Source organism: Saimiri boliviensis, chromosome 12 (genome assembly GCF_048565385.1).
Source record: "Saimiri boliviensis isolate mSaiBol1 chromosome 12, mSaiBol1.pri, whole genome shotgun sequence".
NCBI classification, from domain to species: domain Eukaryota; kingdom Metazoa; phylum Chordata; class Mammalia; order Primates; family Cebidae; genus Saimiri; species Saimiri boliviensis.
In genome coordinates, this window is record NC_133460.1 from 42,407,286 (window position 1) to 42,551,464 (window position 144,179).

Here is a 144,179-nt window from a genome sequence, read left to right on the forward strand (position 1 = left end):
CTTCAAAAATAAGAAAGCCTCAGAAACGGTCACAACTAATAAGAATCTAACAAAATAAGATGACTAAATGTAATATGGTATCCCAGATAGGATCCCAGAATTGAGAAAAAAAGACATTAGGGAGAAATTGAGAAAATACAAATAAAATATAGATTTTGGTTAATAATAATGTATCAACATTGGTTCACAAATGGGGACAAATGTGCCACACTAATGTAAAATGTTAATAATAGAGAACACTGGATGTGGGGTATACAGGAGTTCTGTACTATTTTCTCAATAATTTTGTAAATATAAAACTGTTCCAAAATATAATTTTTTAAAGGTGCATAACAAGTTGACCAAGTAGGATAAACAAAGACTCACTGTAATGAAATGTAGAACACCAAAAATATTCTAAAAGCTATGAAAGCAAAAAGAGCAGCTACAGTTAAATTTACTTTGATCAGCAGTAATAAAAGCCTGGCAACTGTGAAGGTAAATCTCAAAAGTGCTGATGAAAAATAAAATAAATGTCAACTTAAAATTTTATACCTACATGAACTATTAATAGAGAATGAAGACAAAATCAAGCCATTTTCAACACATTATTTATATACTATTTACCTATCTTATGTAAAAGAACAATTCAAGAAAGGCTATTTTGAAGAATAATTTAGCTGCAGGATTAACACAGATATCGAGATTAATATAAAGTTGCATATGTCAACAGTGGCATTGGTCTAAGAATAGGTAAACAGACCAATGGAACAGACTAGGATCTAAAAGCAAATCCATCTATCTATGGTCATCTGAATTATGGCAAAGGTCCCACAGCAATATGATGGGGAAATAATGGACTTCGAGCAGTGGTAGTAGATAATTAGCTAGCCTTGTGTTACAAGGAAACTTGACCTTACCTCACACTGTATACAAAATTCAATTCAAAATGAATCAATGGGCCGGCACCATGGCTCACATCTGTAATCCCAGCACTTTGAGAGGCGGAGGCATGTGGATCACCTGAGGTCAGGAGTTCAAAACCAGCCTTGCCAACATGTCAAAATCCTGTCTCTACTAAAAATACAAAAAATTAGCTGGGCATGGTGGCACATGCCTGTAGTCCCAGCTACTTGGGAGGCTGAGGCAGGAGAATCACTTGATCCTGGGAGACAGAGGTTGCAGTGAGCCAAGATAGCACTATTGCACTCCAGCCTGGGCAATAGAGCAAGATTCCATCTCAAAAAAAAAAAAAAAAAGAAAGAAAGAAAGAATCATAGAACTAAATGTGAAAGACAAAACAATAAGGATAAAATAAACAACAATTTCTGTGATCTTGAGGTGGACATAGAATTCTTATAAAGCACAAAAAACACTAAACACAAAGGAAAATATTGTTCTTTAAATTACCTTAAAATGAAAAACTTATGTTTATCAAAAGATGCATTAAGAGAATGAAAAGTCATACCTCATAGTGGGAGAAGATATTTGTCACACATATAGCCAATAAATAACTTGTATCCAAAACACATTTTTTTTAAAAAAAACTTCTACAAATCAATTTTTAAAAGACATGCAACTCAATTTTAAAATGGGCAAAATAGGGTACTCCATGAAACAATAATGTTTATGCCAATAAACATTAAAAATGTTTTTTAATATCAACAGTCATTAGGGAAATGCTAGTTAAAACTACAACAGGACACCACTACACACCTACCAGAAGAGTTACCCCTTTAAAAACAGAAGATATCAAAGTACTGGTGAAGATGCAGAGCAACTGGAACTCTTATGTAGTCCTGGGAGGAGGTTACATTGGTAACTGGCTAAATTTGGAAAACTGGCAGTATCTTTTGCCACTGAAGATTTACCTAACCCAAAACTGGGCAGTTAAACTCCTACATATTAAACCAACCGAAATAAATACACACACACAGACACACAGACACACACACACACACACAAACACACACACACACAAACACACACACACACACACACACACACAGAGAGAGACTGAGAGATCTGTACTAAAATGAACATAGCAAATATAAAATATAGGGAATATAAAATATTCTTCATAAAACCCAAAAAACTGGAAACAACACAAATATCCATCAGAAAAACAAAAGTTAAAAAAATTACATTTTATGCTGACAATAGACTACTACCCAGCAATTAAAAAAAAAAAAAAACCACTGCTTGCAATGATGTGGATAAATATTACAGACAGAATGCTGAATAAAAGAAGACAGACATATATGTATGCATGACTCCCTTTATACAAATTTCAAAAACAGTCCAAATTCATCGATGGTGAATCTCAGCTCTGTCATATACATGTACTAATATCATTACTAATATCAAAGGCACAAATATAGATTTAGGATGGCATTCTTATTAATGTTTGTGCAAGTAAATCCATCTATCAAATGATCTTTGTATAGAAACAGGGCAAGGTAATTGCTGTATAAGACATAAGATGATAAATAGTAATGGGGGCTTATTTAGGAATTAATATTTAACTACTCTTCAAATTATAAACTGTAGAGATCTAAACACATTTTTTAAGGTATTAAATTCATTTGAATGCATTTAACTATTGAAGGGTTGTGATTAATGCAAGTTCTAATAATTAATGATGTCCACATTTTTCCAACATCAAACCATCATTTAGGTTAGGGATTCCTATCTAGACTATAATAAACATTCATCCTAAAAACATCTGTTTTTATTCCACAAATTCAATAAAATATTTAGTTGCCTAAAAATTAACAAATAAAGAAAAAGATTAGCAATAATAATATAACAGCAAACATTTATTAAGCACTTAAATTGTGCCAGACATCATTATAAGCAGCTATATACATCATTAGCTCATTTATTATCTCAGCAATCTCATGAATTGTTATTATTGTTCCTATCTTGCCAATGGAAAACTGAGGTACAGAGATACTAGGTGTCCAGAGTTACATAGCTTGTAAAAGGAGATTCAGTGTATGAACCCAGCCAGTCCAGTACCAGAACCTGCATTCCTAACTACCCTATTACAAGAATGCTTATCCAAAAGTGATTTAAAATAGGGGAAATCTAAAAGCAACTTAAAGGTACATAAATCAGGGTAAATTTCCAATATGAAATGGGTATATGATCACTAAAAATATGTATTTTCAGAAAAATTCAATGATATAGGAAATGTTCATGAAAATATAAAACAGAAAGCTGAATATAGCAATGTGACATTTATTGAGTGATTACTATGTTTCATGCTCTATTCCACATGATTTATAATGGACTATCTCAACTAATTATCACACTTACTTTCAAACAGATACCATTTTCATCCCCATTTTACAAATGAGAAAAACTTCCAGAAGTTAAATAATTTTCTCAAAATACAGACCCTGGGATTCAAATGCAAATTGTCTGAAACAGGAAGCAATGCTCTTAAATAGCACTCTACACAACTTTTCCTTTATCCTCCTGTAAAACTGAATGTATACGAGCACCCATTAATTAATTCATTCAAGAAGTATTTATTGAACATTTCATATGTCCCAGGTACACTGTAGCATTGGGACTACAGCAGTGAACAGGTAGATAAAGTTCTTGTATTATATTCTAGTGGCAAATTAAAACATCAAACCACTCACTGTAATAAAGTTTAATGAGCACTAAGACAAGGGAAGTTCCAGGGTGCTTTGGAAACTAGTAGTCTAATTAATTCCTGGTATGACAAGTCCCTTTTAAATCCTATTATTTTTACATATTAGTCTGGGCAGGACACAATTCAGATGATCAATGAGCACACTCCACACATCCACTGAATGAGAGAAGAAATCTCTATTTGTTTTTACTCAATGATTGTTGTAACCTGCTACCCAGGCCACAGACTGGACCAAGACCGGCCAAAAGTGGCTATCCTCATGCAATGGTTGCCATGCTCTGGTATCCTGACTGAGAAGAAGAGCAGAAAAAAAAGGAGGGGGCTGAGGACTCAAATTGGCATGTTCCAGATTAAAAGACTTGAAGGAAATCTGCCATAATGCTATCTCCAGATAACTTGATGGCTTATCTCCAGATAGGAGTTGAGTGATGTTATTTTCTCTTTGTACTTTTATATGTTCCATGTTTTCTACCGTGGATAATATTTTGTATGTATAGTTTTCAAAACTCCAGACCATTTGCACAGTGACAGTAAATTGTAAAAAAGATAAAATAACCAGTTAAAGAGATTTAGGACTTTTCTGACTATAGGAACCAAATGCTGTATCAAGTTTTGTTTGTTTGTTAATTGTGTAAAATACCCATAATGTAAAATGTACCACATTAACGATTTTTAAGTGCATCGCTCTGTAGCATTAAGTATATTCACATTGTTGTGCAATCATTATCACCATCCATTTCCAGAACTCTTTTAACCTTGCAAAACGGAAACTCTATGATGATTAAACAATACCTCCTCATTGCCCTCCCCCCAGACCCTGGCAAACACCATGCTACTTTCCATCTCTATGAATTTGAGTACTCTAGGTACCTCATGTAAGTGGTATGATATATTCCTTTTGTGACTGGCTTATTTCACTTCTCGTAATGTCCTAAAGGGTCATTCATTGTCTCAGTCCATTCAGGCTGCTATAACAGAATACCTCACACTAGGTAGCTTATAAACAAAAGAAATTCGTTTTCCACAATTTTGGAGGCTAGAAATTCAAGATCAGAATGGCAACAGATTTGATGTCTGGGGAGGGACCATTTCCTGGTTCATAGAAGGCCATCTTTGAGCTATGTCCTCACTTGTAGGAAAAGGTGCAAGAGAGCTTTCTGGGGTCTCTTTTATAAGGACACTAATCTCATTTATAAGGGTTCTACCCTCATGACCTAATCACCTCCCAGAAGCCCCTAATACCATCCTAATACCATCACATGGGAAGTTAGGATTTCAACACATGAATTTCGGGGGACACAAATATTTAGTCCCTAATAGCAATGTTGTTACACGTGTCCAAATATTTTTTTAAAGACTGAATAATATTCCATTGAATTTACACATCACATTTTGTTTCTCATTCATCTACTGATGAACACCCGGATTACTCCCACCTTTCGGCTATTATGAATAAAGTCGTTGTGAACATGGGTGTGCAAATATCTCTTACAGTCTCTACTTTCAATTATTTTGGGTATATATTCAAAAGTGGACTTTTGGGATCATATGGTAGTTCCATGTTTAATTTTTTAAGGAACAGCCATACTGTTTTCCATAGAAACTGTACCTTTTGACTTTCCCGCCAACAGTGCACAATATTTCAACTTCTCCATAGGCTCGTCAATACTTGTTATTTTTGAATTTTTTATAATAGCCATCCTAATGAGTATGAGGTAGTATCTCCTTGTGGTCTTGATTTGCATTTCCCTAATGATTAGTGATGTTGAGCATCTTTTCCTGTGCTTATTGGCCATTTGTATATCTTCTTAGGAGGAATGTCTATTCAAGTCCTTTGCCCATTTATTTCCTTTACTGCTGTTGAAATGTAGGAGTTCTTTACACATTTTGATATTAACCCTGTATCAGATATATTATTTGCAAATATTTTCTCCCATTCCATGGATTGTCTCCTCACTCCACTAATTGTGATACATCCCATATTAAATTAGATATTTCCATTAGGGGTGAAGACATGAAAAAACTGAGTTTTTTTCCAGGCCAGTAATTCATGCTGGGCCCACTAAAGCAGGGATAGTCCCATGTCTGTGGCTAGTCATTCAGAGATATAGACCTGATGTGTGACTTTTAGAATGAGGGAATATAGCAGAAGTAAGGTCAGACCAGGCTTTGACGTGTCTCTCCTCTGACTCCACATCCAAACAACTTGCCATGCCCTCCCAATTCTTTCTTCTCCAGCATGACCACATCCACTCTCCCTTTCCATCGTTCTTCTGCCACCCTCATTCAGATGTCTGTGATTCTACTCTAACAGATTTTTTTTTTTTTTTTTTGAGATGGAGTTTCACTCTTGTACCCAGGCTGGAGTGCAATGGCACGATCTCGGCTCACCGCAACCTCCGCCTCCTGGGTTCAGACAATTCTCCTGCCTCAGCCTCCTGAGTAGCTGGGATTACAGGCACGCGCCACCATGCCCAGCTAATGTTTTGTATTTTTAGTAGAGACGGGGTTTCACCATGTTGACTAGGATGCTCTCGATCTCTTGACCTCGTGATCCACCCGCCTCAGCCTCCCAAAGTGCTGGGATTGCAGGCATGAGCCACCGTGCCCGGCTGTCTAACAGATTTTTTAAGTGCGTGTTGTTCAGAATGCTACTGTGAAAAATATGGGCTGCAAATAAAATGTCCTAGGTCCAGATAAAATTGAGAAATTATGGGTTCATAAAAACTAAACACATTTTTATTATGGACTTCTCAGAGCCTAGACTATGCTAAAGAGGATTACATATCTCAAAGTACAGATGCAGTGTAAAAGTTTTCTAAGGTTATTTAGCTGCTGAACACATTTAGCTGCTGAACACACTCCTAAATGTGTTCAGCAGCTAAATAACCTTAGAAAACCTTTACACTATTGCCACATTTCAGCATTTTCTAGGTCCTATTAAAAGTTCATAGTCCCCCAACCTTCTGGTCTCCTGGTTGAATTAATCTGCCTAAGATGCCACCCCAGGATGTCTCTTATTGGCTACCAAAGGAAGCATATCAAAGGCTAACTGAAAGGTAGGTCTAACTTATCCTTCAAGAATGTTTGCTGACTACTCCCCCATACAAACCCTACACTTCTAACAAACTGGACTGAGTATCCTATCCAGAAAAGGTACAGCCTTTCCCATTTTCCTACAAAAAGCTCTTTCACACCATCCCCTGTCAAACTCTTGCCATCCCCTAGGGCTCACCTCCTGACTTCTCAGCTCTCCAGGTGGAAGGAATCACTCCCTCATCCAGATCCCCCAACACCTTGCATTGCAAAATAACATCATTATCTATATGTTGCATTATTCCTCATATTGGGCTTTTTTTTTTTTTTTTTTTTAAGGACTGTGCCTTTCCCATTGAATTCTTTGTATTTCCTTTGTCTTCCGGAAAAAAAAAAAAAAAAAAAAAACTTAAAAAAAAAATTACACAAGTAATAAATAAATCCATGCTTGTAAAAATTCAAACAACACCAAAATATGTAGAGGAAAAACAATCCATTCTTTAATCTTAGCCTGCTCTAACAAGAAACTTCCATCAATAGTTAACTGTGTATCATTCAAACCCTTATTTACATTTAAGTATATATATGTATGTATGTGTATATATATGTGTATGGAAAATATAAATACTTTTGATTATAATTTTGTTAAAACACAAATGAGATTATGAATATATCTGCTACACTATGACCTGAATTTTTCACTTTACATTATATCTTGAAGATTATTCTGTGTCATTACATATGAATCAAATGCAGCTTTAGTGGCTTCATGACATTCCATTTATGGAGGTACTATTTTATGTTTAACTATTCTCCTTGACAATTTAGTTTGCTTCTTAATTTCACAATTAAAAGTCAATGCTGCAATTGTACAATTCTTGTACATATATACATTTATGTACAATCCTTGTACACATATATTTATGTTCATTATACGAGTGACTGGATCTTTAAAATAAGGATGTAATACTGGGCAAATGCTACAAACATAAAATTTCAATGCTAACAAATTGTCCACTAAAAAGCCAACAATAACCATAAATGTTTGTTGAATGACTATGTCTCAAATTATAATACTTTAAAGGGCCTATCTCTCTGGTCCAGTGCCCAGCACAGAACCACACAAAAACAGACAGTCAATGCACATTCCTGTTTAGAAACAGTAGTAATCAGTTTTATAAACTCCTATCAGTTGAATACAAGATGGGTAATAGTTTCTGTGAAAGTAATCTATGGGTCTTAGCTGGACACAAGCTTAACATAAGGCAAGATAAAGTAGCACCTTAAAATGAAAACAAAAACAACTCTTTGGTTGCATAAATAGAAGGACAATTTTTAGATCACAGGACCTAATAATCAGTTTAATTCAACAAACATCTATCCCACAGACTTGTACAAGTCAGACTACATATTTTTCAATGAGGGACACTGGTTACAAGGAGGTCACTGACAACCTGGGGTTTACTCAGGATGATAAAAGCTCTGATGCCATGTTACATGAGGCAGAATAGGAAAACTGGAATATTTAACCTAGAGAGGAGAAAACCTAGGCAGCTCATGATAGCCATCTTGAAACAACACGAAAAGCTAACATGGAAAAAGAGGAAGCAGATGTACTCTCTAAACCAGCACTAAAGGTGGACTCGTCAGGCAGAGAGATTTCAACCAATGTGAGCTGACCACTTTCTAACCACTTAGGTCATTCAACAATGAAATGAGCTGTCTCATGAGGTAATAGGGTTCCCACCCGTGAAGAGGTTACAGAAGAGGGGTGTGGACTTTTAAGGATCTTGCAAAGGAACTCATGAAAAGTAAGGCATCTCCAGGTGTCCCATAAGCAGGGGCAGAAACCATCTTCCTAAGGACAAAGGAATCAGCTCCTGGTCTATTTTCCATTTATTCCAGCACCTCAACCTGTAGGACCTTAAACAATTGTTTTCTAACATCCTGAGTCCTGGTGAAAAAAGAGAGCCAGCATGACACAGTCCAAGGATGAAGAAAGCTCTGAGAAACGGAAGGGAAAGTTACAAAGAAGAAAAAAGAAAATAATATTTAAAAACAGGCATTGTCTTTACTTAGTTCTCTCATCTCTTTCCTTTGCTTCTTCCCAACCCTCAAGTTCCCCATAATCCTCCCTTCCCTATATCCCAGGACTTTCCTGCCCCAAAGGAAAATGTCTGATAATTAACCCTAAACTAGGGGTAACAAACAGGGTCAGTCTCAAGAGCTAATTCCCATCAACTGGTAGTGCCTGGCAAGAGCCCTGATTGGGAGGGATTCTGATAATGCATCTGGGCAATTAACTAGCACTGTCTGCCCTGAGCTCCGTGTTAGGGAGTGGTGGTGCACGTGCCAGAGTTGATAAGCTTGCGTTAGGACACACTAAGATGTTAGTATTTGCAAATCCCTAGGGAGGAATGAAATTAAGTTTTACAAAACATCTGTAGGAAGAGGGAATGCTTAACCCCAAAAAGGGGCTTAATAATAATAGAGATTGAAATCCCTGTGGCATTTTAGTGGAGGCCCCATCTGAGGGAATGAAGTGCCTCCCCATACCCCTATAATCCTACCAGAGAGGCAACCTCCAGTTCCATTCCCTGTTGGACAGGCTCCGGGAGCCAAAGAGAGTAGGTAGATGTGAATATCTCCTGTATCAAGCGTTCCCTACTTAAGGTCCAGGGATCAGGACAAATGGATTTTTGTCTAGAGGTGACCACACTCATCTCTCCCATTTTCCATGCCAAGACCTAAACCAAGCAACTGAGTAGAGAATTGACTTCCCAAACTTGACACACTTTCCTCCAGCCTTTGAATTCATGGCTACATGTGCCCTGATCCTACAAGGGCCAGGAGCTTCTTTCAAGTGTCTCATTGCTCTTGGGCCAGACTCAGGTCCTCTGTCCCTTCACCAGGTAACTCTGCCCACTCCCTGAGGCTCCTGCCTACCTCTCAGAGGCCTGTTCCAAGCATTATGGTGATGTCAGTGGCTTCTGGCTCCCTGCCTGCAGCCCACGCTTTCCTCTACAACAAAAATGCTTCAATTCTTCTGCCCTCATCGCCTTTTAAGTTGTCTGTCCCCGGCCTGCCACAAAGGGCTCTGTTCTCCCTTTGGTGTCTCCTCAGCACACAGTCAAGACTGCTCCAGGGCAGGGGCCAAGGTTGGTGGGGGTGATTGGGAGACACTCAGGGCTTCTCACACATGCTTTTCACTGCATGTTGAGGAAACTGAGACCCAGAGGGGAAAAGAGACTCACTCAAAGTGATGCAGAGATAATAGTAGAGGTGAGGCAGGGACCTGGGTTTCCCCACATGCCATCCGGTCTTCCCATCCCTTGAGCATCTATGTGGCAGCACAGGCTGGGACTGCTTAATTTGATTATTACCTTATACTCTTTTAAGACAACGCTCCCTCTCTGTCTCCTTTCTCTCCTTCTCTTCCTCCTTCTCTCCTTCTTGTCCTTGTATCTGGCTCTTCTCACACCTTTCTCTGCCTCTCATCAACATCTCTCTTCCCCTTCTCTCTACCTCAGTTCTTTTCTTCTCTTTCTTCTCTTCTCTTTTTCTTCCTTTCCCTCTCTTTTTCCTCTCTCTCTTTCTGTCTGACAACAAATGAAGAAGAGCTACTTCCTCCCACAAAATTGGCGTCCTCCCTAAGCTTCAAAGGGGGCCTTGCACAGGTCCAGAGGAGAACTGGGGTAATCCCCTCTGGGTTAACTAACTGGGTCACATTCCTTCAGGGTCCATTCTCAGACCCTACAATCTGGGTAATCTATTTTCTTTTGAAAAGGTGCAATTTTATTTTCCTTTGTTTTTTGACTAGCTGTAGATAACAATCGTATCATGTAAAGGCGAGGTGTTCTGCTACTAGTAAAGCATTCTCCCTGTTGGATTTTGGGGGTCAGTGGGGCGGGGGATGGGGAGGGAGGGCGGAAGCCACCTGGAAAGTGAGTGCTCACTGAGATGCTGATGTTATCTGATGAAGCAGGTCAGTGTGTTCTGCTTCAAACGTGGTTAACAATGAGAGAAGAGTAGGAGTGCAGGTTTTGCAACCAGATACCTGAATAATGTGTAATACATAGGGAACACAGATGAGATGGCCTTTTATTGTTTTTCTGATCTATGCTGTCAGGTTGCACTTATGAAATGGGGAGAGACAAAGCAGACAGTTCTCCCTGTGGTCCTCAGCATGTCACCTCTGGTGGGCCTGGGCCTACTTCTCCCACCGACGACTCCCAGTGTAGACTAGGCTTGGCCACTGGGGTGCTGGAAGATAATCTCTCCCAAACCCTTAAGTGTTGGTCTTAGGGAAAGAGTGCTATATGGGGAGTTAAGAAATGAGGAGTCTTCATCTCCACAGCTTTGTACCTGCTATGTGATCCCGAGTTCATAATTTGTCTTTCCAATGCCTGGATTTTCTCTTACCTGGAATGAAGAAATCGAACTGGATGAGTGATTTTCAAATAATGCTCCGTGCATTCCCAGGGATCACCACAACAATGTTTCAGGGCATCTTCACCCAGAGAAATAGTGTCTGTCAAACAATGAGGGTTGAAACTTCCAGAGAAACCTGCCTGTTGCTTATATTTGTTTAGTATGATGGAGTTCTAGGTAAGATTTAGTTAGAAAAAAGAGGTTTCCTAAAGTATGAAAACCACTAAGGTAGATTATTCTTTTTCTTATACAGGAGCTACAGAGAGGTGCCCCAAATCTGATCAACAAGATTCTCCTGTGAGAGCAAAGAAAGAAATTAGCCCAAAATGGCTCAGAGCACAATTATATAGTCATGTTTAGGACACCAGCTTGCCCTCAAGCCACAGCACTTAGCCTGACCTGACTAAACATATCCACAGAAAGACAGGCTTGTCAGAAGAAATATCCATTATGTATGGGAGCACTGAAAAAGGATGTTAGTAGTCACCAACCAAGCACTGCCCAGGGTGCCCAATCCTCTAGTTCTAATTTGTATATGTGTGTGTGTATGTGTGTATGTATATGCACGTGCAGGCATGTGCACATTTATAAGCCTCTCTTGGTGTGATCGTTTTATACGAGAGATGGTTCAAACATAGCATATATATATATATGCACCTTCTCCTCAATCCTACACCCATGGCAGACATCACTAATCAACTATCACTTTCCTACCAAGCCTAAATGTGGCCTCATACTTCTCAACACTCCAGACAGCCCTGAACAATTGATAAGAGCACTTGTTAAACGAAGCCTGCCTTTCATACTTGCATTTAAACTTTTGAATCATATAAGTAACTCTTTTTGTTTAGATCTCTGACTCACCAAGCAACTTTCTTATAATAACATAGTTTCCCATGAGGGTACAGAAACCAAATGGACTTTTCAGAAGACAGGAGTGTCCAGTCTTCTGGAACACTCTATTTTTCACTATATAGCAACTTCATGAATTCAGTTATTGCAAATCATTTCCTTTAAAACAAAAGTATCTTTCTTTCAGTATGAAAAATTAGGTATCTTGATAACTAAAGGTCTGATGACCAAACCCTGGACTCTGGAAGATCCCTGGGTAGAAAACCATTTGAACCACCATGTTTCTTCAGATAAGTTACTCATGATCTCTGTGTAGCATGGTAAAATTTTGTTCCTTTCAAAAATTTTTGTGATGACTCCAAGCAGTGGATTCTACAATTTAAGAGATATTTGCCATTTTCAGAGTAAGTTAAGGTCAGAGATTAACAGAGTGTCTGTCTAGTACTCATGAGGATATGTCCAGACAGCTTAATGGGAAAAGAACGAGTATGGCAGTCTGGAAACAAACCCATCCCCCTGCTGCAGCCTTTATCTGTCAGACTCTGTTAAAATCCAAATCAAAATTCCATGCCAGCAACCACAAGAACATCTAACCATGAAATGTCTTCTTTACTTGCTTGGTTTATGTGAACATATTTGAGTGATAATTAGAAAATAATAATTAAATGCTTACCAAATGAGGTCCTTTCAGAATGATGCTGAAAATTGCCAAGAGAATCATTTGTCCTTCCATCAAGTTTTTACCCTTGGCTTTGTTGAGCCAGTTAATTGAAGAGCCACGCTAAGGCCAAGGTTGGCTCAATCCCCATGTAAATGAGTTTCATAACCATAATCTGTTCCTAAGGGGCTTAAATAAAAGGGTACACAGGATACAAAGTGCCATTCCTTCTTTTAGAAAACTCAGACATGGGTCCCACCTATAGCAAATCTCACATTTTTACACAAAGTCAGATCTAAAGCACATAAGTTTTACTTGTTAAAATGCTTAAACATTTCCAAGATACAAGTTTTATACTTGAATAATGAGACTATCCTCTCTGCCATGGGCTGAGTTGTGTCCCCTCAAAGTTCTTATGTTGAAGTCTTTGCTGTCAGTACCTCAGAATGTGACTGTGTTTGGAGACAGATGTAATTAAGTTAAAAAGAGCCATTAGGGTGGGCCCTAATCCAGTATTAATCCAACACTGATGTCTTTATAAAAGAGGAAATTGAAAACACAGACAGACACCAGGGATGCAAGCACACAGAGGAAAGATCATGTGAGGACACAGCAAGAAGGTGGCCATCTGCAAACAAAGGAGAGAGGCCCAGGAGCTGACACCTGGATCATGGACTTCTAGCCTCCAGAACTGTGAGAAACTAGACTTTTGCTATTAAACCACCTAGTCTGTGGTATTTTGTTATGGTAGCCCAGCAATCTCGTTAAAGTCGTTATACCAACCCAACAAAAAAATTGTTAGCTCTCCAACTCCCCAGCTATGCCAATTGAATGCTCTGACCACTACACAGTACTCTCTGATTTGACTTCGCTCTTTGGGTCTAGAGACCATGGATTAAGAACCTTAAATTTTGTGTTTTCTGACACCACCACTTTCTAACTCCTCCTCTATAGCCACACATTCATTCTTCTTGGAGAATGATCTATTGAAAATATAGCACTTTCCAGAAATGATAATTTAAAGTTAATCTGCTCATCACATGGTGAGTAGGGCAAACTGAATTCTATGCCAAGCAAGGATAATGCTACCTAAAATGTAGAAGCTTCATTTGACTTCTTATAAAGATTTCTTCCACAACAAAATCATTGATTATCTCAAGGGAAAAAAAAAAGCAAGTAACCCATACCTGGCATATATCAGAGAAATAATATCCTTTTGAGATCAAGAATCTAAATTTTCTCTCTGGAAACTGCAGGAGAGGACAGAGACCACATTTTGCCCATCCTTGCAGTCTCAACTCTCATGCTCTGTAACTAACATAGAGCTTTGCATGGGGAAGGTAATTTTTAATTTGAATGTAGTGGATAGAGGAGAATGACAGCTCTAAGAGAGTCTGGAAGAAGGATGGTGTCTGTTACAAATATGGATACAACAGCTATTTCAATCAAGCTGCGTGGCAGCACACCCACAGTGACATTCTGGAAGTAGAATCCAAATGCTTTTTTTGAACATGGTATCTTGTGATTCTTCTTGGAGAAGTATCCTATTATCAGGTTACGCCTGATCAAATTTACTCATGCAGCCTAGGTTTGTATATACCATTGTCTATTCTCAACACTGGAGTCAAAGTAATGCTTTTTAACATATGAACTCTTGTGCTCTGTGAGAACATAGTGTCACATCTTCATGCAGAACTCTGCAATTGCTCCCCATATCAGTCAGGGCAAAGGCTGCCAGAACTCCCATGATCTTCTTCTTCCCGTCTTCTACTTCTCACCCACTGGTTCACTCTCTCCAGCCTCCCTGGTCTCCTTTTTGGTCTGCAAGCAAGACTGGCACATTCCCACCTCAGGGTCTTTACTCTCGCGCTTCCCTCTTTCTGGGACACACTTCTCCAGGTACCAGCTTGGCTGACTCCCTAACTTCCTTCAAGCTCTTTTTTAAATGTCACTATCGCAGTGTGGCCCATCCTAAGCACACACTAGCATCTTCCTCCCTCATGCCACTTCAGTACCTAATTCCACTTTACCACGCTTTACTTTTCCTTTTCTTCACAGCACTTGTCATCTCTAACATCTTAGATCATCTACTGATATATTGTGTGTATGGATTATTGCCTGTCTTCTCTCTACCTAGAACAGAGGTCCACAGACTGGTATTGGTCTGTGGCCTGTTAGGAACCAGGCTGAGTGGCAGATGAACAAGCATTACCACCTGAGCTCTGCCTCCTGTCAGGTCAGCAGCAGTATTAGATCCTCATAGAAGCATGAACCCTATTGTGAGCTGCACATGTGAGGACTCTAGGTTGCACGCTCCTTAGGAGACTCTAATGCCTGATTATCTGAAGGTGAAACAGTTTCATCCCCAAACCACCATCCCCAGCCCCCATCTATGGAAAAATTGTCTTCCACAAAACTGGTTCCTGGTGCCAAAAAGGTTGGGGACCACTGACATAGAATGTAAGCTCCACAAAAGCAAATATCTTTGTTTTCTTCGCTGATGTACCCCCATGCTCCTAGAATGGTGCCTAGCACATAGTAGGTGCTTCATAGATAATTTTGAATGAACTAATAATGTATTATATGAACTAGATGTTTATCTCTTCCCTAGGTTAAAATGACAAAGCTCGAGTTTACCCCACAGTGATTAAAAGCACAGTAACATCTCTCATGGCCTTATTGTTATGCTATGTAGAAAACTAGATGCAACAACAGATTTCTAGGACTGGTAACTGCAATATTCTGTCAGAACACTTTATGGTAAACAAATGGACCTCATGTTACAGGCAGTGACCCCAAGTTTATCAATGCCATCAAACAGTGCAGTCACACTGGTGAAAAGTTTAGCCAAAGGGCCGGGCATGGTGGCTCATACCTGTAATCCCAGCACTTTGGGAGGCTGAGGCAGATGGATCAGTTAAGGTCAGGAGTTTGAGACCAGCCTGGCCAACATGGTGAAACCCCATCTCTACTAAAAACACAAAAATTAGCTAGGCGTGGTGGCACACGCCTGTAATCTCAGCTACTTGGGAGGCTGAGGCAGGAGAATCACTTGAACCTGGTGGGGCAGAGATTGCAGTGAGCTGAGACTGTGCCACTGCACTCCAGACACAGCAACAGGGCAAAACTCCATCTCAAAAAAAAAAAAAAGTTTAGCCAAGTAGATTGCTAGTATTATAAAGTAAAAACAAATATGGAGTTGACATTTTCCAAGTTTTGACTATTCAAAGATAGTCTGGGGTAACCTCAGCTACCACAAAGAAGAAAACCAGAACTTTTAGAGGCTTTTGAGATCCTGAAAGATCAAATGAGCCAATAGCTTTTCAACACACAAGACAGGACACCTGTTGACCACCAGGCTATTTGGGGACAGATTTTTAGCAGAGATAAAAACCAAATTTTCCTGGTTCCATCACTTCCTGATTAATCTCATGGCATCTAATTCTCTGGCCAGATTGCTCTTCCCAAGGCCAGGCTGAGACTTCAGACAACTCCCTCTGTCCTAGGGAAGAAGCCATTCTGATGGTAGCAATTCTTTTATGCCTTTATTCTCTGGGGAAGAATAGAGACTTATTCTCTCAGAAAAAACAACCAACCAAAAACTAAACAAAGACCAAAAACCCATCCCTAGGAGATATCTGATGATAAAAGATCATTGTTGCCTTTTTTCCCCAAAGTCAAGCCATAGGGGAGTCAGGTATGGCAGAGCAAGAGAAAACAAACCATTCAGTGGTACTGTGCCACAGCTGCTGGTTTATTCTTACTTCACTGTCAAAGACACTCTTACATTGTCTATGAAGTATGTCATTCACCCTCAGAATGTGAATAAGGAAAGAACATTGCAAGCATTTGGCAAACAGAAAATTCCTCTGTCTTTCCTTCTCTCCCTCTGCCCCTTCCCTTCCTCCTTTTCTAAGAGGTCCTCACTAAGTGGTTGCTATTCCAGGCAGAGATACACAAACACCATGTCTCTGACCTATAGAAGCTCCCCCTGCAGCAGATACAAATAACTCAATGACAGGGTGACAGATGCCAGGAAAGAGATGGGTGCACGGTGCCTGAGAAGCACAGAGGACGAGAACATGAATTCTACCTGAGGAAGGAGCATTGACAAATGCTTCTCAGAGGAAGTGCTGTTCAAACTGTGCTATAAAGTTAGGAGGCAGAGTTTGCCAGGCAGAAAAGAAATCAAAGCCACTTAAAACAATCGGGCTGTGAGATCTGTCTCCTGCCTTGTGTTTCCTATATGACATGTCTCCAGGAAGACAGCGGCCAGAAGGTGGGCTCCAGGAACATGAGATCTTTGGGTCTAGACACCAGTTGCTGAGTCCAGGAAGGCGGGAGGTACCAGGACCTCATCACTTTCTCTATGAAACATATCCCAAGACCCAGGAGGAAGGGACCCTGAGTACATAAATTGTTCCTCCCCATAGGCAGAGAGCTCAAGAGAGACGATGTTGTCATTTAGTCTGATTATTTAGGGGATCATAGTATCTGAAAGGCAGAAATGACCTCAAATGCCATTCTTATCTGAGTTTTCATTTTACTCAGAGGAAGCTGAGTCCCAGATACTTCCATGAGGTCCCGCAAAGTCAGTGACAGAGATGAGACTAGAACAAAGTTATTTTCAGTTCTGAGGCACAGCTCTATTCAAGAAACGTTGCTCTACATTCTACCTCATGGCTTTACTGATAGTCCATTTTCATGAGGAAAAGGAAGCAAGTGGGAATGAATTAAGATGAAACACCAGTACGTAGAGATGATATTCCAGTGAAGTCAGGATATAAGGTGAAAACTCTGCCTGGTCAGATTGATCCTTGGCAATATCTCAATTAGACACCATGCTGGAGACCAGCAGGGAACCCCTCACTGAGACCAATGCAACCAGTTTTCCTATCCAGTGCTGGAAAAATGCGCTACTTCTTTAGTTGGGCATGGATAAAGTATTTGGCTTATATCTAGGGGCTGTGGTGGATGAAAAACACATATCTCATAAAATCACACCCAGGGTGGGTTGACTTCAGCTCTTGCAGGACTGAAAGCAGCAACCTCAGTTCCTCTGACCACACAGGAACCACAGTGCACTTCTGCCCCTCTAGACAGTTCCACATTTTGCCTCAGTCAAATTTCACCTTTGCAAGATTTCCTGCAGAACCTCCCTAGAGTCAGTCTTTCCCCTGTCTGTGGCCTCATTACTCATAGTTTTACATTCTGTTTCAAGTACTTCATCAAAGCATTTAAAAAATATTTCCACATAATCAGAGCACTTGGAGTCATATATTTCCTTCTTTTTGTCAAATACAGATCTTCATATTTTATAGCTTGAGATATCGTTGACCAAAAAATTATACAAATTTAAGCTGTGCAATGTGACGTTTTGATGTACATTGTGAAACAGTCGCCACAATCAAGCTAATTAACACATCCATCACTTCACACAGTCATTCTTGTGTGTGTTTGTGCAGAACACTCAAGATCTGTTCACTTAGCAAATTTCAAGTCTATAACATAGTGTTATTAACTACAGTAACCCTGCTGTGATCTTCAGAACTTTTCAGAGTCCTTTGTATTTCTAAAGCAGCCCTTGAATTTGGGAACAGAATAGAAACAGCACTGGCCAGTAGTCAGAAGACTTGGAATCGAATGTGTATGGTTAGGGCCCAGATAAGAAACAGATGACATATTCAATGGAAACGAGTAAGTAAAAAGGGACCATGTAGCAAAGCATGAGCAGGGTTTAGCGTTAGCAACAACTGTCATCACCCCTGGAGCTAAAGGAACCAGAGGAGGGAGCTGCGGCTTTGGGTCAAAAAATGCAACCCCTGCTGAATCCTACATATCCCAGGAGGGAGGCTGTTGAGGGAGTAAACACCCCAGCCTCGCTACTCATCCTCCAATCCCTTGCCCTTGCCTCCCACCCAGAAGGCTAGAGAACCTGATCCACGTAGTTCACAGAGCCGGCTGGTAAAGGGGGCCAGGCAAATAAAGATGATCCAGCAGAGGCTGCAGCTGAATCACTTCAGACAAACCTCTCTACTCTCTGATCCTCAGGATTTGTATTAGTAAAAACAAGTGGGTTGATCATCCAGCAGTCTCTCTGCTGCTTTCCTGCCTAACGTTTAATGACTTTAGGTATAATAATATTGATTTGTTTACCTATAACTCTAGGCAAAAGAATACACACATGTTGATTTTCTAGATTTCCAGGGGCAGATAATCTCAGTAGACCAGAATATAGCTGCTGCTCTTAAAATGCTTCTTGAAACGGAATATGTGGAATTATAAAATTCATGCCTTTATAACAATTCAATGCTTAATACATTTCTAAGAAAAACAAGCTAGTTATTATTCCTTAGTTTAAAAAAAAAAACAACAGGTTACCTTATTCAGCCCTGTTTATGCAACATCCTAATGTATGTCTTAAAAAATTATTCAATTCTTCTTTTATGCTGAGGCCTTTGTTTAGACCCATGGACTCTAAATGACCTAGTCATCTTATCTAATCTTTGTGGGGCTTCTTTTAATCATTTATAATTTGAAAAAAGGCAAAAGTTACCTGTCAAAGCATTCTTTAGTGCTATGTGGGTCAGGAGGCACCCCTTCCCAGATTCAGAAAGAAGGAGCCCTCCAAGGTGGTGGAACTCCAGAGGGATCTTAAGAAACTTTGGTGTCTCCCAACCAAGGGTCCCTAATTACTAGCTTAGCTCTGGAAAGATGGGGACTGACCATCACAATTTTTCATGTTTGTTTCTCTCTTACAACCGGTCTTCGTGGAGCATGTCCTGGGCACCAGGAAATAGCAGTGAACGAGACAAGGTCCCTGTTTCTAAAAGCAAAAGAATTATGATATGGAATAATATACACGTGAAGCATAAATATGTAAGATACATTTATATAATAATTGTAAGCACAGTGAAGAATATGAGACAAGTTAATGGGATAGAATGATTGGGAATCAAGGGGGAGAATGGGACCACTTGAGGCCAGATACACAGGCTTGGGAAGAGGTTGACTTTTGATAGGAAACTAATTTCAAATATCTTATTCCATATTTTTTGCATAAATGTAAAATGCTCTAAAATGTCTAATATCTTGGAAGATAGTGACTGAAAGAAGCAAATTAGTAATGTTCATTTTAAAGAATTAAGAAATCTAAGATGAAGAGCTACAAAAGAAGAAGCATCCCAAGCTGAAAAATTATTACAATGACCTGAAAATGTCTGTGTAAAATGCCAGAAGGGTTTATTGTTGGGTCTATGGGCACTTGAGGATTTGTGATGGACACAGGGAAGCAAGGAGCTAGACACATCTAAGTGAAAGAAAGACAGTGTTGGGATGTTGAGGAAGAAAGAGGAGCAGAAAGGGGTAAGCTGTGTTCCTGTGAACATTGAGATGGATATTTGTCCAAGTGTTGAAGTCTGAAGCTAGGTGCACACTTCTAATTGTCAGGCAAAGCTGATTCCTATGATATGCATTGATAATTATAGGGGCTATTTCTGTTCCTGCCAGTAGTTCAGAGATATTCAAAAGGTGCATAAAATTATTTTAACTATTTTATTTTAGGACCAAAATCATTGCAAAGCAGAGAAAAGGTTGGGAAAAAATAAAACATTTACGAGAGTTTGCAAAAGGAATACTCATATAAATGAAGTGTCAATCCACATGTAGCCCTTTGCTCCTTGTGTGGTAGTAAGTGAGAAAATGTCAAAGCCAAATCTGCTATCTTTTCGCATTTTCAGTATAAGGCAACAGCCATTATCTGTCATATCTGGATCTTCCATGATTCAATGATGAAATAGCTCATAAAAGGTGCTCAGAAAAGAAGCAGTAATTCCATATAACACCACAGAACACAATCATAGCTTTAGATCTTCAGAATGCATCTCTGAGCAAGGTTCTATGGCATTTGAACTTACATATTCATCAGCACAAACCACAGGTATAGTGTGAAAAAAAACAAAAACAAATTTTAACTCACTCCAAGACCTCAAAAGATTTAACAAGAATTGAATAAAACCTTTGTGTCTCAGCACTGTGACAGCTTCAGCTAACCACAAAAATAAAAAAGTTGTTCCTATATTAGTAAGTTATTTTAATGAAATTCCTGGAGATTATATAAAAGTTCTTGAACTTGACATCCTGCCAGGTGCAACAAGTGACCATTATGCTTTCTCTGCTCTGAGCACAGCACACCGGTTGATAAGATGATCATCATGTCAGCTGGTAACATTAACTTGAGAGATGGAAAATCCTACCAGTTCAAAGACTTTTTTCTAGAAACTGATGACTAACTTCATCAAAACATGATGAGAATTGATTCTGATAGCATACTCATATCAATGCTATAAATGACACATCTGCTGATTTTCCATTTTTTGAGGAAAGTCGTTCTTGTAAAATATTTTTCCCTATATAGGGTGTGAATAGGTCACTGCGATAATTTGGTGATTGGGTCAAAGGGCAGTGCACATAGTATTACTTTAAATTCAAGATATCTGAGACGAATGCCTCTTCTTGAAAGAAGACTAAACGTGTTTCAACTAGTTTATGATTCTACAAGCAGTTAAAACAAATTGATGGCCTCTTATCTAAATGAAAAAAAATAAAGATTTTAATTCAAAACATTGGTTCTAGTTTTAAGCAAGCTACTTCCACTATTTTACCCAAAGCTCTTTCTAAAAGAAGGGGCAGAACATATCATCACTGAAGACCATGTGCTTTTCCAGCAGTATGCGTAAGTCATAAGTAATTCTAAATTTTCACTTTCATTTCAAACTATGAGAATTGTGAAAGAACATCATTAGCAGTGGTTTTCACTCTGGTTTAGATCTATATCTAAACAGATGAGTTATATATAAAACTGTCTAAATCATGAAACTTTGGAAGAACTAAGTGTGAATAAGGCCTATCATTTATACTGGCTTCACTGAGGGAGAAATTATAAATAAAATCATCCAGAAAATCCATTAATTCCCTTCAAAGTACTGTCCCTTCTTTGTCAGGCAATGACCTTTTTAATAAACACCATGTCCTTAAATTATGGTTTAATGAGAACTTACTAGCTCTAATGGGCAAAGAGAAAGGATACAAATGAGAAACTACTGGATATGATGAAAGATTGCTTTCCTCCTGTGTATGTTAGTATTCCAGTCTTATTTTAAAAGTGCAAATTCATCCTCTGCTGGGTACACCATGGTGAAGAGACAAATTTCAGCAAAGAATAATTTTAGAGACTGTGAACCCTCTTCAGGTTCAGTGAGCACTGAAACTGTAGACTCTCTCTTAGTATTCAAATTAAGTACTCAGAGACTTGGTAAGATATGTTTGAGAAAATTAGGCAAAATCAACAATTATTGATGGAAGCTGAGTTCTTCAAAAAATTCAAGGAAATAAGTTGCCCTCAGCATCATTATTGGATAAATGATTAAACTGAAGAAGTAAATATTGCATTGAAGCATATATACATCACTTTCCAGACAGATTATGATTCACTGGGAAAAGGTTTTCTGTGGTCTTTTAATACAATCAAGTTCACTGTTACATTTTTTTACTTAATAGACTATTTTTTAGAACTGGGTTAATAGAGAATTGAACAGATAAAGAATTCTTACATACTCTACTCCCTTTTATTACATCTTACATTAGAGTTGTATATTTGTTAACATTAATAAGCCATTATTGGTACATACTAACTAAAAATCCATACTTTAGGACTCACTCCTTGTGTTGTTAAGTTCTATGGGCTTTATTATAGATATTATTACCAAATTTTGTATTTCTCTTCATCTTGTTCTTTTACATAAAGAATAATGAGTCATAAACAATGTGACCTATAATGTATTATCTATATACTTTGAAGCACTTTTTATATGTATAAATTCTAGGAAATAAAAGACCACAGACCCTAGTTCAGAATAGGAAGACACTACAGATATCAGGCATAAGAAAGAAACTGAGTAGTTCTGGGAAAAGAGACTCCAGAATGTTAAGGACAGAAACTACTTAGATCTCAGAATCTTAAATACCACGTCTAACATCATTAAATCTTAGCAGGGAGGTGCTTGCCTGGCCCTTTAAATGTAGCTGACACAAGAGGGCCTGGCTGCTAGAACCTTTGGCCACCTGGCCTCCCCTGCCCACAATCCTGGTTCATAGCTTAGACTCTGGATCCTCTTCACCCTGCTCCAGGACAGCTCCCAGTTCTGTCCTGTGCCTCTCTGTCTATTGCCTTTATGGTTCGTTTTCCAGCCAGATCCCAACCACTTGGCTTTAACCTAGCAGAGACAGAGATGGAAAAGACACATTTCCTTTGTTCAAGAAATTCGTAGTGGACCTAATAGAAGGGGTTGTGAAGTGCTGTACCATGAGCTGCCTCCAGCCTTCAGGTATATTCAGCGGGATGTTATCCCATGTGCTATTTTAAATTTGGATTTGGTTGCCCACAGTTAAAAATTAGAAAATTTCACGCACACACAAATCTTGCTCTCTAGCTTCTCTTGAAAAATCAGAAGCAAACTTACAATCATTGCTAAGAATCAGCTGGATTTGAGTGGCAGCTGCCCTCCTTTTGGGCCAGATATTGTCCCCTAGTTTGACATAGTCCCCATCTCTCCTTATTATATTACACTCAGGCCACTTACTGAGTTTACATATCTACCTGGCCCTTGTAAACAATTGAGTTTACAATCCTTGGAATGGCTGGCTGTTTTTGTGTTTCCAGTGGCCAAAGAAACCATAAAGAGGCTAAAATATAGCTTGGTATATAAACCTATACCAAGTCCTATTCTTCACCATCCATCGATGGAAGAAATAGATGTTCAAATATGGCCATTCATGCCTTCATGTGCCAAAAGAAACCCCAAAGCCACGTGTTCCTTCCTTGTAGTACTTCTTATTTAAAATAGAGAGTATTTCATGTTTAAAAAATTATATATATATATATATATATATATATATATATATATATATATATCCTGCTGATTGAATCAATTGCCCCTTTATGGATAAGGAGCTCCTGACCACCAAGCCAAATTTATGGCCTGGAAGCATTACCAGAGGATCTCCCAAACCCGGAGATGATCAAGATGAACTACCATGCTTGAAGTTGGAATACCTTATCACTTTAAGAAATTCTTTGTCCCAGAAATTTCATAAGCTCTCAACTCAAGGGTCTTCTTACAAACTCTGGTTTGTACTTTAAGAGGTTTTCCTCATTGAAAGTTCTCATAAGCTGCTTGGATAAGGGGTCATGACATCTCCTTGCCTCTCCGATTTGCTAAAATACAGCAGAAAGCAGAAAGGTTTCTTCCCTAGGCCTGCCCTCCTCACCTCTGCTGCTTTCTCCCATCATCTAGGAAGTACATGCTCCAATGCCCAGACAGATCCCTGCAGAACCTACACCTTACCAAAGACGAAGGAGGGCAGCTACCTAAAGAGGGCAGGGAGTACATCAAAAGCACCTAGAGACAGAGATCCAGGTGAGCATGCCCCAGGAGCAGCCTTCAATGAGCACACCTTTGTTACCTTTGTATTCCCAATGCCCAGAATGGTGCCTAGCATTTTGTAGACATTCAGTAAGGATTTGTTGAATGAAAGAACGAATGCATTTTCTACACACATCCTTGCTTCTGTGGTTTTGCTGCTTTGTCTCCTTCGACCTTGTTAGGCTCCTCAGACTGACTTCCATTTAGGCTCTTGGGACCGACTCACACCTGACCTCCTGACATTCTGGATTTGACATTTACTCTTTTCTTTACCACAATGGCTCATGAATACCTCTGTTTTCAATTTTTCTTAATGTTCTATATTTCTTCAGGCAAATGAAAAGAGCCTGGGGACTCCAAGTCATTTGGCACTGGTTCTAGTGGTTAGGTGGCCCAAACTTGGGAAATGGGTATGATTTTTGCCATTCAGAATGTTAAAAGTTCTAGAGAGTCTTGCAGTAAGGAAAACCTGTTTAATATTATTTAAATATAACATTTCTCAACATTCTTTAGACGAAGGAGCCTCCCTTTTTCCCACTACACAGTATCTATCAATGCCAGGTAAAATTAGGATTCCAGGGAAGAAATATACTTTCAGAACTGCTAGAATAGAGACACTGGGGTCAGTCTCAGAACTAACATTCTCTGCTAAACTTCATTTGCATTAAGGTAAAGGGCTAGGACACCTTATCACCAACCAAATGGTATAAAACTAAGAGAATTTCAGGTCTGAGAGCATTCCCTAAAAGGAAACTACTCGTGTCACTCTTTGCCAACTTCCTTTTGTTGGTTCTATTTTATGGGTCTGTCATTTATCAGCAATTAATGAGAACAGTGGTGTCAAAGCCTCCACCTTCCTTGCAGGGGCATCTAAGTTGGACTGGGGATGGGGGATGGGGTAGCCAGCTGCAGCTTTTTATCTTTTGGTGACAACAAGTAGTTGTATTCCTTCTTGGGCAGTCACCGGGTTCATGAATAGTGCCACAGTCTTTTAAAGCCAGGACTGCTCTTTTGATCTACAAGTTCATATGACTCCACCATGGGCAAGGCCTTCTGTCCAATTCCACCCCTCCCCCTTCCTGTGTTTGTCTCTGCCCTTGCAAGTATTTCGGCACTCAGCCAGAACGAGGCAGTGAGTTGCCCAATTCAGAGAAATAAAGGGAAACACCCCCCTCCTCAATTGGATGGTCAATAGCTGTGGGGAGATATAATAAACCTCTTCACTAAACGAATGCAGCTTTTAGATAAGTGAGGAATTATATCTCTAAAGCTATTCTTCAAAACTAGTGACAGTTCCACATGGTCAGGAGGCTGTCATGCTGCCATGGAGATGGAATTTAAGTATAGAATTTGAGGGACTTTAGCCTGCGTGGTTTTCTTCTTCCCAGCCCCACCTTGCAGTTTGGTGTTAAAAAAAAAAAAAAGTGAAGCTCTAAACCAAATGCAACTTCTGATGTAAGAAGTTAAAGAACATGGATACTTTTTTAGAGTAATTTTTAATTTTTTTATTTTAGAATCTATACACGTTGAGTAATACTGATATGAATCAGCTTTGAGGAGGCAGCTAGGAAGACCCAGGCCTCCTGCCAGCCACAATAGCACAGGCGGGAGGCGCCATCACGGGTGTCAGCTCTACCAAATGGAACAAGAGCTTTGACGTTTTCTGTCCTGAAACCTTTCTTTCTTCCTGTGCTCATTCACTTGACTCTTTGCAGAGCAAGCCGTACCCAAAAGTAAAAGATGGTCAAATACATCACTTTCCAAATTACGTCCTTTAGGGCCACTGTATAGGATTCAGGTACCATCTTTAGAAGATCCTAGATAGCAGGTGGTTGCCAAGGTGGGATGTCCATTGGAACGAGGCCTTGCATTACTTTCCAGGTCTCCTGCTCCATTTCCTCTCCCTCCTTCTGCTCCATCCCTGCTAGCCTCTTTGCCGCTATTCAAATACACCAGGCATGCGCCTAACTCAGGGTTTTAGCATTGGTTGTTCCCTCCAACTGAAACGCTCTTCCCTGGTATAGACATGGCTTACCCCCTCCTCTTTTTCAAGTCCTTCTTGAAATGCCATTTTCTTAGTGAAGTTGTCCCAACCACCCTATTTAAGCAGCTTCCTCACCCAACAATTCCTAGCCTCCTTCCTTGTTTTATTTTCCTCCATAACACTTACCAGTCAAATGTATCTTTTGCTTATTTATTTTATTGGCAGTTTGCTTTCACTCCTAGAATGCCGATCTGTGAGGGCAGGGATTCTGTCTGTTTGGTTTCCTGCAAGAATCACAGCAATAAAGTATGCCTAAAACAGGGCCTGGCCTCGGTTGGCATTCAAAGACTATTCGTTGAAGAGGGAATTAATGACTGAACTGCTTAGCTAGCTGCCATCTAACAGAGATCAGGGCCCTGAGACAGGCGCCACAGGAGTGGTAAATTCTTGACTGTGGCCTCAGTGAATGGCTCCAAGAGAAGAATCTGCAAAATCAGAGGGCCCTGGGCAGAGAGTTGGCAAACATAGGAGTGAAGGTGGTGCAAGCGCTCATTTCCCAAGTTGTAACGGTGATGCCGAGTGCTGTGTTAAACACTCTTCCAAGCCTTCCTTCCTAAAGTGTCTGAGTCTCTTATTATAAGAAAATTGCAGCTGTAGGATTCTCTGAAAATAGCACAGAGTATTAGTCCTGGGATAGACCTCAGAGTCTCTACCCTAGCAGTTCCTAAAATGTGTTTGCTCCCTGAAATCCTAATTCCACCTGATGGCAACAGTTCCATCAGCACCCCTGTTCCTCCAGGCGCAGCCAGGGAGGAATGGTTTGGTAAAAACAGGTTTCATTTTGCTTAAACCCATGCCTAGATGAAGGAGACTCCCAACACATTCTTCAAAACCAGCTACTCAGCCTTGGTTGATGGCACCTCCACCTTCTATCACATTAAGGTTATTTTCCAGTTCTCTCTCTGGCCCTCTATATCCAACTAGTTCTCAGGCTATGGCCATGGTATTTCCAAAATGCCTCTGCATCCTCTGCCTCTCTCCCATTCTCATCACCACAGGCCTCACCAGGCCCTCATTAGCCTTTGCCTGGCTATTGCAATAGCTGCCCAACTGGTTTCCTATCTCTAGTTTCTTCCTCCACCAACCCATGCTCGGCTACAATATTCCCAAAGAACAAAAGGAGTGTCACTCTTACTAATCTAATAAAATGCCAGTGGCTCCCCATGACGCTTGAGATGGGCCATTTAATCTACCTTCCAGGCTTTCCACCCACTAGCTCCCTAAATAAGTCCTCCTCCATAGCCTTGTCTATGTGTGTGCTCAAGCACTGCCCCTCTCCCAAATAAAACATGTGCTTTCTATGGGTTTCTCCCTCCTCATCCTGCCTTTCTCCCTTCTAATCATATGCCCTGATTTCTCCTCTGTTCCTGTTGGAATCTTATCCAGAGATCCCTCGAGGCCCATTTACAGACTGATTCATTCACACAGTCAGTCGAGAGACTGGGGAAGTGCAAACCTCTTTTTCTCACACCTCCCTTGTCAGAGGTGAGCTTTCTTCTATATATCTCCTGTGCATTTATCATACACTCCTCTGGTTAGGGCTATTGCTCTCATATGCATCATTATTTCCCCAGTCAGTCTTTTTGTATGGTCCCGGAGGGCAGAGACTTTTGTACCTGTGTTTTATTCCCAAAGCACTTTACATGACAGCTTGTTCATAGCAGGTGCCACACCTGTTCGGGGATAATGATCATAATACATCTCATGCATCCTCCAAGGGTCACTTAATCCTTTCAAGGTTGCTTTGCCAAGTATAACTGGTGAGCCATCACCAGAAATATTTCCTTTTCCCACTCCCCACGGTCAGCAGGACTCACAGTCCTCAAGGTAGCCAGTTGTTATTCAAAGCCGAGTGAGTGAGCTAGGAGCCCAGGGTGGAAAATAATGTCACGCAACTTCCTCCAAGATGAATTTTAAAAAGGAAATCATCAGGGTTAGAAGAACAGACTTGATTTACCAGTTGAGGCTGTTGTCCCAGGCGCATATGCATCATTTATCTCCCTGATGCCCTGCAGCACACACCTGGATGTCCCGAGTGCCTCATGGTGTGGGCAGGCAGTCTGGTGGCAAGTAAAACAAACATGGAATTCAAGGGGTGCAGTGAGAGAATATGGAGAAGAAAAATGGAAGGAGGGGAAGAAGAAAGAAAGGAAGGAAGGGAGGGAGGGAGGGAGGGAGGCAAGAAGGGAAAGGAAGAAAAGGGAAGAAAAAAGGGAAAGAAGGAAGGAAGGAAGGGAGGGAAGGAAGAAAAACATAGGAAGGAAGGAAGGAATTTAGTTTCATCCTGTTAGGTATGAACATTGTGAAAGGAAATAAGCAGAAGGAAATCTGTAATATGTCATTGTGTGGCCTCTGCTGTTAGGTTTCACCTATCTCATTGTGACTGTCTGTGATTTTCTGGCTGTTCAGCGCACACCCCTCTTTTTCACTGGTACAGACGTCTATCATTTACCAATTTGTATGTCCTTCTCGCTGGCTTTGACTGTGAACTCTTAGAGGAAGAAGTTTGTCGCTTTGTCTCTGCAACCTTGGTACCGAGCATGACACCCACCATGCAGTGTGTTGATGGTGGAAAGCTATTCTTCCAAAAATTCAGTGACTGATTTGCCAACTTTGTGCTTTTTATTCTAATCAAGTTTTCCCACTTGTATGGTTATTGGCCTCTTTTAATTGACTCATGCTTTTTTCTTTTAACTTCGGGTCATTCTTTGCAGTCATTTCTGTGAAGTCACACAGACTGAGGCAGGCTGTATATTTCCTAACCTATAGTAAAACAAATAGATAACCACTAAAATAAACAGCATTCATCCAGTACCACCTACATCAGCACCACTGTTGTAGGCAGATCACTTTGGGGAAACACTAATTATGCTTTGTTCCCAAAATAGTAACAAAATCAAGTATATCAATTCTATAATTTAGGTGTTTTAGTAGGGTTTCTGTACACACACTCATCAATACTGTCTTTACCCAGAAGAAAGTGAACACTGTGGTTTTAAATTTTTCTGTGTACCAATTGTTTACGGTGAAGCAAAATGTGTAGCTGAGAAAAGGGGGATGTTTTGTCATCTCCTCAGATATTTTAATTAAGGAGATTCTGAACTCAAGAGAGTATCTGGTCATTTTAGCAATCGGTGGTAAAGATTTCCTCAAATCTTGACTTTCCTATCTCCCTCATCCCCTCACCCCTCATGTGTTCCCCAAATCTGCATAGTCTACCTGGAAAAGGACTTTTAAAAATCCTCCAGAAGATAAATAGGTAAACTGCACAAGCAGATGAATTCACAAAGAGGAAATGTCAGCAAAAATATGGGAAAATATACAATCGAATGCAGATTACAATGAAACATAATTTATCATTTTAAACCTTCTAAATAAGGGTAAGATTTGAAAATAATGTGTAATGCAAGCCAAGGCGGGCTGAACTGATACTCTCATACTTCTCATGTGGCTGCCTGGTGCATAGTGACTGTGAATTGTAAAAACATTTACAAAGCGTAATTTGGCAACATGAATCAAGGGCTCAAAAATTTCATGAGGCCTTCAATCCGGTGGCAATTCTGTTTCTAGGAATCTAGTCTATGGAAATAACTAGATATAGAAAAATATTATCAGCATGAAAATGTTTGTTATTATATTACTTATGCTAGTGAAACCTTGAACAACCAAATACCAACAATGAAGATAAGAAGTGAGCGAATCTGCAATCCATATCCATTCAGTCGATGAGCATGCATATTAAAATTAGGCTTATGAAAACATTTTATGATGTGGCAAAATGCTTTTGGTATAAGATTTGAAACCTTATGGACAATGATGATAATTATGTAAAAATATTTCTATGTAAGAAGAGCCTCAATGAAATGCCCTGGTTCCCTGGCAAGGCAGTGTGGCATTATGGCTAACTGCATGAACTCTGGCATCAGATTGTCTGTGTCTGTAACTCAACTCTGCCACTTACTAGCTTTGTGAACTTGGGTGAGTTGCTTAATTTCTCGAAGACTTCATTTTTCTCATCTGTAAAGTGTAATGACTATCTGGTCATGTTGTGAGGATTAAGTAAGGTAGTTCATATAAAATATTCAGCACCGGGTTGGCACATAGTGACACTAGGTAGTTACTCATCCCACAAATATTTATCAATCATTGACTAGGTGCAAGTCACCTAATATGCTAGTAAACCATGGGAAAAATTTCATGTCTTCTGCTTTCTGCAATATGCTTGTAACTATCATTGTAAGGAAAGGCCCTCACTGGACTGTGCCTGCCTTGGTCAGTCACCCTGTCATCTCTCCGTTTGGTTACCAAAGAGCCTGTTAATGGCTGTGACTGGCTTTTCCTCTCCCACCCACTCCAAAACAAGGATTTGATCACATCACAACCTTGATTCCTGGGTTCCCTGCAGCTTACAAGGTAAAGTCCAATGTCTTTATTTGGAGATATTCAATATCTGGCCTCAACCTACTCTTAAAGTAGAATTTCTTGCCATTTTCTATCTCTGCAGTCTCTATTCTAAGCATTCTCTATCTCCCTATCCCAAACCTGGGCAGGAGAATCATTGTCAAAACCCTGGCTTTCATACAACACAACACTGCTCTACTGAAATTTTAGCCTCATTTAAAATGATGATTCTTGGACCACACCCCCAAGGATACATATTTAAAAGTCTGAAGTGGAAGCTAGGAGTCTGTTTCTTTAATAAGTATCCCGTGTGATTCTGCGATGAGGTTCAAGGATACCCTCTGAGAAATATGCCATTCTCCTCTCTGCCTGTAGGTCTATCCTCTTGCCTGATGGATACTTCTGCACTCTGCTAGGCAGCTAAAAGGTTGGCTATATTTTCCTGACTTCCTCAGAAATAATGATGATCTCCCTTCTCTGTACTTCTGTGATATTCTCTCCAAACCTCTACGGAGGTGTCATTTCCTTGTGCTTTCTTTTCTTATTTCTGCAGCTGTCTGAACTGCACTGGGAGCTCCTAGATTTCAGGGATTATGTATCATTTACCCAGAACAATAACTGGCACATAGTAGGCCCTGGGGGGTGTATTCATGCATTCACTCATTCACATTAATCCTAGATTATTCCATTTGCCACAGTGAGCTCTAGTTCACTGATTAGTGAGGCTGACCTTACTGACACTCATTATTGGCTCTGCTCATTTACCTCCTAGGCCATGAAAAGCCAGCTTACTTTCTCACAGAGATAGTTTAGCAAGTAATCTGAACCCACATAGCTGGGACATTCTAGCAGAGAGAAGGAATCTGAGCAAGACATCACCAGGTTGAATGTGGATGGCATGCAGACTGCAGTGTGGAGGAGGTCAACTGACCTTGGGGAGTCATGCTATAGACAGGTAAACAGGGCACAGACCCAGCTGGGTGGTTGTCCTGTGACCAGATCCCAACAGACTCACCATGAGCTTGCCAGTTTAAATGCTAGACTGACAGAATAGTTACTCACATGGGCCCTGAAAATCAGAGTGCCTTGGTTGGCATTATAACTCTGCCAGGCATGTCGTGCTGGACATGTTTCATAACCTCTCCATGCCTTGGTTTCCTCATCTGTATGATGGGGATATAAGCAAATCTAACTCATAGAGTTGTTTGGAAAAGCAAATAAACTAAATATGCACAGTCTTTAGAATAACATTTGGCGCATATTAACTGCTCAATAACTAGTAGTTATTATAATTAGATTCCCCAAGCTATACTACAGAATCAATGCACATGTTAGAGTTTTTCCGCTGGCCTTTCAAACACATGCTGAAATTTTCCGTATTAATCTTTGTCCCTGCTTAATTCCAGCCTTGGATATTTGACTTACATCAAGACAGCTTCAACTCCATAAAACTTGCAAAACCAAGGTAATATTAAGGTAAAAAGAGTCCCCAATTCATTTGTTGGATGTAAGTTTGAAGTCAGAAAAATATGGCCAAAGAAAATATAAGAACTCTACATTTGTCTGGCAGGGAAAATTAAGCATCCCAAAAATGATAGGATGAAAGAAGACTGGAAAAAAAAAACAAAAAACTGATGAGAAACAAAATCCCTTCTAGTCAAGATTTAAGCAATATCTTGCATGAAAAGATACCTCCTGCTTTTTATGCCTTTGAGAAAACTGAGGCATAAGGCTGTACTCAGTGTCGAGAGCCTATTATGGGCCAAGGGCAGAGGTCAGCATAAATTGCCTTTTTAAATCTTATTTCCAATCACTACGATTCTGATCTTACAGAGGGGAGACTACAGTGTTACATAACTAGCAACATCAAAACTGGATTCCCACCCAGCTCTGAGATGGCTCCCAACCAATAGAGCTTTACATCATATATATATATATATATATATATATATATATATATATATATATATAATTGCACTTTAGGTTCTGGGGTACATGTGCAGAACATGCAGGATTGTTGCATAGGTACATACATGGCACTGTGGTTTGCTGCCTCCATCCCCCTGTCACCTGTATCTGGCATTTCTCCCCAAGGTTATCCCCACCCAACCTCCCTACCACCCACTGTCCCTCCCCTAGTCCCCCTCAACAGACCCCAGTGTGTGATGCTCCCCTCCCTGTGTTCGTGTGTTCCCATTGTTCAACACCCGCCTATGAGTGAGTACATGCAGTGTTTGACTTTCTACTCTTGTTTCAAGCGCTTCACATTTTAACCATATTGCTTTCCTGTTGCTCCTAATTATGCTTCCTGTAAACTTTTTTTTTAGATAGAGTCTTGCTTTGTCACCCAGGCTGGAGTGCAATGGTGCAATCTTGGCTCACTGTAACCTTCACCTGCTAGGTCAAGCTGTTCTCCTGCCTCAGCCTCCCGAGTAGCTGGGATTACAGGTGTGTGCCACCACACTCAGCTAATTTTCATATTTTTAGTAGAGACAGGTTTCACCATGTTGGCCAGGCTGGTCTCAAACTCCTGATCTCAGGTGATCCACTCACCTTGGCCTCTCAAAGTGCTGGGATTACAGACTTGAGCCTCACGCCCAGCCACCTCTTACAAACTTTTGAGTAAAATTTCATAGAATGCAGACTAAAAACAAGCATTTATTCAAGGCCACTTTCCAGTTCTAGCTTTGCAGCTCCCAAAGCTGCATGGGATGGAGGAGAAGACTCCCACGATCCCCTGGTTGAATTCCTAACTTCCAGCTCCTCAGAATGTGACCTTATTTGAAGATAGGTCATTGTGGATGTAATTAGTCCAGTGAAGATGATGTTCTACTGGACTAAGGAGTCCCTTTAATGCAATATGATTGGTGTCCTTTTAAGAAGAGAAGAAGGGATACCGAGCAGACACATGAGGAAAGATGCCATGTAAGGCATTGAAATGCTGCAGCTGCAAGCCAAAAAGGTTAGGTACAGGCAAGGAAGGTGTCTCCCCTACAAGGAAGGCCTTGATGACACCTCGACTTTGGACTTCTAGCCTCCCAGTATGTGACACTTTGTCGCAGCAGCTTTAAGAAACTAATGCACACCTACCCCACCCTGGAGTTGGGGTAAAACTGAAATGAACAGAGGATGTCCTTTTGTGGGCTCTCTGCTGTCACCGTGCTCATGTGATGATAGTCATGACAATGATACTATGGCAGACACTGTTGATTCCTCCCCAGTTGCCATCCTTTCCCACTTTTGCTAACAGACCCTTTATTTGCTCAGATCTTGACCGCTGCTTGCTTCATGGGTCTCTCTAGTTCTGTAAGCATGTGGACTTTATATATTTGGAAGGATGCTCTGACTGGACCCATCAAACTGAATTAGCTCCTTACAGCCCATCTTCTTGGCAGTATTTCCAAGTTCAAGAAGCTGCTAGGTTTTGGCGTCCACATGCTAAGCCTGAAGAAGACTTCTGCATTCTGCTTTGTCAGCCTGAAAGGAAGGAGTAAGTGATTCATCCACCAACTCAAAAAAATTAATAGATTCGGTGGCTTATGCTGGTGTAATTACTAACATCCCAACAATGGCATCACTGGTGAGTCTGCAGAGATGCGGTAGTCATCTCTGCTTCTCTTCTCCTTCTCCTCCCTCAAAATGACTAGTGAATTGGCACATTTGGAAATGTTCTTATGATTCAAGTTGAACTCAATAATTTAATATTTTTACATACTTTATTTATATAAAGTTCAAAAATAGACAAACCAATATATGCTGTCAGAAGTGAGGGGAGAGGTTACCTTTGGTGAGGAGGGAGAGGGCATGTTGGTAACACTGCCTTCTTGAGCTGGGTGCTGGTGACACAGGTGTGTTTATTTTATAATGTGTGTTTTGTGCGCTTTTCTGCACCTATGTTGCATTTCAGTCATTTTTTAAAAATATATTTTGGCTTGCACTGTTTCTAATGTCCTTTCTTCCAACACACTGTTTCCACTTGAGTTCATCCTATAACAATACCTCTTGGAAGGCTGGACTTGATCATTAAGTAGTATCAGGTGGTTACCTAGACTCTAACTGTTAGCTGTTCCCCAGGAGTGGTTCGGCCTCCCTGCCCTTCCCGCTGAGTCACTGCTTTCTAGGAGTGTTAAACAGCCACCTCCTCACTCACTTTTTTAAAAGACTTTTTTCTAATTTTGTTTCTGGAAAATGTTCTTACAAAAGAGGTCTTCCTATTTGGTGTGAGAAGACCTGAGGCCTGCTTTCCACGTGCTAAGCTCTGAATATTTAGCTTCTGTTCTTACATAACGCCCCCCCATCACACCTGATTGCCTGGAGTTGAATTTATTAAACTGATCCTTTGCGTGAGCAGAGGCATAACTTTCAAATCTGAGCAGTAAGCAAATGACTAACTGCTTTCCCATCTGCACACATTCTGCATCAGCTTTCAGGGGTGTTTACCTACTACGTCTAAAGTAATTGTGAATAATCAAAATATAGTTTTCAGAAGAACTGCTCATTACACATTACATCACATGACACTTCCATCTCAGTTCAAGTAAAAAAAAAAAAAAAAAAAAAAACTTTAAAAAATGCCTCTGCAGACAAATTTTCCTGATTGTAATTTTGTTCACCCTTGGCAGCCGGGACAGATTAAATGTCAACGTAATAAATTGCAATTTTTCTTCTAAAGTTTTCAATTCTCTTTGAAATTTTTGGTCGAAGATCAAAAAGGACCCAAGTTTTCTGTTTTCCCAGTGGGAACTGCTTTTGTGAAGAAAGCTTAATTCATTTGATAAACATTTTTTTCATTACTATAATCTAAATTCTATGGCTGGTTTAAACACATATATATAATAATTCAGAGCACTTCAAATGTATTAAGGGAGACAAAAATGTGAAAGTATCACTCTAAGACAAAGCCCATAATGAAAAGTATTGAAACAGAGGTACCGAGGTCAGGACTGGATTCCTGAAGGAGGCAACATTTACTCTTGAAGAATGGGTGGGATTTTAAAGGTGGCGATGGAGGAAATGGAAGGTCATTCCGGGTAAAGGGAACAATTTTAGGAAATGCAGAAGAGCAAAAGAGGACAGATGAGGGAAATATGAGAATGTATTAAACAATGTAGCCAAAGGTTTGGATGGAAGACGATATTAGAAGTTAACACAGTCCTGGGAAGCAGAGCAGAAGCCAGATGTTGAAGAGTTTGGGTTGAAGGTTTAAAAAGATTCCTGAAGTAATTAGGAGTGAAGGAGTATTGTTTTCAGGTGTGTGTGTGAGTGAGTGTGTGTGTGTGTGTGTGTGAGAAAAGATACATAACATAAAGTTTACCATATTAATCACTATTTTTCCCCTTTTCTTTTGAGACGGAGTCTCTCTTGGTCGCCCAGGCTAGAGTGCAATGGTGAGATCTTGGCTCACTGCAACCTCCGCCTCCCGGGTTCATGAGATCTTCCTGCCTCAGTCTCCTGAGTAGTTGGGATTACAGGTGTGCGTCACCACACCCAGCTAATTTTTGTATTTTCAGTAGAGACAGGGTGTCACCATGTTGGCTAGACTAGTCTTAAACTCCTGATCTCGTGATCCGCCCATCTCAGCCTCCCAAAGTGCTGTTATTACAGGCGTGAGCCACTGTGCCCGGCCAGTAACCATTTTTTAGCATACAGTTAACTTGTATTAAGTACATTCACATGGTTGTGTAACCATCACTACCATCCACCTCCAGAGCCTTGTCATCTTTCTCAACTGAAGCTCCCCATTCTCTGCTTCCCAAGCCCCTGGCAATTACCATTCCACTTTCTGTCACTGAATTTGACTACTCTGGATACTTCATATAAGTGTATATAAAATACAAAATTTGTCCCTTTGTGACTTATTTCACTTAGCATAACATCTTCCAAATTTATTCATGTTGTAGCGTGCATCAGAATTGTTTCCTTCATAAAACTGAGTAATATTCTATTGTAGGTATATGCCACAATTTATCTGTTTATAACACTTGAGATGTTTCTACTGGTTGAATAATGTTCCTGTGAACATTGGTGTACAAATACCTGTTTGAGTCTCTGTTTTCACTTATTTTGGGTCTAAACCCAAAAGTGGAATTGCTGAATTGTATGGTAATTTTATGTTTAATCTTTTCAGGACTTATCATACCATTTTCCACAGTGGCTGCATTGTTTTACCTTCCCATGGGAAATGTACAAGGGTTCCAACTTCTCCACATCTTCACTAACATTCGTTATTTTCTGTTTTGTTTTGTTTTTTAATATTATGGGAGTGAAGCAGTATCTTAATATGGTTTTGGTTTGCATTTCCCTAATGAGGAGTGATATTAAGCATCTTTTCATGTGCTTAGTAGCCATGTGGATGTCTTCTTTGGAGAAATGTTTATTCAAGTCTTTTGCCCAATTTTAATTAGGTTGTTTCATTGTTATTGAGTTGTAAGAGTTCTCTGTATATTCTGGATACCCATCCCTATTAGGTATTGATTTGTAAATATTTTCTCGAATTCTCTGGATTGCCTTTTCAATCTGTTGACAGTGTCCTCTGATGCACAAATGTTTTTTGTTTGGTTTGGGATATTTTTGCTTAGACTTCCCTTTTATGTATTTTTACTGACACATAATATTTATATACATTTTGGGGTATGATGTGATATTTTGTTACATGTATTAAATGTGTAATGATCAAGTCAACATTTGAAGTACTCTCTTCTAGCTATTTTAAAATATGCAATACATTATTGACTATAGCCACCCTATTTTACTGTCAAACATTAGAACTTATTCCTTCTAACTGTATGTTAAATAACCTCTCTTCATCTCTTCCTCCATCCCCACACCCTTCACAGCCTCTGGGATCTATTATTCTACTCTCTATCTCCATGAGATCAACTTTTTTAGCACCCACATGAGTGAGAACATGTGATATTTGTCTTTCTGTTCCTGGCTTATTTTATTTAACATAATGGCCTCTATTTCCCTCCATGCTGCTGCAAATGACTTGATTTCATTTGTTTTATGGCTGAAGACCATTTATGTATGTAGACCACATTTTCTTTATTCATTTCTTCATTGATAGACATCTGGGTTAACTGATGCACAAAAGTTTTTTTATTTTGATGAAGTCTAATCTATTTTTTCTTTTTTTACCTATGCCTTTGGTGTCATATCTAAGAAGTCACTGCCAAATCTGATGTCACAAAGCTTTATGTTTCTTCTAAGAGCTATAGCTTTAGCTCTTACATTTAGATCTTTGAGCCACTTTGAGTTAATTCCTGTATATAGTGTAAGGCAAAGATCCAACTTTATTCTTTTTTGCATGTGGCTATCCAGTTTTCCCAATATCATTTGTTGAAAATACTATCCTTTCCCTATTTAATGGCTTTGGCATCCTTGTTGAAAATAATTTATTCATATATGCAAGGGTTTATTTCTTGGCTTTCTATCCTATTCTATTGGTTTGTATGTCTGTCTTTATGTCAGTACCACACTGTTTTGATTACAGTAGCTTTGTAGTAAGTTTTGATTACAGTAGCTTTGTAGTAAGTTTTGATTACTGTAACTTTGTTCCACAAAGTGTTTGTTTGTTTGTTTGTTTGTTTGTTTGTTTGTGTTGTCCAGGCTGGAATGCAGAGGTGTGATCTTGGCTACTGTAGCCTCTGTCTCCCAGGACCAAGTGATTCTCCCATCTCAGCCTCCTGAGTAGCTGAGACTACAGGTCCACCCCACCACATCCAGCTAATTTTGTATTTTTAGTAGAGATGGGGTTTCACCATGTAGCCCAGGCTGATCTTGAACTCCTGACCTCTGGTGATCCACCTGCATTGGCCTCCCAAAGTGCTGGGATTACAGGCACGAGCCCCCATGCCTGGCCCCTGTTCTACCATAGTTTTTAATTCAGAAAATGTAAGACCTCTAACTTTATTCTTCTTCTTCAAAATGGTTTTGGCTATTTGAGATCCTTGAGATTCCATATGAATTTAAGGAATAATTTTTCTATTACTGCAAAAAAATCCTTGGGATTTTGACAGAGATTGCATTGAATCTGCAGATTGCTTTGGGTAGCATTAACATCTTAACAATATTAAGTCTTCTCAATTCATGAACATGGGCTATCTTTCCATTTATTTGTGTATTTTAAAGTGACATCTTATTTTTTATTAACATTTTCATTTTATGTGTGTAACTTGAGACAAAGGGGGCTGTTAAATGCTACATGGAAGGCACATAATAAACACACATTGTTGAATCAAAAACAAACAAAAAGCAGAATGACAACTGCAATTGCACAAACTATGCTCACCAGAGCTAACAATTATAATACACAGATAGGCTTATCTAAGCAAGATTATGATGTTGGTCTTTTCAATTGTCCTCCCCTTCCCTTCAGAAACTCTCACCCTTTCCACAATTTCTCCTTTGCTGTATCCATCTCAAATCTCTCCTTAGGAATCTCTCCTCCCAGAAAAGAAGGCTATGTTTTAAAAGTCTAGTTCATTGAGTTGTAATAGACTTCGAGTGAAATTCATGGTTTTAAAATGCACAGTACAGTAAGTTTTGACAACTGTTTAGAGTCATTGAGTCTCAGAGACAGACTTTGGAAGTGGACTCTAGGGCAGCTTCATCCATCACACATGGAAAAAGTGGATTTGCCCTTTGGTGGATCCTCAAAAAACTGAACAAAATTATGTTATCGCCCAGCAATTCCGCTTGTAAATATGGACCCAAAAGAATTAAAAGCAGCAACTCAGATACTTGTACACCAATGTTCATACTGGCATAATTCACAACAACAAAAAGAGGAAAGCAGGCCATGTGTCTGTAGATTGATGAATGGATAAAACACGTTATATACGTGTAATGGAATATTATTCAGGCATAAAAGAAATGAAGTCCTGACACACACGACAACATGGATGAACCTCTAAGACATTATGTACAATGAAATAAGCCAGTCACATAAGGACCAGTACTGTATGAGTCCACTTACACGAGGCACCCAGAATAGGCAAGTTCCTAGAGACAGAAAACAGAATGGACGTTATCAGGGGCTGGGGAAGGGGACAATGGGTAGTTATTATTTAACGGCCACAGAGTTTCAGCTTCCAGTGATGAAAAAGTTTTGGAAACAGATAGTAGTGATGGTTATATAACATTAGGAATGTAGTTAATATCATTGAACCATTCAGCATGGTTAAAACGGTAAACTTCATGTGATGTATATCCTTTCAATTTTAATATTTTATTTTTTTTTAAAAGTGGGTGGTCTTCACCATGTCTTTACACAGACAACTCCAAACCCTGTGACTTAACATGGGACACACACACAATCATGAGAATAAACATAATATTGTAAAAATATAGAATAAGAACAGATCAAAGAACACTGCAAGTTGGGAGAAGGCTGGAAAAAGAGAGAGAAACTGAAGGCAGGGCCACCAGATAAGAGGCTACTGCAACAGTCTCAGAATGGCCTGAGCTGAGAATAACAGAGAGAAAGGGAAGAGGGTTCATGCACAGGAGGAAGCGTGAACTCATGGTCTCAATTAATGTGGCACAAGGCAGAAGGTGGAATGGAAACGCAGGCCCAGGCCACATCGTGACTGTCACCGCCCTGGGCACTTTTCTTTGAGGAAAGTTTCCTCTGTAAAGTATATATATGTTTGTAGTAGGGAGGAACAACATTTTTTTGTCCTGAAAATACATTTTTTCTTATTTAAAAAGACATCAAAACATTTCATGGGCCCCTAAATGGCACTGCCCCTCCTCAGTCGGCCCTGGGCCGGTCCTGTGTGAGGAATGAATGGTCTCCTACCGACAATATCCATCCTTCTTCCTTTCCCCTGCGGCCTCCCTATCTCATTTACTGCTTAAGGTATGGAGGACTTTGTTACTGCAGATACGCTATGGGGGTTAAGACCCAGGACTCTGGAATCAGAACGATTTGGGTTTGAATCACATCTCCCACTGCCTGGTTGTGTAAATTAGAGCATATTACTTAACATTTCTGAGCCACAGTGTCTATCTGTAAAATGAATGTGAGTTCCCAACATCACAGAGGTCTTGTAAGAATTAAAAGTGGTAAGAGAACCACCAGCTTAGCCTGGTGCCTGTTGCATGGCTGGCAAGTGCAGGCAACTCCATCGCCTCTCCTGGCTTGGCACAAACAGACACAGTGGTTTGGGGTTTGTAATGAGGGGGAGGAGGAAAGGCATGAAGATACCTGGAGAGGGAAACACAGAAGGGGCAGGGAGTCCAGAGAGTAATGGAAGGGACACGAACCGTTTGCACTTTTGCCAGAAGCAGGCCCAATTAGCCAACTATCTCTTACCACACTGCCTGGAGTGTTGTGTCCTCTAAGCACACAGAGGTTCCTGTCACCACCTACAAAAACCCATAATATGCTCCCCTGTCCCAGGGCTGGGAAACAAACCAGAGGCATTCAAGGTTTCCACTCGCTTTAGTTCCCATTTCCGTGTGGCCTCCTTTTCTCCTTCCCTGCATCCACCCCCTCTCTAGACTTGCCATTCCTCACACTCTCCTGCCGTTTGCCTCACATGGTTTCATTTGCCTGGAATGCTCTCTGGGGGAACTTCTACTCATTCTAGGAGACCCAGGCCCAGTGTCTCCTTCTGCAACTGCCTCTGCAAAATCAATCCCTCCTTCTCTTGGGTTTCCACCACACTCTAGTTACCACTCTTCCCGATAATCATTTGTTTACATCTCTCCCCAGCTGGAAGGTGAGCTCCAGAGGGGAGGGGCTGCTAGAGTCTCCCTCCTGGGCCACCCCCACCCCCACCTCATCCTGTCCCCACCCCAACCACTGCTCCACCTTCTGCACATGCTGGCAGCCTATGAATGAGGAAAAGGAGGTTTCTTCATTGTTTACTTAATTTTGGAATTGCTCTTCTCACACCTGTTCCAACAAAGGACCTTGATTTATGTAGTGAAGATTCAACACTTAACAAAGTTGCAATGCGACATGAAGGGGCAAGAAACTAGAATTGCTTCCAAGACAGGAAAACAACAGGGGGATTAACTGTGATCACACCTGGGTCCCAGGCAGCTATTTCTAATGAAATGGGGTGGAGGGAGTCAGTGGCACCCCCAAAAGCATGGGATTCATCTACATAATCAGCATCCAATTGGTAAATATTAGGGCAAGGGGCTGGATGGCTGCCTCCAACATCACCCTCCCCCGCCACATTTCTCCCTGACTCCCCCATCCCCTCCCCAGACAGCACTGGGTCTCTTCTCTTCTTCCCTTTCGACATTATCACCCTACTACTGGTTTCTCCTTAACCTTGACCTCACCCAGGTGGAAACTCAGGGATTAGGAATGATTTGTCCTAGTCTCCAGGAATGGCTCTGTCAGTTGCTTTCTGGAACTGCCTTTTTCCTGGAGGTTGTGGGGAGCAATCTGCCTGACCCCCAGTGTCCACTTCACTGGTGTGCTCATGGTAACGCCAGCAGGGCAGGCAGACTTTAGTGGTCCTGATTCATTCTGGATTACTCCTTCACCCTGTCTGACTCTCCCATCACCTGGAGCCTGTGGAGGCATTGTGTGCCTGAAACCTCTGGCCATCCCTGTAGCTGCAGAAACGTTGGGGCATCTCCATTCTCAGCACTGCTGGGACACCTGATGAATGAGGACTGGCTTCCACAGAACAGCCCTGAGAGATGTGGTGAGGAGCTGCTATGGGCCCTGTAGCTGAGGACCCTGATTCTTCCTGTGCATCTAAGAGCTTATTCTGTAGCAGGTGGTCTGGGAGACACCTGGTTGTCATGACTACGCTGCCCTGGAGCAGGCTGGAGCCCTGGAAGGCAGTGCACAGACTGCATACACCCTGGTTTCATTAGTTGTCTCCCTGAGGACCTAGGTGTCCCTGCCATGCAGAGCATGTCTGGCCTCCTTCTCATTCTCATGGCCACCACCGCAGCTCAAAGTCCTTGAAACGAAATACATGTCACTCAGGCTCTTGCAAGCATCTCCTCCTTTCCTCACTTTCTTTTGCAAGAACCTCCTCACGTGCTCTTGCAAGAATCACTCATCTCACTTACTCTTGCAAGAATCTCCTCACGTGCTCTTGCACGTGAATCACTCATCTCACTTACTCTTGCAAGAATCTCCTCCTTTCCTCGCTGTATGTTCTGTACAATGCTGCTGAGGAACTGGCCTAAAGTACATGGTGCAACAATCCATTTACCGCAGCTTAAGAACAAACTAATCTAGGTGACTAGGAATCAGAGCAGCAGTACTTGTGTATGTGGTGAGGGAGGAGCATGAGGGAAGCCTTCTGGGGTGTTTGGAATGCTCTGTGTTTTGATCTCACAGAGCTGCATATTGTTACTTATGTCACATTTGTAAACATCCATTGAGACTTCCACTTCAGATCTGTGTATTTTGGGCTGGCCTCAGTGGCTCTCACGCCTATAATCCCAGCAACTCAGGCAGCTGAGGCAAGAGAATGGCTTGAAGCCAGGATTTCAAAAACACCCTGAACAACATAGCAAGACCCTGTCTCTACAAAAATAAAAATAAAAAATTAGCCAGGCATGATGGTGCACACCTGTAGTCTCAACTACTTGGGAGGCTGAGGCGGGAGAGGCCCTTGAGGGTCTGAGGCTGTAGCTATGATCGTGCTGCTGTACTCCAGCCTGGGTGACAGAGGGAGATCCCATCTCTTAAAAAAAAAAAAAAAAAGATAAAAAAGATTTGTGAACTTTACTATATGTATGTTAAACCTCAGTAAGAAAGCAAAAAAATAAAATGAAGTCTGCTTTTATAAAAAATGTTTTGAGGACAAAAATGTGTCAAGATTTCAAGGATAGGACATGCAGCCTCTGCTACCCATTTCTCCCTCACACTTGCCTTCTAGACTTCTTGCCTCTTCTCCTGGAGAATCACAACTAGACTGTTTCCTGATGTCCCAGATACATCCCTTTACCTGTCAGCTTCCTCTGAAGCCCTCTGTGGGCCTTACTCCCACCACCATCTCTTCCTACTCTTGGTCTCACTGCAAAAGTAGGAAGAGATGGTGGTGGGAGCAAGGCCCGCAGAGGGCTTTGGAGGAAGATGAACTTCTGAATGAAGCTTTCTCTGCCTGAAAGGGGCATGCTCCCTTCTATGACCCTGCATTCCTTGGTGCTTCTCTGCCCACAAAACTTTTTGGGAGCTCTGTCTCTTTCCTGACCTTTTCTAGTAGACACAAGTTCCTTGAGGCAAGAGACTCATCTCTGATTCACCTGTGATCCACAAATACCTGCTGAATTGACTTAATAGAGAAAGGAAAGGGGGAAATACCATTGACGATGTCCCAGACCCTCCCAGCTTGGTCTCTCCCTGTTTAATTGTTGATGAACGCACAAGCCAAAATGTAAGCCAAAGCCTTGTTACCATCCCTGCCCCTAGACTTCTGCCCTGGTTAGCATGAGGCACTTGGGCTGCAGTGGTTGGTTAAGGCATTCAGTGCTCCAAAGACTAGCTCCAAAGGCCTTGTAAGATTAAAAAAAAAAAAAAAGAAGTTGAGGGGATTGGGCTATGGGGGAGGAAGAACAACAGAGAAATGAGCAAATATGCCCACTGGCAAGTGGTCCCTCTGGGGACGTGATCTGCTTTTGTCTCCCCAAGAGTCTTTGTGGGACTATCCCTTCTCTTTCCAGAAGAGAGACCCCTACTGCTTTTGACACGAGAGAGAGAGCAGATCCAATTCCCAGGTATCAGATGGATTGGATCTCAGTAACCAGAAAGCTGTCAGCTCTGAGTGTATACCTCCAGAGCATCGCTTCAGAACATAACTTTGTATATTGGTTTACATATACACAAAGTTAATAAATATGTTAATAAATACATTGATCATCTGCCATAAGCAAAGATTTGTACTAGGGATAACAGAGGATTCAAGAAACGAATTCACTTTTCCTGCCTCCCACAGGATTTAAAAGGAGTTTGACTTACTCACAGGATGTTTGCTGTAGCATTGTTTACAAGAAAAAATTGGAAGCAACCTAAAAGTCCAACATGAAAAGGGCCAAATCAAATGCTGTACATTGGTTCCATGGAACACAGGGGAGCAATTTTTTTTTTTTTTTTTGAGATAGGGTCTTGATTTGTTGCCCAGTCTGGAATGCAGTGGTGTGATCATGGCTCACTATAGCTTCAACCTCCCAAGCTCAAGGGAACCTTCCACCTCAGCCTCTGAAGGAGCTGGAACTATGGGCGTGCACCACCATGACTGGCTAATTATTTTTTGTATGTTTCATAGATAGGGTTTCATCATGTTCCCCAAGTTGGTCTTGAACTCCTAAGTTCAAGCGATCTGCCCTCCTTTGCCTCCTAAAGTGCTGGGATTACAGGCATGAGCTACTGCACCCAGCATAGAATATACAGTAGAGCAATTTATCAGAACTAACTAGGGTTTATATATGTCAGTGTTGGTAGATCTCAAAAATATATTGAGTGAAAAAGTCATATCATAGAATGAAGCATATCATAAATGCCATTTATGCAAACACACATAAGGAAAATAACACTCTATATATCCTATGAATATATAATATATCTTTATGTAAAAGTATGTTTTTTTAATGGCACAGAAGGACACACACACAGCTGTCTCTCTGGGACAGAAATGAAAAAGGGATGAACCTAGTTCAAAGGGGCTTTTGCTTTTCTCTATAATTACTAATTTTTTTAATGTATATTTGTGTATTACTTGTGAAATAAAGTTTTGACTAAACCATTTAAGTAAATAGGAAGACACAGCTTAAATACATGAGAAGCAAAGTAGTAAGGGTCTACTGATAACCATGACGGCAATATAAGCAACATCACAAGGCAGAATAGATTTATTGCTCAACCATCAGCGTTTGCAGTAATGACCAGGAGTTGAGAAGAGGAAGAGCTTGCTGAGTGCTGGGGAGATCTGAGAGGGGGGTAAGAAGTCAGGACCTCCTTTAAAGTCTTTTGATAAAGGAATGTCATGACAAGGTGGAGCTTTGTGAAGATCCATCTGGGCACAAGGGTGCAATGCAGTCAATAAAAATTTGCATTATATGAGTATAGAGATTTTTCTTTTTTTCTCCTTATACTTGCCAGGTCCTGGAAATTGAAGATGATATCACACGAGCTAAGATCTAGGAGGAAATTAGAATAGAAAAATAAGGGGAGCTTTAGTATAACTCTCAAGCCAAATGAATAAGCAATCAAGGACTCCCAGGAAAAGTGTCTGGCAATCACCAAAATGTACTTAGTTTCCTCCAGTGGATTGTGAATTTTTTCATGGCTGGGGCTATGATGTCTTCCTTCCTAGAGCCCCAGTACATAGAATAGAACAGAACAGGATGCCACACAACAGGCACTCAGTGAACACTTGTTGAATGAACAAATGTGTGCATGCATGAATGAATGAATATTGCAGAAAGGTCAGAGATTCGGACTTGTAAAAGGTTTGTCGCTTGAATGACTACTCTTCAGTTTTGAGGCACATCTGTCCCTTTTCCATTCTCCCCTGCCAGAGCCCCCCTCCAAGTGTGGCTTACCTTGTCTCTTGTCCTCCCCACCGCACCTCCACTACTCCACCCCTAAATCCTGGAGACCCTCTTTAAAACAGGGTAGATAATGGCTGTCAACCCTCAGTGGGGCTGTGACACAGAGACAAGAGAAGAGAACAAAATTAAAAATCATTTGGAGGTCAGAGCTAGGAAGAGCTTCACAGCAGTTGGGTTGGGGAGTGATGTGTGTTGGGAAAGTGGGGAAGGTAGGGGTGAGATGACCCAACAGGAAGAGATCAGGCAAATGAAAGGATTAGGTCCAGATTGTAGAAACTTGGATGTGGAACAGGTTCATGCAGAGGCTTTCAAACGTAGATCTCAGAATCCCAGGGTTCCACAGATAACCTCCAAGGGTTTCCCAAACAATGAGACTGCTTCTGCCAAGGAGAGAAGATGAGAACTACCAGAGGGACCTGCTTATCTGCTATCTGTCTTACATACTAGGGTTCTGAGTAAGAGTTCATCTGAAGAAAGGACCCAGGACAGAGAGAGAGAGAGAGAGAGAGAGAGAGAGAGAGAGAGAGAGGAGAGAGGAGAGAGAGTAAGAGAGAGAAAGATCATTCTGCTAAAGCACTTGAAAGAACAAAGAGTTCATGGACTCTCTTTTTCACTCTCACACATGAAATGAGATGTTATATAAAAAGTATTCTGGGTGGAAAAGGTTCTCAATGAGTATATTGAGATTAGACATAGAAAAAAAGAACTCAAGTGAAAGAGAAATTCATTTGGAATGACCATAAATTGCCTGCCCCACCTCCTCAGGTTTGCAATTACCCACAAAAGGTCAAAATTAAAAATCTCAAAGCTCAGGATAAGGGAAGCAGTGGGGTATAGATAATTGGTGTTCAGTTGTTATTAATAATTATTAGCACTATATTATTTCTCAGGAGTTCTGCTAAACCATTACATGCATGATCTTATGAATTCTCATAACAGCTTATGAGGTAAACCTTATTATCATCCCAACCAAGGCTCAGAGAAGTTGAACAACTTCCCCAGCATTACACCAAATTGTAAGCTGCAGAGCTGGGCTTTGTACACTGGCAGCCTGACTCCAAAGGCCCTAAGCATAAGCCCTTGTTTAGTGGTGTATCCCCAGTGACCATGCAGTGAATAGGTGTGACTGCAGTAAGGTATGGGTCCCTGCAGTAAAAGGTCCTAAGGAAGAGAGAGCAACACTTCTCAACACCTTGTGAAAATACCATGTGACACTGTCCTCCAAAGAAAATTCCAGAAGCCCCTCCCTGGGCCCTCGGGTGAGCTAAACACACATGGAAGGCTTGTTCACTTCGGAATACTACACCTTAGGAGGGCTGAAAGGTATCTCATTTTGCATCAGTGAACAGCAAGATGAAGGATCTGGCTAACTGTAAAGAGAAGACATTTAATCTAAAGAAGAGATGAGAAGGGAAGGAGGGAGCTATGTCAAACACTCAAAGTGCTTTCTCAAGGAATAGTGACCAGAACTCGTTTTGTGCAACTCTGGATGGTAGAACTAGGGACAATGGGTTGGTAAGAGGAAGACAAATTACAAGTCAACATTGCCAAGGATTTTCCTTAAATCTGTCTGAAAATGAACTTGGCCACGCTAGAGGTAGTGAGCTCTTTGTCAAAGGAAGCAATCAAGCAAAGATTGAGAATCAGGAATCACAATTGCTAGGAGGGAACTCATCTGTTGAGTGGAAGGTTAAATGGCTACTAAAGGCTCTTCTGACACAAAGATTCCAAACATTTATAATCATGATGTTTATTTTTCTTTTCAAAAATTATCCCTCAGAGAATGAACCCAACTGACAGGCCAGCCTCTAAAGCATGGTGTCTTATAAATTCCTTCATTCTGCATTTCTGTGAAAAGGAAGCCCTGACCTGTGACAGGGGGCCTATATGTCTGTCAGCAGAGCCAACATTTTTCACACTAATAGTACAAGTCAGAATAAATACCATCTCCATTTGGAAGACAGTCCTTGACAGAAGAGAATTGGCCTGCTTGATTAGGAATATATGTCAGGCACTGATAATAGGGAAATCCTTTTCAGCCAAGCCCCAGAACCTGAACAGTCATAATGAGGCAATTTAATGAGCCTCCTGTTCTACAACAATATTAATTACAACTCTGTAGCAGAAGGCAGCCAACTCAAGATAAAATAGGTAAAATGCACAGGAACTGGATCACATTCAGAATCTCTTCCCCAGATACAAATAGGCTTGCAGTCACATACATATGTCTCTAGCAAGCAAATAGATTTAACACCTTTAAGCTGTTTGGAAGAAATGCTTATGGAGTCAGTCTAAACAGCAGAAACACTTCTGAACTTTGTGTTTATCCCTTAGAATGCATATACCCCAAATAAGTCTGGTGAGCCCGATCAGTTCCAACCTGTTGCTATCCTGGAAAAAAAAGAAAAAAGAAGGGCAGAAAAGGCACCATTTGTTGGGCCGGGCGCGGTGGCTCATGCCTATAATCCCAGCACTTTGGGAAGCCGAGGCGGGTGGATCACTTGAGGTCAGGAGTTCCAGACCAAACTGGGCAACACGGTTGCCATCTCTACTAAAAATACAAAAATTAGCCAGGCGTGGTGGTACATGCCTGTAATCTCAGCTACTTGGGAGGCTAAGGCACAAGAATCACTTGAACCTGGAAGGCAGAGGTTGCAGTGAGCCAAGATCACATCACTGCACTCTATCCTGGGTGACCGAGCAAGACTCTGTCTGAAAAATAAATAAATAAAATAAAATAAAAGCACCACTTGTCAAGCAGGTAGGCATACCTACATCCCTTTTTGGGATTCAGGCCTTACAGATCTTTTCACTTAAAGAAACAGAATTTCTTCAGGTCAGATATAAGCTGAGAATTGTCATCAGTCTCGTTCAGTAAAACATCACCAAAAGCCTGCTCACCAGTAGTTATTGAGCACTTACTATTTGCTGGATATTTCTTTACGTGCTGTAAGTATTTTAGCTCATTTGGTCACCATGAAACACCCTGAAGTCAGTACTAGCAATGTGTCCCTTGATAAAAAGCACAGAGATGGTAAATAGTTTGGTTTGTCCACACTACCAGTTAGGTGAAGCCAGGATTCAGACCCAGGCTGATTATTCCAGAGCCAGGGTGCTTAACCACTAGGCATTGCCGTGCACTGTACGTTTGCAGGCAACTTGTTCATGAAGTGAGCGTTGACGGAACACCACCTATGTGCACCGCACTGTGCTAGGTGCTGGGACAGTGATCAATGTGACAATTCCTGTCCAGAGTAATCAGGCAATGCCAGCAGATCTAAGAAACTGTCCCATTCCCCGTGTGGTCCGCAAAGGCTTCTAGAAATGGTGATGCTTAACCAGAGACCTGAAAGATGAGTAAGAGTTAGGCAGTGAGTCAGGAGAAAAACTGGAGGAGGAAAAGGATATGGATGGGAATCCCTAGGGGTCAGTTCACAATGGCAGAAGTAGAGGCATTGTGCAGATATTAAGGAGTTACACACAGGGAGAGGAGAGATGGTCCTGACAGGGTCTCAGGAGAAGGTAAAACTTGATCTAGGTCCTTAAAAATAGAGTAAGAAGGAAGGAATATATATGATACCTACTTTAAATCTGTTGACATTTTCTCATATTTACATAACCCTCTCACTCAATTCAGACCCGGGGAACTGCCACATGGACAAAGGACTGACTCCAAGGGGTTAATCACCTGCCAATCGAAAGAAGCCACAACGGACTCTTTTCTCACTAAATCCACGTTGCAGAGATTTTGATGGTACAAGGATGGGGTGGCTACTGGAGGAGGTGCCAAAGAGGACAAGCATGGAATCCTGAGCCTCAACCCAGGCAGGCTGTGCCTACCCATTCTAACACAGAGCATCAGAAACAATTGGAAGCAAAGCCCACGTCCACACAGCATATGCCCAGGGTCCACAGACCTGAAAATTCACACAGACCCCAGGGACTGTCCCACAGCACACTGACTTGCAAACCCATGAAATGGTCCATGCCACTCCCAGCTCCCCACTACTAGAGTGGTCCACCTGGCTCTGCCCATCTCAATCCTGCCTGCCTCTGCAGTGGTTCTCCAATTTTAGCACACATTCAAATCACCCACAGGGCTTGCTGAACCATAGGCTGCCGGCCCCACCTCCAGAGTTTCTGGTTCAGTAGGTCTGGGATGGTGCCAAGAATGTGCACTTCTAACGAGTTCCTGGGTGATGCCGATGCTGGTGGTCCCACACTAAAAATTGCTGCTCTTTGGCACTGGGAAAATGCACCTCTCCAGAAAGACTTCCCCCAGCACACCAGCCCTGCTGGCTTCTCTCCCCAGTCTTACTGAACATTTAAGTTAATATAGACCACAAAGATAAACACGACTGCCTTGAAGAGCCAGACAGGCAATAGAATATGACAGTTTGGTGACATATCCTCAGCTTAGGTGCATTTGAGTACAGTTGGGTGAGAGATAGGAAGTATTGTAAACTGGAGAATTCAGGCACCAATAAAAGGGGACAACTCACTCAGTTCTAGCCAATTTGTGCTGGGTGTGATTGCAAAACTAGTCTTTCTAGGTCTTCTAGCTTCAAGAGAAAGCAGAAATCCTGATTTTTATGTAAACTATCCCAAATTTTCAAAACTGATTCAAGATTTTCAAAGACAGGAGGATGCATCAGGTGATCTCTTAGGCCTCTTGCAGCTTTCATACTTGATAGTTTGGGGCTTGTCAGGTATCCTATAGAGAGTTCCCCAATCTGGGTCTATGCGTTGTGTTTTCATGATTAGACTAGGGTTTTGGGTTTTTGTAAAGAATACAGCAGAGGTGAATGGCCCTCATAACATGCTTCTGATGTCCCTTCCTGTGATCAGCCACAACACACCATCAAAAGACTTTATGACAGCTCCACAGTGGGGAAAAGGGAACCATGACTTGTCGCATTTGCCAGTTTCCATGGTGTAAATATTCCCACCATGGCCAATGTTGAGAACACAGTGTGATGGCACTAAACACAGAACTGGAAAAAGGCGTGCACAATTAGCTAGCTCTTCAGTAGAAGTGGCTCTTGCACTGCTTGTTAACTCGCTTTATCCTCTGAGTTCTAAACCTCAATGAGTCAACCCTCCCTTTGGTTCTGACTGAAAGCCAGTCACGCACTCAGCACTCCACTAAAGGTTATAGAGGAGAGCAAAGGGCTACAAAAGATTAGGCAAGAAGGTAGAGTGAGTGAGACTGCAGGTTTTGAGAAGCCTGGTTTCAAATCTAGATCTGCTTTTTGTGACTGTGTAACCTTGATCAAATTGCATAACCTCTTTAAGCAATTGATTTTCTATGTACAAATAAATAGTTTATATATGCGTATATGTTTTATATATGTACATATTATATATAGTGTTTGTCAAGTACTAAAAAATTGTATATATACACAAAAAATTTATTCATACACACATGTCATATATATACACACACAGCCTCTCAAGGAGCTTTCAGTCTAACCTATATAGGCTATATTAACATGTTCTAATTTAAAAATTGGGTGGTAGATACATGGGTGGTCACTTTATTATTTGTCTTTTAATTACACATACATGGCATATAATCTTTTGAATGTATTACTTCACAATAAAAAAGGATAATACAAATCTGAATGAAGTTAATCACTAAAATGTGTCATCTAATTATCCTTCCAGTTCATTCATGTTACCATCTTGAAAAATGAGGTCATGACCCACTGGGAACTTGGCAGAGAACGTGGCCCTGTTGGATGTCAGTTGGACGCTTGAGAAAGCTAAGGGCATCTTAGTCTCTTTGTAGCTTGTGAATGCCAAACTTGAAGATATGTGAAGAGATTTCACTCAACTCAAGAGGAAATGTGTTTATTCTTCCTGGGGACCTCGGTAAAACATTCTAGCACTGCTACCAACACCAGTGAGGGCTCTATTAAACTGCTCCTGCAAAGCATTAAGCAGGCTCAGAAATAGGGATAAGGGGAAATCTAGTGTGACTCAGAAAACACACAGGCCCATTTTTCATTTGAACATGCTAGATAAAAGGCTTTCCAACAACTGAAATAAGTTATTCATTTTTTTTTTTTTCTTTGAGACGGAGTTTCACTCTTGTTACCCAGGCTGGAGTGCAATGGCGCGATCTCGGCTCACCGCAACCTCCGCCTCCTGGGTTCAGGCAATTCTCCTGCCTCAGCCTCCTGAGTAGCTGGGATTACAGGCACGCGCCACCATGTCCAGCTAATTTTTTTGTATTTTTAGTAGAGACAGGGTTTCACCAAGTTGACCAGGATGGTCTCGATCTCTTGACCTCGTGATCCACCCACCTCGGCCTCCCAAAGTGCTGGGATTACAGGCTTGAGCCATCGCGCCCGGCCAAGTTATTCATATTTCTACCCAGGATCTACTAAACGTGGAGACTTCTCCCCTTTGTCCAAGTGATGTCTTGTTTTCAGGTGCTGTGTGTGCTGAGAGCACCTGGGGCACTGGTGGAGAGCAGGCAGCCACCATTGACAATCAAGACCACGGGACCTTCCCTAGGCCCCAGGTTCCTTCCTAAACCAGCCGGTTGTGTCAAGTGACCTCTCACACCTCTTGAAGCTTTGATACTTGCTGGTTTGGGCTGCAGTAGAATACTCTGGTGATGTGTTCTGGTCTCTCAAGGTGAAGAAGAAACCCACACAATCAAATCACATTACCCCCTTGATTTCTTATGCTTTTCCTTCGTTGCCAATAAGATATTCTGATGCAGAAAATAAACAGGAATGACAGTTTATTGCATTTAACCAAGTAAATAATTATAACTAATGCAGCTGGGCAAGGTGTCCCATGCTGGTAATCCCAGCACTTTGGGAGGCCAAGGCGAGTGATCAGTTGAGGTCAGAAGTTTGAGACCAGCGTGGGCAACATGGCAAAATCCTGTCTCTACCAAAAATACAAAAATTAGCTGGGTGTGGTGGCACATGCCTGTAATCCCAGCTACTCGGGTGCCTGAGGCTGGAGAATTGCCTGAACCTAGGAGGCAGAGATTACAGTGAACCAAAATCACACCATTGCACTCCAGCCTGGGTGACAGACTAAGACTCTACCTTAAAGAAATAAATAAATAAAATAAAAATAACAATAAAATAACTAATGCTTAAGTAATGCCTGCTAGGTACCAGGCACCACTCTAAGTACTTCACAATATATTGATTCAACTGAGGAAGATACTATATGATTGTCACTCCCAAATTACAGATAAGTAAACTAAGGCATGGAGCAATTAAGTGGTTTGTCCAAAGTCTCATAACTTGTAAGTGGCAAAGCCAAGATTATGAATCCAGGTAGTTTGGTTGTGAAATGCAGACCTTTTAGATTGAATATTATCCAAATACGTGCCTGATAGAGTGGCCTTCCTTTGAGGAGGTAAAGCTAGAAGATCTCATTTTGTCAAGCTTAGAAACTGCTCAGAACCCAGAAGTTTGAGGTCTCTATTTAGAATCATCTTTGATCCAGATTCTAACAAATGATTCTGATTTTACCTGAAAAGGTTCCAAAGGTTTGCCTAAAAATTTTTAGCAGCCACTTCTTAATAGATCAGCAGTGGGAAGATTTTAAAACACAGAACAAATCAATGTGGTAGAGAGCACACTTCACAGAAGCAGGAAACCAGGGCTCCAGCCATTCAGCCTTGGACCCAACAAGCTGTGCACCTTGGGGCAGATGCTTCACCTCTCTGAACCTCAGATTTCTCACTTGTATGAGGAAGATGTGAACACAGATGACTTTGGAGATCCTTTGCCTCTCTGAAAGAGGCTGTGAGTCTCTATTCTTCCCCCAACGATAGATTGTTGGTGATGAATAGATAAGGCAAATGACAAGCAAGTTTCGACTGTGCTCTGAAGGCAGACACCAGACATGTAAATTCAGATCCCAGGAATGTGAGAGGAAGCTCTGGCATGGCCTTCATATTTCAACAAACAACTAATCAATGCAGCAGCAGCCTGGCAATTAAGAGCCACCTTTTCATTTTTAGGCTCTGCTCATCATAGACTCACCCTTCAAACAACATATTTTTACCAGAGTTCATCCCAGACCCCAGAAGGCATAGACAAGAAGGGACCTTCCCAGCACAATCCTTCTTCACACACTCTATTTTTTACATTTATGATAGAAACAAAACTCTTAAAATATTCAACACAAAATGTTTGAAACTTCCAAAGTGTATGAATCATAACATTATCACCAATATGTCTGAAACATGACAAATAAATGGTAAGTTCCTTCCCTACACCACAGAATCTACTGAAGAGCAGACACTCAATATATATCTGCTGATTTCTAATAAATGTGTTTATGTGAAGTTCTAATTGCTACCAATAAAGAATCAGGCTCATGCACGTGCTGATGAAACCTCAGTTCCTTCTGGGTTCATCACATACTTCATTCATCATCAGACAAGGCAGTAAGACCTCCTCAACATTTACCACGGAAACTAAGACTCTCCCAGAATACCCCATGCCCAGACTGCTCTCTCACACACTTCACTTAGGAACCAGCGAGCAGGATGTAGCACACAGACACCAACACCTAAAGTCACTAATGCTTGCAAACGCCAAGCCGAGGGCTTGATAAAGGTTTGGCGGATTATTCCCCAGCTCTCTTACCCACTTAGTTTTGTAACCTCAAGAGGTCAGAGCCAAAGGGCTTGTCAGTAAATGAAAGTGCCTGGGGGAGGGGAGAGAGGGCAGGATTGTTAGTGAATTTAGGAAGTCACAGTCCAGTGGCTAGAGCTGCTTTGTCTTAAGAACCCAGTGTTCTGACTTTGAGGGACACTGGATATCCATGGCATTACTACTCAACCCAGGAGAAACCTGCCTCGTGCAAGCCAGGAGACTTGAATCTATTATTTTGGTCTGTGTCTTTACAATCATGACATTGGGGGGACAGCCTAAGGATCTTTTCTATGTGGCCTTTTCTGAAAGGTTCATATCAGGCTTGAACTACTAGTTAATTTGAGAATGACATTCTCGTGGGATCTATGCTCAATTACAAAAACAATTGATTAGTCCAAAGATAACCTTTAATTATCATTGTCATCATCAGAAGGCATCGAGTGATACTGGACTGCTGCTAGGATATGGGGAAAGATGATATTCAACCTTTGGAAGTTGAAGCACATCTCACTTCCTCAGAGGAACCTTTCATCTTACAAAGAAGGCACAACTCCTTACTTGACGAATTCCAACTAGCAATGAGATCTAGCCAAGGCTTGGAAGGTCTGGCCCTTAAATTCCAACTCTGCTGAGTAGAGAATGCACATGGACATTTCATCCTCAGTTGCCTATTCTTCCTCTCTTGGGAATAATCACAGTAACTGCCGTACTTCCAACTTTTATTGTATAGTTTTTTTCAAGTTCTGAGACACCTTCCCAAACAATATCTCATTTGGATCAACTAAAGTCTCAATAGTTTACTTTACCTTGGCGTTCTGTTAAAAGTTTTCTTTTTTTTTTTTTTTTTTTCAGCCGGTTCTGGAATCCCTCTTAACTTTCTATTGCCAAGCACTCCAGACCTCCTTTAAGCTACCTGGCTTAAAAGAATGAAGAGTCAAGAGCAGGGGAAGTTTCTTCAATGACAGAATGTCTTATTCCTGCACTGTCCAATAGAACACTTGGCATGTGGCTAGCATGACCAAAGAACTGAATATTAAATTTTATGTCATTTTAATTAATTTAAGTGAAACCAGCCACATGGGGCGAGTGGTGCTATAATGGACGGTGGAGAAGTGAAACTGTCAGTCATCATGATTTAACCTCCTTTCATTTCCAAGTGCTATGGATTTCTACCCGTAAAAGATTTTAAAGTTTAAGTCAAGCTTCCATATAGTCCATATGGGTTAAAACTGGAGTTGTTCGCTCGCCCCTCAAATGCAAATATGACCCAACCACAATGTGCGGCAGTAGCAACTTTATTCTTCTGTAGGGTCTAGGAACCTTCACATCCCTGCTGGGAAGGCTCCATTCTTTCAGGCTTGTGAATTCCCCACCCGGCACCCACACAGCTCAGGGCTTCTAAAGAGTGGCCCTTTGTCCCCTTGGCTTGTGTGTCAAGGAAGCAAAGGATTCTGCTGCACGGTAATTAATCAAGTGACCCACTTCTACCTTTGATGTGGGAGAAAATAGTCAGGACCACATTGAAGAGGAGAAAGTGAAAGACAGTGACAGAGAAATGGGGAACAAAAGGAGAGGGGGAACTTGCTAGAGAGACGAGGAAAAGATAAGGCAGAAAAAAGAAGACAGAGGTGGTGGTAGTGTAGGGCACAGGCATTTTAGAGACAGAATCCAGCCATCCTTTGCCATTGCCTAGCCAGGATACCTCCCGTTACTGTGGCAAGTTCCTTTTCTACTACTGACCAGATTCAAGCCATGAGTCAGCCTAACTCAGAATAGGAGACTCGTAAAGGTTTATTGGGACGGTTTCGACAATAACTATTCACTTCCTGCTCCAGGGTCTCCATGCTAGTTTTTACTTGTATCAACAAGAGGTGCATCCAAAAGGAGCATTCAGAAAGATCCTGACTAAGCCAGGTGCTGCAAGGAACACATGGTAAGCCTGCAGGTCTCCTACAGTCAGAAACTTCCTTTATCCAACTGAAAAACCAGAAATCCACAACTAACCACAAAAAAGGCAGGGACTAGGAATCGTTTGTGATTAAATACAATAACTTGGAAGCAAAACCCTTCTCAAGGCCTTGTAGGGTTACCTTTATATGAAGCTCTTTAGACAGTATCTGGGTGGCAGGTCACCCTGAAAGAGAAGATTGAAAAAGACATGGTGTGATTTTGTTCAACGAAAGAGAAATGAAGGAGTCAAAAACTATTATGTTGCCATTTGTTTTGCCTTTCTTAAAAAAAAAAAAAAGAAAGAAAGAAAGCGAGAGCTATAATATGTGTTCCTTTTGTACATCTCAAAAACATGTTAGGGACACACTGAGCTGATAGATATGCAAAATTATGAATATTCCACTCAATAATTAAGCATGTCTTCTTTTCTTGGCCCTTTTAATGACAGCGTTTCCTGTACAATCCATTTTAATCCAATTCTTTGATATTTTAAAAAATGGAGATTCCTCTAATTGATTCATAGAGAATTTTTATTTATCCAAAGGAACTGAGAAAAGTTAGATTTGGAGATAATCACTGGAGCTTTTTTATGAGGTTAAGAGTTGGCAGGTACAGGGGAAATTATCAAAGATGCAACAAACTAATCTGCAGTTTCTCTAGAGAACAAACTTGATTTCACTCAACTGCATAAACACAGACCCAACATACTTACCCTCTTCACAGTTCTCAGCTCGGCTGGATTTGGGGCCAGGCTATAATGTTTTAAATGGTTTAAGTGAAGACCCAACCCTTTTGGGTCCTGTAAACATGTCCAGTTTTCCCTGGCCAGACTTTGGAGTCTGGTTAGGTCCGTCATAGGTGAATAGGTTTGTTCTCAGCCTATCCAACTCAAACCCTCTAGGAACTTACTTGAAAACCACAGAACACCATTCCATGCTTGATTTTGCACTAAGATCTTTCAGTGGGTTGAAGCATACAGCACTTAAGAGCAGGTGTTCCCAGCTCCCAGCCCAGCTCCACGCCTGAGGAGGCTGCAGAGGACATGCCATTCTCATTAACAATGCACCATTACCACTGTCTCTTCCTGAAATAGGCTCACCTTGTTTCAGACAGGAGAAGGGGGTCAGAGGCAAGGAATACCTTGTCCACTCTATCTCCTGGGAAAATGCTTGCATGCAAACCAAGGACAGACACAAATGGGCATTAACATATGACTCTAGATACATTCAGAAGGCCCCAAAGTGTCTTGAAGGGCAAATTTTGGCCTTAACCCTGATCTGTTTATACCCGCATTGATACTAACATAGAAGGAAATTCAATGAGTATCTCCAGTTACAGAGGATAGCCAATGAGAGTTTTATTTTATTTTATTTTTTATTTTTTGAGACAGGGTCTCACTCTGTTGCCCAGGCTAGAGTGCAGTGGCACAGTCATAGCTCACTGCAACCTTGACCTCCCAGGCTCAGGTGATCCTTCCACCTCAGCCTCCTGAGTAGCTGGGACAATAGGTGTATATCATCATGCCCAGATAATTTTTTTTTTCTTAATTTTTTTGTAGAGACAGGGTCTCACTTTATTGCCCAGGCTGATCTCAAACTTCTGGGCTCAAAGGATCTTCCTACCTTAGCCCCCCAAAGTACTGGAATTACTGGCATAAGGCATCACACCTGGCCCAGAATTTTAGATATTATATTACGTGAATAGTTGGAATGATAGGGAGGATTTTCACATCCAGAAGGCTCAAAGACTCATTCTCCTTTCCTAATTTACAAATGAAATGCACACTTTGGGTCACTGGTGACTTAAACAAGCTAAGAAAATATCATCTCTTTCTGAACAGCTGTCCTATCAGCTCCAGATAGTTGCTGAAGTGCTGGTAACAATAAAACATTGCAATATCACAAAGACTCACTCGCCCATTTGACCAGGATGTCACATACAGCACTGAAAAAGAATACCTCTGTCAGAGGCCCACCCACGGCCTTCCCTGCAGACTTGGTGGGGGGAGAGCCATTGTGCAGGCATGGAGCTCCATACCTCCACACCCAACTTGCTCACACTACAAGCGGTTCTTCACATCAGCCTGGCTAGCTGGCTCCAGGCCTCCAAAAATGAGAGGGGGAATAAAAGGGTAACTTGTCGAAAGCAATTTCTCTTTCCAGGCACTTCATTCCTTTTGCATTTCAATAGTTGCTGTAAGGAAAGAAAAAGGAGGGGAGTTTCTCCACTAAGTGTGGGAGAAAATGAAAAGAACCGCATGAGGATAAGAGATCGGAAGGCACAAAAACCTTTATGGTTTGATGAATATAAATTATTCTAGAAACATAATAAATAACCCTTATCAGGCCGGGCGTGGTGGCTCATGCCTGTAATCCCAGCACTTTTGGAGGCCAAGGCGGGTGGATGACCTGAGGTCAGGAGTTTGAGACCAGCCTAGCCAACAAGGTGAAGTCCCATCTCTACTAAAAATATAAAAATTAGCCGAGTGTGGTGGTGGGCTCCTGTAGTCCTATCTTCTCAGGAGGCTGAGACAGGAGAATCGCTTGAACTCAGGAGGCAGAGGTTGCATTGAGCTGAGATCGCACCATTACACTCCAGCCTGGGTGACAAGAGAGAAACTGCATCTCAAAAAAAAAAGTAAAAATAAAAGTAAAATAAAATAAAATAAATAACACTTATCAAGTACTTACTATATAACAGGCACTGGGTGGGCAATATTTCGTTTACTTCCAATACATGTTGCCCTATGAGGTAGACATTTTATTTCCCTTCTGCAGTTGAGGAAAATCAAACTTTCAGCCTCAGTTGCACAAGTGGTAACCAAAAAAGGCAAGGTTTGAGCCCAGGCCATCTGACCCCTAGGCCTGCCTCTCACAGGCTGTAATACCTCTGCTATGACAGCCAGACAGAGGCTCATAAGGACAGCTTCTAGTCCAGCAAACATCTTAAGAGCAAGAGAAATATTTTCCATGTCACGTTTCATAATTACCTACCATTACATTTTAGGATGCCCATCTTCCTTTTCACTGACTTCTTCCCTAGTGCAGAGAACAAGGACTATCTCAAGGGCTGTCAGGTGACACAGAAAATCAAACATCAGTCCCGGGTAGCCAGCACCCTGCCAAGTCAGGCCAGACAAAGGCCAACCACATTTTTTTTTAATAAGGATATTAGTCAGCTCAACCAGTAGACATGGTATATCTGATATTCAGCAAGATATTTCGCCAAGTCTGTCAGGATACTCTGGTGGGCAGGATGGAGAAATGCAGAGATTGATGTTGTGACAGCTGTCTTCCCCACAGGCTGCTGAGGAATGGGCTGGTGTCAGTCTCAGACATTGCTATCTAGCCTTTTTATCAACAGTCCGGACTGTCTAAATTCTCACAAGTGCTCCCCATTCCCCTCTGAGGAGTTGAGACCCTTCTCCTGGCGTCTCGCTCTGCCAGTCCCATCCACACATGCCCACAGCCCCTCCCCCAGCCAGGCTGATGTAAAAAACTGCTTTCTTTGTCTCTGGTCCTTGGGTCATGGGATTGCCCCACCTGGAAAACTCTTCTTTCTCTAACGCCACATTTCTCTTGCCTCTCAGCTTAGAGGTCACTTCCACAAAGAAGCTTTCTCTGACCTCCACCTCCAAATCTGGATGAGATGTTCACCCCTTGGTCCCCTTCATGTGTGCCCACACGTGCCACACCACCCTCATCATCACAGGCGCTGCTAATGTTTTTGATGACTGGTTTGTCTTCCTCATTCTACTATAAATTCCAGGAGAGAAGAGATATGACTACCTTGCTCACCATTTTATCTCTGATATCCAGTACCGTGACTGGCATATAGTAGGTTTTCAATACATGCTTGTGGAATGTATGATTAAATAAAATCAAGCAATCTTGGACTAATGACAAAATCAGAATTTTTAAAAAGTGTCAATCGTCTAGGACAGTGGGTGACTCCAGCAAGATTAACTGGGATCAAGGTTGAATAAAAACACATGGGTATAAAAAAAATCAACAACTCAAACATTAGGTGGGAGACACATGATTCTAGCAGTACTTGTGAAAAGACTTGGGATTTTTAATTGTGAGTTGAATGGCATTGGTCCACTGAAAATGATAATGTAATTTTTGTATTTATGGTTAGGTACAAAGTATCTTAGAAGTAATGAATTTTGAACCAGTGAAACTACAGTGAGTACTGGGTCTGTTCCACTTGCTATATTTTAATATAAAATATGACAAAACAGACTGCATGCAGAGCAAAACAATTACCAAGAAGAGAGTATTGAAAACCAAGTTTACAAAATATGACCAAAGGATCCTGGGTTGTTCAACCTTAACAAAAGAATTTTTAGGTAGAAGGCATGATCACGGTCATGTGGAAGGCAAATTAAACTTGTTCTGTATCTCTTTTGAAAGTAGGCCCAGCACTGGGTAGAAGGTACAGGTGTGGAGGAAAGATTTCCAGCCTAATATAGAGCTGATTGCATGGGATCAGAGTTGTTCGGAAGCGGACAGGAGAAAGGAGATTGGAGTGGTTGGGAGTATCCCCATCACAGGAAGTCTTCAATGAAAGAAGTCTTCAACTAAATGGATGCCTATGTGGCAGGGATATTATACTGGCAATTGTAAGAAACCAATGCAGATTTGAACTCGACAAACTCCACAAAGACCCTTTCAGATAATTCACAAAATCATCTGCAGGCCTCGTGTTGTTGCATTTCAGTGACATCCTCAGATTCGCACGACCGGAGCCAAGGCAGCCACATTACTCAATCCCACAAACCCTGAGCTGTTTCAGGTCTGTGTTGTTGCATCTTACCTTATCACTTAGAGCCTCGTAATCAGGAGACCTGGTTTTAGTCCTGAAATCTAGAGGATAACTTGTCAATCATTAGCTGAGGGCTTATCATTGTGTTTAAGCTCAACTTCTACACCAGTAAAATAAGGAAGTTTGGACCCATTTGGTCACTTAGTTCTTGCCATATACACATTTTAAAGCATTAATGTTTCTCAGACTTGGTCCTAGGACCATATGCATCAGAATCACCAAGGGATATTATTGAACATATTGATTCCTAGGCCCCATGCTAGAATCTGTGAGTGGAACCCGAAAGTATAAATTTTTAATAAAACACCATTGGTCACTAATAGGCACACTGAAGACCTAGAAATGCTCAAAAGGGTCTGTGTTCCTTTGAGATCAGCACAGCAGATAGGCAGAATGCAGGCACAGAAAGGTCAAATTGGTGGCCCACATCTCTTAGTAAAACTGTTCCTAGAAGAAAGTAATCAGGACACCACCTGTTCTCTTTGAGGGCCTGAAAACTGCAATGAGGGGATGGGTGGAGAACTAGAATAGTTTCCAAGACATGCCTAGTGTGGCTGGAGAAGACTCAAACCTGGTCTGGTGAGGAAGGAATCAGAGTTTTATAACCACAGGCAGCTACACACTCTCCATGTCTCCACAGCAGGTGAGGACAAAATAGCAGGCACAGCTGCCAGACTGCAGAGAAAAGTGTAGGGCGAGGCCTGGCAACAAGCTCTCAGTCCACACATTTATCCCTCAGGAGAAAGATGAGTCAGGGGTTGAAAAAGTGGGCAAATTAAAGGGATGCTCTTAATTAACTGAAAACCATGCTATACCAGGCTCAGGAAAGCAAGCATTTCAGATCATGGAGCAATGACTCTATCACAGTTGTACTTGTTACACAGAAGTAGCCCTGCAAAATATTTTTGTCTCCTAATTTCGAGGTCCCAGAGAACTGTTTTCTCAAACTTGTCACGAAGTTTCCTTGGTTTGAAGACCTAGTAAAACTAGTAGAGTTCTTTATTTTAATTGGTGAAAAGGAGTCTATATTTAAAAGCCCTTTTGGCTGCAGACCCCAAGTAGATCTAAGATTATCACCACTCATAAGCCCATTTTCTCACCTATATTTTCACTCAGGTTTTCCTGAAACAGATTCATTAGCAGAAGTTTTTTTCTTAATCTCTGTTTGAAATGCACATGACATTGCTGGTTATAAAAATTCTGGTTTTGTCCTATAGCTTATTATCCAGGCAAGCACCCTAAAATAACAGATAGTGTCACTAAGTCAACTGCTTGCATAAGGCTCACTGTCTGATATTTAAGCTGAAAAATCCCAGATGCTGGCACATTCAATATTTATACATTTAGCAACGACCTCAAACTCCTGCCCAATCCCTCCACAAAAACAAATCCATGGATGCTCGTCATAAATAGAAGTATTGCTTAATAGAGGGGTTTCCAACTGTTTAAATGAGGCACATTGAAAAGGTTGAGACCATACATTTGCCCATGAGTATGCCAAACATTTGGGTCTTGCATAAACCAAAACAACTTTTGATGCCCTTCTCCTCTTAAGAATTATAGACAGGCTTTATTTCTAAGTCATGGGTACTAGTCAATCACAAAGTCATACCACACTGAAATCTCCAGTAGCTTCTCCTTAAATGATACCTATCTCCCGACTCTAAAGTAAGTCACTTAGGTGCCTTTACCAAATCAGCTACAAAGCAAATAAATCCTATGAAGCAAATATTCCTAACGCCGAAAAGAATAAAGACTAAAGCTTGCCTATGAAGAAAGTTCATTTCATATTCCTATCAGAGAGTCATCCAGTAATACTGCTGGAAAAATAAAAAGTACCTTACCCAGAAACAGTTGAATTAGCAGATGGGTTTTGACAGGACCTGCATAATTAAAGTTTCCACTGCAGCTTTAAAAACTCCTGTTCTGAAACTCATTTTGTCAGCCAATGCTAAAGAATGTTTTTTTGGCTCGGGAATATAAAATCCAAATAGTCCCAGAGGAGAAGCTGCCTCTCAGCCTGGACACCCTCAAGAACTGCCTTTCAAAGAACAACTCTTTCCCCTGGAAATGGATTCTGACATTGACATTGTCATGTTAATTGGCCAAATTCAAACACAAGTCATCTCTTGAACCAGCAATCGGAAAACCTTTGGGTAGTCTGTTTTAAAACTTTTTCCTAAAGGAAAAGAGACATGCTAATAAAAAGTCAGCCTTGGCATGTTAGTCCCTAATAATTAGGGACCCAAGACCAAAATGCTTTTTGTTAGCTGCTGCTGGCCCAGAAAGTCTTCTTCTCTGCACATATTCTCTACTGGGCAGTACAACCTCAAAACCCAATATGATAATAAATGGTTAGATGTGGTATGAATAAATTGCCACCTACATATGTCTGAAACCTTGTATCAACCAATAGTTTTACTCTTCTTCTGAAGCAACTTTTGTTCCATTTTAATTCAGACCTATTCACAAGGAGCAGAAATATCTATTTAAAGGTGGGGCAATAAGGGTCCCACAGCTGCAGATCCATGGCCTCCATACAAAAGAACCAACCAAGGGGACTGGGGTAAATGCAGAATGCAAAGCTCATTGTGATGGATAATAGAGCCCATTTCCCTAACTGAAATCTTCCCACCTACCAATAAAATAAAATAAAATAAATAAACAGCATTCTTGAGATGGAATTTTGATTTCTGGGCCTGAAGGTAAGGTGTCAGTCATGCTGCCAAAACCAATGCCATTTCTGAGTTATTCCCTTCCCGGGTCTGGAAATGACCATGGCAGAGCTCAAAGAAGGATGACTTAGTTTCTGGGGCTCCATAATTGGAAACCATAAGGCCCTGTCTCACCAACTACTAAACAAGAAAATATTGTTGACACATTGTGACTGCCTGGTTCAGATCTACTACTGAGGACATACCCTTAAACTTGATTGGAAGAAATGAATGGCACAATCAGAAAGCATAACTAGAAAGAATTCCTCATATGTAAGAAAAAAGTAGACTTTACATACCTGAAGACATGTAAATGTTGGCTGCATTACAGTTTCTGTAAAACTCCTCCCATTGATTAGAAACCCTCCAAGCATTAGTTCAGAGGAGTCACTGACAGATTCTCTTGCCCAACTGGTTGCAGGAACCTAATACTGGCAAGTGTGCAGTATGTATGTCTCTTTGCTTTAGTAATCAGACTGTGCTGGGCCATTGGTGTTGTGAAATTAAGTCTCTCATCTTAGGAGTGAAACTAAAGACTAGAGCTGTTTGTACCTGAGAGGTGGAAAAGCCCAGGAAATGCACTCCCTCTTTAGAAATGAGCAATGAGCAAAATCAAGATGTAAATTAAATGGCCTGGAAGGCAGTGCTGGATTACCTTGGGGAAGCTGACGGGCTGTAACCAAGTCCTAAATAGCAGATGCTGAGAGAGAGACAGAGAGAGAGAGAGAGAGAGAGAGAGAGAAGAGAGAGGCAGAGAGAGAGACAGAGAGACAGAGAGAGAGTGTGTTGAAGAAAATTACAACATGCCATCCCAAAATATGCCACTTTGGCCTATTAGGTATTTTGAGCTGAAGGCAACTAAAAAACAGCAGATGCAAGAATGATTCTCTGACCTCTTCCTTTTTACCTAAAGAAATAACTAAATTTCACATGACAATGGTGTCTTCTCTTTTGCCAGAAAGAAGAGGACATTCTGGCCGGGCGCGGTGGCTCAAGCCTGTAATCCCAGCACTTTGGGAGGCCGAGGCGGGTGGATCACAAGGTCGAGAGATCGAGACCAACCTGGTCAACATGGTGAAACCCCGTCTCTACTAAAAATACAAAAAATTAGCTGGGCATGGTGGCGCGTGCCTGTAATCCCAGCCACTCAGGAGGCTGAGGCAGGAGAATTGCCTGAACCCAGGAGGCGGAGGTTGCGGTGAGCCGAGATCGCGCCATTGCACTCCAGCCTGGGTAACAAGAGCAAAACTCCGTCTAAAAAAAAAAAAAGAAGAGAACATTCTTATTGGGAATGGGGAGTGGAATGAGATTAATCTAGATATACAAACCTACCAAAATAACCCTTATGTTCCATTAGTTCCTCCGTTATTTCCTCATGATTTTCTCACAATTTACAACCCCTAGTCCAAATTCCTTTTTCCTTTATCTTGTCAGAGCTTCATAATGCACTATTTTTTTAAAATTAAAATTGCATATAAGCTCTCAAAATGATCTATCTCTTTTTTTGAACCTTCATTTCTTTTTTTCTTTCCTTTTTTTTTTTTTCTTTTTTGAGACAGGGTCTCACTCTGTTGCCCAAGCTGAGTGTAGTGATATGATCACAGCTCACTGCAGCCTCTGCCTCCTGGGCTCAAGCAATTCTCCTATCTCAGCCTCCAGAGCAGCTGAGACTGCAGGCATGCACCAGCATGCCCAGCTAATTTTTTTTTTTTTTTTTTTTTTTGTATAGACAAGGCCTCACTTTGTCACCCAGGCTGGTCTCAAACTCCTGGACTCAAACGATCCTCCTGCCACCCACCTCTTATCTCCTACCTCCCAAAGTGCTGGGATTACAGGTGTGTGCCTCCGCACTCAGTCAGAATTTCATTTCCTATATGTAAAGGCATGTAAAAATATTAACATCAAATTAAGTTTATATGCTTTTCTCCTGTTAATCTGTCTTTTGTCAGTTTAATTCTCAGGCCCAACCACAGAACCTCAGAGGGTAGAGGGAAAAGTCTTTTCCCCACACAAGGTCTTCAGGATCTGGGAAGGCTCTAGAAGTAACTGGATCCAAAAGTGTTTACAATGGAGAGAATACATTGTATTCTGGGTTGGGTATTATGCAACTGATGTGGAAACACAAATATAAATATATTATTCCACCTTTGCACTGGGTTTATGCATGGCTGGAAGAAACCAGTAGTTCTCAAGGGCTGGTCCCATTTAAAAAATCATTCTCCCCTAGTCTTATCACCCTATGCCACCACACACACACACACACACACACACACACACACACACACACACACACACAATCAGGTTGAAGAACCATAGGTACACCCTTACCCTAAAGCCCTCAGAGAACACCTAATCCTATCTGCTAATGTGACCAAAGAGAATATTGAGATTAGAAACATACTGTGACTTAGCTAAGATCTACGCAGGACTATAGTCCAGGCACCCAGTCTCCTCTACACCAGTTAAGATGTGTGAATGCTTAACCACAGCAATAGACATCATCACAGCCATCCTCTCAATCCTTTATTTACAAGACACACGTTCACTACCCAAGCATTTTAGTGACCTCATCTCTCCTTAGGCATGGCTTCAGCCTCCACTCCATTCTCCCCACACCCTCACTTCCAGTCTAAGAAGCCTAAGGTCTCTAAGCCCATTTCAGCAAAGCCACAGAAACTTAAAACTGAGTGGACCAGGAATGGCAGAGTCTAGTAGGGCTGGAGCACACTATGTTTATCGGACGGAAGAGAGAACCACTGGAGGCCAATACAGATGGAAGATATTTTAAAGATAGATTGCAATGGGTCTCAAGTTCCTGCTGAGACATAGAGAATAAAAAAGGTGAGGAACCCTTTTTTTTTTTCTTTTTTTGTTGAGATGGAGTCTTGCTCTGTCACCTCCCAGGTTCAAGCAATTCTCCTGCCTCAGCCTCCCAGGTAGCTGGGACTACAGGCACGCGCCACCATGCCCAGCTAATTTTTGTATTTTTAGTAGAGACGTGGTTTTACCATGTCAGCCAGGATGGTCTTGATCTCTTGACTTCGTGATCCACCCACTTCAGCCTCCCAAAGTGCTGGGACTACAGGCGTGAGGCACCGTGCCTGGCTAGCTTGGAATCTTTTTAATGGATGGGACCAACCTGCTCAAAGATAACTGATTCATTATGATAGTTTTGTATTTGTTTCTTTTTCTATTTAATGTTTGTGATCCCACTAGAGTGGATGCTCTTTGAAAGCAGGAACAATGACTCTCATGCTCAACCCCACATCCCCAGTGGATAGCAAAATGCCTGACACACACAAGTCCTCCAAAGATACCTGTTGACTGAAGCAATACACACAAAACTACAGACATACAACTCCCCTTACACTTCTTAAATGTGGACTCTTGGTCAGTGGTCAACATTTGCATTTTGGGAAGTAAAGATAGCCCAATTGGCACTCCTTGGTAGTTTGTCCCCACCAGTTACAAGGATGGAGAGAGACAGTCAGCCAATATCAAGACAGAACAATGGCCTGAGAGTGAAGAAACTTCTCTGGCTGGCTCAGTCTCTGACTCACACATGACCAAGGACAAATCATTTAACCTCCTCTTGCCTTGTTTTTACTGTATGCAAAATAGAGCTGATAACAATACAAGCCTCCTCCTTCCCTCTGAGGGATATTCTGAGAATGGGGAGATGCTATCTTAGAAGTGATTAGAGCTCCTAAGAACTGAGCTTTCAATACAGAAGCAGTGTTGTTCTCAGGCTGTGCTACAGCTGTTGTTTTTCATCATGAAAGGTAATATTGTGAGGCCTTGTTGGCAAAGATAGGAAACTGTTGCTATGTGTTGACACAATGACACAACAAGCAAGCGGGCAGTCACCTTAAAACTTTAATGGTTCTGATTTCATTCATTGAATTCCTTCTTCCTCACCTCAAACCTCAATCTCCATTATTCTTTATGGATAGATGGTGGTGTCTACCCCCACCCCCACCCTGACTTTCCCCAGCTGCCAGGACATCTGGAGAAAAAGCTGGTCTAAGACATAAGAATGATTTTCCTAACTGAATCAGAGAAACACGGTGGGGGTACATGCTTCGCAAGAAGTCACTTAGTTCATTCAATTCAAACTATTTCTGAGCATTTTCTGTAAAAGGACATATATAAAGATGAATAAAAGCTGTGACCATATTTTCGGAGGAGATGTATGGTCTGACAGGCATGGGCATACTTATATGAGCGGTAAGACAGGAAAAAAAAGTCACTTCCCTGGAAAATCATCATCATATAGAATTGTACGAATCAAACATGGTTTCTGCTTTTGCAGGAGCTAGTAGGCAGTGCCTGAAACAGATACAAACTATTCCCTATAAAACAAGGCAAATTGTAAATGACTTTCAAGTTAACTTGCCTGGGAGTACAGAGGAGAGAATTTATAATTCTGACTTTGAGGATTAGGAAGAGACATTCGGAAGAGAGAACACCTAAGCTCAGCAAGGACAAGTCTCTCAACAATGAGAACAGTGTGTGCAAAGCCACAGAAACATAAAATGGACAGGAATGGTCATCAGAGTCCAGGGGACTGGAGCTCAGTGCATTTGGGGGAGGGTTGGATGGGGTTAGAGATGGAAGGGATTTCAGAGACAACTTGTAAAGAGACAAAATATCAATGCTTGCTAAGAGCCTGGAAACTTATACTAGCAATCGAAGGTATCACAAATGCAGAGTTGGACAGAAAGATACACCTTGTGCTTTGGAAATGACAGTTCCCAGAATCTGGGAGACGATGTGGATGACTACCACAATAATTCAGAAAGGAGATGCTGAGGCTTGAACTCGCCTACAAATATCTTGAAGAGAGGAGACAGGATTTAATCAACTATGAACAAACTGGATGAGGTTGTTGAAGCAGAGGAGGGTGGAAAATGATGCTTGGGAGAACTGTGGTCTAACTAATTTACACTGCCAGCCCAAATGGCACCTTCCTATGCCAAGAACTGTGGCCTGAAGTCGAACCACTTTCTGAGTTTTAGCATGAAATCCACCTGAAGTCAAACCACTTTCTGAGTTTTAGCATGAAATCCTTACTTCCTCTAGAGCAAGAATTGGTTCCTGTTTAGATTGGAACATCGCAACCAAGCCATGTTCATGAAGCTACAGAGTACAATGGCAGGAGAGAAAGAAGACATAGAAAAAATGAAACAAATAAAGATAGAAGAAAATAAGAAAAGCTGGCCAAGTGTGGTGGCTCACGCCTATAATCCCAGCACTTTGGGAGGCCAAGGCAAGAGGACTGCTTGAGCCCAGGAGTTTGCAAGCAGCCTAGACAAACAATGTGGTGAAACCCTGACTCTACACAAAAAAATACAAAATTTCGCTGGCTGTGGTGGTGTATACATGTAGTCTCAGCTACTCAAGAGGCTGAAGTAAGAGGATGACCTGAGCTCAGGAAGTCTGCAGTGAGCCACAATCACACCACTGCACTCCATCATAGGCATCAAAGTGAGACACTGTCAAAAGGAAGGAAGGAAGGAAGGAAGGAAGGAAGGAAGGAAGGAAGGAAGGAAGGAAGGAAGGAAGGAAGGAGGGAGGGAGGGAGGGAGGGAGGGGAAAGGAAAGGGAAGAGAGAGGAATGACTAGTAATAATGATGTCTCACTTCAGGGGCTTTCTCTAGTTCTAGAGCTTAGAAAATGATCTAAAAGAATATTCCCAGTCTCCACAGATGAGAGACATGCAGCTATTGTTCTTGGCCTCTTTCAAAATACATTATAACTTTAGGAGACTAGTTTAGAGCAAAGAACTCTGTAAAGACCATCACAATCTCTCTAACTTGGGATTGCCAATTATGTCAATTTTTACTCCAATGTTTGAAATGTCTCCATAATTAATTAACTCATTTTGCATACCATTTGACTAGCCATTATAATTGTAAGATCTCCAAATGCATTAATTCATTCAACATTCGACCAAGTTTATTATGTATACACTGTCTACTCAGTCCTGTGCTAGGCTTCAAGGAAACTGAGGTGTACAAAAGTAACAATCCCTGACTTCATGAAACTTATAGTCTAATAGGGGAGACAGAAGAAAAAACATTTTAACATCTAAACACTTTCATTACAATTCAGTTATGAAGGAATAGTATAGGTACCACAGAGCAACCAGATCTGGTCCCATCCATTCTCACAGACTTGAAGAATGGGTGGAAGCTTGCTAAGCAGTAACTGCAGGAAAGTGGATTCCAGGTAGAGACAATAGTGATGTGAAGCCCTGAGATGGGCCTTCTGTAAGGACAGTGTGACTGGAGCCTTGAGAGCAAGTGGGAGAGTAGCTGAGGTGACTATGGAGACTCACAGAGGCAAGCCTTCTCCATGTCCTGTCATTACTGCCTTAGCATCTAGAATCAGAACACATGAAGAAATGCATCATGGAGCACCAGAAGTATCCTAGCCTATTGGCAATAAGATGCCTCCCAGTGCTGAATTCACCTTTACCTAATGCTTTGAGGCTGAATAAAATGGCTTCAATAACTTTGCTTATGCCAAGAACAGCCTTGTAGAAGCTGACAAGAATGAGGACAGAATCTCTCTTACCTGTTTGGTTTTTCATCTATTTCATGGCAGTAAAACAAGTGGTTGTAAACTGACTCTAAAGTTAGTTCAATATCCCCTTTTCATGGAAGAGGGGAGATCTGCAGAAACTAGTTCTCAACAGCCATGCTGATAGGACAGACACTGTTCTTTTAGGTCAAATGTCCACTATTTCTAGGCACCCAACCCTTTTCTCTGCTTCAGGACCCAGTTCAAATGTCATCTCTCCTATGGAACATGACCAGCTCCCCACTGTCATGTTCTTAATATCTTTCCCTTCTCTTTATGTTCTGCCTTATAATCATCTATCTTGTCAGGAAGCAAGAACATCTCTTCTACTCACTTCTGTTTCCTCCTAAGTTTTGACATAAATGGAAACAAATGCATGAAGAGGAACTTGTTTTATAAAATGTACATAAATAGATGAATGATGAGTCATTCTGGGAATACCAAAGTGCTACAGTTCAACTCACAGAGGCATTCTTATCCATCTCGACCCTCATGCTGATTTTTTTAGGATTGGAATCCATATCAGGTTTATATTCTTGTTTTCCTTTCCAGGGAGAGAATGGTAAAAGCAAATAAGGGAGGTGGAGAAGAGCTCTGTATTCTTAAGGTAGGCACTCCAGTATCTGGATTCAAGTGAAATCAAGAGAAAGGTGAAAGACACAGATGAATCTAGACTATCATAGAAGTGTAAATAAGTATCAGGCTACTGTTTCCATCCACTAGCGACTCAGCAATGAGCCCAGGACTGATCCCAGGACAGAGAACCACTCAGCCACAGATACATCTTCATACCTGGTAGCGAAGGAAGGAGATGTCAGGTACTATAGTGTCATTTAAGGTCAAAAACCCATAGGGAGGTCACTAATCTATAGAGGGGCCACAACAAAATGTGATCCTAGCAAGCTGGTGTCAAAAAGGACTCCTAATCTCTCTTTTTCACATGCATAAGTCACTGTACGCTGCATGTCAATGAGTTTCTCTAAGCAGCCAGAAATTGGAAACCATTTACGTGGTATTGGGTATGTATTTTAATAGCATTAGTCTAAAGGTCAAGCAATGCAAAGAAAAGCAACCAGGAAGCAGGCCAACAGCTTAGGCAGGTAATTGAGCATGCAAAAGCACTCTCCTACCATAGCGACTACTCATATCTTTGTTTATCTCTCCACTATGTGGTGTGGAAATAGTGTTCTTTTATTTTCTCTTCTCTGTTTATGTTAGAAAGTAGCCATCAAGATAAGGATTATCCTTCTAGAAATAATATTGCTATTGGCAATAGTCTATCAGCAAAAGATGGGCTTTCACTATAGAAAAGAGAGTCAGGGAGTATCAAGTATCAGATCTCAGAACAAAACTCACGTATCACAGGGAAGATCAGAACAAAACTGAGAGTGGAGGCGGAGCTTTAAAAATATGGAAAGCCCCAATGTTAATTCCAGTTTAGAGTCTTGGCAGATCAGGATGTTGGGGGAATACTTTCCGAATTCATTGCAAGGTCTGCTTGCTGCAGCTATAGGGAATGACATCCATCCATCTATCTGTCCATTCATCCAATGTACAAGCATATATTTAGCACACAAATAATACTGATAATTAGAAGTAGCTACAATTTCTTTCATTTCTCATTACACTCTGGGAACTGGGAATATATATATATATCGTATATCTTTTTTTTTTTTTTTTGAGACGGAGTTTCGCTCTTGTTACCCAGGCTGGAGTGCAATGGCACTATCTCGGCTCACCGCAACCTCCGCCTCCTGGGTTCAGGCAGTTCTCCTGCCTCAGCCTCCTGAGTAACTGGGATTACAGGCATGCACCACCATGCCCAGCTAATTTTTTGTATTTTTAGTAGAGACGGGGTTTCACCATGTTGACCAGGATGGTCTCGATCTCTTGACCTCATGATCCACCCGCCTTGGCCTCCCAAAGTGCTGGGATTACAGGCTTGAGCCACCGCACCCGGCCATCGTATATCTTAACATTCTTCCCTTTCCTTTGTCTTTGTTTTCTTCTTCCTTAAAAAAAAAAAAAGAAAAAAACTTTTTGTTCCTTTAAGGAAAAGGACATATTTAGGAAGTGTTCTGGCCTACCAATCGCTTAGTATTTATTTAAAGGCTGAACCACAGGATTAATGCTATAGATTCATGACCACAAATATGGGTTAGTAGAATATATATATATATATATATATATATATATATATATATATACACAAACACTATGTGTGTATATATATATATATATACACACACACACACATATATATGTATGCTCCTTTGAGGCTTTTAACAACCCCAACACTCCAGTTTGACACACGTGGAAACTGAGACCCAGAAGAGATTAGGTAAGGCTGCTTGAGGAGTGCAGAGTAACAGTATTGGACCTAAGGGCATGTCTGACCCTAGAGTCCAGGCTCTTAATCCTGAACTGATCTCTACCTCACTTCACATCAGACTCTGCTAGGTGCCATGGAAGGTACTAAGCAGAGAAAGGCACTGCCCTCAAGGACCTTACAGTGTAGTACAGAAGAGGAACAATGTAAATCACTAAAAAATACTCATAAGAAAAATGGCATCTTTCCCAAGGGCTGTACAGAGTTTCAAAGCTCATCAGGTTTTCCAGGGTGTAGTGAAAGACTTCATGAAAGACAGAATATTTGAATAAAATCTCTGTTATCCACTTTAGAAAGTGAAGAAGTAGTGTAAAGAACTTTCTAGGTATTTTTAGAAATTTATCTAGAATAGTGTGCGTGCACACACACACACACACACACACAAAATGTACACATTTGAAGATGACTACAAATGATTTCTCCATGAAAGTATTGCTTAAGCTAATTTCAAAATGACTTTGTATTCCTTCAAAATACATTACTTACTTTGAATATGAGCCAGAAAGATGCTAAATGGACAGGGGAAGAATGTTAAGATTTTTTTAATTCCCATGGAAAATTTTCAGAGGACTATCCATTTGACAACATAGGTACTACTGATTGAGTGCCTGCAGTGTCTCAGGCTTTGTGCTATACACACTATGTAATTTTACCCTCGATTTTATGAAGCACGTTCTTACTCTGCATTTAATTATAAAAATCCTGAGGCTCTGAGAAGTAAATTAATTTGCCCAAGTTCATGAAGCTATAGGCATCATCCTAGAATTTAAGCACAATTCTCTTCAACACACAGCTACTAACTAACCCATATTTGTGGTCATGAACCTATAGCATTAATCTTGGTAACTCAGCCTTTAAATAAATAGTAAGTGATTGGCAAGCCAGACACTTCCTAAATATGTCCTTTATCTTAAAGGAACAGAAGATTTTTTTTAAAGGAAGAAGAAAAGAGAAGAAAATAAAGACAAAGAGAATAAAATTAATTTATGACCTAGAATATAAGTTATTCATTGAGCCAATTTATTTCACAAAAGTGAAATGCCAGAAGGCAATGTTTCTCCAAATCATCCAGCCATAAGGGGCTAAGTGTTAGACTTTCAGGAACTCTGCTGAGGATGGAAGGAGAGAAGACAAAGATGGCAAAGAGACAAGACTCAGGAGAGACAAAAGCCAATGGACTATTAAAAAAAAAAAAAAAAAACCTACCAACTATTCCCCTAAAACCTCAGTTTCCGTGCACAAGGCTAAGGGAGTTTGTCTTTCTCCTCTCCTCTCTGAGTCACCAGGGATACTGTCCCATTGCTTATTAGAAAAAATAAGCTGAAGTCAAGACATTTCCTAAGGAGAAGGGGCAGACTAGATACAAAGATGCTGAAGAGGCAGTGGGTGCCTGATGAAACTTAGTTCATAGTAACTCAGAAGGAACTCGGCCCTGAAGCCTCAACACTGTGAACAAACTTGGGAATAAAGTATTATGATTGGTACTCAAGAGCTTCTGAATCCCCAAACGAGCTTGTGGAAAAAAAAAAAAAAACAACTGTTCTCAAAACTGTGTAAACTGCTGGGAAATTAAAACAACAACAACAACAACAACAACAACAACAACAACAACAACAGGCTACCAGGCTAATATTTCTAAGACATCTGTAGTTTATATAACTGGCAGAAAACTTGCAATGGTTCAAAAGAGATAAAATCGGGCTCATCTCTTCAAGGAAGCAAGAGCTTCCCCATAATGGGCAGAGAGCTTCTCCCAAATGTGAATGCTAATTCCTAGGAATCCAGTCGGAGATGGGGGGGAAAGATGGTGTTCCAAACAGCTGTGTGTGTTTCACTCTGGGGATGGAGACCAAGTCGTTCAGAGCATTCCTAGGAGGTCACAATTAATAAATTTCTTCCCAGATTAGCATCTCACATGGCCCACATTGAAGGGCTATAAATGCTGTTAGGAAAGAAAGGAGTCATCTGATCATTCACCTAGACTAGAAGAACATAATCATTTTTTACACATACTTTTAACTTTTATTTTAGATTCAGAGGGTAGATGTGCAGGGTTGTTACCCAGGTCGATTGCATGATGCTGAGGTTTGGAGTATGATTCATCCCGTCACCTGGGTAGTGGGCATAGTACCCAGCAGGTAGGGTTTCAACCTTTGTCCCACTCCCTCCCCACCTCCAGTAGTCCCCAGTGTCTACTGTTGCCATCTTTATGTCCATAAAGAGTGGGGAGAAAACCAGGGAGGTCCTCATTGGCCTGCAGACCCACATTTTAGAAGAAGCTCTGCTGCGGAGACTCCTCTCCCTCTATCTTTTCCTCTATTCGTGGCCTTCACAGCAGTATAAAGCTGCCAGTGGCCAGGGCCAGTCCGGTTCACTCCAGTCTCTGAAGCTTCTTCCTGAGTCCTTCTCTACAGGCATGAGCGGTGACTGCATACATGGCAACCAGAAATCAGTGAGGACATCTCTGGAGGTGCCCAATTCCTCCCACTGCTCTGCTCTGGGTACTGCCAGAACCAGCTACGAATGCTTAGAAAGCTACAAAAAGCAAGGGGCCACCTAGGTAGCCAGGATGCCTTCCCTTTTCACTGCTACCTCCCTCCACTTACGCTCCCTGTGTGGGCCCAGGACCTTGGGAGGGCTGGCTGTTGTGCTGGGACCCTTTGCCCTGCTTCCTTCACTCACTCTACAGAAGAACTAGAAAACAAACAAAGCAAAAATGCTTGCAATCCTGGGAGAGATGGGAAGACTGTGTCCTAACTCCCTCAAGCTTTTATGTGCAGGTCATAAGAGGCCCAGGAAGCAGCCAGAGTCAGAGGGGCCTCAGAGCTCTAACAAAGTTTGGTTCCTAAACTATAGGCACCTCTTTGAGATAAAAGTGGATGCCATTCAGAAATGGTGGTGGAGGGGGGGTTCTCAAAGACTGAGAAATCAGTGTGGGCTTTTATTGGTTATTGCTGAATATTTATGTCCCATTTATCACTGATTGTTGGCTATGAAAAAGCTAGATAAAGACCTTGGGCCACCTGAGTGCCTGGGGCTTTCAATCACTAACAAGCCAGCCTATCAGAAGGCCCCATTTCTGAGGATCCGCTGGAGACAAAGGTTCTTTGTTAACTGGAATGCCCCAGAGCGAGAGGTTGGAGCTGGGTTGCTCTAAACAGAAGGAAGAGGGAGAGGAAAGACGGAAAAAGAAAATCTGCTTTCCTCAGCAGAAACCTAGGATTGAGAGCAGGGACTTTTTCAAGGAAAGGGCTGTTGGGGAATGATGAAGACCAGGGTAGGTGAAAACATCTTTCATGGATTTCCTACTCGCACTGATGATACAGCTCTGACCTGGCTGCAGGCTGGGGAAGGCTCCCTGATACAGATTCAGAGCTGAGGTGAATTTCCAAGTCTGCCACTTCAATGTACCTTTGCTGCTGCCTTCCCCCAGATCTGGAGAGGCTAAAGAACTTTATGTTTCTTTTTTGGAGGGGGGTTGAGTAGAGGAAGTTGAGAATCTTGGAGAAAGATATGTTCAAAATAAACTGAGAACTCCGATGATTATTTTTAGTCTGGAGAGACAAGAACAATTCTTTTATAGAACAAGCATTCACTTAAATAGGTTTTCCCTATCTGGGGGATCCCCAGAAATGCAAATCATCCACTTGTGACACTTAACAGTTCTTGCCCAGGATTTTGTTTTGTTTTTTCCTTTCTTAACTGGATAAGCCATCTGGAATAAAAATGGGACAATCAAGTCCAGACCAGATCATTAGAAATGGACAATGGAATTAGGAACCACAGCCCGAGACCATGAGGGTAAGAACTCTGTAAGATCAATTCAACTTTATCCCTTCCTCACAATTATCACTTTTACTAGCGCTTTGCTAATATACATGAACAGGAAACATCCTGTTAATAATTTGCAGTAGGATGGAATGAAAGTTTGGAGCTTCTTTCCAAGGGGCCATCAATGAAGTGAGGTGTCACGGATGCTGCTGCCCAGGCTGCCTTAGACCAGGTGGAGGGAAGAACAGATGGAAGGCTAAGGCACCGTTTAAAAAGGAAAGCGATCTGAGATGGCTGAGTTTGGAGGACCCCCCAGGAATGTGGAAAAATCAGGGAGCAAGTTCGGCTGAAACAGTCTTGCACCTTCCCAAGAAACCATCCTAGGCTCTGCATCAAAGGCAGCACAGTGGGCGCAGGTGTTCTGTCTTACTTATGCACTCAAATCATCACCCCAGGATGAAATCAGATCGGCATTTTAAAATTTCATTCATTCATTCTTTCTTTCTTTCTTTTAGATGGAGTCTCACTCTGTTGCCAGGCCAGAGTGCAGTGGCACGATCTCGGCTCACTGCAACCTCCACCTGCCGAGTCCAAGCAATTCTCCTGCCTCAGCCTCCCGAGTAACTGGAACTACAGGTGCGCACCACCATGCCCAGCTAATTTTTGTATTTTTAGTAGAGATGGGGTTTCACCATATTGGCCAGGATGGTCTCGATCTCTTGACCTCAGGATCCGCCCAGCTCAGGCTCCCAAAATGCTGGGATTACAGGCATGAGCCACCACACCCAGCCCATTCTTTTTTTCAAAAACCATAACACTATACTTAGAAAGTTTTAAAATCCACATCATGTAATTAAAATTCGCAGCCTCCTGCCCCACTTTAACCCAATCCTCCTACCCCAGAGGCAACCGCCCTCACCTCCTGCAGCTCTTGCCTCCCCAGGCATCACTGTGTTTGTAGGTGTACTTACAATGCCATTTCTTGATTTATTAATTTTTAGCATTATTTATTGGTTCCCTGCCAAAAATAGGAACTTTGTTCTTTCATATACACACATTCAACCTTCCTTCTCTCATCACTGCAAAAGAGTAATATTAACATTCACAATATCACTGATATGAGTGGTGCATAATATTTGCATGTGATGAGTGGTGCATAATATTTGCATGCTCCTATTGTGAATCTTGCTCAATGTTTGTTCTCTCCTGCACCCTTCATACCTCTCAGATGACTGAGAACTCTTCTAAGTTCCTGTAGACGAGATGCCCAGGTTAGTCTATTCAGTTCCTCATAAACACAACTGTCCACCCCCAGCACTTTGCCTTTATTTGTGTTGTTCTCCTGCTTCGCTCCTTCTTCCTTCCTTCCAAATCCCAACACCTTATGTAACATTTCCTCCAAGAAGCCCCACCTATTTCATTGCTCTTCTTTGCTTCTAAATGTCTATATAATTCACAATCTTGAATGCATAATGAAGCCATTCATTATATTCTTTCTTATAGAGTATGGCGTTATTCCTCTGTGCTATGCTTGCCTCTTCAACTGTAAGTTCACTGAGAGCAGGCCTTTTCTGCCTTGCACATTCTCTGTATCTGTCACCCTCAAGAAAGTTCCATCACAGTGTAGCCCTCAATATATTTTCTGAGGCTACTGCTTTAGTGATCATTATATTTCCTAGGTATAAGCCCTGGACAAATTCATCCTAGCAATCAGTTTTCTCTTAAACCCTTCCCCCTAAACAGAAACATTCGTGGTCATTACCCAGGAGGGAATTACAACCAAGCTAAAACTCCTCGGTCATCACTGACAGGTGTTCTACCTTACCTGCCCCACATCTGATCAGCTTTCACCTTAGTGCCACAGCGTCTCCTATCTGCCTTGTCAATGTGTTTCTACCGCCTCTTCCTCTTCCTCTCACTCTCCCACCCCTCTTCGTGACTTTCATTGTCTACAGCCCAGGCTATTTTAACTGCTTCCCGAATCACCTCCCCTTTCTTACCTCACCTTCTAAACCCATTTACCACATACATTTTTCTACAGTATAGCTTGTTTTCGGTCTGTGAAATCTTCAGTGACTCTTCATTGTTCTCCTACCTAACATTCCAGGTTCTTCTGGCATTTCAAAGCTCCCATTCAGTCTTAGTGCCTATTACCCTCAACTCTTCCTCCACATTACCTCCAGCTAGAGGCCTCATTATTTTCCAAAATACCTCCATGCTCTGTGGCCTTAATGCCTTTGCATGTGCAGTTCACCACCTAAAACACTACTCTTTATAATCCCTGCTATCGCTTCCACCATGAAGCCTTCCCTGTCCTACTCAGCTCAGCCAGGTCCTCCTCTGATCTGAATTTCTATAACCTTTCATTCTCCTTCTTGAGGCACTTGTTACATTTCACTGCTTATTATCATTATTTGTGGGTCTGTCTTATCTCCCTGCCTAGTGTGGAAGATTGTAGATGGCCAAGACTCAGTCATTTCATATTCCATTCTCCACAAACATGGCAAATCACACAGATTAGGAGAGGCAGCAGTTGAATAAATGTTTAGTAAGCAAGTGAATGAATGAAAACAAAACTGTGTTTGTCTCTTGAACATACCAAACCTTTAAAAAGACCATTCTGATACACTTTGCTCTCTCACTAGTGGGTGGCAGGGATAAGTTTCAATGCCCAGCTTCAGATAAAGAAGGAGGATATAGCTAAGGTAAGCCTAAATGCTAGGCTTGCCAAAAAATGGTGTTCTAGAGTTAAATGGAGTGCCTCCTACTCTTATGCATGGGGAGGTTGTACTATTTCCCAGTCCAAAGACCCTGTAGGGAACGGGTTTCAATTCAAAGAGATGATAATTCCGAGCTGCCAAACCAAACCAGCTTGCCTCAACCTCACAACTCAGCTCTAACTGCAAAGCAGCGCTCTCCCCATCTGTAAGTGGAAGAGGAAGTCTCTGTCTATTTTTACAGGGATGAGGGGGAGGCTGAAGGAAGAATTTCATTTAATTTCTATTTCTTCTCTTGGCCTCTAATTTTCTGGCCAGGGGTTTCTATTTCAAAAACTCTGTATTATGTAAACATAGGAGGGCCCTTCTCAAACACTGAAGCAAGTTCTGCTAATTTCCAGTCTCCTTTCTGGCACTCTCAGGAGTCCTACTAAGCATCTTGATCCCGGGCAAATTTGTCCTTGGGTACAAAACACTTGTAATGGCCAACCCTGAGTCAACAGCTTCATTTGGCTCCATATCTCCAAGATTTTTGCAGTACTCTTCATTTGAAAGCTTTCCTAAGAAAGAGGACGTTGTCCACGACTTCCCTGTTAGGCCAACTCACTCAAAGCCAAACATGTTTCCATTGAACAAAGCCTGCCACAGCCAAGAATAACTCTTTAAAATGCCCTTTCTAACCCATTCCACAATTACACAAATAATTTCAGCAAAAGTGAACTGTGAACTACATTCCAGATTTTGATGCTGTATAGACTATGTAGCCTGAACTTATTCTAAACAGATAGACTACCTGCCTCCTCTATTAAGGAGATACAGCAGAAGGTAGACAAACACACAGGTGCAAGCTCCAATGGGGACTATGTCATTTTTTAAATGGTCCAACAAAAACATGCCATTGAGGTTGCTACCAAAGCTAGACAATCTTCATAGCTCTGTATCAAACAAAGAGGGCTGGGCCCATGCCCTGGAGATCTGAGATCTAAGATTAGCGAGCTCACCTTGATGCAGTGATGAATCAGATGAAATTATAAGAAAACAAGAATTATTTTTATTTTCCCTACCTTTGTGCCACAAACTAGTACCCTCAGGGAGAGAATTTCTGGAACCAGGATGCTAATAATGTAGATGAAGTGCATTAGACAGTTTGGAACTAATCTGGATTCCTAGTCTTCTAGTCTACCAAGGATGGTAGCAGATGGCACAGGACCCAATCTGTTTCTAAACGTTACATTTGTGAGTAGAAACAGGCACTTTGGCCAGATTCCAGTTGGTACATTCAACAAAGAATAACATAAGCCTCAGATTTCCCATTGGTAAAACAAAGGAGGTTGGGTGAGATAGTCTCTAAAGTCCCTTCCAACTCTAATATTTTATGATTCTCAGTGGTAAAAATGCAGGGATTTGGAATGACCAGTTTCATTCTCCCTTTAAACTCTGGGTGAATCAAAGGCCAGCATTACATTGCATCATCTCATGTACAGTAATATGTGAATGACATTACACAATGCCAGCTTTTATTAATGGGAACACTCTTCCAGCAATAATGCAATACGCTTGAGCTCATTCTGGCCTTCTTTGTTAGTACCCAACCCAGTTGCATTGTCAGGAGATACAAAATATTACATAGACACTAGAAGTAGGAGCAGTTGAAGAGGGCAGACACATCAGCAAATGACACAAGCTAACAGCACACAGTCCTGTTCATGCTCACAGTGGATGCTTAGTGAATAACTGGTGACTAAGAGTGAGTAATGCAGAAACACTAGTGGACTTATTAACTGACTAGAGTCAACACCTTTGCACTTTGCTGTTTTCCTAGGGACCAAGTCTCAGCCAGAGTGGAAGGGAGGGATTCAAATTTAGGAGCACTTTTAGAGCTCCCATAGGTTGAGGACTCTCATATATTGGTGTTCCATTTCCTAAGTCTATGGATGGGTTCCCCTTCATTAAGCAGACATATACTCCATTCCTAAGAGGTTTGGCACAGACCAATTTTGAGTCTACTTTACGTGCTTTATTCCTGGCGTGGCCTTCTGTCCTAAGTCCTTGTTGGCTCTTTAATGCTGCAGGCACTTGAATGGGAACCAGAGATCCTCAAGCACCTCACCACGTATTTTACCTTCAGGAATCCAAGAAGCTCTCCTTGCCTCCCTCCCTTGGAATTCCCCTGGCCCTCTGTAGACACCAACCCTGGCAAATAGCACCCACTAATAGCTCTGGAAGGAAATAAGGAATAGACAACAGGCTTAGTGTAATCTTCTTTCAAGACACAAATGTCCCACCTCCTATGTCTTCAAGAAGGAGTTGAGTTCAGCATTGCCCTTTGATGGTTCCATTACACCATTGCTTCTAGAAAACACCGATATCTAACAGCCACCCTATGCATGCTACCTTTCTCACATCAAGACAATTCCTCTCCAGCCTCACTTTCACAAGCCCCTTCTCTGAGCTGTTTTCCTGGAATCTACACACTATTATTGCTGGGAGCATACATCATTCCTTCTTCTTTGATCCCTGAGTGCCAGAGCACAAGGTCAGGTTAACAGCCAGGTTGGTGCCATGGAACAGAACAAAACTAACTGGCCGCACAGAAACCAAGTTTTGAGAGAAATAAACTTTCGTAATAAGCCACTTACTAAATGGAAGAGAAGAATGTTAGGCTAGAATAAATTTTCTGTTCATTTTGCCCTACTGTCTCTGCAAATCATATCAGATTCCTAATGTCAGAGGAAGAGCTAGTTAATGTTTTATAAAGTGTGACACCCAGCACAGCTCCTTCCTCTGAGGTTCTGACTGATTTCTCTCTGTGCTCATTTCCCTTTTGTGGATGTTCCTCTCCTCTTGTCAACTCAGATTTCACTGTTTTCCCTTTAACCACATTGAACAGGTTGATATCCCCTCATGCTGTAAAGGTGTGAGGGGTGCTTGGCCTTGGACGAGCTCGGAGGACTTTTTCTTTTCAGGGAACTTAAAGGTGACATCTTCCATCGAGTCAGCCAGCCATTAGTTCGGGGAAACTTTCACATCATTTGCAGTTGGAAAGCAGTTAATGCTGAAGTAAAGTCTCTGCTTAGAAGTTTGCCTCATTAAGAGATATTTGAATTCTACATGGCTAGATATTTAAATATTTAAATAATCCCAAAGAAGTGTAAACACAAAACCTAGAATAGTTACTTGCGTGATGAAGCTGGGGGGAAGAACCCAGATGAGAAATTTCATAATTTTACAAGTTGCACGAATTCTTGGAAATTCCATAAAAGTGTCTGAACAAACAGACCTCAGTAGGCCTTGTAATAAATATGAATGGCATAAATGATTGCTGCCTTTTTGGAGACCAGGCCTTAGGAAGAGGACTGGGTTGGTGCTACGAGTGTTTTCCAGGGAGGCTGGGGCCTTGTTATCACCTCTGGATATTTAGTCTGTTTTTCCCCCCAAATAGTTTTTAGAACCATCTCTAGGAGGTGTTCAATGTGCATGATTATCCAGACTGCAAGATGTGACTTTGTGGCCAAGTGACAAGAACAGACGGTGATTTGGGGAAACTGGTCCAGCCAGCTTGTGCTTAAAGATATGTGACATGTCTGATGAGCTGTTTCGGCTTTTGGACTCAAGGATTCTTCATTTTAACAAAACCAGGAAAACAAACCGAAGAACTTTCTAGTGTTTTTTCTTAACAGGGAAGATGAACCACCTTCTCACTCCATTCCTCAAGCTCTCCCCCTCCCTGGGCCTCACTTCAATACTGCCCCTCATGTCCCTCCTAGATCTCTGGGGGTGCGGTTTGAGCCAGGTGAGAGGCAGAGGCAGAGTGAGATGCAGTGATAACAGCCCAACACAGGAATAGAGAGATGCTGTTGTCTTACTTAGTAACAAAATAAAAGAATGTCTGTTGCAAAAACAACTTGCTAATAGAAAGCAACATTTTTACACTTTTGCTGCAGCAAAGTTTGACAACATTATGATGTTCTGTCTCTTTTTAACAAGTAAGGGAGGCATGCAGTATTCAGAAATGGTGCTTTATGAGGTAACAAAAGCTAATGTCTATGCAATAAGCCCTTCACATGCTACTCTCCTGCAGAGGTTTTAGCAAACAAATCAAAACACTTTTTTCTTTTCCTTCAAAACATTGAAAGGATAGAAATATAGACACTGAAGTCTATCTGTTTTATTACAGATTAAAGCTAGTGCAGAGGCTCTATAATTAAATCTGCAATCACAGTAGTTTTCTAATTCATACCAGAGTAAATCACACTTACCCTGCCAGGCACTGGTGGAACTAGATGACCACAGGTCTATCTCCAGGCAGGTAGAGGTGGCTCACCTTACCGCAGAGTAGGAAGCAAGCTTGGCCTGAGCACAGACTGCTCTAAGAAAGTATGAGAAAAGATATACCATCCTCACACTAATCAAAAGAAAGTCGGAGTGGCTGGATTCATGTTAGAAAAAGTAGATTTCAGATCAAAATGATAAGGGTCTTTCATAATTCTAAAGGAGTAAATAAGAGGGTATAACAATTCTTTTCTTTTTTTTTCCTTTAAGATAGAATCTTGCTCTGTTGCCCAGGCTGGAGTGCAGTGGTGTGATCTTGGCTTACTGCACTCTACCTCCCAGGTTCAAGTGATTCTCCTGCCTCAGTCTCCCAAGTAGCTTGGATTAGAGACACTTGCTACCAGGCCTGGCTAATTTTTTTTTAGTAGAGACAGGGTTTCACTATGCAGGCCAGGCTAGTCTCAAACTCCTGACCTCAGGGGATCTGCCTACCCTGGACTCCCAAACTGCTGGGATTACAGGTGTGAGCCACTGCGCCCAGCCAAAATCCTAAACAGTTATCTACCTAGTAACAGAGTTTTAAAATACATAAAGCAAAAACTGATAGAATTAAAAGGAGAAACAGATTCACAATTCTAGTTGCTGACTATAACACTCATCTTTCAATAATAGATAGAAGAAGTTGACTGGAAATCAGCAAGGCCTTAGAACATGGTCAGCAAACTACAGCCTTTGGTCCAAATACAGCTCATTATGAGTCAAATATGGCCATACCCATTTATGCATTGTCTGGCTCTAACTGCAGATCAGAGTAGTTGTGACAGAGAATGTATAGCACAAAACTGAAAATATTTAGTATCTGGCCTTTTATAGAAAACATTTGCAGACTCCTAGGCCCCTAATTTGCAAGACTTGACATTGCCAACCAATTTAACGTAATTGGCATTCATAGAACACTCCATGTACATAAGACACACATTCTTTTCAAGTGCACATTGAACATTACCAAGATAGACCAGTACCTAATTTCAAGACTTCCTATAAAGCTAGTTATCAAGGCAGTGTGGTATTAGCATAAGGAGAGACACCTACATCTGTAGAAAATAATTGGCATTCTAGAAATAGACTCACACAAATATAGGAAACTAACTTTTGACAAAGATGAAAAGATAATTCAGTGGATTAATAGTTAATCTATTATTAACACACATTATCTTCTACATTTAATGCTCAAACAACTCTGTGAGGAAGGAATTGTTATTATTCCCACTTATAAAGGAGAAAACTGAAGTCAAACTATTTTGTCCAATATTTAAAATGAGTAAGTGGTATAACTGGGATATAAACTCAGTTTGACTCCAGAATCCATGCTCTTAATCATTCCAGCACATGTTACAATGTGCTTTTCAGGAAAACAAAATATCAGGTGGCACACTCTGAAACCATTGTTCCAGGTAACCATTTTTAAGAAATGTAATAATTTACTAAGAAAACTAACTTTTAAAAAATTGTGGCAATGGAGATTTAAAAATAATGTTAATGTCTGGAAGCAGCCACCTACTTCAGTCATCCATTTGGCAAACACTTATTGAGCATTGTTAAGTATAGAACAGACTTCTTATTCAATTGATACATTACCATTATATCATTGAGGTTCTCTAAGAAAAACAAAAATTTAAGGTTAGTATAGGCTATCCCATGCACTTCAGAGCAATAAAACAGTATTTCTTTGCTTTCAAAATCCATTTATTTTACAACCTCAGATTAGCTTTCTCCCATTCTCTCACTCTTGAGATTTGACTATACAGGATTGCATAAGATACATGTATATTTAACATAATAAAATGTAATTGTAGTTAAGCCACAAGGAAGAAATCTTTCTATCCAGCTTGACTGTTACCACTCCTCTGTGCTTAGTGGAAAAATAATACATATCCTAAAATTTAACATTCAAAAACAGAGCTTGATGCCTTAAAAGGGAGTATACTTTGTAAATATACACCACTACCCATTTAACTTCAACTTTCTAAAACCCTATTTCATATATCTAGAATAATATACAGTGCAAGTTTTCTTAACCAAATGCTATTTAGCCAATTTACCAGAATAACCAATGTTCACCATTCCCTCTACAAAACTCACAAAACATGCTGGAAATTTGTAACTATAGACACCTCTGCAGCAGGCACTTTAAGTTTTCTGCTTACCAAGAGTCAATTGCACTTGTTTCCAAATGTATTTATGCTGGTTCTATGTGTTCCTTTACTTATGTAATTTAATCAAGCATTATATAAACCAATATAAGTGCAAGAAGAGAATTGTTTCTATAAAAACTTAGTTGAGTGTTTGAATTGCCTTTGAATTTAGTATGTGTAGGTTAAGTGTAAAATTTTAGAAGTTTTCATAAAATTACAGAATCTAGAAGAGTTCTTTATTCATCAGCTTTGTAAATGTCTTTAATCCCTTAAATAACCTACTTTAAAGATAATGAGGCCGGGCTTGGTGGCTCACGCCTGTAATCTCAGCATTTTGGGAGGCCGAGGCAGGTGGATCACCTGAGGTCAGGAGTTCAAGACCAGCCTGACCAACATGGCAAAATCCTGTCTCTACAAAAATTAGCCGGGTGTGGTGGTGGGTGCCTGTTATCCCAACTACTTGGGAGGCTGAGGCAAGAGAATCGCTTGAATCTGGGAGGCAGAGGTTGCAGTGGGCCAAGATCGCACCATTGCACTCCAGCCTGGGTGACAGCAAGATTCCGTCTCAAAAAAAAAAAGATAAGGAAACTTGAAAAGTAGATGAAGTATTGTCAAGTGTGGTTTGACCAAGAAAGATGACAGGAAACTCAGTGAGCAAAGAAGCATCGGCAAAGGCAAGGCTGATAATTAAATCCTCACTGTTTTTCTCTCTTGCCCAAATTCCTATCTAAGGGACCTGGGGAGCCATGCCCTACAAACCAAAAAAAAAAATCTCATCAGGTGGGTTTTATTTTATTATTATTATATGTTATACTTTAAGTTCTGGGGTACATGTACAGATCATGCAGGTCATCTACCTTAGTATTTCTGCTAATGCTGTCCCTCCCCATGCCCCTACCCAGGTGGGTTTTATTTAACCCTACTTGGCTTACTTTCCAACCTGACTCTGACATAGTATCACATGACAGATAAAAAAGGAAATCAGAATAGTCTACCCCAAACTATGTTTCTTTGCCATATTTTGAAATGGTTCTGCAAAGTTGGCTTTTGTAGAGGAAATCTGCATCTATAAACAATCCTATTAACATATAGATCTCTCCCCTTCCAGGACCTCCCAGTCCTGAAGAGGTCTAGCACCTTTTAAAGATCTGAATAGGAAACATTTCCCATCTAAGGGATGGGCTGTGTCTAAGGGCAGCCTCCTATGAGACTTCATAAGAACATTGGTCTTGGCAACCCCTTATCTTGACCCAGACACTCTTTTCCACTGATTCCAGGTCTTCAGATAATACCTTAACTCTTTCAACCAATTGTCCATCAGAAAACCTTTGAACTCACCTATGGTCTGAAAGTCCCCTCACCCCTACTTTCAGTTCTCTCACCTTTCCATTCTGAACCAATGCATATCTCACATGCATGGATTCATCTCTTATGTCACACTAAAACGTACAAAACCAAGCAGTAACCCAATCACCTCAGGCACGCATTCTCAGGACATCTTGAGACTATGTCTTGGGCCATAGTAACTCACATTTGGCTCAGAGTAAACTTCTTTAAATACTTCACAGAGTTCAAATATCTTACAGTTTGTAAACTTTACAAACTCTGTAAAGTATTTCTTTTCACCAACAAGGCCAAGGCTCTGCATAAACGATTGGCTAATCACATCAAGCTAAAAAGCTCCTGCACAGCAAAGGAAACAATCAACACAATGAAGAGACAACCAGAGTGGGAGAAAATATTTGCGAACTATCGGACAAGGGATTAATAACCAGAATATGTGAGGAACTCAAATGAATCTATAGGAAAAAAAATCTAATAATCTGATTTCTAAAATGTACGAAAGATTCGAATAGACATTTCTCAAAAGAAGACAAATGGTAAACAGGCATATGAAACGGTGCTCAATATCACTGATCATCAGAGAAATGCAAATCAAAACTATAATGAGACATTCTCTTACCCCTGTTAAAACGGCTTTTATCTAAAAGACAGGCAGTAACAAATGCTGGCAAGGATGCTGAGAAAAAGGTACCCTGTACACTATTAGTGGGAATGGAAGTTAGTACAACCACTATGGAGAACAGTTTGGATGCTCTCAAAAAACTAAAAATAGAGCTACCATATGATCCAGCAATCTCACTGCTAGGTATATACCCCAAAGAGTGGAAATCAGAATATTGAAGAGATGCCGGCTGAGTTCGGTGGCTCACGCCTGTAATCCCAACACTTTGGGGGGCCGAGACAGGTGGATCACCTGAGGTTGGGAATTCGAGACCAACCTGACCAACTTGGAGAAACTCCATCTCTACTAAAAATACAAAATTAGCTGGGCATCATGATGCATGCCTGTAATCCCAGCTACTCAGGAGGCTGAGGCAGGAGAATCGCTTGAACCCAGGAGGTGGAGGTTGCAGCAAGCTGAGGTCATGCCACTGCACTCCAGCCTGAACAAGAAGAGCAAAACTCTGTCTCAAAAAAAAAAAAAAAAGAATATTGAAGAGATATCTGCACTCCCATGTGTTTATATCAGCACTATTAACAACAGCCAAGATTTGGAAGCAACCTGTGTCCTCAAAAGACAAAGACAACGTGGTATATAATACACAATGGAATACTATTCCACCATAAAAAAGAATGCATTCCTGTTATTTGCAACAACATGGATGGAACCAGAAATCATATGTTAAGTGAAATAAGTCAGGCATAGAAAGACAAATATTGTATGTTCTTACTTATCTGTGAAAGCTAAAAAGTGAAGTAATTTAACTCACAGAGAGAACAGAATGATGGTTACCAGAGGCTGGGAAAAGTAGTAGGCAATGCCGGGGAGTGTGGATGGTTAATGGGTACAAAAATATAGTTCGAACGAATAAGGTCTAGTATCTGATCTAGTCACAACAGGGTGACTACAGTCAAATATAATTATTATTTAAAAATACTAGTAAAATTGGATTGTATCTAACACAAAGAAAGGATAAATGCCCGAGGTGATGAGTACCCCACTCACCCTGATGTGATGATTATTATGCCTGTATCAAAATATGTCATGTACCTCATAAATACATACACCTACTATGTACCCCCCAAAATTTAAGATTTAACAATGTAAAAATATTGGCTAAAGCAGTATATGCATGTATTATTTCTCACTCTTTTTTTTCCACTTTAGTGAGACCTAATTGATAAATAAAAATTGTACGTATTAAAGGTGTAAATGTGATGCTTTGATATGCATTTACATTGTGAAATGATTACCGCAATCAAGCTAAGTAACACACCATCACGTCACAGTTACCTTTTTTGTTGTTCTAGTTGACTTTTTCATTTAAGAGTATAGAAGAAGAATGCTTCTGCTTAATTGACGCGTCCTGCCAGCAAGGATGCAGGTCGCAGAGATGCCCAGGTCCTCTGTCTGGGAGGGCGTCAGCGGGTGCACAGGGGAGCTCCTGCCCCGCCAACTCAGAAGGGGCCGGGTTCCTGCTTGTCCCAGCTTCTGCCTGCCCCCTGGAGCGGAAGGCCCAGGTCTGCGGCCACAGTTCCGGAGGCTACAGCTGCACCTGCGAACTACTAGTTCCGGAGGCTGCCTGCTCCTGGGCCCGCCTCAGATCCACTCCAGTAGCTTAGGTGGCTGTGGCCCCACCCAGGAGGGCAGAGCTCTTGTCTGCTCTGTAGAGCAAGAGACCTGAGTCTGCAGACAGGCTTTGGGCGGCTGCACCAGCACCTCCGGAGCTCCTGCCCCAACTCAGAAGGGGCGGAGTTCCCACTGGCTCCATGGAGGGTGCTGCCCCAGCTAGGCCTCCGTGCTGCAGCAGGTGTGATGAATGAGCATAATAAAATTGGGACTCCAGACTTATCTGAGCTTGTATTGATAAAATTACAAAATTTGAGTAGAAGGATAAAGATGGGAGAAGAAAACGTAAAACAGTAGTTGCGCGTTTTTAAATGTAGAGATTCCCCCATTTTAAGTCACCATTGCAATATGAATAGCTTTTTAAATATGCATTTATTTTTAAAAATGAATCCCTCTTCATTTATTTCTATTCTTTTTTACATTGGAAAAAATTGACTATTTTTTAAGTGATGAAAAAAATTTGCAAACACACATTATGAAATATGAGGAATCTTGGGACTCACTGACCACTTCAGTGATTATGAAAACTGTAAACTATTTTTTAAAGCAGATTTTTCACTCTTCTTCATTAAGGTCTGATTACCTTGCCCATTAGCATTTGGCTCTTTTATTATGATGATTGTGAAATACTGTAGATGTTACCACTAATGGATAAAGAAACTTTACATGGTTATCTTGATTAACTCATCAATAATAATTTGGAATAATTTTTCTTCATTCCGTGAATGGATCATTCACATGCCCTATAGTAATTGTCTACATTGAGGTGCATGAAATTAGCATAAAAATTATCTACCCTAGAGAGCTAGTTTTCACTTCTAACACCACTAAAAGTTAGTTCAGACTAACATTTGAAGGCTTTATCAGTGAGTGAGAGAAAGAAATATGATTCTTTGGCCATTTTCTCTATAATGCTATTACACATACAGCCTTCCATTTTTAGAGTCCCACACTTACAAATAAAGAGCAAGATTAGAAATATAACAGCTTTCAGCCGGGCGCAGTGGCTCAAGCCTGTAATCCCAGCACTTTGGGAGGCCGAGGCGGGTGGATCACGAGGTCAAGAGATTGAGACCATCCTGGTCAACATGGTGAAACCCCGTCTCTACTAAAAATACAAAAAATTAGCTGGGCATGGTGGCGCGTGCCTGTAATTCCAGCTACTCAGGAGGCTGAGGCAGGAGAATTGCCTGAACCCAGGAGGCGGAGGTTGCGGTGAGCCGAGATCGCGCCATTGCACTCCAGCCTGGGTAACAAGAGCGAAACTCCGTCTCAAAAAAAAAACAAAAAAAAAGAAAAAGAAATATAACAGCTTTCTTAAATCTTCCTTCTTACTATTTCATTTTGATAAGGGGAAAATATCAAGCAGCTTTTATAAAAACAACGTAATAGTGACTCCCAGTAAATAGAAAATAATATAAGCATATTATTCCACATTCTTCTTTCTCTGATAAAGAAGAAAGAAAATGGTAGCATTTCAAATCTTGTTCTTAGAATAGAGTTGAGGTTTTAATTGAGTTTTACATAGTTTGGGATTTGCGTCTCAGCTACTACCAGAACAAGTTAGAAACACAAAACCTTGGCTCTAGCAGATTTCTTATACATCAAGTGATCCAATCCAGACCAGAAAACTGAAAGAGACTGTGTAATTAACCAGGACCTCTCATCCAGCTCTTCTGACTTAATCCAATAATTGCTTTTTTAAACCACAAGGCATCCTTAACATGAATATCCTGAATCTGGCATGAATCCAGACAAAACAAGAGTATGGAAAAGGTAGCTAAGGGAGATAGAAACCTCCAGATTAATTTTTCCCCTGAATTATAGCACGTGGCAATCTCTCTTTAGCCAGGCTCAGGAATGTATTGATCATGGTCGGTCTCTGCTCTCTTTCAGGAACTTAAGACAGTGAAGCCAGCTGTTGTCTTATCGCGTAAAGGCCTCGCTTGACACCATGAGTCAATTTGTTTTCAGGCACAGGTGACCACATCAATAGTGACTAACATAATTTGCATTTACATTGATAAACTGGTTCTTTTTTTAAAAACAAAATTGCTTTGACTTTGAAGCATAAGAATTTTCAATTTCAAAACTACATTTATTTAACTAAATTCAGTTAAATGAATTCATACTCCCATGTCCACTCAAGAATAACATCAAATTTTAAAAGTATTTAACACATTGAAATACATCTCTAAATTTATCAGTATCAAGTGTTCAAATTTTCCTTGTACTTTCGACAATTTTCATGAAAATATTCTGCATATTAATTCATACTGTAGAAAATGTATAAAATCATTATTGATTTGTGTGATGAAAAGTTTCAATTTCAACATAAATTGTTCTGTCTGTCTAGCTAGGTCACAAATAAGTTTTCCCTTTCCTTGGAACTTCAAACCTAGCACATTCATAGGCGGTGTGATATCAGTGAGAAAATGTAAATCACACTGCTACTTTTATCTTTAATAATTGAATGTTTGGTAAATAATGTTTTTATTTCTAGAAAATTGGAACTGACAAAACAGTGAATCTGTAAAGCTCTTCCACAGCTCAACCAACGAGCATTGCCAAAGAACACAAGATCATTCAATTCATTGTCTTCTGTTTCTTTCAACAGTTCCATAGACTGCCAATCATTAACAGCATTTGCACACACATGTAAAAGGATGTTAACAACTATATCATAACACTTTCATACCGTCTGTACCAGCAAGAAGCACAAATATCTTCAATATATATCATATAAGGGAAATATCAGTCACTTATTTTAAAATTCCAGTAAATTCAATTTCAACCTAACACAGTTGGAGCATCATCTATCATAAAAAATATTTTTCTTTCAATTCTAGCTTGAACACTTTGACAAATGTAGAAGACTCAGATATTATGACATCATGAGTTTAATGTTAAGCCACAAATTTACAACATTTCTTTGAAATGTGGAAGCCCATTAAGACAAAATATACCTGAAGAAATTAATTGGATAATGTCTCTTATGTTGCACAGCATCTGAAGCTAAAGAAAAGTACTTGTAATTTTGACCGTGGAGACTGCATCCACCCAGGGAGCACAGAGCCTCCCCATCGCTGCTCTGCCGCCTGTCCACACCTGCTGCCAGCTCACCACGGATGATGATATCGCAGCGCTCATCGTTAACACAACGGCTCTGGCATGTGCAAGGCCAGCTTTGGAGTGGTCTTCCCCTCCACCATGGGGCGCCGCAGGCACCAAGGTGTGATGGTGGGCATGAGTCAAAAGGACTCCTATGTGGGTGACAAGGCTCAGAGCAAGATAGACATCCTGACCCTGAAGTACCCTATCCAGCACGGCATTGTCACCAACTGGGACAACATGGAGAAGATCTGGCACCACACCTACAACAAGCTTCGTGTGGCTTCTGAGGAGCACCCAGTGCTGCTGACCGAGGGCCCCCTGAACTCCTCAAGAACATTACCCAGATCATGTTTGAGACCTTCAACACCCCAACCATGTACGTGGCCATCCAGGCTGTGCTGTCCCTGTACACCTCTGGCATCGTGATGGACTCCAGTAATGGGGTCACCCACACTGTGCCCATCTACAAGGGCTATGCCCTCCCCCACACCATCCTGCATCTGGACCTGGCTGGCCGGGACCTGACTAGACTACTTTATGAAGATCTTCACTGAGCACAGCCACAGCTTCACCACCACTGCCGAATGGGAAATCATGCATGACATCAAGGAGAAGTTGTGCTATGTCACCCTGGACTTCGAGCAGGAGATGGTGATGGCGGCCTCCGGCTCCTCCCTGGAGAAGAGCTAGGAGCTGCCCAATGGCCAGGTCATCCCCATCGGCAATGAACGGTTCCGCTGCCCCAGGCGCCCTTCCAGCCTTCCTTCCTGGGAGTGAAATCCTGTGGCATCCAAGAAACTACCTTCAACTCCATCATGAAGCGTGATGTGGACATCAACAACGATCTGTACACCAACATAGTGCTCTCTGGCAGCACCATCATGTAGCTTGGCATCGACGACAGGATGCAGAAGGAGATTCCCGCCCTGGCACCCAGCACGATGAAGATCAAGATCACTGCTTCTCCTGAGAGCAAGTACTCTGTGTGGATTGGCGGCTTCTCCAACAGATGTGTATCAGCAAGCGGGAGTATGATGAGTCCGGCCCCTCCATCATCCACCGCAAACGCTTCTAGGCAGACTGTGATTTAGTTGCATTACACCCTTTCTTGACAAAACCTAACTTGTGCAGAAAACGAGATGAGATTGCCATGGCTTTATTTGTTTTGGTTTGGGGTTGGTTGGTTTGTTTTTTGGCTTGACTCAGGATTTGAAAACTGAACGGTGAAGGTGACAGCAGTTCCCCAAAGTTCTACAATGTGGCTGAGGACTTTGATTGTACATTGTACTTTTTTAAATAGTCATTCCAAATATTGCGAAATGCATTGTTACAGGAAGTACCTTGCCCTCCTAAAATCCACCCACTTCTGTCTAAGGAGAACGGTCTAGTTCTCTTCCGAGTCCACACGGGGAGGTGATAGCATTGCCTTCGTGTAAATTATGAAATGCAAAAAATTTTCTATCTTTGCCGTAGTACTTTTTTATTTTGCTTTATTTTGAATGATCAGCCTTTGTGGCCCCCTTTTTTGTCCCCCAACTTGAGATGTATGAGGGCTCTTGGTGTCCCTGGGAGTGGTGGAGGCAGCCAGGGCTTACCTGTACACTGACTTGAGACCAGTTGAATAAAAGTGCACACCTTAAAGAAAAAAAGGTACTTGTAATTTTTCAAATTTTGAATCACCTGATCATTTATATTGTTGAAAGATCATGTTTAGGCAATTGTTTGATGACTTATTTTTTAATTTTTTAGTTTTTATTCACAAAATCTTTTACTTCTGTAAAACATGTGTTTTACTCTCTAGCCTCATAATTGACTAACAATTTCCATAACTTAAACTCATAACTTATTTTACCATTTTTCCAGCTAAATGGTGTGTGTGTGTGTGTGTGTGTAAAATATTTTATTAGACATTTAATTCTAATTTCAGATGACTTATCAACTATTTTACTGTTTAGCGGAAACTTCTTACCAAAATTCAGTATGTATTTGCTGAAAATGTGTCTTAATATTGCCCACTTTATTGTCTTAGGAAAGAATTATACAACAAACAGCTCTGCCACAGCAAATTGCAATTGCCACTCACTGCGAAACTGGCAACATACCTTCTTCCAGTCTCTTGTTTTCTTTGCTGTTGTACAACGTCTACATCTCCATTTGATTCTCCATTAGTAGCATGCCTTCATTTTAAATCTAAAATTCATTCATATTCATTTTTAAGTAGGAAAAAAAGTTTAATTAGACCAGGTGTGATGGCTCATACCTGTAATCCCAGCACTTTTGGGAGGCTGAGATGGGAGGATCACCTGAGGTCGGGAGTTTGAGGCCAGCCTGACCAACATGAAGAAACCCCATCTCTACTAAAAATACAAAATTAGCCAGGCATGGTGGTGCATGCCAGTAATCCCAGTCCTTGGGAGGCTGAGGCAGGAGAATCACTTGAACCTGGGAGGCAGAGGTTGTGGTGAGCCAAGATCGCACCATTGCACTCCAGCCTGGGCAACAAGAGTGAAACTCCATTCCAAAAAAAAAAAAAGAAAGAAAGAAAGAAAGAAAAGAAAAGAAAAGAAAAAAGTTTAATTGAAATACTAAGTATTTCAATTTATACGAGTATTACTTTAAGTCATGCTGCCTGCACGCAGTATTCAAAGAAACACATTCTTGTGTCACATCAATGCATAGAAAATAATAATTGGAACTGAATCCCACCTACTCGACTGTGTGTTTATGTGTAAAGTTAGAAACAACACAGACACCCAAAACACGCCTGACAACATAATATCTGATGCTGCAATGGTTAAAGTGAAATGTAGTCCTACCAGAATCATAGTTTATTACAGGAAAAATATGTTGCTTCACTTCTTAAATATAAGTTAACTAAAAGTAAATAATATTAAAAATTCAGTTCTTCAGTTGTCCTGCTCACGTTTCAAATGCTCAACAGTCAACTGTGATCTGTGGCGACTATTTTACACAGTTCAATTGTAGAGCTTCTTGGACTCTATCTAGGTCGAGAACAACTGATGCATGTTTTTTGTTGCTAATCTTTTAAAATAAATTTAAATTTCAGCTTAAGTTTTAGAGGTTTTAAAGTTTTTCCCACAGCCATTGTTTGCTTCCCTGGAAGCTGCCACTTGTGGAGGATTAGGAGGTAATTGCAGTAACAGATACAGCGTTCAGGCTTCCACCGCAGAAGTAGAAAGGAAAGAGAAAACGTTTATATACTCACCTGAGGTTTCTACTTTCAGAATATTAAGAATTGGTTACATCTTCTTTAAAAACTGTGAAATAGACTGAAAATAAAGACAGTTTTTAAAAATCCAAGTGTCTTTACATTTGTTAAATTAGTAAAAATCGGTTACTTTTTCTTACATCTTTGTTTATTGTTCTTTTACTGATAGGCAGCCCAAGCCCTTTTCACAGCATCAGTTCAGCTGCTTGCAGATTAAATCCAGCTGCTCCTTTATCTTTAGTTCTTTTGGCCCATGCCTTGCCTACCAACAGGAGCTAAAAGCGTTTTGATGACTTTGAATAGCAACAAAAAAAAAAAAAATAAAGAGCATAATATTCAGCATATATAATAGTAAACACTCTAAATATCAATAAGGTAATAATTTCATTGCTTTTAACAATGAAAAACTAGAAACAATTCAGTTGTAGAGATCAGGCAGGCACGGTGGCTTACACTTGTAATTCCAGCACTTTGGGAGTCCAAGGCAGGCAGATCACCTGGGGTCAGGAGTTCGAGACCAGCCTGGCCAACATGGTGAAACCCTATTTTTATAAAAATACAAAATTAGCTGGATGTGGTGGCACATGCCTGTAGTTCCAGCTACTTGGGAGGCTGAGACAGGAGAATCACTTGAACCCAGCAGGAGGAGGCTGCAGTGAGCCAAAATTGTGCCACTGCACTCCAGCCTGGGTGAGACAGAGTAAGACTCTGTCCCCCCACCACCACCCCCCCAAAAAAAAAAATAGACTTGCCTGGGTAACATAATGAGACTCCATCTTTACCAAAAAAAAATTTTAATTACCCAGGTGGCATGTACCTCTAGTCCAAGGTACTCGGGAGGCTAAGGCAGGAGGATTGCTTGAGCCCAGGAGTTTGAGGCTACAGTGAACTATGATTATAACACTTCACTCCAGCATAGAAGATGGAGAAAGATCCTGTCTTTAAAAAAAAAAAAAAAAAAAAAAAAAAAAAAGGCTGGGCACTGTGGCTCACACCTGTAATCCCAGCACTTTGGAAGGCCGAGGCAGGTGGATCACTTGAGGCCAGGAGTTCAACACCAGCCTGGCCAACATGGTGCAACCCTGTCTCTACTAAAAATACAAAAATTAGCTGGCTGTCGTGGTGCACACCTGTAGTGCCAGTTACTCAGGAGGCTGAGGCAGGAGAATCTCTTGAACCCGGGAGGTAGAGGTTGCAGTGAGCCGAGATCGTGCCACTGCACTCCAGCCTGGGTGACAGAGCAAAACTCTGACTCAAAAAAAAAGTAGAGATTTGGTTAATTTTGCACATCTATACAATGACATCATCTTCAAGCTTTAGAAATGAAAAAGTAGCCGGGCGCGGTGGCTCAAGCCTGTAATCCCAGCACTTTGGGAGGCCGAGGCGGGTGGATCACAAGGTCGAGAGATCAAGACCAACCTGGTGAACATGGTGAAACCCCGTCTCTACTAAAAAAAAATACAAAAAATTAGCTGGGCATGGTGGCGTGTGCCTGTAATCCCAGCTACTCAGGAGGCTGAGACAGGAGAATTGCCTGAACCCAGGAGGCGGAGGTTGCGGTGAGCCGAGATCGCGCCATTGCACTCCAGCCTGGGCAACAAGAGCGAAACTCCATCTCAGAAAAGAAAAAAAAAAAAAAAAAAAGAAATGAAAAAGTAAATGAATATTTATTGGCAGGGAAAGATGCTTATAATAATGTACTAAGTAAAAAAGCAAATTCTATAACAATATGTATTATAACACCTCCTTTATGTTCTGAAATGTGTGTGTATATAGTATATATTATATATGTGTACACATGTGTATTCTAAAATACAAAGATTTGAAAAGTGTAACATGTTTCTTACCCCTTCACATTTCACTCTTTAACATGGGTGTTTTTATTTCCTTCTTTTTATCTGTACTTTAATAAAAGCACATTTCATGTTTTTATATTTTAAAATACAATAATGTTTATTTTTAGCTTTTATTTTTTAACCTCTAATGTTTCTGTATCTGCCATTACTAGCTGTTTCTAATTCACTCTTCCTTACAGGTAAATAACCACCGTTATACCGCATTCTTCCTTCACCCTCTCTGGCATTTGAAATCACCAATCAACATGAGACACAGGTCAGAAACTATTTAGGTGGATTTGTTTAGTGTCCTAACAGTATGTCATGAGATTTTGAGAATTACAGGTCCAATGGGTCATTTCCCAGTATTTTGCCCTCTTATGAGCCCAGCTTGGGCAGTATAAGCAAAGAAGAATGTTTTAAAAACACTAAGTCCCCAAAATTTCATGTGAGTACCTGCCCTCCCAGAAACCCAGTGTGCTCTCCACTCCAGAGAAACCTGCTCTTGCTGAGTGCTGACAAAGGTGCTTGGCCTCTTTGCCCTACTTCCGTCCTCTCTCTAGCACTCTCTTTTTTTTTTTTTAACCGCATTTTAAGTTTGCAAGTACATGTGAAGAACATGCAAGATTGTTGCATAGGTACACACATGGCAGCATGATTTGCTGCCCTCCTCCCCTTCACCTATATCTGCCATTTCTCCCCATGCTATCTTTCCCCAACTCCCCACCCCCAAGTGTCCCTGCCCTATTCCCCCCAACAGACCCAGTGTGTGATGCTCCCCTCCCTGTGTCCATGTGTTCTCATTGTTCAACACCCGCCTATGAGTGAGAAAATGAGGTATTTGATTTTCTGTTCTTGTGTCAGTTTACTGAGAATGATGGTTTCCAGGTTCATCCATGTCCCTACAAAGGACACGAACTCATCATTTTTGATGGCTGCATAATATTCCATGGTGTCTATGTGCCACATTTTCCCTGTTCAGTCTATCATCGATGGGCATTTGGGTTGGTTCCAGGTCTTTGCTATTGTAAACAGTGCTGCAATGAACATTCGTGTGCATGTGTCCTTATAGTAGAACAATTTATAATCCTTTGGATATATACCCAGTAATGGGATTGCTGGGTCAAATGGAATTTCTATTTCTAGGTCCTTGAGGAATCGCCACACTGTCTTCCACAATGGTTGAACTAATTTACACTCTCACCAACAGTGTAAAAGTGTTCCTATTTCTCCACATCCTCTCCAGCATCTGCTGTCTCCAGATTTTTTAATGATCGCCATTCTAACTAGCTCTCTTTCCTGCAGGCACAGACTGATACCTTCTTTCCCATCAGCGCTTCATTTCATGCCTATTGCAGGTTTCTTAGCCAAAGGGTTCTGAGTTAAGGCCCCAAAACTTGTCAAGGAGGACATGTGTAGATAATAAAGGAAGTTGTCATTTGACAACGGGACACCAGCCCTCAAGGAGGTCATGGATCAGTTTAGGAAGAAAAAGGACACACATGCAACCTGTCTTAGGAAAACTTACCAATAAACAAGCACAAAATAGTGCAGAATAGATTGATTCTTTCAATGCAGAGGGAGATGAAATCAACGTGGGGCTGGATCAATACCAAAAAGCTCTAACTGGGGACCTTGAGGCTGGCTCAACTATGCTCAGAAGGTTCTTTCATTGAGCAGTTTCAGGGGAGCCAGGGATCGCCCAACCCAAAAGTCCCTAATCTCTGGACACTGACTGCCCAGCTTTCCCAGATAATAATTCCTCTGAGTTGAAGGTCCACAGGCCACTACCAAACTGGAAATGTTCATAGAAAGGGTTAACATATTTGGCTATGAGCCTTTAGTTACCACTGATTTTATTACTGGATTATTAGATTAGATGCCCAGTCACCTGGCGAGGTCTGAGAAAGTGAAACCTGGATAGAAACATCTTAATGGAGAGAGGGTGAGCTGAGAACACAGGACGCTGGCCTATAGCATGCTCAGGGCAGAACAGCAAAAAGGCAGAAAGATGGCTCGGGACCCAGAGCAGGGGAGAAACCAAAAGACCAACAATGCCTGTTGAGAAGCCCTGGAGAGCGAGGCCATCTATGGGTGGGCACAGAGGAAAGGAAAGAGAAAGCATGCCCCAGCCTGCTGGAGGCATTTGGAGTTCACGGGGCCGCTCGTTGGCCGCCCCAATTAAAGGCTTTCTGCTCCCTGCCTCGCCTTGCTGTGGTTTTCCCAGACAGAAGTGGCTTTGTTACTGGGTGAGCACCGGGGCCTGGAAGCAGCTGTGAGTGTGTGGACTTCCTGGTTGCAGCCTTTCTCCTCTGAATGCTTCGCTGGGACCTCTTGGTCCGGAGCCTTTTATGTCCCGTGTTTCATCTGATTCTCACTGAGTATATTCTGTAATTTGCTTTGTCAACTGCCGCTCCCAAGGAATCATTCCCTCTTGATCTTTCACTCTTCAATCCCTTTTTTTGTTCTGTCTAAAACATAATTTTTAATTAATGTTTTAGCTTAAAATGTATCAAAGTTCAAAAGTCGAATAGTCTAAAATGTTTCACTAAAAAGAGCAGTTCCTCGCCTTTCCCATCCCACCCTTACAAAACCACATCATCTCTGAGTGATTTTTTTCTTCTAATTTACCCCAAATCTTTACATCATACAAATATACTGCTACCACTTGATTTATCAGTTTTAAACGTTATCTACTGACCTCTTATAGCAGAGGAAGATATTAGCTCTCTCAAATACCCTTCACCTCTTTTGTTCTCCATTCAACTAGTTACCTCCTCATTTGAGGGTTGATCCATTTCGAGTATTTTGGCTATTATGATTAAGCAAATACTGTTTGCTGCTAGTTTACTATGATCCTAGTAGTATGCTATGATGAATTACATTCTTGAAACATTTTTGTTTTTCCTGAAATTCACAATTACTTCTTTTTTCAAATGTTTAATTAAAAAATATGAACTGTCTTATGAATTTGTGAGTCTCTCTTGGGCAAGGGCCATGAAGAGCTGCCTTTACTCTTTTCAGCTGTATCGCACATGTAACCCAATAAGTATTCCCACGGCTGTCTCCCTTTCATTCAAAACCCCATAAAGCTACAGGTCCTATTTGATGACAAAAATTATCTCGAATCACAGGACCAACACTAAGCCCTATGCACAAGCAGTGCTCCATAAATATTTCTAACTTGGTTTACTGTCCACAGTCCATGATCTTGTGCTGTGTATGGCTCCCACCAATACCTTTGCATATTTTGTAATAAACCAAGTTTTATTGACTGAAGTTCAGCACAATAAGATAAGGATACGCACACATCACATGAAGTGTAATGAGCCTTTTACACTACCTCTCAAGTATATTTCTGTAATAGGCAACTGTAGCTCTATCACCTAGAGCTAAGACTTACAGAAGGCTTATCCTTTTTCCCTTAGAAAAAAAGTATCTTGCACCCACTTTCTGTAAGGGGAACCAACATTTACTATCAGTCACTATTTGAAAAACTTCATTCATACTGACTCATCACAACTGCCCTCAGATGCTAAGAATGTTTTTCAAAGAAGGAGGAATGACAGGGATATAATATTACTAAAATTGGGTCATTCGCTGATTGATCAATCAGGAATTAGTCAGTTACGGAATAGGTTTGGCTCTCCATAACGCAATACTTAAAAAATACTGGCTTGAAGTTTACTTAAAGGTTTCTCTTTATCATGCAACAGAAATTCCACTGTAAGCTCTTCATGCTTGTTGCTTCATGGTGCAAGAGGGCAGCCCCAACTCTGCCATCACATCTGCAGTCCAGGCAGGAAGAAAGGGAAGGGCAAAGGTCAAAAATGTTTGCCGGCTGAGTATATCTCCTTCAACAAGAAAACAATAGCTCTTCCTGGATGTCTCATTAGGTGACTTTCCCTTATGTCTCCGGCCAGAATGAGGCCATGTGGCTACTCCTTTCACTTACAAGGAAATCCGGGAAATGTAGGTTTTGTTTGTTTGTTTGTTTTTTTAAGGTCAGCAAATTGTCGTCGCAGATACAATTGAGGTCCTATGTGCAGGCTCTCAGCAGTGTCTCTACTGTTCGCATATGTGGGTTAACAATACCAATATATCATGGAAATTAAAAGAAAATCAGACTTTCTAGAAATGATAAAATTGAGTCTCTTTTACTCCAGTGTTACTTTAGTACACAAAGATTTTTAGGTCTTCATTGCACTACAGGTCTAGATCCAGTTTCCCACATATACGCACACTTGTTATAATGATTTTTTTGTGTGATCTTGCAAATCCTCATTGTCCAAAAAGGTCTGAACTGTGTACATGTATCTAAACCCTCACATACACAAAGACAAAATAAACAAACAAAAAAGTAGAGCCCAAGCAGTCGGGAATCAAGTAAGTAAAGAACATTCAGTGATAATCAGGATTAATTTTGAGGAAAATGATACTGCTGGGATTTTAGAAAGAATAAATAACTGACATAATGAAATATTTGCAGTATTTTTACCTTATGCAAAGGGAGTTGGTTTCTCCCTTCAAGATGTGAATATCTGTTACACACATATTAAATATAATTCTAATAATTACAATGGGGAGGAAACCTTCAACCATTTTATGCTTTAAATTAAGTTTATCTCCTCTATCCAAACCCCTCTTTAGCTAGTAGGGGAGGTATAATTCCTACAACTTCTAAAACATTAGAATCTAAGAACTGGTTGAAGAAGACATTTTTGCTGCTGTCATGATGCAAAATAACTGCCCAGTAGTATTCTCTACGGAAATCAAGTTACTAAAAATGTGCAAGTATAACCAACACTTTTCAAATCCTCAGAACTGGACAGCCAAAAATATGGCAGTGGAGCTCGTGGAAGATGGCTGCCTTCCACTTCTCATTTTAACTGCTTGAGGTTTGGTGGGTTTGTACCGGAGTGTGGTTTGAGAGAGAACTCAACGTCTCTGCTTTCTGTGAGGCAAAGCGCCTCTTCTGTGCTTTCATCATCCCCAGTCAGGAATGCCTTCTTTCCCCCTCTCTCCCTTATTGGAATCTCTGTTGTTCAAGGCCACAGCTATGAAACCTTCCTGAATACACTCTGTCCAGCCCTCCCTCCTTCCCCATAATCTGACTGAATTCGTTGTATTCATGTATGATGACCTTATGATCTATCAGACAAACCGGGACTATTTTAGAGAATAAAAGGAGACACTATTAGATATTTTACCAGGTCAGCAGGAGTCAATTAGGAATATCCCAAGCAACCTGGGATGTGTGGTCATCCTACTTATTTGATCTATGTGGGATACATTCCCATAACTTCCAGAAGGTCAAAATGATGAAAATAGGTTTGGGTTCCTGGCTCTCTCCTAAATCTATTTGCATTTCAACACATATGCATCTGGAAGCCACCTATTTACTACAAGAAAACTACCCTTTTGAGTTTTCTTTCCCATTTGATGGCCATTTTTTCACTATGAAACAACACTGTTAAAAGCTTCATGTGACATCATGGTAGGAGTGGATGCTGAGCCATCTGGTAGGCTCATGAACCAGAGAAGGGGCAGATCAGCAGCCTCAGCATGCATATGGTTAAAATTCCTACCTCAGCAAAATGCCGAATTGATATGCCATGGATCTCCCTTGTCATTTCTCACAAGTTAAAGCATAAACACTGAACATACAGTCATTATACATTGCCTGGACCTTCATTCAAGTTCAAGACTCCATCAAGACTCCACAGTTTTAATGAAATCTTTGTTCAAGCATTTGAACTGCTATGAAACTGTTTTCTGAGAAAAGCTGTAGTCTCGTCTATAGGAATTCCAGTGCCCATTTCCTGAGAGAAATGGAATGGCCCTTTTCCATTCACACATCTGATGTTTAAGACTATGGCTGGGCACAATGGCTCAAGCCTGTAATCCCAGCACTTCGGGAGGCTGAACTGGGAGAATTGCTTGAGCTCAGGAGTTCAAGACCAGGCTGGGCAACACAGTGAAACCCATTGTAATACATGCCTGTAGTCCCAGTCTGAGGTGGGAGGATCACCTGATCCTGGAGAGGTCAAGGACACCGTGAACCTTGATGGGGCCACTGGACTCCAGCCGGGGCAATAAAGTGAAACCCTATCTCAAAAAAAAAAATTGTTGTAAAAAAATGCTATGCCAAAATTCTATCCTCCTTTCTCCTCACAGCTGAATCTGGGAGATGTGTCTATACTCCTTTTTGTTGTTGTTGTTTTGTTTTTTGAGACAGAGTCTCACGCTGGCACCCAGGCTGCAGTGCAGTGGTATGATCTCAGCTCATTAAAACCTCTGCCTCCCGAGTTCAAGTGATTCTCCGGCTTCAGCCTCCTGAGTAGCTGGGATTACAGGTGCACGCCACCACATCTAGCTAATTTTGTGTGTCTTTAGTAGAGACGGGGTTTCACCATGTTGGTAAGGATGGTCTCGAACTCTTGACCTCAGGTGATCCCCCTGCCTCAACCTCCCAAAGTGCTGGGATTACAAGCATGAGCCACTGCACCCGGCCACTCTTCACCTATGCACTTCCCATCCCACTGTCTTCTGGCTCCAGGACCCTCTGTACTATAGAAGCTGTCCTGAAAAAAGCCAACAACAAACTCCAGCTCAGGAAAGTCACTGGGAATATTTTCAGGCTTTATTATATCTGAACTCTTGCCACCAACCATTTCTCTTTACCAGATGTTTTCTTCCCTGGCTTCAGGCACGTCACTCCCTTCTAGTTCATAGCCTCATTGGCTGAGCTCTCTACATTCACCCCTCCTTGAATATCAGTGTTCTCCAGGATTCTACGCTGGGGCCCTCTTTCCTCCCCATCCTCTCATTCTTCTCAGGCAAGCACATTGACTTCCATGGCTTCCCCCAGTTCCACACTGCGTAAACCACAGCCACGTGTTCTAAATTTTCTAATCAGTTACAACTTATTCTACTCTGCTTTTTCTGTAAAAGTTATTTTTGTTATGCAGTTAAATGTGACTTAATTTGAAAATTTTGTGGGATTTTTCACATACGTATTCAAATCCTTCCTCTATGGCCTGTCACAGCACCCTCTGTCTGGATTTTTGGTTAGGCAAATATGTTTCAGTTTAAATCTTGACTCTATCTCTCACTGGTGTGAACTTGGGTAGATTATATAACCTCTTTGTGCCTCAGTTTCCTTGTCCTATAAATTGGGGTTAATGACAGTAAATCTTACCTCATGCAGTCATAGAGAAGATGACACGAACTAAAGTACATGTGAAGCAGTGGGAACCGTGTCAGGCATATAGACTTACATCCATGTTAGTTACTGTAATTTTGTATGTTCGATTTATTTGTATACTAAAGTCTCTGCAAGATATGTCTTCTTTTCTGAGCATTAAACTGCCTGCTCACATGGAATTCCTGTAGGTACCTCAGCTGCAACATGTCCAACTCTTGAGCTCGTTGTTTTGTCCAACAGACTTCTTCCTCCGTTCCCTGTTTACACGAATTGTATCATTTATCACTCTCCACCCAGCCATGAATTGGCACTGTTACTTTTAACTCCCCCGACCTTCCACCCATCAATTGGTAATAAGCACTGTTGCTTCTACCTTCCACATGTCTTAGATTGTACCCAGTTCTCCATTTTCATTGCCACTCATTTTCTCTCAACTGGATCCTCACTTCCTCTTTTTAAAAATTATTTAGAGATGCAATCTCTGTCACCCAGGCTGGAGTGTAGTGGCGTGATCATAGCTCTCTGCACACTCAAATTCTTGGGCTCAAGCGATCCTCCTACTTCAGCCTCCCAAGTAGCTGGGACTACAGGCTAAGCCCAGCTAAGTTTTTTACTTTTTGTAGAGATAGGGTCTCACTATGTCGCCTAGGCTGGTCTCTAACTCCTGGCCTCAAGCAATTCTCACTCCTCAGTCTCCCAAAGTGCTAGGGTTACAGGCGTGAGCCACCGCTCCTGACCTCACCTCATTTCCTTTTCAATTCAATGTTTCTAAGACCCCAGTTCAGTCATATCACTACACTTTTTAATCGACTTCCTGAGCACTCCATTGTCTATAGAGGTGCTATCCAACAAACTTCCTGCGATGATGGCAATGTCTATGTCTGTGCTCTCCGGCATGGTGGCTCCTAGCCACATGTGGCTATAGAGCACTTGAAATGTGGCTAGTATAACTGAGGAAATAATTTTTTAATTATGACTAATTCTAATTAGCCCCATGTGACTTGTGCCAGCACAGGTCTAAGGGATAGAGCTCACCCAACCTGACTTGGCAAACTCCACTTTCCCCACCGCCAAAACCTGTCTGCTTATCTTTATCTGACACCCCTTGTAGTTTTATACATTCCCGCTTTTGTTTATGTTATGCCCTTTACCTAGTCCTTTCTCATCTATTCTATTCAGCTTTGCAAACCTATGTCAAATGTCACCTCCTTTCAAGCCTTTTGACATCACATGCAGAGACACACAGACTTCCCTTTCCTTCTGTGCCTCCCTGCATCATGACACTTAGACCTCATTATTTTTTAACTACGTTTTTGTCTTCTTCCAAACAAATTACAATCTCCTGTAGTGTAGACCTTACCTTAGTTTCTTGAACTTACTAAACATTTGTAGAATGCACAAACAAATAAATGAAACAGAAAACCAGTTATGGTCAATAGTTGAATGCCTATACTTTGGGTTGAGGGCATTAGCAATCTCATCATATTTTTGTCATTTTTAATCATCTTCGATTATTAGTACAGTGCCTGTCAAAGTACAAATTGCAACAACCAATTTTGAAATAAGTTGGCAAAAGATTTATGCTAGTCCATCTGACTACATATATATCTTTTTTCTTTTTAAGCGCTGAGAAGCTTGGAGTTCAGTTGCATGCATTGTTAATTAATAGCTTTTTCTTTAAAGCTCAAGGTAAATTCCATTCTTAATCTCTGTTTTAATGGTTTTATTTGGTTCTAGGCCATTTGTTGTTAGTAGTCAGATTGTTCTATATTATCAAGTGTCCTTTTAGATACTATAAATGTTAGATAAATAAAAGATACAAGGTTTCCCATTTTAAATTATCTATTTGTGTATATCTGTCTTTTCTCTGCAGTAGATTAATGTCTTAGGGATAGAAACTCACCTTTCTCACCTGTGGCATCCTCACTGTGGCTGTCACACCATCTTGCATACAGTCAGTGCTCAATAAATAGTTCTTGAGTAATGGTATCAAAGCTAACTAGTTAGTCCAAAATAGAAACTTCGTAGTCTAATTCTAACTTTGAAAAAAACTACTTGTAAATCTTAAGATTAATAAATCTTAAGGCTAAAACCAAAAATGATGTTTAGTTGCATTAACAGTCAAAGAAATACAAATCAAAATACTAAGCTACTATTCTTGGATTTTCTCATTAGCAAATTTTTTTAAAATGATAAGCTACATGCTAGCTAGCAAACATCTTGAGAAATAAATGGCATTCTAATCACTGTGGGTGAGAATTAACTCTTTTTCTAGAAGAAAATTTGTCAATAAGGATGAAAAGCTTCAAAAATGTTTATATCTTTGATACTGCAATTGAATTTCTGAGGATCTTAACCTAAGAAAACAGTAAATGTGTAAAAAAAATAAAAAGGAATCATATTCAAGGATGCTCATCACACTATAACTCTCTATAGGAATAACTTGAAAATCACTTAAATGTTGAACAATAGGGGAATGAAATTGGCATAAAAGTTACAATTTGTCAACAATTATATCACATGTTCTCTTGCTAGCAATCCTTCCTCCTAGAAATTTACCCCCTATCTAGCATTCATTTTCTAGGAATTTTTCCAAAGAATACGTGTGAAACAGTATATACAAAAAGTTATTTATCTCGGCATTCTTCTAAATGTCCAGCTCTATGAAATTGGATAAGTGAAACTGGAAACCCTCCTGTGATAGAATACTAGGCAGCTACTAACATGGTGTTGTAGAAGAAAATTTACTGACATGGGAAAATGAGCACAATAAGTTGTTTAGATACAAATATAGTCTACAAAAAAGCATTCATGATATGTAATCATTCCTGTAGGTTAAAACTATGTTAAATTTAGATATACTATTGTGCTTTTCTGTACTTTTCAAATTGTCTGCAATGAACAAGTATTGCTTTTTCAAATCAGAAAACCTTCCAAGACAGGTATGTGTTTATGATTTTAAAGCCTAAGTATGAAAACAACTGTCAATAAAATGTCAGCCCCTCTGAAGAAAGTTGCTCTCTAGGTGTGGGTCAGGCATTTGATTCTCTGTCTTTAGGCGCTTCAGAGGAGCTCTATTAGGGTTTTACGCAGTGCACTTCTTAAGCATCCGAACCATGTCAGGAAGCCAGATTTACTAAAGCAGGGGCCTTTTATCTTTTCTGCACCCACACACAGACCTGAGCCTGCTCTTTCCCTGTTTTCTGTCTCTAACCACCAGGGAGTCTGGCACCCCGTTCATGGTTTCTCCATCAGAGGGGGTCATACGTCCAAAAAAAAAAAAGAGCACAATCTCTAGGGCTGAGGCAGGAGAACGCAAGAGAAAATGGCTTCTTCATGTTTTCTGTTTGGCTGCTGCACCCCAATAAATGGGCCTGTGCCTTACCACAAAAATGTAAAACAGTGTTTTTGCTTTCTGATATATATTGCTAGTTATTGTTTAGATGTACTAAGTGCTACTAACAGGTCTGAAAAGACATAAAGTGTCCGGCAAAGTCCCAAAACTAATATTTAATTTAATTTAATTCAATTTTTAAAAATGTTACCGAGCACCTTAACACTTCAGGGAACTATGCTAATAACATGAAGTGCAGAAAAGGCAGGGACCTGATATTCAGCAGGCAGCTGCCGGAAATCAGGTGCCAAGCTTGGCCTTCACATTCCTGATCATTCATTCGCACTCTGTCAGTCACCTTGGGAGGTAGTTACTTTAATCTCTATCGAACAGATGGCATAGTGGTGCAGAGTTCCCAAGACCAGACTCTCGGTGGTGGAGCTAGAACTTGAACTCAGATCCACCTGATCCCAAAGCACATGGTTTGCCCATTATTTATCAATCTCTACCTTACCAGAGTTTATAAGGCATGTATCTAATATGACGAAGAAGAGAAGAAAGGAGGAGGAGGAAGAGAAGAAAGAGATGTCTTCTAAACACATTTCAAAGCTCTAAAGGAAGACAAAAGAAGGAGAGTGTCTGTTAAAGGAACTGGAGGAAAATTGCCACACACAAAGAGTGGCACAGAAACCGGTTTTAATAGGAGTTTTAACAGGATTCCAGCATGACGGCAGCAAAGACATTCCAGCAAGAGATGGGCACAGAGGTGGGATCAAGGGCATTAAGCTTGAGAAATGGTGAGTGTTCGTGGGGCCTAAAGCAGTAGATGGAGACACAGCAGGTAAGGCCAACTGAAGCCGGAGAGAAGCCTGAAGTGATTCTACGGGCAGTTTCTGAGCAGAGGACCGGCACAGCTGGAACTGTGCTTCAGAACACGCTTACTCACAGGCATTCACTCCAGGTAGTGTTTTTCCCCATTTGACTTCAGAAGGGAATCTTGGTCTTCAAAAGCGCAAATAACAGCCATCTTGAAAAGTAAAGTCAGAAGTTTGTTGTGTGTTTGTTTTGTTCGGGTCCCTTTCTCATCTTTAGTACGTGGATTTCCCTATCTGGGTTCTTAACTGCGACGTGAATCTAACCATTTAGGAACTCACTGTCTGACTCTCACATATTAGTCCTTCATCATAGACTAGTGTTATTTTGCCATGCACCAAACGTCTTCAATACAGGCAAATGTGGATTGGTTGCTAAGGTATTTCAATAAGATCAGCTTGGTTAATGAAGAATACCGACGTTGACGAATGGGTGATGTCCATTAGTGGCCCCCTTAGGGGCTGTGTCACTGCAACCTCCCTTCTCATCGAAATCAGCTAGAGTGGCTCAGGGTATCAGGAATGGAAAGCTGGGCTGACCAGACAAAACCAGTAGAGACTTAATTTGGAAGCAGAAAAGACAAATGTACATGAACATAAAGAGCTGGAGAGATGAGTATGGCCTGCTTCCTTTTTTGTTGTAACTCCTGAATTCTGCCTGACAATCAATTCAATTTAATATAACCCCTTGGGAAGCACACTTTCTTCCTGAGCAGGAAACTGCAAAATGTCAAAAATACATAAAAGGTGGCTTACATCTGGAAGAGGAAAGACAGGTATGCTTCTAGAAGGAACACCCGTGAGTTGGACCCCGAGAATTAAGCAGTTTCCGTGCTCATCTGTTAATGTTTCTTTATTCCTATCATAAGGACTGTGGTTTAGGATGGGTTGAAAACTCCTCACTCAATATTTCAAAATAGATTATAAGCCTCAGTACTGAAAATGAAAGTCAAGGTATAATAATCAGCTTAAAGATACTGGAAATAGGACATGGGTCTCCGTTCCTTCCCTTCCCTCCTCCTCTTCCCCCACCCTTACTCCCAGACCCTCAGCACCTCACACCTGAATTCCTTCATAGTTACCTCTTTTGTTCACCATTCCTTACTCTTTTCCTATTCCAGCTCACCCTGCAATAAGCTCCCCATGAGGCTATACGCCAGATCACCTACCATTCGCCAGCTCCCTACTGGTTCCCACTGGTCCGGATTTTTCAAGCAGCTTCCAGAGGTACACCCAGGTATAGTGGACAGACCTCAGGGGTAGGGGAAGGGAGAGTGGAAATTGGGAAGTCGATTTCTGGACTCACTCTTCTCTTTTACCCAGAACTAATCTGTTTCATCTGTTTTATTTACTGAGCTTCCACTTACAATTTTTTTTTTTTTTTTTTTTAAGAAAAAGCTTCAGGAGTTCAACACCAGCCTGGCCAATGTACTGAAACCCTGTCTATACTAAAAATATAAAAGGTGGCATGCACCTATAATCCCAACTACTTGGAAGGCTGAGGCAAGAGAATCCCTTGAATCTGGGGGGCAGAGGTTGCAGCGAGCCAAGATCATGCCTCCGAACTTTAGCCTGGGTAACAGAGCAAGTCTCTGTCTCAAAAAAAAGCTTCCATTCCCACAAGAAGTTTGAAAAGTACTGTCATTCCCTACTGCAAGCCTGGGTTCACACGTCATCATCTGACCAACCGGCTTTGCCAGCCTTTTTTCCAAACCACTCCAATGCCAACCATTTTTTAGTATGTCTATTCTGTTCCACACGGTTCAACCAACCCACCCCTCACCCAGGTTGTAAAGAAGTCTTCCTTCTCAGGATGTTTCTTTGGCTCTTGGCCTTGTCATGCCTCGAAGTCCATTTCTGACGCATTTTCACCTCTGCATGTCTTGTCTGTCCAAGTAGACTATAGGTTCAGGGTGCGGTGGGGCCCCACCTGCAGAGACACTCAACACTCACTCACACATGGAATATCCACCCACAGACACCCTAGCTCCACTCCACTGCACATGCAGGAGCTGAGTCCTCTTTTTTTGCAGCTACCTCTTGCCTCCTTCAGTCATTTCTGGCAGCTCCAGTCTGTTCTGACTTCCCCTCCTCTGACTGAGTTCACATCTGGTCAGTACCACATGATGTAACATGTCATTATTCCTGCCATGAAGTGTTCTCTGGTTGTTGCAGGTGCTACTTTTGTCTCCAACTGAGCTGCAGGTATTGAGAAACGGGCTGGGTCTTTGCTCTTCATAAAGGTAGACAGCCTGGGCTCCATTTTTTTTTTTTTTTTTTTGAGGCAGTTTCACTTTGACGCCCAGGCTGGAGTACAGCGGCACGATCTTGGCTCCCTGCAATCACCACCTCCCAGGTTCAAGAGATTCTCATGCCTCAATCTCCCAGGTGGCTAGGATTACAGCCATGCACCATGCCCAGCTAATTTTTGTATTTTTAGTAGAGATGGAGTTTCACCATGTTGGCCAGGCTAGTTGCAAACTCCTGACCTCAAGTGATTCGCCAGCCTCGGCCTCCCAAAGTGCTGGGATTAAAGGCGTGAGCCACCGTGCTGGCCTCTTTTTGACAAACTGTATTCAAGGGTCATTGGAAGACTTAAGATCCACTTAATTCCAACAGAAGAGAATGTTCTCTTTCTGTATTGCCAACCACATCTTCATATTCAGCTGCTGCAAATAACTCTTATAAATGTCATGAATACATATAAAACAGTATGTTTTGGCCAGACATGGTGGCTCACACATGTAATCCCAGCAATTTGGGAGGTTGAGGTGGGCAGATCACGAGGTCAAGAGATCAAGATCATCTTAGCTAACATGATGAAACCCCATCTCTACTAAAGATACAAAAATTAGCCAGGTGTGGTGTCACGTGCCTGTAGTACCAGCTACTCAGGAGGCTGAGGCAGGAGAACCACTTGAACCTGGGAGGTGGAGGTTGCAGTGACCCAAGATTGCACCATTGCACTCCAGCCTGTCAACAGAGCGACAGAGACGGGATTTCACCATGTTGGCCAAGCTGGTCTTGAACTCCTGACCTCAGGTGATTAACCCACCTCAGCCTCCCAGAATTCTGGAATTACAGGAATAAGCCACCGCGCCCAGCCAGGACTGATCTCTTTAGTCACACTTACTACTTACAACACATTAAAAATGTACTATAGGCTCCATCTGATTTAACCTCTTCTGTTTTCCAAATATGCTATTCTCTCCAACAGTGCTCCTAATTTTCAAGCGCATGGACAGAAAGAAATCATCAACCTGAATCCCACCAGGGTTAGACCCAGTGTGCCTACTCAGTGAACGTTGACACCAACATGGTCTGTCTCAAGAAGCTTCTATCCTCTTAAAATTCCCCTAAGTCAGTGAAACCCAGCCTTTTTGGCACCAGGGACCAGTTCCATGAAAGATAATTTTTCCATGGACCAGGGAGGTGGTCAGGGGATAGTTTCAGAATGAAACTGTTCTACCTCAAATCATCAAGCATTAGATTCTTAAAAGGAGTGCACAACCTAGATCCCTGATGTGTTCAGTTCATGACAGGGATTGTGCTCCTATGAGAATCTAATGCTGCTGCTGATCTGACGGGAGGCAGAGCTCAGGCAGTAATGCTCACTTGCCCACCACTAACCTCCTGCTGTGTGGCCAGGTTCCTGACAGTCCACAGACTAGTACTGGATCTCCACTCAGGGGATGGGGACCCCTGCCCTAAGTTTAAAGAGAATCCAACTTTGTGTCAAAATTAGGATACTACCTTAAACTAATGAGCTTGCATTCCATTATCTGCATTTTGAGCTCATTAAAAATGCAATTTTCCTATGGTTCTCTCAAAATTCCAGGCCTGTGTGTTCTGTGAGCCTTCCTTAGTGAATATCTTTATATCATGGGATTTTTTTTTTTTTTTTACTACTGGACAAGACAGTATTTGATGTTCAATAAAAAATACTTTGAGATGTGAGATTTCTGTCTGAAAATCAGCGCAATCTTTTTTCAGATGAAAACGTCCAGGAAGAAGTTTGTTTTTCATTCTCTCAGGTTTTGATGTTGCCAATCTTATTTTCACTAAAACAACTAAGTTAGAAAAACTGATTGCCACATTATAGCATTATTGTCCTGTGATTCTCTATTCTGCAGGTTTTAACACAGAAACTGTTCCCATAAAGTAAAGACCAAAAACAAATGAGAATTCCCACAAGAATTCCAACAAAAACATAGGTTGTAAATTGCAGAAACAAGAAACTTAATTAATTCTCCAGTAGAGAATTATAGAGACACAATTAGAATTTTATGAACTAAATGTATATAACACCAAAGCCAAACTAAACATTTTTGAGACTATTTTTACCTTCAGTAATAATAAATTATTGAATTTTCTGCCAAAGGAAAGACATATAGAAGCCGCAAGACCCAGATTTAACAGAAAACAAATCAGTATTATTGGACATTAATGATTTTTGAGTCTCTGAGATGGATTTTATAGTCAACGACAATGATTCTGTCTTACTCACATTGAATCATGTAGAAAGGAGGGATTTTGAAATTGGCATTTCCCACACAATTTATTGCCTACAACTAAAGGCAAACACTGGTTTCCCCTGGTATCTCTCAGCTTCACCGTCACTGCCTCTGCATGAGAGCAGAACTCTCTTAACAAGGCTTTGTGTATGAAGTCAGAACTCTGCTGTAGTGAAGAAGTTCTTCAGATCCTTTTTGCTGCCACGCTCTCCCTGATCTCGTAGATATACTTTGATCCATACAGTATTGCCTTTGCTTATATACTCCCTAATCATCTACCTGATGCAATATGCATATGAATGTATTGCTATTTTTAGAAGACAGTCAGATTTTTTTTTTTTTCTGATTCTGAATATGGAGATAATAGATTGTTCAAGAATTCATTGCTTCTTTCTCTGTGCTTCCATGGCCAAGGGTACCTCTGTTTTAACATAAGTAATATAAATTGTCTTATGTACTGAGTAGCCAACCAAATCACAAATATCTCCCCAGGCCATACTCATTAAGGAAAGAGAGTGTCTCCAAAAGCTTTGTGTCTCCCAAGGTCCCTGGCATAGTACCTGATGGTGCCAAGGGATGTCTTGTGGGCATTGCAGTGTCTCATCCTAAGCCATCCCGAATAAACACATCATCCCAGGGAATACTGTACTTGGCAAACTCAACCTTAAGATTGTTTCCCTAGTTCATTCCTCTTCATCTTTTAACCTGATTACGTAACCCAAACCTCCTTACTAAATAGAAATTACAGAGCTGCCTGTCACTTAGGAGAAGGAGTCAGGAAGTGGGGAGGGGATGGAAGTCCAGGGAGAAGGAAATAGAAAAGGTAAAGGAAGAAGAGAGATGGCTAACATATTTTAAGACAGGAAGCATGTTAAATACTTTCCATGCTTTATCACGTTTAATCCTACCAATAGCCCTAAAAGGAGAGCACCATTATTCGGTTATTTTTTTAGCCGAGAAAACTGCAAAAGTTAAATAACTACCCAGACTTACCAAGAAGAAGCAAAGTCAAATACTCAGAAATTGTTATGAGATTGCATAAATGATACTTATTACTAACCATCATCCTTATCCTTCTTTTGGCACTTCAATGGGAGGGGTCAAGAACTAGAGTAAGATAAAAGCAGTCCATCATTTCACTCCCCAGCATTTCAGGCTCATACACATACACTAGTCTATCACATTGGATCAAGTGCTCAGTGTACCTAGCCAAGATACAGAAACTTATTGGAAGTATGACAGCCACACAGACAGAAGCAGGTACAACATATTTCAGTATAGCTTCTCACGGTTCCTGGAACTACTCAAAGGGAGACATGGCTGGCTGTTGGAAACAGCATCAACACAAAGCAGGCTCTAATGAAACCTAGAAAGCTCAGTTTTTGCTACACCACAGCCTTCCATCCTCAAGATTCCAGACAAACTTCCCATTCTAGACAAACTTAAACTAACCATCTATGTGCCTGCATTAAGGAAATGTTTGTAAATATTGGAATCTCCTGGTTCCTGAACCAAATCCGGCTTTAGCAAACTCATATCCTTCTCCAGAGAGAGAAACTAGTTGGTGCCAAGGTGTCCTTGAACAATCACTTGGCCTTCAATTTTCCCAGCTAGGGGAGTCAGTTCCTTGCACACTTAAGAAACAGAAAAAAAAAAAAAAAAAAAATATATATATATATATATATATATATATATATAGTATTTCCAAAAGTGCAAACCATAAACCTCTGTGTCAGAATCTCCTGGTACATTTTTTGTAAGAACTCATCCCTCACGCATCCTGGACCTACTGAATCAGAATGTCCAGGATTGTAAGCCAAAACTTGGCATTATGACTGTGTTTCCCAGTGTTGGCCTTGCTCAGTGGCATCTCTGGATGGCTATGTAAGGGTGGGATGTTCCTAGTTTGCAAGAAGAATCTCATTTATGTAAGAATAACCTTCCATTTAAAGTATTCAAAACTCATTACTGTTGCAAACTTTTCATTCCAGTGCCTGGCTTTGTAAAAGAAGCCAGGGACCTAAAGTTTTAAGCTTTCTTAAAATTGTACTCATTAAACAGCATGTTAATCATGGATCAGAGAATGCACATTATACAATCCATTAAGCTTGTGTATGTTCCTGGAAGACTGCAGATTGTATAAAAATACAAATGATCCAGCAGTTAAAATAATTGGCTATAATGAACAGCAAAATTAATTATGAATGACCACATTGCTTACCCAGTTGACCTAAGTCATTAGCAGATGTAACGGGTAAGGCAAAAATAAGATGTATTTTGGCTTCTACAAATTGCTCCACAAGCATCCACAATAGTCTTGGGATCTCATGGCCAGAACAGAGGATAGATATGAGATAATGTGTAAGAGTGAGGCCACTGATGGCCATTGAGAGAAGCATTCACTACTAATCCATCATAAGAACATAATCTATTATGATCCTGGATTTATTACAAGCAGTAAGAAAATTATTTACCTTTTTGAGTTAAATGAAATCTTCTGTGCCACCAAGATGTTTTCTGATTAACAAAGTAGTGACTCACTAAATCAGCATTTCCCCCAATGTGTTCAGTGGTTCAGCAGAAGACTAACGCTAAGAGAAGTTGGGGGGAGCTGGGCACAGTGGCTCACGCCTGCAATCCCAGCACTTTGGGAGGCTGAGGCAGGTGGATCATTTGAGGTCAGGAGTTTAAGACCAGCCTGGCCAACATGGTGAAACCCCATCTCTACTAAAAATACAAAAATTAGCTGGGTGGTAGTGTAATCTCAGCTACTCGGGAGGTGGAGGCAGGAGAATCACTTGAGCCTGGGAGGCGAAGGTTGCAGTGAGTTGAGATTGCACCACTGCACTCCAGCCTGGGTGACAGAGTGAGACGCTGTCTCAAAAAAAAAAAAAAAAAAAAAATATCAGCAGTTAGGGGTCCATCGGGAGGTGGAGGTGAGTGTGGAGGCAGGACTTCTGGAACAAATGCTTTTAGAAAATGCCATGTTCTTGATCCCTGTTTTGTAGAATTATGAACTTCAATATGCAAATTAGTATATTAAAGGTTCTGAGAGTTGAGCAGGAAGGAACTTCACTTCAGTTCTGCATGAATCAATGTATTTGGCTGTAGGCAGCCAGACAAATGCTACCTAACCTAAGAAAAAAGAGAACCACAGAGAGGATTGGAGGTAACTTCCAGAGCAGGTGAGAAGACTGGAAAACCAAGAGCGTCCGAGGCAGAAAATCACTGGAACTACCTGGCTTGGCATGGCCAGGGCCACTGCAGGTCCTCTCATCTCTCCCTGTAACTTTGTGACATTCCCCCGATGAACCATTTCAGGAGAAAGCATTTGAAGAGACAAGCCCAGGTTAGAGGCCTGTTCTCCAAACAATGGAAGCAGAGAAAATAATTATCTACCCTACCAAACTCCAGGGAGCCATGAAAACTCTCACTTTGGAACTCACACAGTAGGCAGCTCCCCTCCCTCCCTTGTCCTCACACACTCAGTAACAATTTTTCAGCTCAACTTTGTTTAACCCAGTGTTTCTCAGAATTATTCTATCTGCATTTCTTCACATAACACATATAAACAGTAGAAGAGACTTTTAGATATGGGGTAAATAATAGTAAGAGGGGTTAGCATGTACATGAAGCACATGATTACTATGTACTACAGACAATTAGTATATCCTGTCATTAGCATGGTTAATTTTGAAGATATACTGAGTTATTGCTTACATTTGCAATAGCATTCTGAATAGGTCATCCCGGGAAAGGTAGGGATTTTGAGGCAAATCAATCTAAATAGCTTTGTCCCCCAATTTTAAAACAAGTCTGCAAGAACGTTGTTTACAATGAATACCAAGCGCAGCTTTGATGGGAAGAAATTAACAAAAGGCATCTTCTTGGTAATGATGGGGGAAAGAATTGCTTGGGTTGTTACTGTCTTCATTAATAAAATGACAATAATCTTCATGGTGTTTTCTGTTTCACAGTGTGCCTTCACTCACCATACCTGTTTGATTCTAAGAGCTGTGGACCAATCATTCTCATATGGTCCTGTTTCTCTGAACTCCAGCTCTCAGACCTGCCTCCTCTTTGCTCAGCAGCAGGCTGCCTCCCTGAGTCACTGCCTAGAACTGTCTCTGATTATGAAATGTCACCAGCAACAAAACGGCCTGCCAGGTCTCACGTGATGCTAGCCGAGGAAAAGATGCTACTCTCTGCCCCTGTAGCACTGAGGCTTCTGTTGTTTTCGTCTCCAGTTTTCCCACACTTCAGAGTCCAGTATTCACAGTCAAATTAATCCCCAGGGAGCAAATGAGCTCAGTGCAGGGGAAATGAGGACCAGTGGGGATGCAGCTGGCCCACACATGACAGAGAGGAGCAAAGCTGATTCTCATAAGCCTGGATGTTAAGAGTCTGCCAGCTGCTTACAGAGAATCCCAAGAAGAGAAAGAGAGGCTCAGCAGAATAGTTCTGCCTTCATAGTGTCTGAAGCAGGCATGGGCTATGTCAGCTCTGCCTGCCTCTGCCTCTGCTCAACCCATGTCTGGCCCTGACAAGGACAGCTGTGCCCTGCACAAGGAGTACCTGGCCTGACAGCACAATAGCTGCTCCTTCCCCATCAGTGATTGGGATCCAGATGGTTCACATCCATGCACTGGGCTGGAGTTCCAACATTGAACCTGACTAGTCTGTCAGAATTCTGGTTGCAACTTTCACTCTAGTTTCCCAACTAGACTAGACAACAAGCCCCATGTCCCAGTTCTCTGCCACTGATTCATATTTCCTGTGCCTTCTGGTTAATTCTGATAAATCTCTGTAACAGAGAGGTTAATAGAAAACCCAGAATATAGTGGCTTAAATACCAAAAAGTAAAAAGAAGTTCAAAAGAAGTTCAAAAGTAATTTAATTCATTAAATTAGTCTTTTAATGAATTTGCATTTGTAAACAGAAGCATATGGATGAATAAAATAATCGTTGAATGAAGTGAAGCTTTGGCTTCACTCTAACCACTGAGTATGTTACATTTGTCCTCTGCCTGATAACTCAAGAAGCAAATCAGCAATTTTAATTAATAAAAATCTCAAGTTCATCCCACCATATTGAAATAAAGAGTAACCAAATAAATATTTTCAAACAGGCATACCATAAGTAATCATTATTTTGTCAAATTCAGGGAAACTAGAGATTACAGACATGTCTATTGGTCCTGCCTGAGGTCAGTAGTTCTTAGCACATTAGACTTGGGAAAGGTTATAATACTACCATGATGGCATCTAATTTCACAGCATCCTGAATAAATGTGTTGGTGAGGATACTGACCTCACAATAAGAAGCTGGGTTTGTATTTTAGCTTTGGAACTTTTTAAACTTTGTGACTGTGGGCCAGTTACTCCATTCAAATGCTTTAGATTCTTCTCTCTACTGAAGACGACTTTGTTGGATTGTTTGAAGATTAAATGACCATACATGAGGAAGAAGCTAATATAATACATATAATACAATATTTGGCCCACAGAAAACAGTCATCTGAATCTGAATTTGTATAGAGAAAAAGTTCAGTGCTATACTAATTAAATATAACATCCATCACTCTTTTTACAGACTTTTTTTTTTTTTTTTTTTTTTTTTAGGATGGGGTTTCACCATGATGGCCAGGCTGGTCTTGAACTCCTGACCTCAGATAATCTACCCACCTCAGCCTCCCAAAGTGCTAGGATTACAGGCATGAGCCACCATGCCCAGCTCTTTTCACGGACTTTTAACGAAACCTCATTTTAGAAAAACAAACTAAATATTTTCAAAGCTTTGTAACTAGTATAGTATTTAGTACCATGAGCTAGTCAGTTATTTTTCATTAAAATATAGAAAAGCTTGTATTGGAGATTATATCCATAAAGTCCATTTAATTTTACAACTTAATTATATGTAGTAAAACTTTACTACCACATTTAGCAGGTATTAACCTAATTCTTTTTAAACAAAAGCAATATTTGACTGGAAGTGAACCCTAAGTTGAGAAAACAAAAAGGAACTCCCTTAAAATATTTCCTTAGTATTTATTTTTCAAGAAAGGTCACCTCAGCTAATGCATGGGCTTGCTTAATGTCTTATTTGTGTTAGCTCGATATTGTTAGTAAAACAAATTTGTTACTATGGTGTTCAGTTTTAGCACTACCACGAAATAGGCCAATATCATGAAGGCAAAACCAACTGTGAATTTTGCAATAACAAATTTTAGTCAATTTAATTTATACATCGGTTAAAATAATTTTTACACTCAGTCAATAGCTGGGAAAAATGAGTATTTTAGATAGATGAATTTCTTACTATATTCTAGATGATGTGTCACTTTCTTTCAGAATAAAACCAAAAAAGAAAAGAATCTATCCAAGTGCTGAAAATACATTACTTTTAATCTTAATATACTTCGGAGTGAAATCTTACCAGAATTTCTTCCTTATTTAATGTGTTCCTGTATGAAATAAAATATTCTTTAAAGTTCTCAATAAAAATTCATAAGATACCATTAGATCCTTAAAATATGTTTCATATAGAATATTTACAACTCATAGCTTTGGAAGGTGCCAGCATACATATGCATGAGCAATAATACAGATTTCTTGGATGATTATCTGAAATTCAGTTTGACTCTACAACTACTTATTGACTAGTGTATAATCAGAGATAACAAGTTTATATAATGAATGAAATCCACACTTCACAAGACACCATCAGCATCACCAACTATCATTTGTGGAGCTTACTACAGATATGTAGCCATATGGCAGGTTCTAGAGATACAAAGACATAGAAAATTCAGTCTCTGCTTCAAGAAGTTTGTTATTATTATTCTTAATGTGATAATGCCTGTATATTACATTTGCATAGTGCTTTTGAATGTAGAAAATACACTTATATCCATTATTTTATTTAACACTCTCAATATATTTGGAAAGTAGCTGTACAACAGGTAAAACCATTTCCATGTTATAGATGAAGCCTCAACAATTAGGCATCCTGCCCAGGTCAGAAAGCTAAACTGACGGCAGAAGTAGGATTGGAACTATATTCTTGTCTAAGGACTTTTTTTCCTTCCAATTAACTTCTTCGAGATATTTATTTAGGAAATCCAGACATATTGAAAGGATTTATAAAACACCAATAACATATGCTAGATGTAAAAGCCAAATGACCGATGTAAAATGCATTAAGAAAGCTGTGTGTGGAGAGGACCCTAGTTCTGGACCCTCTCTGCTGAACCAGTTGTGAAGGATAATTAAGAGGCAAAAAAGCAGGGAAGAACGAGGGATGTATTGCAGACAGGGTAAGCTTGATCCAAAATGTGCTGCTCAAACTGCCCTTCTTTCCAGAGCACAATAAGCTGAGAATAATTTATATTTTCTTCAGCTTTAACCCATAATGCCTAGCACGGGACCCCTGAGCATTGCAGGCTATTAAGCAGCACCCCTGACCTCTTCCCATAGCAGGCCCTCAATAAATGTCTGGTGAACAGAGAATAAACGAATAGACCAAAAAAAAAAAAGAAAGAAAGAAACCAAAACAAAAAACTTCCATATCATTCAAGGATTTGGAAATCTGTTGTATTTTTGAATGAGTCTGTTCACTCATTTACTCATTCATTCATTCATTCATTCATTCATGCATGCATTCTTTTAAAACAGTGGTTCTCAACTAGGGATGATTTTCTCCCAAGGGAATATCTGGATACTCTTTTTAGTGGTCACAGCTGAAGAGTACTACTGGCCTCTAGTGAGAAGAGGCCAAGGATGCTGCTAAGCATTCTGCAATGCTGATGTATGCACAGGATAACCCCCTATAACAAAGAATTATCCAGTCCAAAATTTCAACAGTGATGAGGCTGAGAAACTTTACTTTACAATAAGTTCTAGTAAATGTTTTTATTGTTCCTTTTTACTTTTTATTTCAGTTTTTTTTTCTTTTCTTTCTTTTCTTTTTTTTTTTTTTAGAGACAGGGTCCCACTCTGTCATCCAGGCTGTTGTACAAAAATGCAGTCATAGCTCACTATAACTTCAAACTCCTAGGCTTAAGCAATTCTCCTGCTTCAGCCTCTCAAGTTACTAGGACTACAGGCACTTACCGCCCTGACAAGCTAACATTTTAATTTTTTGTAGCAATGAGGTCTCACTATGTTGGCTGGTCTCAAACTCTTGGGCTCAAATGATCTTCTAACCTCAGCCTCTCAAAGTACTGGGATGACAGGAATGAGCCACCTTACCCACTGTACCCACTGTACCGCTGTACAGTCAAGTTCTAGTAAATATTTTGGTTTAGTGATGGGAACAGATGCTTCAAATGACTAGATTATTTATTATAAATAATAATTAATAATAATTACAAACCATGACAAGTCCCATGAAAGACAAAACAGTGCTGTTGGGAGACTTTAGATGGTTTATTGCTTCTGAGCAGGAAAGGATAATTGGTCGTGTCCAGAGGACAGCATTTTGGAATCTCAGCCAAACTATCATGAAATCCCAACACACCAAATATCCAAAATGAATGGGTTGTCTTTCTGGGGAGAAAAAAAATACAATGCCTAAGGCTTTGCCATGTTTCCCCTGAAATGTGGCATCACTACCAACAACACAATAAACATAATATATGTTTATATTAGTGTTTAAGATAATGTTTAAGACTCAATGGACTCCCATTTTCATAAAAATGCAAAGCCAATTTTTTAAAAATTAGAGAGCTATTAGAGTTTAAAACGAGGTCTGGTATCTGTCTAGTCTACCTCTCTTGGGAGAATCAGCCCTTTTCCACTTCTTGTGATTTTAAGAGGGTGCTAATCATGGGACCTCACATCTCTACTGGAGCAGCCGAATGGCACAAGCTGGACCAATCAATCTCTCTCTCTGACACGTGGAAGGAAGGCCAATGAAGCAGATTCATTGGACGTAGCATCCTAGAGAACTTGGCTATGTATTCCTGCTGCCATGATCTCCAGGGCTGCTGTGACACTTGCTTTCTATAGACCTTGTTATTTAACTGTCCTTGGCTTCTGTAAGGAACCCTGGCATTTTCCTTAGAACACATGTTCTCTTTCATGAGTTGGCCCAAGAAATCACCTATGCTTGCAAACGAAGAACGTCACCTTATAGAGTTTGGCACTTTGTTTTAGGAATGGACAGTGGCTTAGTGAGGGAAGTAGAAAGAACCAGAACTTTATTTTTTCCAATTCCTTACACATCCTTCCAACCCAGCACCCATCGCACCTTCCATAAAAGTCTTCACTGGCCATTTCAATGTAGGGTCACCTCTTGGCAGATATTGTCACCTGAGATAACCATTATTTATCCAACACACATTGTCTTTTACTGTTAATGTCTTTTCCTAGACTGCAAGGACCATCAAGACAGGACCACACATGGTATTTTTTTCTTATCTTTTACACTGACAAGTAAACACTCCATTAACAACTGTTGAGTGAATAACTGTAGAAGCCAGCCTCCACAATGCTCCCAGTGATTGTCCGGTGTTCATGCACTTATAGTTCTCTCCCACAGTGAATAGCCCTGAACTGTATATCTAATTAGATATTGTAGAAATGAATGTTTGTAACTTTTAGGCTATATCCGTAAAAGACATTTCAGCTCCTGCCTTCATCTTTTTTGGATCACGCTATTGGGAGAAGCCAGTCACCACATCATGAGGATTCTCTAGTAGCCTTATGAAGAAGTCCACTTGGTGAGGAATTAAATCTCTTGCCAGCAGACAGACAGTACTAACTTGCCCGTGTTTGCCATCTTAGAATTGAATCCTCCCACCATAGTCAAGCCTTTGGATAACTGGTAATCTGTCCAAAACCTCAATTCTAGCAACATGAGTGAGAAACTCTGCATCGAGTGACATTGACAACTGACTTCTCAATGGAAGCAAAATGAGGTTGAGGTTAGTGAAGTAGGAAGAGGCTATTATGTAGGGCCTTGTATACCATGTGTATGGTCTGTTCTCACACTGCAAATAAAGGTCTCATGACAATTGAAACCAAGCCTAGAACCAGCTTAATCCCTCAGTGGATTAATAAAATTACTCCCACTCTTAATGCCTGCCAGAAACAGAATCTCCCCTGGATGAATTTTCACTAAAGATATTCACTATTTGATCAAAAGTTATCAGGTGGATCAAGAGACAGGATCAAGGGAGAAAAAAACATAAACAGTAAAATAGACCTACAAGTGATATAGAATCAATGCTATTGGATACAGATTTTAAAATGACTGGGATTAGTGTATTTACTGAAGGAGAGGTCAAGATGGAGAATTTTAGCAGATAACTGGAATCTACAAAAAAAAGATAAAATGGAAATTCTAGAACTGAAAATATGGTAATTGAAATGTAAATTTCATCAGGTGCCTTTAATAGAAAATTGGACAAAGATGAAGAAGAGATAAATGAGAAGACAGGTTAGCAGAAAATATCTGGAATGAATAAAAGAAAGGAAAAAGGATAGAATATATAGAAAAGTTTATGAGATACATGAAACAGAGTGAAAGTTCTAACATATGTGTAACTGAATCCTAGAAGATGAGGAGAAAGAGAATGAAGTAGAAGATACATGTGAGAATGAGGTAGAAGAAAAACATGAAGAAACAAGCTAAGGAGTTTTCAGAATTGATACGACATAAAACCACAGATTCAGAAAACACCGTGAAGCCCAGGCAGGTTAAATACAAACAAAACAAACAAATAAAACCTTAAGCATATTGTATTAAAACTGCTAAAAACCTAAACAAAATCTCAAAAGCAGTCAGGAAAACATAGACACATATACACACATTATTTCAAAGGAGCAACAAAACATTGACAACTGACTTCCCAATGGAAACAAAATGAGGTTGAGGTTAGTGAAGTAGGAAGAGACTATTATGTAGGGCCTTATATACCGTGTGTATTAGTCTGTTCTCACACTGCTAATAAAGACATACCTGAGACTGGGTAATTTATAAAAGAAAAAGGTTTAATGGACTCACAGTTCAGCATGTCTGGGGAGGCCTCACAATCATGACAGAAGGCACAGGAGAAGCAAAGACACATCTTACATGGTGGCAGGCAAGAGAGCTTATGTAGGGGAACTCCACTTTATAAAACCATCAGATCTCATGAGACTTATTCACTATTATAAAAACAGCATGGGAAAGACCCACCCCCATGATTCACCGGGTCCTTCTCACAACACATGGGAATTATGGGAGCTACAATTCAGGATGAGATTTGGATGGGGACACAGTCAAATGCTATCATTCCACACTTGGCCCTCCTAAATCTCATGTCCTCACATTTCAAAACTTATCATGCCTTCTCAACAGTCTCCCAAAGTTGTCACTCATTTCAGTATTAACTCAAAAGTCCACAGTTCAAAAATCTCATCTGAGACAAAGCAAGTCCCTTCCATATATGAGCCTATAAAATCAAAAAAATGTTAGTTACTTCCTAGATACAACGGGGGCATAGGCATTGGGTAAATACACCCATTCCAAATGGGAGAAACTGGCCAGAACAAAGGGAATACAGGTCCCATGCAAGTCTGAAGTCCAGTGAGGCAGTCGAATTTTAAAGCTCCAAAATGATGACTCCATGTCTCACATCCAGGTAACACTGATGCAAAAAGTGGGTTCCCATGGTCTTCGGTACCTCCCCCCATGTGGCTTTACAGGATACAGCCCCCCTCCTGGTTGCTTTTACAGGCTGCTATTGAATGTCTGCAGCTTTTCTAGGTGAATCTACCATCCTGAGGTCTGAAAGATGATGGCCCTATTCTGACAGCTCCAGTAGGCAGTGCCCCAGTGGTGGCTCCAACCCCACATTTCTCTTCTGCACTGCCCTAGCAAAGGTTCTCCATGAGGGCTCTGCCCCTGCAGCACACCTCTGCCTGGACATCCAGGCATTTCCATATATCCTCTGAAATCTAGATAGAGGTTCCCAAACCTCAATTCTTGATTTCTGTGCACATGCAGGCCCAACACCACGTGGAAGCCATCAAGGCTTAAGGCTTGCATCCTCTGAAACAACCACCTGAGTTCTATGTTGGCCCCTTTTAGCCACAGCTGGGATGCACAGCAGCAAGTCCCAAAAGTGCACAAAGCAGCAAGGCCCTGGGCCCAGCCCACAAAACCATTTTTGCTTCCTAGGCCTCCCAGCTTGTGATGGGAGGGGCTGCCATGAAGATCTATGACATGCCTGGGAGACATTTTCCCTGATGTCTTGGCAAATAATATTTGGCTCCTCATTACTTATGCAAATTTCTGCAGCAGGCTTGAATTTCTCCTCAGAAGATGGGTTTTTCTTTTCCATTGCATCATCGAACAGCAAATTTTCCAAACTTTTATGCTCTGCTTCTTTTTTAAACATAACTTTCCATTCCAAACCATATCTTTGTGAATACATAAAACTGAATGCTTTTAATAGTACCCAAGTCACCTCTTGAACACTTTGCTGCTTAGAAATTTCTTCCACCTTGGGCACCGTGGCTCACGCCTATAATCCCAGCACTTTGGGAGGCCGAGGTGGGTGGATCACGAGGTCAAGAGATCAAGACCATCCTGGTCAACATGGTGAAACCCCGTCTCTACTAAAAATACAAAAAATTAGCTGGGCATGGTGGCACATGCCTGTAATCCCAGCTACTCAGGAGGCTGAGGCAGGAGAATTGCCTGAACCCAGGAGGCGGAGATTGTGGTGAGCCGAGATCACACCATTGCACTCCAGCCTGGGTAACGAGCAAAACTCTGTCTCAAAAAAAAAAAAAAGAAAGAAAGAAATTTCTTCCACCAAATGCTCCAAACCAACTCTCTCAAGTTCAAACTTCCACAAATCTCCAGGACAGGGGCAAAATGCCACCAGTCTAATTGCTAAAACACAGCAAGATTCACCTTTGCTCCAGTTCTCAACAAGTTCTTCATCTCCATCTGAGACCACCTCAGCCTGGATTTTATTGTCTATAACACTATCAGCATTTTGGTCAAAGCCATTCAACAAGTCTCTAGGAAGTTCCAAACCTTCCCACAACTTCCTGTCTTCTCCTGAGCCCTCCAAACTGTTCCAACCTCTGCCTGTTACCCAGATCCAAAGTCACTTCCACATTTTGTGGTATCTTTACAGCAGCACCTCACTCTACCAGAACCAACTTTCTTTATTAGTCTGTTCTCATGCTGCTAATAAAGACATACTCAAGACTAGGTAATTTATAAAATAAAGAGGTTTAATGGACTCACAGTTCAGCATAGCTGGGGAGGCCTCACAATTATGGCAAAAGCAAAGGAGAAACAAAGTCAGGCCTTAAATGGCAGCAGGCAAAAGAGCCTGTGTAGGGGAACTCCCCTTTATAAAACCATCAGATCTCATGAGACTTTTTCACTATTAAAAGAACAGCATGGGAAAGACCCATCCCCATGCTTCAATTACTTCCCACAGGGTCCCTCCCACAACATGTGGGAATTGTGGGAGCTACAATTCAAGATGAGATTTGGGTGGGGACACAGCCAAACCATATCACCATGTGAAGCATGTTAACATTATTGGGAGAAAAATAGAAAGATACTGGAGGATGTAGAGTAGATTTGTGGAATTTTTGTTTTTCTGTTTGCTTGTTTGCTTGCTTTTTAAGGTAAGTATGAAGCTACTAAGGGCTATCACAGAAGTCTCCATGGAATGGAAGTCAGCAAATAGAAAATCAAAGCTGATAGATGGAAGTGAAACCAACTCCTGAATACTTATTTAAGGAAAACAGGAGGAGGAGCCAGTCCTAGAGTAAAAGGAGTTAGGAGTAGAATAGGAAAAGAAGATAAACTTAATTTGGGGAAATGATTACAGGAGGGACATATGTGACAAGATCAGTGCTAGGCCATTTGGAATTGAATATATAACTCTGGAAGTTAGGTGAGGGATTTGAACTGGAGGATGAAAATGTGTGTTCAACATTTGCTTGCTGGTAGTCAAAATCTCCACAGTGGATGAACAAACCAGAATGAAGGTTGTTCAGAGGGCCAAAGAGGTCAGTGAAGGAAAGGTGACCGCAAAAGCAATTCAGGATGAATTATTAGAGAAATGGAAAAAGAAAGGAAAGAGGACAGCATTTAAAGAAAAGAGTCCACAGGCTTCAGAAGTAGTCTGCCTCTCCTGAATATTTGGTTTGTGTTCCTTTCTTTACATTGGTAGCTAGGAAGCTCAGAGACTTGACCTACATCTAGCAACTGCACAGAACTTTATAACCATTATGTTCAACAACCTTATCCTTAGTTCATTCTTCCTGTCTTTATTCCCCCAACTCTATTACCTATTTATTTATTTTTTATTGCATTTCTTTGTGTTACCTTAAATCCTGAGATGGAAGGAAAATAAGTAAACAAACAGACACATTGCAGTTAGCGTAAGATTACAAACTCCAGACATGCCACAGTGTCTATGATTCCCAGTTGACTTGTGCACAGTCTGCCTCCCTAATTTATCTTACTTGCCTCAACTTTGTAGTCATCTTAGTCTGAGACTCCTAGTCCAAGCAATCGCTAGGATCCTTTTATGCTCTAAATTTGATGAATCTATATTCCTTCAATGCTAAAATCTCATGAGTTAAACTACCAAATATATATCAAGTATTTAGAATAGCAGTTGTTTCTATTAAGTCCCACAAAAAAAAAAAAAAGTGGTAACAGTGAATATCTATGGTGTGCACAGTACTTGAGAAGAAGTAGGCTGGGCTTAAAAAGCAACATGATGGCATTTACTCTGGATCTTTGCAATGCATCACTATGAGGTCCAGAACTAGCACATGTGTTCAATAGGATTTAAAGCAAAATGACTGAGTGACACAGCATTAAACCATGATGTTCAAGGCTAATTCCCTGAGCCTCTGCGTTAACGGGGCAATATTCTGCTTGGCTTTATTCTCTTTATATTTATAGAGTACTCATTACCATAGCAACTGAGTGCTTTCCACAAAGAACTGATCAAATTATTAGGGTGAGGTGAACAGGAGAGGAAAGGACACTGCAGAGACTGAAAGGAACCCTGATCTCCCTCTAAATAACCTTTCCTCCCTTTACCTGACAAAATGGGGATCTCGTAGAACACTTATTTCATGCTTCCCCTCCCATAATCCTACCAATACCCCATCTGGCTTTTCTAGAGCACCGCTACATGTCCTGTTGGGTTCATCCTTGACCAAAAAATGGTAAAACAGAAGGAGTTTGTCTTCAATCCTGATTTTGCCTTTTTGTGTCCTCTTTTCTGCTTACAAATCAGATTTGCCCAGGTTCGAATTTGAGGCCTTCTACTTACTAGCTAGGTCTTCTTTGGCAGATTACTTAACCCTTCTGTGCCTTGGCTTTCCCTTTTGTGAAATGGAGATACTAAGACTGCGTACATTGTAGAATTATTATCTAAAACTCAGGCCTAGCATGGCGGCTCATGCCTGTAATCCCAGCACATTGGGAGGCCGAGGCAGGAGAATCACTTGAGCCCAGGAGTTCGAGAACAGCCTGCGCAACATGGCAAAACCCCATCTCTACAAAAAAATATTTTTAAATAGCTAGGTGGAATGGCATGTGCCTGTAGTACCAGCTACTCAAGACACTAAAGTGAGATCGACTGAGCCCAGGAGATCAAGGATGCAGTGAGCCATGATTGTGCCACTGCACTCCAGTCTGGGCAACAGAGCAAGATACTGTCTCAGATAACAAAAAGAAAGAAAGAAAATGAAAAAGAAAAAAAAAGAATCAAATGAGCTGAGCTGATAAATATTAAATGTATTAAAGAGTTCCTGATTCATAGTAAATGCTCAATAAATGTTAGCTATTATTTCAACATATCCTATTCTTGTATTCCCAGTCACTAAAACACTCATGCTACCCTGTTCTTGGTTCAGCGAGTGGAAAATAACTATTTCTCTAACACAGGGTCCCTCCTACATACCACACAGAGGAATGAGGAAGGTCTGACCCCTCTCTGGCCAGACCTATTGGTCAGATCAACAAATGCCTAACCCTCTGCCACTGGAAACTTATTTTTGAAAGCAAAGCAATGTCTTTACAAGTGTTTTCTCCTGCTAGCTTCAACTTTCATGAAGGCAAGGAGCATGCCTCAATCATTGGTTCCCAAATGTAGAGACAAATTCACTCTCACATCCTATTCATACTAAGGTGTAAGTGAATAACTCGTTATCCCTCTCTGAGATTATATATACAGGCATACACGAGAGTTATGGCAAGCCTATTATTTCAGGCTCTATGACAGGTGGTAAGAGCTAACAAGTGATTGACATGTTCCATGCCTTCATGAAGGTTAAATCTAGTGGGAGAAAATACTGGTAAAGGATATACGTTACTCAAAGAAATTGAGTTATAGGAGGAACGTGGTGAGGTCTTCATGAGTTCCGCAAACCAAGCTAAAGAGAGGACCACGAATTCCAGCAGAGGTTAGCCCAGCCCTGGCATTCAGTCAGCTGAATTCCTCTCCTGGAGAGCTCCCTATTGTAGTGTGGCAGTACTGATCAATGATACTGACTCACCTTTGCACAATTACCAAGAGACTATCTCAGACAAGGTCGGAAGCACCAACACCCAAACCCAAGAGTTAAGATTTCAGATAAGCGTGCTTGAAACTTGGAAGAGGTCGTTTCAGGACAAATAAAGGCGAACATTCTTTTACACTGTGGGTAGTTAATTCATTACCTCATCTAGAACTTGTTACTGCAAGACCCTATATAAACCAAAATTAAAATTAGGTTCACAAAGGTTGAGATAAATGTATGAATAAAATGTTACAAACAGGCTCTTGAGATAAGATGAAGAAGGCCTTCAATTCAATAGAAATCTACTACCAAGGATCCTAGTACTACGTTAGGCTTTGAACGTGTTCCTAACTTCCTGAAGATCTTGTTTTCTTCCATCATGTGTTCTTTGGTTCTACTCCTGAAACAAGCTGGGTTGGAGAGAGAGTTTGCTAACCACTGAGAATTTTCCTATATTCATTTGCGCTTTATAAGCATGATTTACTGACTAAATCTTAAAATAATAGAAAGTCCTTTCTCCCTCACCCAGACCTTGGAGAATCATCTACCAAAGGGCAGTGGTTCAACTCCAGAAGGATAACTGAAAGCCTAACCTATGCTCTAGAAAATGAAAGGGTAACCCACATCTGCTCCAGTTTTCAAGTTGTCCTGAGTTGAAATTCTTAGATTAATTACATTCTTAAGGCTATTTTTGCTCTTGCATTTGCTCTTGGGATCCATGGGTAGGATGGCTTTAGTTACAAGCTGGAGTAGGTGGTCTCCTGGGAAGAAAGATAAGAGAGGCTCAAGAAGCCCTGCTCTCCATATTGCCTTTCTCCCTCAATTGACTGATAAATGCCCCAATACTACTGAGTCATTGTTGGTCAGTTTAGGTCAGTGATTTTCAAACTTTAGTGTATGCCAGAATCGCCTAGAGGGCTTGTTAAACTAGATTGATGGGTCTCACCCTCCAGAGTTTCTGGAGGTCTGTGGGAGAGCCCAGGAACGTGCATTTCTCACAAGTTTTCAGGTGGTGCTAACACTATTGGTCCAGAGACCACACTGTGAGAAGCACTGCTCTAGGCCTAGATGCCCATTCAAAAAGCCTCTATGTGGAATAGATGACACTCAAGCTGGCATCAACCTCTTATGCCCAAGAGTGAAATCAGTCCACCTATCAGTTGAGAGAAAGTGCTGATTAGGATAAAATGAAAATAATGAATATATCCACAGAGCACATTTGGGGTACTGAGGATCTCTAATTTTGCCCATGGGAAAAAACTGAAATGAGTAATTATCTCTGAGTCCCTTTATCCTTTGCACACTAATCAACTGAGAAGGAAAAAAAAAGAAAAAAGAAAACAAGAAGAAAGAAAAAGAAAAAAAGGAGGATTCATGTACTTTCATATTCAGATTTTTTTTCTCTTTCCACAGAAGGACTTACTTGCCTTGCTCTGGAAATCCTGCCTGCTTTCTTCAGAATCTTATACATGCTAATCAGTGGAGAGACTGGTTGGGCTGGAAGTCAGCTAGCGAGCATGCTTTGCTCCTCCCACCCTCCCCAGTCTTCTTCCTTTCCTCTATCACCCAAAGACCCACTTACTTCCTCCTCTGGTAACATTTCATCACCACGAATAAGGCACCCCCTTGGAAATCTGCTAGGCTGCCCATCCTTCAACGTGCTTTCCCCACCCCCCCCCCCCCACAGAAGCAATCATCTTTAAACCATATAACTGAAACCTTCATTGTCAGAGGATATTTTTTTCTAAGTAAATAATATAAAAGAGTAATACTGCACCAAGTTAAATATCAACATTATCCATCTTTGTAGCTGTCAAAGGTAAAAATATTGAATATATTACTTTGGTGAGCAGCAAGCACTGATAAACCATCAGATATCTCAACTTCCACAGAGTTATTTTTAGGCAGTTAAGTTGGCATGAATGTGCATCTTATTTCCCTAAATTTTAAAAAAGAAATTGAGGTAATAGTGTAAGCAAGTTGTGACTCCAAGTGTGCTTTAACTGAAAACAGTATCTCTAGGGAACGCTTTTAAAAGACCTGTTCTAATGTTTTTTGTCCAATTACGTTTGTTTTCCGGGTTTATAAAACACAATTGCATTCCCACAAAAGAAAAAGAATTTACCATCTTCCCTTCCTTATGACAAAGCCCCAGCAGCAAGTCATTATCACTTTTGACTAATCAGAGGGAAACCACCTGCAGGAATACGCTCCTTTCTGTAGGCTCCCAGCAGAACCTTCCAAATGATGATTAATCACTGAATAAACAGCAGAATTGACAACAGCATAATGACAAAGAGAAAGCAGAGAAGGGGCCTGAACCGTGGGTGCCTGTGGCCCAGCCCCAGTGGGTGGAAGGGCCAAAGAAGATGGATGGCCCTGTGAGTGCCGGACACTTGAGTATCTTGTCTTTTATAAGAGGGGGTGGGGGGGCACTTTTGCCAAATTCAACAAATAAGGCAGCACGCATCAAATGGGCATGCTTCCTATGGCAGTCAGAAGCAAGAAGAAATGTCTTTAAAGTTAAACTAATGAGTTTAAATTTGCATCCTAAACTGAGACGATCACAGAAATAAGAGATACTACAAATGACAGCCTAATCCATTATCGCGGACGGCATTAGGAAGGTTTTACTGATTACAGCTTCAGATTACCCTGTGTCCCTACTAATTTGAAAAATGATGAATCACTAAGTTCAAACAGGGCTCAGAAGAGTCAATTATACTAAGCAGTGATATCAAAAGCTCATATTTTCTACACTAAGGAATAAAACATGTTATGCCTAATAACAAACAGAAATGAGGCATAATACCCACTCTCAGTTGACCAAGTCATTAGCAATAGGAATGTTTCTCTAATTTTCCAATATTTCTTTTCAGTATATATACTCCCTGCCCTAAGGAATCCTACTAGCCAAAGTTGATTAACACACACGCAAAAATTTTGTAGCAAAAGAAATATTGGTTTGCAGTCCGCTGAAGGCCCTTCAGATACCAGGCCTTCATGCTCCAGAAAAAAAGAGTAGTTAGTGATCAGAACCATTATCTCCCAGGCATCTTGAGTACCATCATCTCCTTCACCATGATCATATTCATCACCACCTCCTCACCTTTATTATTTTTTATCCCCTGTAAAACAAAGAGAGCTTCCAATTCACAGAGGTCAAAGAACTCCATGCATATTTTCCCATTAATCATAACTTAAACAGATTCACCTGGCCAGTGCCCTTTCCCTAGACACTTTTTTTTTTTGGAGACAGGGTCTCACTCTGTCACCCAGGCTGGAGTGCAGTGGCACACACATGGCTCACTGCAGCCTCGACCTCCTGGACCTAGATGATCCTCCCACCTCAGCCTCCTGTGTAGCAGTGACTACAGGTGCACAGCAACACATTCGGCTAATTTTTGGATATTTTGTAGAGACTGGTGTCTGCCATGTTGCTCAAACTGGTCTTCAACTCCTGGGTTCAAGCAATCCACCTGCCTCGGGCTCCCACAGTGCTAGAATCACAGGCATGAGCCACCATGCCTGGCCTCTAGACACTCTTTTGACATTTCTTCATTCTACCTCACCACATGAGCCACTGTTCATGTTAATTTATATCAACAGAAAGCCTTTACCCAAGATACTGCCATGCCTGCTTAGCCAACACCACCCTGCACCAACACACACTGTCCGTGTTCCCTCCTGTGTTTCCCCTTCAACAGGCTGGCTCTCCCTCTTCATTGTGTGACTATGACATCAAATATTAACATGTCCCAATACCATTAGGTATATTTTTTCTATATTATGTCTTTTTCTCAACCTTGCCTAAAACAATGTTTACACATTGTAGGTGGATAAATTGCTTTATTTCCTGTTTTTCTAGACTTAACCAACATGAGGTCCTATACTTGAGATCTTTGAACTCCTTCCCAAGGGGAGTTCTTGGGCATATGTAGTAGCAATGAGACCTGAAGGGAGCAATCGAAACAGTAGCGGAATCTGGGAACCCATGATTATAAATGAATCTTGAAGTAGTCAATGAATAACTCTTTTCTCAGCACTTATACGGTATGGCTACGCTGCGAACTGATTTTTCCCACCAAAATTCCATTTCTAGCATCCTCCAATTACTTTAGAAAGCTTAATCTCATATTCGAAACAAGTTTCATACTCAAATTCTCTGGCCTGGTTTTCAAGTCTCTACCCAAGATACTGCCATGCCTGCTTAGCCAACTCCACCCAACACCAACACACAGTCCATGTTCCCTCCTTCTGCCTTTCCCCTTCAACAGGCTGGCTCTCCCTCTTCATTTTCATGTATGCCTTCTCATCCTCCTTGCGCCCCACCAGCCTTCTTTGGTGCTCCCTCTCTTCTAAGATCTTACAATCTTGCATCAGATACTTGAAGAGACTATAACCAACCACAGCCAGTGTCAGAGGGCATGAACTTTGGGGCTATCAAACCATCCCAAGATCTCCATTTAATTCCTATGTGACCTTGGATATGTTGCTTAAACTCTCAAAGTCCATTTCTACATCTTTGGAATGGGGGTGGGGATAAGTACCTTAGGGCATGATTGAAATTAAAATAATATGTAAGAAATGCCTGGTCCAGATACTGCACAATTAGTTGTTATTAATATCACTGTCATGGTTAGGAATATTTTGAGTGGCAAATGCATGAGTCTGGAACAAGAAGTACCAGTTCTCTTTAACAGGCATTTCTTGTGCAATCATTAGAACCATGTGTCCTATATAGTGGGCAATGTTTATAGAAACAAATCAAATACCAGTTTCGGCTGCCTTCCCTACCTCTGCCTGTCCCCAAATTTCATCTTCTTTTTGGGGCTTCAATGTTCCAGTGGCCCTGCTTTGGACAGTTAACCTGTAGCTCAGAAGCTGCTCCTCCCATGGTCCGCTAGTGTCAGCAGCTGCCTCACCAGTGGTGCACCTACAAGCTTGGACACCCCTATGAGGAGAGTGAGGACATGTGTGCTTACATTGCATTGGCTTCCAGGTCAGGGATGCAAATGAACAGCAGGATAATGTGCTCCCTAAAGCAAGAGACCGATGGACTGCTCCCATCTACTGGTAAACAATTTGGTTGTTTTTTAAAAATTCACTGCACAAACATTTTGACATTAATAGCGAAAATCAATATCTTAAGGACTTGTTTGTTCAAACCACCTATAATCCCACCACTTTAGTCTATTATGTTTTCATTTTTCTAGATGTTCCCAGTCCATATGCAGATGTACTATTACATCGTTGATTCACAGCAGTCATATTGTTTTGTGTTCTGGCTTTTTTCTCTTTTAGACAGAATCTCACTCTGTTGCCCAGGCTCCTATGCCTCCTGGGTTCAAGCGATTCTCCTGCCTCAGCCTCCCAAGTAGCTGGGATTACAGGTGCCCACCACCATGCCTGGCTAATAGCATATGCATCTCCATGTTGCTACACTTTATTGTTTTAAAGGCTACCAACAGCTTTCTGATAAGGCAAAAAAAATGGGAATACCAAAATGCTGACCTTACTTCTTGAGGTATCCTCCCATGACCCCTCTCCATCATCATGAAGTCTTCTCATGGGGCTCTTCCTTCTTTCACTTATTAAAAACCTTGGACAGGTGAAATGTATAAAATTCAAAACAATGCCCATGCATGGTTCCAAAGCACTTGAGCTTTAGGATAGATCAAAATCACTGGGAAGGGTGTTAAAAAGTATAGACTCTGAAATTGGATTCTGCCACTTACTAGCCTTGTGACTTTGGACAAGTTATTATCCTCTCTGTGCCTCAGTTTCTATTCTGTAAAATGGGGTAATAGTATTCCCCTCAAAGAGCTGTTATGGGGATTAAATGAAAGAACACACATGGAATATTAAATAAAATTTTGTTGAAAGCTTTGTTATTTTTCTCATTATTACTATTATTGCTTTGTGTAACAGCAATCTTTTAGGCACTGTGAGGACCATGTTTTTGCTTCTTCTGCTAACTTTGAGCTAGATGACAGAAAAGATTGTTTCATTCATTTCTAAAATCCCAGCACAAACCTTTGGGCCTAATACATAATGGGGGTTCTGTAAATGTTTATTCAAAATTGACTGAAAATTAAACAGACAGAGAGAGAAAATACACATGCACATGATTCAAAGTTTAATTCAGTAAAATGAAAGCTTTGGTTTTCTTATGCTATCTTTTATTTTTTTAATCATTTTATCTTTCCTTTCTAAAAAAAAAATCCCTACTTCTCATATCTACCTGGCAGACATGTCAAATATTAGACGTTGCTCATTAATAAGCAGCAGAAACTAAATGGGTTTAGTTATCCTAATCCAGGTTAGAAGAATGACATTTATCCTAATCTGGAGTTCCAGCTCCTCTTCTTTCGTCCTCCCACATATTGACACAACCCCAAAAGGAAATCTGAGAAAGCTCCTGTGCAAGACAGGTGTGAATTTGCCCAAGAAACTTGAATATAACGTGTTCCCAGTGAGCTCCTCTGTGACAGAGAGACTGAAGGTTTAAAAGCAACAAAAGGCACAGACAGTCTCCCTGAAGGCAACTAAAGGCAACAGGTTCTTCCAGCCACATAGATGTGAATTTGCTAGGGGAAAACACCATAGAAATTATGGAGTCATTAGGTAAATAATAATAAAGTAGAGGAAAATTAAATTTAAAATGCTGGAAAGTAAAAGAATAACACGAGGTGGTTTTAATTGAATGAATTTGGGGAAGGAGTCTAAGTTCTACATAGATTTTATATTCTAAGCTTCCTAGTCTGGGGATCTTTTTGTTTTGGGTTTTTGTTTTTTTTTTCTGACTGGCAATTATATTTTTTTCAATGATCTTTGTTACACCTAATTAAAAACTACAAAAAAATTAATTTATTGAATAAAAATGACAAAATAAAACAGAAAAAGATACTTAATTCTAAAGACTTTTCTGGGATGGAGGGCCGTTGTCCCTTATCCTTCTGCCTTTTTTCATTGTGGGATTTTAATATCCAGGTACACACAAAACATGACAATTTTAAAAACAAACAAAATGCATCCTTTCTTTCTAAACCAAGTGAGTTCAAATGTGTAAACGGTGCTTTTAACAAACATAACATCAATAACTACTTTTATTAATGTCTTCCTTCTCTTTTCTACCTGTCTTCAAAAAACAGATTTCTTTTCCCACTGCAATCTAAAATTGTAACTGAATTTCATATCATGGAAGAAGAAGGTTCAGCACATGAAGTTTTGCACCACCTGTTAGGTATTTGGATTTGGTCCTCCACTCAACATTTGCTCAATAAAATTTGTTACATTTGAGTGTTCAGTGAAAGAGGGAAAAATGTTCCTCTTGAGTCCCCACTATGGTGTTTGGAGGTCCAAAGCTCTCTTAGCAAAGCAAAGTCCTAACTCCAGGCTGTGTGTGTGCAACCCAAGAGCAGCCTGGGCCTTCTCCCACAAGGCCCACGCCTCCGGAATGTTCTTCCCCTCCTGATCGGACACAGGCTGAAATCTGTGATGCTGTCTGCTCAGTCAGGCATTTTCCTGAGGCCTGTGGGTGGACTGGGATCAGAGATTAAAGTGGTGGCAAGTCTTTATTAATAATGACAATTTAAGATGACTGCAGAGCAGTCTATCCAAGCCATCCATTTATAGGGACGGGAGATGCTCTTGTAACAGCATAGAAAATCATTAGCGTCTGATTTCCCCTCCTGACTACGGATCAACGGTGGTGGTGCTCACTTTGACCCAATCAGGACACAGAAATGGTTTCCTGGCCTAAGGGATGAAATGTGAGGTGGCTCACCTCCCAGGTCAGCCTGGATGCACAGAGACAGCATGGTCCAGTGACCTAAGCAATGAGCTGGAAATTCCAGACTAATTATGCCCTTTCCATCATCAGACTTGCTGTGTGATGCCAGGTGAGGCACCTACCTTCTCTGGACCTCTGCCTTGGCTTGTTTGCTACATGCTGAAAGTTGTTGCGGGGAGATCGCAGGTAACTAACAACTTTCTTGAACCTCGGCTTCCTCATCTATAAAACAAGACTGACTTTAACGAGTGTCTTCATTGCCTCAGAGGGTCACTGTGAGGCTAAATGCACATAAATACTCCAGTAATTTGTAGAGTGCTGAACAAATTGGTTCTTCCTCGTGCCATTGTTGGTTCTAGAGTAAAGCTGGGACTCAACTCTTAAGTCTGCTGACCACGGTTCCAGAATCCAAGAAAAGCCAAGTGGGCTAAAAGGCTAATCCTCCTTTCTTTTCATGAAGAGCCAACAAATCTTGGACCCAATGGACTGTGGTTTCATGACACAGACATTTCTGCAAGGGTTCAAGCATGTCCAAGTGTTGGCTAAATCCAGAAAAATCGCTAAGCCAGCACCCTTTAGGGGCATTTTGTCAGGTTCTTAGGAAACCAAGAAAATGTGGTGCAATATTTTTATTTGCAGCAAATGTCAAAGTTAGCTACACTTCTCTTTTAAGTTGTCAAATGTATACAAAGTTTCTGCTTGAGGATTAGACACAGAATGGCAAGCTGGCTTCCCTCCCCCATGAATCCCACTTGGCCCTCCCTCATCATACCCCTAGTTAATTCTTCAGTACTTTGGAAGCTATGGTCTTTGCAAATGTCACAGTTTCACCACAGTGTATTTACTTCTGGGTGGATTAGCATGAATGTGTCAATTGTATTGGATTGCCAATTTTGTGGGAGTGATTTGAAAGCCTGCAGAATAAACTGTTACTTTACTTGGGGAAATGGGAAGAAAAAAACAGCAGCATTTTATGTGTTTCTGCCTTTGGTTCATATTTGCATGAAATCCTCATAACCCAAGGCAGCTGGAATCCCAAGTATAATGATAACATTGGCGGGGAGAGGTTTGGACCTGGATGGAAGGTGAGGCTTGTGTAGGAGGTAATTTTTCCATGTAGATGTACAGCATAATAAATATTTATTAGTAGAAATTACATACAAAGATTAGGGGGAAAATAGGCTTGTTTTTGAAGGAACTGTTCACAGAGTAAGCCAAAAGTATTCAGCTAACTTGGTTTCCATGTGAAGACAGTTCCTATTGTATCCCCTTGCGAACATTCATGATGATTCTGTAGAACATTGGCTTGTCATTCGTTTTCCAAAAGAACCTCTTGTTTTGGCGAATAATGCAATTATATTGTTTATACAAATCAGCCAACTCCAAACTGACAAAATAAATTGCTCTTTTTTTTTTTTTTTTTTTCCCGAAATCATCAGGATCAGGGGCAGGACAATTAATGAGGCCAATATGAAGAGTGCAGAGTTTTCTCACAGAAGCCCTACTGATGATGAATGAACATCCTAGTCACTTACATCATTGGATTAACAAGCCTAGGGAGTTGCTACTTTCTCCTCCTTGGCTCTTGTATCTCTTTTCCATCTTGTTCTTCTGCCCTCTTTTGTCCTCCGAACTTAAAGCTAATGATCTCCATTATGATCATTAGGGCATTTTACGCGAAAGCCTCCTACAGTGTGCACTGCAGAGACACGAAAACACCAAAACGGCGGCTACTGTTACCATACCGCACATCAGAGGAATTTTGATCACAGTCTATTGGTGGAGGCTGGATTCCAATAGGTCACACCAAAGAGCAAGATATCACTGCTGGCTAAGGCAAGGAGTTCACAGGTCTCAATTAAGCAGAATCTAAATTACAAGAATGTCCAATTATTGTTATTTGCCTCCTTTTTTTTTTTTTTTTTGACAGAGTATTGTTTTGCTGCCAGGCGCCAGGCCGGAGTGCAATGGCGCAATCTCGACTCACTGCAACCTCCACCTCTCGGGTTCAAGCAATTCTCCTGTCTCAGCCTCCCGAGTAGCTGGGACTACAGGCTCGCGCCACCATGCCCAGATAATTTTTTTTTTTTTTTTTTTTGAGACGGAGTTTCGCTCTTGTTACCCAGGCTGGAGTGCAATGGCGCGATCTCGGCTCACCGCAACCTCTTCCTCCTGGGTTCAAGCAACTCTCCTGCCTCAGCCTCCTGAGTAGCTGGGATTACAGGCACGTGCCACCATGTCCAGCTAATTTTTGTATTTTTAGTAGAGACGGGGTTTCACCATGTTGACCAGGATGGTCTCATCTCTTGACCTCGTGATCCACCCGCCTTGGCCTCCCAAAGTGCTGGGATTACAGGCTTGAGCCACCGCGCCCGGCAATTTTTATATTTTTAGTAGAGACAGGGTTTCACCAAGTTGGCCAGGATGGTCTCGACCTCTTGACCTTATTATCTGCCTGCCTTGGCCTCCCAAAGTGCTGGGATTACAGGCATGAGCCACTGCACCGGGCTGTCTCCTTTTTTTTTTTAAGAAATGGAAAACTACCATAAAAGTGTGCCAGAGTAAAAGAAGTACTGGGTTAGGAAACTGGAAACGTGATTTGTAGTCCTCAAGACTGCTTCCAGGAAGTTCAAAGAGAATGTAAGCACATCACTTACCAGTTTTCAAATCTGAAAATGAGCTAATTTGACTAGAAACATATTTTTTCAGCTTTTAACATCTATGCCCTGTTTCCACAATGCCTTTTTTAAATTAACTATTTTTTCTTACTACATAAGCAATGTATCTTCATTATTTAGTTATAACAAATACGCAATAAAGAACAAAATTAAAATCACCTGCTGTTTTACTACTCTGAGATAACTAGGCTTACAAATAAATATATATTTATTTGTAAATATATCAAAATAAGGCCAAATATCCTGCAGTAAATGAAACATTGATTTATTTTTTTCCAAAAGATAACACTAAATTTCTTGCTTATTGCCAGAGCACGTGGGGACAAATCTCTTTCATTCTCTTCAGCTATTGCGGCATGCCTGCATAAGAATTAATAATGTGATGCTACTGTCCCTGGCCATCAAAAAGAAAGAAGCACTCAAAGGTGCCATAAAGATCCCTTGGAACTGCCTTCTGAATATTTTACAAATGAGAAACTTGAGGCCAAGAGTCAAGTGACAAGCCAAACATCGTCAAGTCACTGGATGGCAGGACTAGAACAACGATCTTCCACTCCTGTTTTAAAACTGTTTGGTACTCCTTCATTGTTCCTAGAGGCTTTTTTTTTTTTTTTTTTTTTTTTTGCCTTAAACAAACAGTGTTGAATTTTTTTTTCCTTCTGATTGAACTTCGGTTAACAGGAAAATTTGATTTAACCAACTTTCCTGGTTAGTGGAAGTCTCACCCTACCACACTCCAGCCTCACACCCTGTCACTAGCAGGCTCCAGGAAGAGTTGCCTTGAATGGTAGGGATGAGTCATGGGCCATAAATGGTACTTAGCAGAAAAGTAAGAAAAAGCGTTATTGCCTCATTAATAGCACTTCACTATGATATTAGCCACGCAATAGAATTGTTTTTTTTTTTTTTTTTTTTGGTTTTTGTTTTTGTTTTTTTTTGAGACAGAGTCTTGCTCTGTCGCCCAGGCTAGAGTGCAATGGCACAATCTCTGCTCATGGCAACCTTTGCCTCCCCGGTTCAAGAAATTCTCCTGCTTTGGCCGCCTGAATAACTTGGATTACAGGCACGCACCATCACACCCAGCTAGTGTTTGTATTTTAAGTAGAGATGGAGTTTCGCTATCTTGGCCTGGCTGGTCTTGGAACTCCTGGTCTCAATACCTCAGCCTCCCAAAGTGCTGGGATTACAGGTGTGAGCCACCGCACCTGGCCTCAAGTGTTAGAATCTAATTTTCCCTTAATTTATTGAATTTCTTGACATAGTGCACCAAATGAAGGGTCATAGTTTGCAACAGATACTCCCAATAGATACTCCCTAAAGGTATGCGTAGATAGATTTTCCAATGCATACCTTTTAAAAAGGGATGCCAGGAAACAATGTCAGCTACTTAATAAATATTTGTTGACTGATTGAGCCTGCGCCAATCAAAGACACTGCTTTTCTTGGTGTTCTTGTTTACCATGAGATGGGGAAACAGCACCAGCCCACGCCTATCTCACGGAGAGGCCAAAAGAGTGAAAGAAACAATGGAGATCAGATCCTTTGAAGAAAAGTACTAGGTGTATTCAGAGCTCATTCATATTTATCATCCAGCCTGAGCACCTGGTCCCTAAGTAAGGCCTTCTTGTCCATTGAGAACTATCAGGCTTAGTCTCAGTCTAAAAATGGTCTCATTCCCCAAATCACTCCATCTAACATTTAAAATGCCTCACCACAATTTCTCACCCACTTTGCTTTCCTGAGGTCAAATCTGGTCCTGGTCAAGGTTACTTCAAGGGCATCTAGTCTAGTTGTCTGTTGTTTTCTTTTCCTGTTTTCCTGGCTTCAACTCATCTGAAGGATACAGCACAATCTCAAAGACAAGGTGGAACATGCTTTCTTGTCTTGAATGCAACCTTCTGAATGGTTCTGTTAAACCCATCTCATTCCTAGTGAGTCTCGCTGATACCAGTTCAGCAGAAGAAACTGTGAGCCAGAGACTGGAGATGGTATGTCCAGAGTTTCATCACTGGCTGGAAGAGGAGAAGCAAAAATCTCTTTCAAATTTTAACTTTTTACGATCCTTCTTTTTTTTCACTAGGCTCCAATGCGGTCAATCCTGACATCAGTTCATTTTATTTCAGGGTATATCTTAGCATCTCCCTAAAGAATCAAGTAGATCACTTTGCAAATTGTTGGTGCATAGTAAATACATGAATGAATAAATGACTCCCAGACTTGTTTTTCTCTTGCTACTCTTTACTCAGTTTTTACCACTTATCTGGACCCAAGTCTACTTCAGTGATTCTCAAACTAGAACATGCATCAGATTCACTTGGAAAGTTTGTGAGACAGATTGCTGGGCCCCACTCTCAAGAGTATCTTAGTTACTAGGTCTGGGGTGTGGCCAATAATTTGCATTTCTGACAAGTTCCCAGGAGATACAGATGGTTCAGGTCCAGAAACTACACTTTGAGAATCAGTGGTCTATCTTACCTGAAGATTGCATGGGATCTCAGTTTTTTTAAAAGACTCATTTTCAGTCAATTAAAGCTTCTATGTTCATTCATCACTTTTCTCAGGCATATTCGCAATCAGTGGACTGAGTCACTTTCCAATTTTCTTAAGCAACACTATCTATATAATCTGCAACACTTGTATATATCTTTATATCTATCTTTATATTAATCTTTCTATTAAGGATTGTCTTGGACGGGCACGGTGGCTCAAGCCTGTAATTCCAGCACTTTGGAAGGCCGAGGCAGGCTGATCACAAGGTCAAGAGATTGAGACCATCCTGGCCAACATGGTGAAACCCCGTCTCTACCAAAAAGTAGAAAAAAAAAATTAGCTGGGCATGGTGGCACGTGCCTGTAGTCCCAGCTACTCAGGAGGCTGAGGCAGGAGAATTGCTTAAATCTGGGGGGCGGAGGTTGCAGTGAGCCGAGATCACGCCACTGCACTCTAGCAAGACACCTGGCACCAAAGCAAGACTCTGTCCCAAAAAAACAAAAAACAAAAAAGAGGATTGTTTTATCTAGAATATTTTTCCTTATTTATACTATTATTCTCTGGCTATACATACAAACAATGCTTATTAGCATAGGCCCATGTCTTAGTTCTCCCTAAAAGAAATCAGCACCCGCACTGTGTTTTGTTAACCACTATTGTTCAGTAATATTTGTTATAAAGAATTATAAACATTTAGAATTGCAATAGACCACAAATACAAGTATAATCACCAACACATTTTATCAGTGGAGAAACTGACACACATAAAGCTGTGACTTTTGTAAGATT

At 41.0% G+C, this 144,179-nt stretch overlaps 1 pseudogene; it reads left to right on the forward strand.

Moving 5' to 3' along the window:
- Positions 1 to 23,871: 23,871 nt before the first annotated feature.
- Positions 23,872 to 93,970, forward strand: LOC101047366 (uncharacterized; annotated as a pseudogene).
- Positions 93,971 to 144,179: the final 50,209 nt, after the last annotated feature.